The sequence below is a fragment of the Pyrgilauda ruficollis genome, unplaced genomic scaffold (assembly GCF_017590135.1).
Source record: "Pyrgilauda ruficollis isolate IOZ18807 unplaced genomic scaffold, ASM1759013v1 scaffold42, whole genome shotgun sequence".
NCBI classification, from domain to species: domain Eukaryota; kingdom Metazoa; phylum Chordata; class Aves; order Passeriformes; family Passeridae; genus Pyrgilauda; species Pyrgilauda ruficollis.
In genome coordinates, this window is record NW_024525712.1 from 5,385,027 (window position 1) to 5,501,755 (window position 116,729).

Below are 116,729 nucleotides of genomic sequence, written 5' to 3' on the forward strand. Positions count from 1 at the left end.
GGATGTTAACACATCTTACTCTAAATAAATAAAAAAAATGTGTTGCCACATTTGTAGCACAGTGGTTCTATGATCACATTCAGCATTTTCACTTTATTTCATAGATGACATTACTACAAAGAAATCCTCAGAGACCTTTTTTAACAAGAAGACTTGGCTGTTGATTCTTCAAATTCTGCCCAAAGAGATGCCTCTTCAAATGATGCTCTTCCCATTCTCCATAAACACATCAGCACAGTATATTTATTCTAACATTTTGGGACTTCCTAGAAAGAAATCAAATAGTGTTTTGGCCCCAATAATGTGACTGAAGTATTGTGTGCAATATCTTGAAATAGATTAATAATGTATTTAGTCATATATTTTACGTATATTTTAATCATATAATTTAATGATAATCAGGTTCCTAGAATCAAAAATGAGGAATAAGCCAATGGAAAATGAACCTCAGTTGGAAAGCTTTTCTCTTTCTTCTGATCTGCACTAAGGCCTCAAGCTGCTTTTAGAACCAGTCAGCTGAAGAGTTGAATGGTAACAGTCAGCCACCACTTGTGGTCATCACTGCCTGTGGCAGAATCTGACACCATCAATACATCTGTCACATGCCGTATTCTGCACCACGATGTAACCCATGTTACCCCTGCAGTGACTTAATAACTGATTTGGATTCCACTAACAGTGTTATAATGCAACCTAATTAAAAACATCTTCCTTGGAAAAAAAAAAAAAAAAGTAACTACACAGAGAATTGGTAATTAATTGATTTATAAGCATAATTATGACTTTACCATATGCTTGGGTTCCTGTATTGAGTAAATATTAAGTCCACCGTTATGCAGTGGTATCAATAATTAATGCTGTACGTTGTCCCTGCATGCCATTCCTCTTAATTGCATTCCTTAGAGATCATCCTAAATGACCAAGACAGGAGCACCATTACAAACTCTAGACTGTCTCTCTGCCCCTAGCAAAGGCTGGTCAGCTGCTGGGGGAATGGGAAACTTACAGAGGGTCCAGGACACTTTGCACAGCAGAGTGCAGAACAGGAAGGCAGGAAAAGCCGTGCAGTCAACTACAGAAATCACTGCAAGAAAGAGGAAGACAATCTGCGTGTATGCACAATGTGATACAAATGTTTTTGTAGGTAAAATGGGGAACATTTCAGAAAATCTGGTCTTCATCATCATCACATGTAAAATTTTAATCATTCCTATATGATCCATTTTCTTAACCTTATGATACTATGATAATGTACAGCTATATAAGTTTTTTTTTTTCATATTAGAATTTGATACCTCCAACTGTGGGACTTTTTATAGGAAAAAAAACCCAAAACCACAACAAACCAGCAAAGTTTAAAAAAGGAATAAGAAATGGCAAGAGGTGAACAGATGAAAAAAGTGAACGTTTTGGAGGATAGCTGTGTTTTGAATCTCAGTACACCGGTAGGCTGGTATGATGCAGAGTACATAAAGGCATCATGTTCTCTACATTAGGAGTCAGATGAGCAGTGAAGCAGTTAATGCCACTCCCTTCTTCTGTCTCCTGCCAACATCAGTATCTCTTCTGACAAATCCTTTTGCCAAAGGATATAAGCCAACTCCTCTGGTCTTATGGGACCATTTTTCCATTGTTTTGATCAACAGGCTATTCTCTGTGCTTGTGGACTTAATCCTTCTTGAACTATGTTGACTTAATCCTTCTTGAGCCTCCTGAGCCCCGTATCCCAAACAACGTCTTCATAAATAACACTAGCGCTCTCTGTTCCTATTGCCCTGAAATACTTTGCATGTCACTATATCCTTGTATTACATTTTGCTTTTTCTTGATCTTCCACTGACAGCTCTTAGACCTGTGACCAACTGCTACATTTTTATCAAGTTTTGTAATGGATAAAAAAATGGCTATTATCTCTAATTAATCTCTAACCTTGCCTTTCTATTTAGTTCATCATATCAACAAGTTTGTTATGTATAATATATCAATTCTGTGCTCGTCAATCTTCTTGTCTTTGGTCATTTCTGGTTTTGTTGTTTAAAATCAGTAGTGGGATTATGTGCCTCAGTAATACCAAAAAGACAAAAACTATGTCAGAAACTGTGTGCACATATAACTTTGAGGTCTGTGTTGTCACTACTAAATATAGAGTTTTACTTCCTTGTAAAGCAGTGGAAAAGATGTGGAATGGATCATGTGCAATCAATTATTCATTCACCACTTTTTGTGGACAAAACCAGATCTAAGTCTAGAGGAAGAGTTTTCTTTACAAACACTTTTTTCAATGGATTGAAATTGATGTCTAAGCAGAACATTTAACCCAGCTGACAGTAGACTTGATTTTCTTCACTACCTCTCATGAATTAAAAGGAATAATTTGGGGATTCTCCAGATTCCACTGACTGTACATTGAAAATCACTCCTCTTGCAAATGCCTCCAAAAAGCATGATTAGCCCAACTGTCTGGGAAAGGATCAAAACAGAAACAAAAAAAGAAGCTGCAGAACAAGTAAACATGGTCAGTAAGGAGCAAAAGAAACAGGTCTAGCAGACCATCAAAAATGCACACATATAAAATGGAGCAAGTAGCAAAAAAAAGATAGGAACACTTGTGATGGGATAATGCACAGCCCTTTCAAGAAGGAAAAGAATGCAGGGTACAGTGGAGCTAGAGGATGCCACAGGCATGCCAAGTGAGTGTTTTTCAGAAGTAATTAGGTTTTTCTGATATTCACCTATTGACACTTGCACTTACTCCTAGTGTTTGCATTACGCCCTGGGCTCTGCCCTGTCCAAAGGTTTTGATACTTTTGCTGCATGATTCAGGCTGCCTTTAGATGAGTCTTGCTTTTGTGATCTGAAAATGAGAAACTCTAAAGACTGAAAAGTCAAACTGCTTCACTGAAAAAAAAACTGATATTCTGTCTCCTACTGCACACCAAACATTAGGGTTGCACACACTGACACTGAGCATGTCTGAGGAGCAACCAGCTGTGCTGTGGAGGTGACTGATGGTTTTTTTCTTCAGCCTTGAAACACGCTGGATTTGTGGGTACCTGTTACTTTGCTCAAGCACCCACCTTCCACTTGACACTTAAAGAAAGTGAATATCCCCCTGAAGGACAGAACCTCAGGCCAGGTTATCTTCTTTGTCAGATCTCATCAGATCAAGCCTCACTTGAGGATTTCCCTTGCTTCTGGCTCCTCTGGTGATGCTTGTCCTGCTATTCCCTCGCCCGTAGCTCTGGGGCTGCTGGCACTGAGTGGTCCAAGAGGCAGCAATACCTGCAGCAGCTTTGGGGAGAGCAGCAGCTGCAGCAGAGACTTCACTGGGGTGACAGCAGCACTAACTGCTTCAAACTATGCTTTAGAGAACACTTCTGGTTTAGATCCTTTTCTGTGGTAATTTGTTATGAAAGTGAGACATAAATTTATACCCAGCCATTACTTATAATAAGAACAATTCAAGAGGAAGTATGATTTTTCCTTTTTTTTTTTTTGAGGTGATTATGAGATGGCTGTGGTTATTTTTAAATTGGTTTGTTACTTCAATTAATAGAAGTAAATATGCTAAATTCAATGGTATCTGAGCAGTATGCAGCTAGCAAATAATATGGCTTATAAAGAACAAGCTATTCTCAGACCCTTATAACATATGGAATTGCTTTTATTCAGTTCTTCACTGACCATGGCCTTTATAATGAGAGAATGGAAGCCATTACTGGATTTACACATTAAGGGGATGTTAACAAAATGAAAACAGATTTTCAGACAGAGATAATTTTCTGGAGATCAAGGACCACCTTGTTCTTGCTCGAGACATTTTAAGGAGATTATTCTCTACATGCATAAAACTGAAGATTTCATTTTATTCTTGTAACATTAGCATGAAAGACTAGTGTGTGCACATGTGCATGTAATCCGTAATTGTGAAGTGTGCCACTTGACAAAATCCACAATCAAGCCTTGGAGCCCTGAGACTCTGCCCAGATGGATGCCCAAGCTGTGTGAGCCACATTCGTATTTAAGCAGATCATTGTTAACACCTCCACCACCATGTTCAGGCCTAGACAGAAGTAAGGTCTTGCTCAGATATCAGTAATATCTAACCTTTATTGCTAAAATAGATATTTCAGCTCTTCTGACTACACATGACATGATACCTCTTTACCTTGTCATGTCTGTGTTCCCAGATACATATGTAGAATTAATCTCTGATTAAAAATGCTGACACCCCAAAACTTTATGTTTCCTAAGAAAAAAATGTAGAGCCTTTCTACACCATACATCTTGGACCAAAAAAAGAATTTTGTCTTTATATCACTAACACTTTCGGAAAACTACAAAAAAGAAAAGTTCACAGTAAAATCTAGTTTTGCTGCTCCTCCCGGGAAAATAGCATGGTAACAGTAATAGTAGCTAATTTAACCAATTCAAGACTACTCAGGAGAAACTTCTTTCTACCAGGTGCCAATTTCTCTGATTCTCACCTGCTTAGTTATATGGTCCTTTACAAAAAAATTATCTTCTGAAATTCCCTTGTAGTTATTTCACTCTTTCTCATTTGCACCATCTATGGTTATCAGAACACATGCGAGGACAATTTCTGAAAATTACTTAAGCTGAATTTCTATCCCAGGAGTAAGGTCTGGAGCATACTGTCTGGAAGAATAATTCATTCCAAGAGAGAGAAAGAAATTATCTTTTTAAAGAAGTTGCATTTACTGTAGGACAGCTGATACAAAATACTTAAAACCAAGAGCAAAATGTGGTATGTCTAAAACCAGATATTGCTGTATCAGCAGAACTGCTAAGTTTTTGTAGTCATAACTTTTGGGACTGTATAATTGTAAGCCATTTTGAACTGACTGGCATGAAAAGGGAATCTTTCAGGGTAGGTGGGTAAATAAGCATGAAGCGATAGCAATATTCATGGCAAAGGTTGCACCTCTCATTGGATGTGCTGACTCAGGCGAGGCTGCTCACAGGAGGTGATCTCATCTGGAGATAGGGATCATGAAAACCATTCCATGGTGCATCTTGTCCACACATGATCAGCAGCTGTCTGAACAGAGAAGATCAACAACTTGGGAAGTCATTGTTCTCACATGCTTCCCTTTGAAAATCCTGGATAAACCTTGATTTTACCTTGATTTTTTTGAACTGCCATTTGAATTCACCCACTGTTTCCTAAGGAATCTGATACACAGTTAAACATCCATGACAAACAAACCTATAGATAAAAGGCAAAATGAAAATGGTAAATTTAGATAAAACATAGATAAAGGGTAAAATAAAAAAGGTAAAACAAAAAGTAAAGTATGTATGCCACCCATAATACTGTATACTAGCATATAGCAGCATATATACTCATAACAGTACTTATCTATTAAATGATCTGTTTTAAATGTTTCAAGAGTTCTTTCTCCAAATCTCACTGCAGTGAAGAGGAAGTATGACTGTAATGAGCAGGACTGCAAAATGTGACTGTGGCAAAGCCTGAGCTGGCTTTGGAAAGAATCTGCCTAGTAATTCTTTTCCAAAAGACCAAAACTATTTTAAACACAGAAAAAAGACAGGTTTTTAACAAAAGTATGAGGGGTTTTTTTTAAACAACTAGAAGAGAAATAAAAAGATTTTTCAGGTGTTCTCATGAGCTCCTTGCAAGCATGTCCTTGCTTCCAAGCTAACCAACAACTTTCTGTGCCATTGGCTAAGTCCTGGCTTATGCCCCCTGGTCCTAGGAGGCTCCTCAAACCCTCTTTGAGAAGTAACTCCAGCTGTCTGCTCCAAATGTCTCAAACACTGACTGCTCTGGGCCCCTGCATTCGCACAAAGGAGCAGCCCTTGTGTTCTGTGCCACAGGGTTCACCTTTCCTGGTATTTTTCAATAACACAAATTTATAAGAGTCAAATAAAATGAACACCATGACTCAGAAATGGAATTAGGAATCACTCAAGCACCTTCTAATGTTTTGTTTTTTAATCTAAGACCTAAAAATCTTGTGCATTGAAGAGAAGGGGCAGGGAAAGCATGAAGAAGAATGAAAAAATAAAGTTTGACATGGAAAAATAATGACTGTGTCCTTTCAATTCTGGTGCCTCGGAAAAAAAGTTACAAATAAATATTAGAAGTGTGTTGTTCATGTTGGTCTTACAAATGATACAGGGATTTTATTTTTTTTTTTTCCATTTAAAGGCTAGTATTTTGTACTAAAATGCCTGCCAGCTGCCAGCTTCTTAATAGATACTTGTAAATGAGGACAAGGTCTCTTGTGGTCTGTTTCTCCACAGAACAGGACATCTTAATTGCATTGGGGTTTTCAAATATTTTGTTTTTTTCATGAAACAACAACAACAAAAAAAGCAATTCAAATTAAACAACAACCCTGTCTCTTTCAAACTTATTACTACCTAAGAGCTGATTTGGCTGTTATTCTGCTAGAAAAATGAGAGTGAGAATAGAATGAGAATTGGCAATGAAAGAAAAACAAACAAAATCAGAAAAATCAGCAGAAAAAATATAAAATCTGATAATTTTCTGAAATTCTTCCACCTAATTTTCAAATGAGAAGGATAAATAATAGAGCCTTAACTCATATTTTGAAGATATTGCTACTTTCAGTCAGAACTGGGTGGGAATAAATTATGCTTTCCCCAAGCTATGCAAAAAGAGAGAACCAGCCAAATGTCCATTTTGTGGATGAGATGGGGACAAACAGATGAGTGGAGGCCGGTGGAACATGTGCAGCAAGGCTCATGGAGCATCAGATTACTCTCTGTGCAACTGAAGAGTGTTGTACATTACACTGATGTGCATGCAAAAGGTGCCCATATTGCTACAGGTTTTAGAAGTGGACTTTTTCTCCATATTTTGAAGATATTGCTACTTTCAGTCAGAACTGGGTGGGAATAAATTATGCTTTCCCCAAGCTATGCAAAAAGAGAGAACCAGCCAAATGTCCATTTTGTGGATGAGATGGGGACAAACAGATGAGTGGAGGCCAGTGGAACATACATGTGCAGCAAGGCTCATGGAGCATCAGATTACTATCTGTGCAACTGAAGAGTGTTGTACATTACACTGATGTGCATGCAAAAGGTGCCCATATTGCTACAGGTTTTAGAAGTGGACTTTTTCTCCATTTGCTTTTTTAGCACACTCTGTTTTCGTTACTCTTATCTAAGTCTTTGCATGTGGAATGGCTGTTTTGCCTTTGCAGGTCATTATAAATTCAAGGGCCAACAGGAAAGAGTATGGCTGCAAACATGATATTTTAGTCATGATACCTGAGTTACAAATCAAGACACCCCCCCCCCCCCCCCCCCCAATTTCACTGCTATTGTAACAGTGTCCTGGGGCAAAGAACATTGTTTTGTTTTGTTCTCTTTTTAGTACTTATTTGTCTCCATTCCTGTTCACAGGACTGTCTTACACTCAAAAATTACTTAATTCTAACCAGAGACTGTAACAAACAACAGAACATCAAAGGTGACTAGAGGAGGAGGAAGATCAAACAGCAATTAGTCAATCCGGGAGCAATTAGAGGACACTGAAAGTGCCCTTAGGGAGAGAACAGGACTGAGCTGGCCCACCCTAGCTGAACAGTTATATTGGCTTTGATCAGCCTGGAAAGAATGGATGAATTAAGGGAGGTCTGTTGATAGCCTCAACCTCAGGCAACCTAGCTGAACACACCCGCTTGCCTCTAGGTGTACCCTACCTGAAAGTTTGAGAAACTACGTATTTTTATTTTTAAACACAAACATCTATATGGAAAAATATATGTTCTTCTGAATGTCCTATTAAGTATTGCATTACTTCTGATTTTCCAAAGACCTTTGTTAAACTATTGCTGCAATCAAACGATGTTAAACTGATTTTGCTCCAGACAAACTGTTGCGTTTCACTGGAAGCTAAGGTCATGATGAATAGATCAGACCATTCCTGTCCCAGATTGCGTCATGTTGGTGAAGTTGCTCATGACTCACCCTTTAAGCTTGTGAGGCATCTTGCCCAAGCTGGTCGACCAGGCTCAGCCATTGTTAACAGTGAGGTGTCATTGCCAAAGGGCAAGTCAGGTGATGAAAAAAACAGATGATGCCTGGAGGGGATGTCTGAAGACCTCTTGGCTAGCCTCCTGCTGAGGTAAGGGCTATTGCCAGCAATCTCTCCTGGCAGTCATGGCTTTGTCTAATCAAATCTTGAGAATCTCTCAGAAAGAGGATTCCCAGCATTACCACGTAACCCATGCCTGTGCCACACTGCCATCCTAGTAAAAAATATTTTTACACAATATCTAACCTAAATTTCTCAAACCACAATTTACAATCATTCCATCTATATCACTGCTATTATATCATCTGCCACTGCAAAAAATGGCTTTGTTTTATCAATGTTTGTACTTTCTCTTCCGAGTGTCACAGGTTGCTGTTGGATCACAACCTTAACCAAACTTCACCAGATGAAATAAGCCCAGATCCCTCAGTCTGTGCCCACAGGTCATGTACTCAAGGCCCTTGGGCATCTCAGTGTTCCTTCTTCCAGCTTTTTGTCACCCCCTTTGATCTGGTAAGGCAGAATAGGTTGTGTCCTTCTGGGCAGGACCTCATGTGCACCAGCTGTGGTGGAAAGCATCTTGCTTCCATCTGCTGCCTCTGTTTCTCCTGATTATGCTCATTCATTTAAAATTAAGAACAGAAAACATCTACACTGCTCTGGAGAGTTGAACAGAATTTGTTCACCACTGCCTCCAGGATTCTTCCTAGGATTTTGTATGACCATGGCTAGGGCCTGTCCCTCCTGCCAACCCCCCCTGGGTTTGGGTTGGGGTTGGGATCAGTCCCATAGGGATCAGTCCCGTGGGGGAACCAGTGTCCGGCAGAGCCCTGGGATGTGTGGGCAGGGCTGTGGGGATGGGGATGGGCTGAAGCCAGGCTGGAAATGGCAGTTTGTTTAAAAGCAGGTCTGTTTGCTCTCGCAGGGGCTCTGGCCTTCCCCACAGCAGCTCCCTCTCCCCAGGGACCAGCTCTGCTCTTCCCAGATTGTCCCAGCACCCCAAGAGCCAGGCCCCTGGGCTCATGGTGCCCAGGATCAGCCCAGTACCCAGCTGGGAAATGGGCACAATCCCACAGCATTTGTCTCTCTTCAGTGAGGGCATTTGGTTTTATTTATGATTGTAAACATGTGGCTGGTGGCTCTGATCCTCTGAGGCCTCCAGGCACAGCTGCAGAACAAATCATGGCCTGGAATCTCTTCTGGGTGAGGTATTTCCTCAGTGTAGTCAAGGGATTAAACTAATAACACCCAATTTCCCGCTATGCTGATATTAAGGAAAATTACTCTGTGGGAAACCAGGAGCTCATTGGTTCAAGTACATTTTCCTTTGGGAAAGTCTCTTCAGGGGAGTTTTCTTATTTTTCTTTATCATCACAGGCAAACTCTTCCATTGTATGTTGGCTGGCAATGTTTCTCTGCATTTTAAGTGGCTTGCCAAAGCCAAAATACTATTTTATTTAGTATTTTTTCTTAGCATATAGTTTAAAAAGCCAGAAGGATAAAAACAGGTTATCCTCAGTGCTATCTACTTTTCAAGCCTGGCTTCACTAGCCAGTGCCAGTTGGTAAGTGTTTTACCACTACTGTGTTACTGTGAGAGTTGTGTGGAATCAAACCAAAGGAATTAGGTCTAAGAGATCCTTATTGCACTGTTGGTAAAAAACCAAGCTTATGGTTTATTTTACTAAATATCAGATAAGGGGCAAGGTCCATTTCCTGCATGTAACAAACTGTCCCTTTGAAAGGGAGGACACATTAAAGTGCATTGGCTGAAAGAACAGAAATATGTGGCAAATGTAAGTTGTACTGTTTGGTTTAAGATATAGTAAGCATCTTTCCTTGAACACATTCACTAGCACCAGATAGTCTGGCTGAAGTGAAGATTCAAAGATAACTTGGAAGACAAGATTCTCCTCTATTTTTTTGTCAGTCACAGGAACTGATTATTATAAAGAAACTAGCAACACTCATTCAGGTGTCTGCAAGTCACCAGTCAAATAAAGTTACCCATCACATTCCACAGCTAGGCACACTCTTGTCCAAAATTGGACAGAGCATCTTTTATGATGGAGCCTGTGAAGGAATAATTTCCTCCAGAAATTCATATTATATTCAGGAAAGGAGAATGGTAGTTTTTAAAGATATCAACATTACTAATGTGGAGACAATATCCTCAATGTTCTTCGCTGTGCCAGCAGATGTCATATACCCTCAAATGCCCATGGTCAGAGAAGTTACATTGCCTCTGACAAATCTGGCTGTGAAGATGCACAAGGTGTTTCAAGAATGATGTGTCTGAGTATAGCCTAAGCTTTCCTGGATAGTTGAGAAATGCTTATGAATTTTTTATAATTTTTATGAATTTTAATAATTGCATTTAGCACAAGTGCTGACATGCCATCCAGCTACTCCATGGCATTCACTTTGCATATAGAATAGAAATAAAAGGTAAGATTATGTGATTTCAAAACCAGTTTGAGTTTTGTTTCTGCCTTTAAAAAAATCAACAATCATATGTGTTTAATCTTTAGATCCCTGTGCTGGTATATTATCATGGAAACACTTTAAATATAAGTTTCTATGCTGATTCGTTCAAGATTTTGTCAATCTGTCCCGCTTAACTCTTACTGTTATTATTGACCAAAAGGTTCTAATTAATGATCTAGGTCATGATTCAGTGTCTACTAGAGACAATGCAAAGCATTTTCACTGTCAGGTATCTGAAGATATGTTGAAATGTCTAGAATGCCTGATTTTATATCCAAAGATAGAATGTTAATATGGAGATATAAACTAAAGTGAAGAGGATTTAAGTATATATTTCTTATACCTGAATTTTTAGAAAAACAAAAGATAAAAGTATTAACTCTTTGATCTTTTAGAAAGTTTTTAAGTACCTCACCAAAGCAAAATCTATGAAACTAAATTACTGGTATGGAATAAAACCAGCAAGTGGCAGTATTTGACAAAATTTGTGAGATGCTTAGGGTACTTTTAAAAGCAAATGGAGATTTACACTGTATCAAACTGTAAGGTAATCACTTCTGTTAGCATTCAGAAAGAAACATATCTCATTTCCAGCATTTTTTTTTTCTTTTTTGTTAGGTCAACACTTCAACTAGAGAAATTGGAAACAGAAGACAAACTTCCCATGGATATTTATATGCAGGGTCAACAAAAATGACCCTGCACATTTTATAAAAATTCTTCTATAAAAACTGGCTAAGAATAGAAACATATATCAAAACCATTTGGAAGTTTTATTTATCAGAAACCTTCCCTGCCAGCAATTTAGAATAGCATGCAGTGAATATTAAAATCATACAATTATAGAACTGTTTAGGAAAAGATCACCTTTTAGATCATTGAGTCCAACTATAAACATAACACCTCATTGTTCTGGATTCAACAGGGCATGAAAAAAAGTCTAACTTAAATGACTTATGAGGCATCAATAACATATTAACCAAGAGCCTGGAAGTTCCATGTAACAAATGTCAAGAATGCTATAGCACATATTGCATCTAAATTGCCTAAGGACCGTGAGAGTACCTATGAACTTTTATTCTCACTCTCAGAATTACAGGTGTAATAGCACAGATACTTCTGAGGCATAGCACAGTAGTCTATCAAGATCGCAAATGCTAAAAACTTTTCAGAACAATTTTAATTTCCTATAGAAAACATAATTTTAACTATGTACTTTTTCTGAAAAAAAAAATCATCATAAAGCACCAAAATTACACAAAATAAACTGTCATCATATTTTCCTAAATGCTATGAATATCCCAGTTTGGTGCTATCTCTGTATTGCTGTGATTAACTATCTAACCTCAGAGGTTCTGCTGCTTTCAGTACAGGTGCTGCAGGATGACAGATTTACAGCTGCCAAGATGCTCTAATGTGAGTGGCATTTCTGCCACAAAAACTTGTGCCAACATTTGCACTTTGTGGGTCAAAAGTGTTAGAGGTTTTCCTGGACTAGAAAACAAATTTCATTTTCAGATTAAGACATGCTTATATCCCAACAGTGATTACAAATGCAGAGGAGATGATACACATAGCAGCTGCTTGCTGAATTGACATTGAAGTGATGAACTTTTTAACCTGCTTATTCTGTAAATTCTCTTCTACTTCAGACTGGTATCTTCTGCTGTAAAACAGCTGATGTGGATGAGTTTCTGAGCAACTTAGTATATTGAAATAAAAGACTAAGCCCAGCCCTGCAAGAGTATTTAGAAATGCACCCAATTTAGAAGTGTACCTAACTGGTAGGATTCTTCTAGGAATCTCTAACCACCCTAGAAAATCAGTAATTACTGATGGCAAGTCAGTAAGCCTCCCTTACCTCCAGACACAGACTGAGCCCACAGGCTCTCAGTTAACCACTGGGGTGGTGAAGGGAGAAGTTGTGTTGCTTTAGAGAAGGAGAGAGACATAGTGACTAATGGAAAATATTGTCAAAGATAATGAATCATCTCAGTGTATTTTAATTAGGGACCCATTCATGATTTCCAGCATCACAGCAGACTTCCATGCTCTGATTTTGGTGAGGTATTTGACTTGATGTTAAAAAAGAAAAAAAAAAAGTGTCCAAAAGTAAGTAATCCCCAGACTCAAGGGCTAAACACAGATTTTCATAGTGAGATTCAGAATAACAGAATCACAAAGTGGATGAGGTTGGAAGGTACCACAACGAGTAATCTGGTCCAACCTCCCAGCTCAGGCAGGGTCGTTCTAGAGGACACGGAACAGGATTGCATCCAGACAGTTATCTCCAGTGAGGGACATTCTACAACCTCTCTGAGCAATCTGTTCCATTAATTACTACAGTTAAGTTTTAGGCAAGAATGGCCTCTGCATTGTTTCTTGAAGAAAAAGAGATTCAGGCAATACTGCAGAAGTGCCATGGCTTACTTCTGGGGTGGAACTGGGTGAGCTGACATCCATAATTTATAAAATAATGTATTGTTTTTAGACATAATAGGTTAGTTGTGATCACTGTTAGTGTCGTCATAGAAATTATGTGCCAGTGTTCACCTGGGATAGGCAAAGGGTTGGTGATAGTGGTATTCATCTGCTTAGGACTGGCTGACATCACATGAGAATGACAAAGTATTTAGGGCAATGTTAGAAATCTCAAAGACAGTCTAGGTGTTTTTGGTTTTCAGGCAAGATTTGTTTTGAGAAAGTGTTAAAATCATGTGAGCTGTGGCTGCAACCATTATTCTTCTACATGACAGTCTAGTGGGTCCTCTTATACCTCCTTGTCTGTGCACCCACTTACCCAAAACCACCACCAGAAAGTAATTCAGGGCAAATCCAACACATTGTCCCGGCTCAGCAGTCAAAGTTGCAGCTCTCACAGAGGACAGTCCAAGGGCTGTGTATGTGGGTTTTCAAACCAGGGCGGAAATGGAAATTGGCTTGTTGGACTTGGTTTTTCCCATAAGAGTTTCTCTTTCCCTTATCTGCTCCCCCCGCCCCCATCTTTTTCTCTTTGCTTTCTGCTCTCCTTTCCTCTCCTTACCCTTTCTTTTCCCTTCTCCACTCCCCTCATTTTGCCTTCCTTCCCTCCTCTGCCGAGGTGCAAGCTGCCGTCCCGCTCAGAGGGTGCCTTCACGCTCTCCCTCCGAGCACGGAGGGGCAGCAGCCGGGGTGCCGGGCGTTCTCTCCGTGCCCGGCGCGGCTCTGCCCGCGGTGCGTGCGCAGGGCGGCGCGGAGCCCCGCGCGGGGCGGCCGCCCATCCCTCCGCCGGCCGGGGCGGGCCCACCGCCGTCCCCTCCTCCAGCCCGCGCGGGGGACGGGATCGCCCCGCCGCCGACCCGAGCGGCAGCCGGGAGCGGAGCGGGCGCGACGCGGATCTGCAGAAGCCCCTCTCCTCTTCTTCCTCCTCCTCCTCGCCCTCCGTCCGGCAGCATGGCCCGGTGCGAAGCGGCGGCCGCCCCCCGCCTCTGCCTGCTGCTGCTGCTGCTCCGCAGTGGGGGGCTCTTCCCCCCCGCCGCCGCGCAGCCGCCGCCGCAGCGCGGGAGCGTGTGGTGCCCCAGCCGCTGCCTCTGCTTCCGCACCACGGTGCGCTGCATGCATCTGATGCTGGAGAGCGTCCCCGCCGTGTCCCCCCAGACCACCATCCTGTGAGTACCCGGCGGGGGCTGCCGCGGCAGCCCGGGGCAGGGCGGGGGGCGGAGGGAGGCAGGAAGGGAGGGAGGGAGGGCAGAGGAGAAGGCGGAGGAGGGGATGGATACCTGGGGCGAGAGGCACCGGGCTGGGTGGCGGCGGAGCCTCAGCTCTTTGTCTGCGGTCGGGGGAGGGGGCCGGACCCGCGGCGGTGGCTCTGCCCGAGGGGCCCGGGTGTCCCTGCGCTGCTCCGGGGCTGCGCTCGCCGCCCCCGGCCCCGCTGCCCGCTCGGCCCCGCGGTCCGGCCGCGCCCGGCGCGCTCCTGCCCGGCTCCGGCGGAGCGCGGTCGAGGGGTCGGAGCGGTGCCCCCGCTTCTGCGGGGCTCTTAGAGGTGGATGTTTTGGTTAGCGTGCGGGTCTTGTGTCCCAGTACAGTCGTCCCTAGAAGGATTTCAGTACTTCCTTAGTATCCTGTTTAAAAGCACATTCAGGCGGCTGGGGGGTCGACAGGGACATAGGTGGCACTTTCTGCTCAGTTCTTAGATATATTTGGGATGTACGAGCAAACCGGGACCCAAACCCTGGGCTTGCTGAAAACTAACCCGGCTCAGATTCCTGCACGGCTTTGCGAACATTAGTTAATAACCAGTTTTTTAGTTCAGGCACAAATGTGTCAGTTTAAGTGCCCGGCCGTGCCTCTGGTCACTGTTTTGAATGGGATTGCATTGGTGTAAATTTCAGTATTGAAAATGATTGACATTTAATTCACATTGATTTGACTGAAACAGTTACCTTTCCAGGCATATTTCCCTGCAATAAAGGCAAAGTTCCAAATGAACATCACACACTATTTTGTTTCGTGGCTTACTAAGAGTAACAGATTTGTTCCACTGACCTGCTTATATGTTACTTGGGCTCAGAAAGCTCTTGGCACCAGCCCTGCCCTTTCCTTACACACACGCAGCCGTGGAAGCTGAGCAGAGCTTGGCCCTGGGAATTTTCTGCGGGGCCTCCTGTCATAAATTAACTTGTGACTTTGTCAGATATTTTCAAAAGGGGTCTATAAAGCCTTGCTGTGTTTCAGCTTCCAAGTATTATTTAATGTGAAGAGTACAGTCATTTAGCATTAACTGAGTCCCTCTTTGGCAAGAAGCGCAGGCTTTTGGCAGAATTGGATTAGTCCTGCAGTACTTGTAAACCTTTTAGGGAACAGTACAGGAAGTGGGTGGTTAATGTTTCTTACATTTGAAACAAAGTACATTTACAGAACACCTTTTGCCTTGAGATTACAGGAAGCTGTGTAAAACTAGTTTTGTGAATCATCTTAAATGTAAAAAAAAAAAAAAAAGGTCTTAGAGTGTGGAGTCAAGTCTTAATGGCTTGGTTTCGTCTTAAAGGTAGAAGGGTCTGCAACAGCAGAAAATATTAGACCTCGCAGGGTGGAGCTCCCCTTATGGTGGGCATTTATAATCTTGCAGTGAGTCAGAGGAGAATGTGTGAACAATGCAAGCATTATACTCGTCAAACTCCACTAATGTATCAAGTTGTCTAGTATCCCAAATGTGAATTATCATTCTGGTAGAATGCAAGCTACCATGCTGCACAAGTATTGCAAAAGAAGTTAAAAATATGTTTTCAGCTTGACAAAGAATGGTCGTTTTCAAAATATGCCTGCAGAAGACCAGCGTTCTTCAAAACCTAGTGGTGACTTTACTTGTCATCTAGTAATGGGTATTATCCTTTCTGGACAACTGACTGGGGAACTATTATAAATAAAATAGGCAGTATTACATCTGTAAATACTCAGTTACACCTTCTGCTACAGTTCTGCTGAATGGCTGTGAATGGAAAGGAGCTGGGTCAGAAGATAGGAAATATGAGTCTTTGGGACAAAGAACAATGGTACAATTGATTTAATAATTAGAAGTTTGAAGGTACCAATCATACATAAATAGCTTTATATAATACCTGTTTTATATTAATTGCTTAGTTTTAGCTGTACTAAAACAGCTTAGGGGGTACTTTCAGAATAACTATTACATGTCTGAGGTACTCAGTAAATTACCACTCATGTTTTTTACTTACATGAACTGTAGTTCTACACTGCACTTCATAGAGGTAGCCCATCACCCACAGAGGGCTTTCTACACTCAAGAACAGTTTCTTTTTTAAGCATGAAAGTAAGCAGTTATTTAATCTCTGGTTTGACTCTCAATGTTTGTCTTCCAAGTGGTGCCTGTATATTAAATGTATTTTCATTAGTAGTGGTGTTGATAGATAATTAAAAATAATAAATTCATTTAAATCGATCACCTTCCCCTTTCAAACAAAAATTTAGGAAATCCTGCAAAGAGTATTGCTGATGGGTTAAGTCCATTTTCACTGGCATTGATAAATTCCACATTCTCATCTATTTTATTTCTTACTTACAATATAGATTGACTGTGCAAAGTAATCATTTAAAAAATATTGCCCTAAGTTTTTCCTGGTTTATAAGTATTTTGCTGAGTACTGCTTCTGAAAAATGCCCCATTTTGGAAGCTGAGTTGACTTTGCTCTACTTCACATATAATTTGTTACATGGATTAAAACAGCATGGGGCCCAGACCAATGGTGCAGCCAAGTGTTTTCTCCCACATATCAAAAATGTCTCCTCCTAATCTCAGGCTCTCTTGTGAAAACTGTTTATAACATTACTAGTCACTGACCTTGCCAGTGCTACTTCTGGCTGTACATTTTCTCACTCTCCCTTGCTCCTCCCACTTTCTGGCACTTCCCCTTCCCTGCTGCAGGCTTCAAACCATGGTTTAGATTGCTTCTGCAGGGTGGATTTTGCCAGCTTTGAAAGAGCTCAGGGAGCCTTGCATAAGCATGTGGTTTCATTTTTACCTGGGACAATTTTGGACCTTTTTGGACTAGGGCCAACATCCCAGTACTGTGCTGACTCCCCTTAAAAATGGAGACCCATGTACAAAATGGTTTGAAAAATACTTAATGCCATAAACACAATCATGGAAATTTCATTTCATCTCTGACTAAATACAGAGTGCTTATTTTCACAGAAATTGCTGAAGCATATTTATATTAAACCATTTAAACTGTTGAGGAATATAAAATTCTGGGTATCTCCTCTTGCTGTCTCCTCCTCCCATAATTGTATCCTGTCTTACAGTTTTTGGGGAATTTTGCTGTTCTAGAGCAATTTCTTGTATGTGGTGTTGATAATTCTGACGGAAGACCTTTGAATATTGATGCAATATGTTACTATTTGTATCTAAACACAATCCAAATCCAAATCTGTCTACAGGACTAGCTACACATACTCAGACCAATACTGAAATTTGTTCACAGTTTTTCTTGGCATCACCTCATTGCTCTCTTGTTTCTTGCTAGCTGTACAAACAAAATTGTATTCACTGCACTTGAGTCTAACAGACTGAACAAGAAAAGAAACTAATGTTCTGTTAATAGCAGAAGAGGTAAAAATTGACAAAAATTGTTGTCATGAAAGAAAGTGGACTTGATTTGCACTGAGAATGACATGCAAATTATTGAGGAGATTTAATTTTGAAATAAGTCATTCTGTATTTGCTGTGTGATTATTACTTTGGGTCACCTGCATGTCTGCTATGAATAAAACACCTTTTCAACATGCAAATATAATTTTAAGTGATCAAACTTTAATAGGACTTCTTAAATTGCAGCCATTCCAGTTGAATAGCTTTTGAAGGTAGGCTCTGAAATGAGATTGAAGGCAACAATTTGTGTTGCATGTTACTGCTTTTGTTACATGATTCTAACACATACTCAACATTGGATAGTTTAGGGTGTGTTTTTATTTACTCCTTTATCAATGTATTTTAAATTCTGGTTTGTACTGTAGATGTCAAAGGGAAAGGGGGAAGCGTTAGTAATTTAATTCAATGGTGACTTTCTAGACAGCTGAGTAAGAAGCACTTACATTTTTTTCATCTCTCTATAAGAACTTTTGGTGGAATCTAATGTACGTTCATAATGCCAGTGAAAACAATTATTGAGGCTTCCCAAGAGTATTTGTCTTAATACAACTAAAAAACCCACAACACTAAATGACAAAAATCACATCTATTCGAGAGTATGTGAATCACTAAAGAGGTAGGGGTAATGGAAGTATAATGATGTTTCACATTTCATTGTTGATTTGTGCTAACATTTTACCTCTTAGCAGAGATGTTTAGGAAAATGAAATGGGTGATATGTATGGAGACTGTGAGTGCAGGAGTCTCTGGGCTGTCACAGCAGAAATCTTACTGCCTGCTGTTTGCAGATCTGCTGTTTGAAATGATGCATGTTCAGCCTGCAAACAACCATCCCATTTTCATCTGAAGATTCAAGATACTTGTGTTCTATTAGATCTTTGAAACCCTTTTAGAAAAATTCCAGTAGATTAAAATTAAGACAAAATAAAATAAACACATCTCATCACTGTGAAGGGTGAAGGATTGCAATCTCAAATGTGGACTGTGAGTAAACTTGATCACTTTATGGGTGAGCATCAATTTGCATGTAGGAGTTAGTCACGAGATAACACACCAGAAGATTTTATTCAAGATGCAGGGATTTCTACATACTTAATGTTAAAAAAAAAAAGAAGTACAGATACTGAAGATTTATTTGAAGGGTTTGAAAATAACTTGATACTGACACAGCTATTGGCACTCCTGAGTGGGCAGCAAACTGCAGTAGGTGCCAGTGATGATTTGGCTAAATGACACAGAACAGGGGGGGATAAAGCACAAGATTATTTCAATAAAAAATATCTTACACCTTCCTTAATAGAAATTTTATGAACAAGTAAAGAATTCAATTTGAGATTAAACCAGCTGCATTTAGGTCTCTATGCACCGGAGTTTACATCTGTATTTAGTTTGTGAATTTCTCTTCTAATAAGTAGCAAGTCAGCCAGTACAGTTCATAGTGCCTGGAGCAGAACTCAGCTCACTCAAAAGGGGACACCTTTATTGGAAATAATAATTTCTAATCTCAGACTAGGTCCCTATTGGGACTGTGTCATAGCTGCTCGCTCTCAGCCTAGGACATCTAAATCAACAGTGGACATCACTGGTCAGACATCAATTAGCTACTGTTTGGGCAGTTTATTAATTTATTTGTGCCTTCTCCAGCCTAAGTGTGTTGACTAATTTTCTGTTTACAATAAAAGGAGATTAAAAGTCTGTATGTAGATGTTGATATTTATTTGTCTAAACCAAAGTTTAAAAGTATTTTTCAGATGAGAATGTTTTCATAGAATTTTCAACAGAAAGAAACTACTTGCAAAAAGTAGGCAAAGGAGTCATAAGCGATTTAAAAAAAATTAGCTTTCAAAGTGTGTAAATTGTTGCTAAAAGTTGTTGTTTTCTCTCTATTAAGCCCCATCCTGAGTCCCAACAAATCAAGTGGATGCTGGAAAAGATAGCACTCCTCCCCAGCAGAGCAGCTGTGGAGGGTGTGTAGGAGGTAAAGCCTGCTGAAGCCATTCCCAGGCAGTCTGGTTGGACTGCTGATGGAATGAGCCAGGACCAAGGCATGAGTGTGTTAAGGGACATTTGCAGAGCTTGCAGAATGTGTTTGGTCATTAGCAGGGGGCAGAAGGGCACAGCACTGATAGTGTTTGACATTTACTGGGAGACAGAGGCAAAGCTGCTGAGGGCTGCAACAGAAGGCCCAAACGAGTCTTTGCTTCGAGTGACTGGATTCACTGGTGGGAAGATATTTTTGTCATCTCAGCACTGTGTTAGCCCTCATCAAATTCTTTGCTGAAGAATGGGAAAACATACGGAACAAAATCATATCCATCATTTACTGCAAGTAGCTTACTGTATACACAATACACTGTCATCAGAGGACTACATTGTCATATATTACAGTGAATAAATGCAATTTCTTATTTTCATCTTGTTTCACTAAGATGTATTTTAAGCAGTAAATACTTTACATTTGAATGTTAAAATGATAAATATGTGTTTATTTACAGAAAGATACCTTTAATAAGTAAACCCAAAGACCCATTTGACCTGATGTCTGTTTTTTGAGGGTGATGGAAGCATGGCTTATGAACAAGTAGACAGTATAGAGCAGCATATAGTTTCTCATACCTATAATAATTTGCAGATATGGATTTTTGAGGCTAAAGATACTTTCATACTTTATGTAGATCTTGATGGATCTCTCCTCCACAAATTGTTTTACCTCTTTTTTTCTACTAATTTAGCTGTTAAGTTACATTATAACTTTCAGTGACAAGGAGTACTACACAAACTACATGGTGGAAATTGCTGTCTTCTGTTTGAAGCCTGAAAGTTAGCTTCACTTAGTGTTCCCCATTTCTTCTATTGGAAGAGACAGTGAGTACTTGATTCCCTCTCTAGCATTCCAATGCCAGACATGATTTTGTGATCTTTGATCCTAAGCCTCTCCATTTCTTTCTTTTTAAAGTTGGAGTCTTCTCAGTGAAAGGTTGGTATTAATCTCTCATCATCTGACTGTTGCTTTCCCACTCTGCTGTGTTTGGAGGTGAGGGAATTGTAACTTTGTCCAGTATTTGTATGGACAAATTTGGTATGAGGTTTCATGGACTAATCAAGGGTAGCTTCTTGTCTGTAAGTAGTAATGATCCCTTCTAGGCTTGCCATTTTATTTGTAAAGTTTGATTTTCTCCATATACATTATTTTATATTAATACATGCATCAGGTCTGCATTTTAATAGCCATTCATGGATTGTTGACAGGTCTTTTTGCTGTTCTTCCTAGGTAGACTTGGTTAAAATAGATGAATATCATAAGCGAAACTTAGCTCTTTCTGTGGTTCATCACTCTTCCATTTAGGAAGGAGCTGAACAATGCCCAAATCAGCACAGCTCTCTGTGAAACTCTACTGGTGACCTTTCCCAACTACAAAAATTCTCCATTTACTGCAAACATCTCTTCATATGCTCATCTGGACTGTGGAGTATTTGCTTTATAGCTGTTTCAAAAGATTGTCTTCTAATTCCCAAAGCTTTGGGAGTTTGGACTGTTGTCAGCATGAGGTTTTTTGTTTGTTCTACTGAAATGTTGTAGGAAGCTATAAGGATTATACAGATCAGTGGATTGCGTGGTGCTGTTGTCTACATCCCCTATTCAAAAATCTGTTTTAAACATTTTTCAGTCTTTCTGATTCTGTTTAACAGAGTGCTTCAGTGTCTCTGCTGTTACTCAATTTTCCCAAACAACAAAATTAAAAAATGATGAGTTAAATGAATTTTCAGCATTACTTTGGGGAATTTAGGGGCATGAGGGACAGTGAATAAGAAGTTTTTGTGTTGCAGAGACAAACATGGGATTACGTATTGGAAAGAGTAGGAAATGGATGCTTGGACATGAGTAAACATATTCTTTCTCTCTTAATTCCCAAAGGCAGCTGGTGGAAAAATAACAGGGAGATGCCTATCCTTACATCATCAGGAGGGTCTGAATCTGAAACACAGGGAGAGGAGTGTCTCACCTAAAATGGTGGTAAACACATGCCTAAGAGAAAAACAAGATTAATAAATATTTTAACCTCCTCCGTTTTCTGAGTAGCCCCTATTGATTTTTCTCCCAGGTGAAGAAATTAATTAATTAATGAGCTCCCAGGTGAGCTCATTAAGAGATGACATGGAGATGTCATCAGCCTGCAGAAAACTTTGCCATTTTGGTGTTAAATAAATGTTAAGCTTGTTGCATGTGCTTATGGATTGCCTTGCAAGTAAGCTGAGTTTAAATTGAAAGGTTGCAAGTCTAGCAGAAAAGAAAATTAGGAAATACAGCCAGTAAAGAACAGAGCTTGGCATGAAGATAGAAGGAAACTGCGGGAAGAAACCAACATAATACAATAGAAGAAATCAATATTGCTATTATGACATGAAAAAATAGCAGACAGCTATTGAGGAAATAAAAAAAAAAAGAGAATTAGTGCTTTAAGTTTAAAATTGAATATTATTTTATTCTTTTTTAATTATAAAACGGCCTTTGCAGGAATATTTTACTGCGTGTCATGGGTAAAATGAAAATGCTAGATTAATGTTTTGAGACTCCAATTCTATTTTGAACAACTGAAAAACCAACTAAATTTTAATCCATCTTGATTCATGTTTTAATGTGGTATTTTTTCAATTATTTACTTTTGGATTCAAATTTCTGAGACTTTCAAAGCTTATTGTAGTTTGTTTACAGTATTTTGTACACTCTAGATCTCATCTTGAAGAACTCAGGCATAGCTTTGTATACATGAGTAATCCCCAGGCTTCTTATTTTTCCCGGTCATGGACATTTGCCGAGTCTCTTTCCAGCAAGTCAAAGTGTTTACATCCTTATAGGATAAGACTTCACTTACAGAAAAGATCCTTTTAAAAGGTGACATTTAAAATCTGTATCACACAATCTAAACATTTATGGTTGCTTGTATTTCTGGTGAAGTCTATGTATAAAAAGAAGTTAGTATTTTAAATATGTGTACTTATGTGTATGTGTGTTTCTGTATATTTATATATACACATGCTGTACATAATGTATGTGTGTACAGATAGATGGATAGATAGATATAGGGAAACAACTGAGCTAAATTGTCTACCATTTTTTCCATTTGGATTCAATGAAAAAAAAACATACCAAAACAAAAATAACTTTAAAGGCTTTCTTATTGCAAATGTGGGCAGGGTTTCAAGACAATCCATAGAGATGGTGCAACAAGAGCTGACTGAGCTGGAACGGAATGACTCAAATGTTTCCTTTTCCTCCCTTTGCTTATCAGGCTGCCAAATTTGATTTCTTTTTGGTATGGGATTATTACTACTGCTAATGAGAGTCAAATGATTTTTTTTAAACAGAAAATTTAATGTTTATTACAAATAACAAAGTGTCTTAAAATCTTGAGAAAGACACACAGAGGACAGATTAATGTGGTTTCTCATCTTCATGTCTTTTTGTTTAATCTGTATTTATAAAGATAAGAAAAGATTAGGACATTGAAGAGTTTGTGCAGTAGCTGGCAGGGTTTCTTGAAACTATGTGAAAGTTTGTAGAATAAAAAGTGTGAAGTTTTGTGCAATGTAGTGTTCTCTTCTAGGTTTTTTTTTGCTGAGTTGGTTTTTAAGTTTCACTAAGAGAAACAATGAGCAAAGGTATTTAACTCCAAATAGTTTTACTGCCTGTGACATTGCTCTCTTTTTTGTTGTGATCTGTTGTTGTAACTTTCAGATTTTTTTATTCTCTTTCCAATTGCCACTCCCTGTATCTTTCGGAAACATTTTCTTTCAGCATTCTTTCCCCTTAAATCACTTATTACAACAGACTGCTCATTGCCTGGCTGGTCTGAAAAAGGAAAAATATTACTTGGTACACAGTGTTACCTTAACTGATGACTGTTTTTGGTAAGCAGGATGATGACTGCTAAATGTCAAGTTCTTTGCACTGTGTTAGCCAGACTGGATTTAATAGCATTTTATTAGCCATTTTGCTGCTGGTTTCCTTTGTTGCAGAAAAAATAAAGAATAAATGAGTCCTTGCATGCTTGACTTATCTCTAGGCAGTGTGAGCATTGTGACTGGGACAGCATGAAATTGAGTGCAGACTTCTCAAAACAGTTAAATTTAGAGGCTTATAGCCTCTGTCCAAGGTCCATCATGCTCTATAGAAGCAAATACTTCGTGTTTACAAGATCTTGGCTGTTCACTTTGATATAAAATTTCACTATTTGGTGCCTTGTGGTGGCTTCTATTTAATGATAGATTATAATCATAATCAGATTAAATCAGTCACCAATTTTCAAATATTTAAATTAATGTCTTGTCGTGTTTTAATGGTGAGAGAACTTTTCTTCCCAATTTTTCCAAAATAATTTCAAAAATATGAGGGGCAATGTGTATTCTGGTACACAGATAATCCTAGCAGGCCATTCAAAACTCAAATACAAATAAATGTCACATTACATTGTCTGCTAAGATAAAGTAAAAAGCTAGAGCAGCAGTATGATGGTGTGACATATGTATATTAAAAAGTACATGACCCATCAAAGCAGGATAGCTTTTAAGGGATATTTTGTCACTCTTCAGGATAATAGCTAATTTGGGTTCAAGAAAGAAATTTTGGTTTGATAGCGTTTTGATAAACTCTCCAAGAAATTGAAGAGGTGATAGTATTTTTTTATTACAGACATAAATTGAATGAGAAAACTCAGTTGTTTGACTTTGGTAAGGTTCTCAGGCTCCAGTAAAAAGGGCCTAGGTAATTGAATTAAAGTGCCAGTAGAAGGAGAGACGTATATCAGGCAAAGAGAACTGCAGAGCTACGACAGAGCTGTAAGAGCAGGGAGAGCAATTTGATTTTGTGAGTTGGTGGCTTGCTCTGGCCCGATTCAAGACATCAGCTTCCTGATTTAATTTTATTGCCCTGGGAAAAGCTTAAGTAAATGCAAAAGCACCTATGTAGGGGGTAAAATCAATTAAAATGTTTCCTAGTTAGACTTTTCTGTATAGCTAATGCATGTTAACTTGTAGATTGGAGACTTAGTTTTCAGGTGTGTAAATAATGGCTACCAGACAATTATTAAAGGTCTGTAAATACCTTTCTTAGTGTGGTAATGTTCATAATTTATTTAAACCAATTTTAAAAACTCAGGATATTATATTTTTTTCCTGAGTTCTCTATCAACAATCTAAATCACTTGAAATTTCTAAAATGTTGATACATGTTGAAACATTTTTCTTGATTCAGTAAACAACAGTTTTGAAAACTTAGCCAGAAAATCCTCTAATCCTCCCTTGTGATATGAGTATTTTCTTGGATGTTTTATACTATGTCAGCTTTGTGTACTTTCTGAAGTAGATGTTTTCTTTTTGGTATCATCTATTTTACTTAAAAATTTCGGATACATCTTGCATGGGAATAATTGAATATAAGATTTGGAAAGAGAAAAAATATGTAAAAAAGAGTCTGAGACCCAGTATTCATTAGAGATTTCCAAGTGAACAATTAATTGGCTGAAAGCAAGGTTTATTAAAAAAAACAAAAAAACAAAACAACAAAACAATCCAGCCTTCCGTGTCAATCTTTATACTGGTCATATCTGTATAAAAGATATATATCCATCAATAGTGTAAGATAGACTTGTCTTTTGAAGAAATTTGTGGGATTGCCAAACACCTCAGATAGTACAGGGGAAATTTTCCAGTTTTGATGAAGTTGCAATGTGAACAACACTTAAAACAGATATGATAGGTAGGCAAGTGACTTGTGTACAGCCCCCACACTCAGGTATATTATGTAGGCCAGTTTTATAACTTCATGGCACGTGTTTATAATCCCTTATTCATCAGAGAAAGAAATAAGAACTAGCTGTGGTTTTGCACTCACCATTTAACAATATCAAGTTGAATTCAAACTAGTTTTGTCTTTTCAATATTGGTAAAATTTTGAATTCCCACTGTACATAGAACACAGCAATATCTGTGCAATCCAGATTCCTTAGATGAGAGTTTTTCATTACCTTTCATTTTTTTTTAACTCTGAATATTCACAAGGAATTGTTTCTTAATAGTGCTAGAATAGAGCAAGTGACTGTCTCGCATGTCAGACATTGTCTGTGACAGAATTTGTATCTTGTTGGTTGGTTGGTTAATTAAATTACTGACTTCACTTTAAAAATATCTGTATTTCTCTGAAAGAATATTTCATTTTTCAGGAATCAATCTTCTGGACAGTGTAAACAAAAAAAATTGCTTTTAAAAGAAGGTTATGATTTGAGTGAAATTAATTTATTTTATTTTTTTAACTTTGAAATTTGGAGATAATTTGACACAATGGTAGACCCCTAAAATAAATTTGTTTTAACATCCAGACCGACATCTAAGAAATTTCAGAGAGCATCAGGATTTGTAAACATTGTTGAATGCCTTTGGGGATTTAAAATTGGCAGTTTGTTTGGTTTTGTTTTTTTCTTGATTGGTGTCTCTTTGATTATGTAAATCTGTTGGTTTTGACTGCATAGTGATGAAGTTTCAGTGGGCAGGAAATAAAACGTTCATTCAGTTCAGGCTTATCTTTAGGTGCGTGGTTTGGACATGGGAAGGACTCGTGGCTCCAGAGACCAGAGCACTGTGTAATCTCTCAGGAGAGATGTCAGCCACAGGACTGCTGTGCAGCACCTGATGCCTGAGGAAACTTTCCCAGTAGAAAGTTTTTCACTTACGTGCTGAGTGCTGGGTTGGTGGCTTGCAGTCTCCAACCTCTTCAATTCCTGAAGTGTCTTAAGTGTTTGTGGAAATCCCAGCCATATATTGGTGTTTGTATGCCTTTGGATCAGAGGGTATATTTGAACTTCTGACCACTCTTAGAGCAATGATTGTTTAACTGTGGGTCCAGAGGATTCTTTTGCAGTTGAACTTAAAATTTGGTGATTAATGTTTCTGGGAAAGAATTTTTTCACAGGCTTTTAAGCCAAATATATGACATAGTAGTGGTCTTAGTCAAGTGGAATACTACTAATTTATACATTTTCAAGTCATGTAGATGTGTTTTTCAGTAGTAGAAATATTGCAAGAATCTTTTATTCAGAGCTGGAAATTAATTGGTAGATACATCTGCTTATTGAAACTAAGATTTAAAAAAAATTGGCTGCAGACAGTAGAATTTTTTATTATCTAGATTACATATTAAAAGAAAATAGTCGAATGTATTTAAGTAGATGGTCTATTTAGTATTTTAATGCTAGTATGTACCTCCTTGTTTTCTTCCAACTTTCTTTTTTAATTTACAAAATAGAGATTGAACCCCTTTGCAATGAAAAAAGACAAAACAAAAACAACAACTCAGAAACACCTTGTGAAGGGTTCTTGGCTTTCTTTTGGCCAGCAGTAGTTGCTTACTCCTGCACGTGGTCTTCATCAGTTCTCAGAGTTAGCTGCAAAAGAAGCAAGGGAAGAACATTTGGTTTGTCTGAATCATTTCCCTGGTTTGGTGGCCTGGTGGTGATGGGTGAGAGAGGGGAGGAGCTGCCTCCTGAGCGAACCTGCTGACCTGCCCCTGGGGCCTCATCAAACCTGCCTCAGAGAAACCATAAAATGAGCTGAATCTGTGATGCAGCTTGAAGGGGCAGGTTTGGACAAAGAGAGAACTGTAAGTGCCCCTTCTTGAGAAAAAGAGCCCCTTGCACTTTCCTTCCTTGCCAGCGATGCCAGGGATGCGAGTGCCACCAGCCCCTGCTCTGTGCTTCCCTGGGCTACTGCACCCACCTGCCAGAGCAAATGTTCTACCTCAGAAATGTCTGCATTTTTAACTTCCACAAATTAATTTTTAATTAATGTCCCCTCTATTGAGTTGTTATGCTAGGTATTTATTATGTGGATATTTTAAACCATCTGATATTCCTTAAAGGAGGGTTTGTACTTAATTGGGTATTTTAGAGATAATTTTCATGCTACTTTTGCAAGAGTAATCAAATGTTTGCACTTTTTTTTTACATACACACTTGGTTAAAAGTGTTGTTCTTTATATTTGAGCTGAGGAAAGACCCCTTGAGAATCCCCGTTTACTATTACGTGTTACTGGGCAGCATGGCTGCTCTCCATGTGGCCCAAATGGTATTTATATGGCCTGGGTATAGCTATTTTGTATGGGGTAATAAAAGCAAGAATGTAAGTTGAAACATGTTCAAAATAGAAAAATCAAATTGAATTATAACTTTAAAAATGGCATTACACTGTGAAGACAGAAGAAGAATAAACTTGTCTTTGATTTTATTCAGAAATTACCTTTTTTGTATTATGAATAACATGGAAGTGTGTAAAAATGTTATTCTGTCTACAGATGTTTCATACTTTTTTCTGGTATCTTCAGTATTGTGTCAATAGAATGGAATAATTACAGAGAGATTCATAGAAGAGTGCTTTCTAAATGACTGTTGTCTTAATGCTGCCAATATTAGAGCTGCTAGGAAGAGGGTGCATGACAATGCAAAATAGATGTGATCTCCTGAGGCAACTGGAATTAAAAATACAGACAAAACTACTAAGATTTACTTGGAAATTTCAGATACATCCATACTTTTCAGCAATCCAGTTTTCCAACTTGTTTTTAAGATGGCAAATCAATTTGATTTATGTAGAGAAAGAAGAAAAGAAATGGGCAGGGGAAGAAGTTGTAGGCTAGTATGACTTAGTTCTACTTTTGCAGTGTGAGGTAAGAGACGATGGGTATTGATTGAGTCACGCTATGGAATATAATAAAAAGTATAATTCATAATGTTTATTATTAATCTTCTATTATTCTCCTGATGCATTCTGTAAGGTAACTTGTGCATTCTGTGAAGTAACTTGTTCCCTAATGAGCAGTAGCTCCAAAGCTGCTTTTTGTTTATAATTTTGATATCTGTGTGAGGACGGACATGATGTAAGAAAAGGGAAACAATAATCTGCTCCCAGAGTTCCTGTCTCTGCATGTCATTAGGTTGGGTACTTTAAGGCTGAATGTCTTCTAGTAGCCACTTGCATTACTCTTCATAGGGAGAAAACAACTTCTCCTAAGGGACAGGAACACCCACTTGCCTGCCTTGAGGCTGCCTGCACTCTTGAAGAATGGTGAGATAAATATCAGAGGAGTCCTAAGACCCCTGTTCCTCTGAGCTTTCTTTGCCAGGAGCAGGAGGAGCTGGAAGCAGAGTCAGAAAGTAGCTAACTTATCTGCTCTTGCAGCCTGTCGTTAACCTCAGGAAGCAGAAAATTCCATTCCAAGAGTTGCAGCTTTTTCACTGAGGTGACCTGGGATTTTCCATGAAGTGGAAGGAAGAACTGTTGCTTTGTCTGAAACCAGGAATCCAGTCTGCAGCCAAGTGATAGAGTACCTGAATTTTTGTTGCTACTCTTTAGGCAAGCCAACAGTGTTTCCATTTTAATAGTAAAACGTCCCTTAGCATTCTACAAGAACAACTATCCATGTAAATTCTGACACCTCCAAGTCTGTTGGAATCTAATATGTCCATCACTATTGGAAACAAGTGGGAAGGACAAAACAGTTGGAAATATATTCCAACAAAATCTGCCTAGTGTAGGGGAAGAGTGACACATAGATTTACAATGAATAAAAGCTTTTGAGTCAAATATAGATGTTATTTTTAGATGCAGTAATTCTTTCAATTTTCCACATCCTTTGGCTTGATGTTGGTCCTGAATTGCAGAACTTCTTTTTGAATTTTAGGAAACAAAATGGGCATTCTTTAGTAAGGTCATTGGCATTTTAGATGCCGGATGTTATTTGTTGGCATAATAAATATAATACAAGCTCACATACACTGCATCAATGAGGCTGCCTGCCCCAAGGAAAGTCCCTAAAACCACAGTGATGGGGAAACCACACTTTTATACTAGCTTTTTAATTTACCTGTCCAGCTCATTCGTTCATTCAGAGCCCTCTCTCTCACCCCTGTTTTCAGATGTAGGGTCTTTGGAGCTCAACCCTGCACTGATCCTCACCCAGCAGAGGGGGTACCCAGCTGGGTGCTCCTATGGGAGAGGTGCTGATGTGGCAGAGTTGGAAGGAAGCTTAAGTCACTCTGGTAAAACACAGGTGATTATTCTGTGTTTGTTTTCAATTATGAATATGCGCACTATTTGCATCCATTTTCCTGAGAGAACTAATCTGCTACAGAACAAAATCAGAGTTGTATTTTTTCCTACCAATAACTATTTGAAATTTTATGGTTTGTTTGTTTCTAAATCTTTCAACAGCAGCTGAAAAAAAAAAAAAGGCATGAACTTTGAGTATTTTTTCCTACCAATAATTATTTGAATTTTTATGGTTTGTTTGTTTCTAAATCTTTCAACAGCAGCTGAAAAAAAAAAGGCATGAACTTTAGTGTTTGGATTTTTTTAAGAAAAATGGTCAGTGATATACCACACTGAAAAGTATTTGTTTCTGCTGAGCAGAAACTGAAAACAAACATGCTGAAGCTGAAGTTTGAAGCAGGATGAGACTATCCCATTTTTAACAGTGAATATAGTTTACTACTAGAATGACTAGCAAGTCATTAGATTTTGCTTAATTAATGGTCTTGAATCACAATTTTATATATTTCTCAAAGGGATGGCTCAGCTCTGACAGCAATAATTGCCTTAAGACAGGAATTTATCTATTGTTGTGTGACTTATCTTGTGTGATGGGTTCAGGGATGATAATGTTTCTTTCTGTCTTTTAGTCTTTTCCTCTGAGAATATCAGTATTTAATGGATATAGAGTTTAGAATTAAGCATTCCTGTGAGAAGTGCAGAAACAGTATTTATTTTACAGAATGGTACATGGGAGGAAAATAAGACTAATTTATGACTAGCATAACAGCAGAATTTCTGTGGGCTTTTCACAGTAGTAATTCACAGGACTGTTAACTTTAAAAGAAAACAAAACTAGTGCTTTTGTTTCAGTGGTTCATGCTAAGCCATAAACTAGTCAGCTTCATATTTTGGTGTCTTCTTTAGCCTCCTATAGCGGAGAAACATTACTTTTTATTCAAAAGTCCAGTTGAAACTGCATATTCTTAAATATTAAAAAGGAAACCAAGAAAAGGTTGCATCTCCAGCTGCCACTAGTCCTCTAAAATATTTCAATGTATCATAGCTCTTTTCACAGACTCTGCCCCATTAGTTGGATCCAAGACCTTTACTATATCATATTTATGTTAGTACAGCTTGCAGATACAACTGTCGTGCTCTGTTTTGTTGGGCACAGCACAAACACAGGACAAAACATCAGCCCTTTCCCAAGGTTATTTCTGTGAAAAATAATCAGTAATGAAACATACGGCTGTGCTGTCAACAGCCTTTTCATTGTTTGGTTTTAGCAATAGATCCCCCTGAGAGAAATAAAGACAGATTTTTCCTTTTCTTGTAATTTCTCAGACTGCAGAAACAGCAATTGCATCTCTGAATTCTATCCATGCTGGTAAAAGGAGGGGGGTTGGGTTGTGTGGGTTTGCTTTTGTTTTGGTGGGTTTTTTTAAAGATAGTATGAGGATTATAAACCATTATAAAATAAAATTACTAATTTCAAAATAATTTCTGTAGTGGATGAATGTTGAAGGACTCTGAAAGTGGATAAGACAAAGAGCCACAATCACACCAGGGTAAAATTTCCATGTATAATTTTTGGCAAGCCTACGGACCTAAAACTTTGGACCAGCAAATCCCACTTGAGTCCTTTTAATGGCACTTTTAATGGCTGGTTAGAAATATTGGCGACAAGGGCAGCAAAGGGATCTAAAGACTTAGTAAGACAATACTGTATTGCATTTCATTGAATTAACATTTAAATGTTTTCCTTTCAACTGTAATGGCAAAATAATTGTTAGTTAAAACAAATCCTTAGCTCTTGGATAAGGATATATAATAAGCTCTGCATTCAGCAAAGCTGTAGCTGATAAAATAGTTTTTAAGACATGTGAACTCAAAGTTCCTGTTAACAAAAATTACATATTTGTGCAAATCAGATATTACTTTAATTAGATCATTGATAGATCATCTAAACTTCATTATTTATATTTTCTGAAGCATGGGTTTATCATTGAGACGAGTACTGCCAAATGTTCTGCATCCTGTTCAGATTTCTATATTTTTGTGGTCCTGCCATTTACTTTTGGTACTGAAATGATAGTATACTGAGTACTATTGGCTATGATACCCCTTCACCTTGTAAGAATAATGTTTTAATTTCCCATCTCAAAATGCAGTGGCTTTTTTTATGTACTGCATCCTAACGTACAGATAATAAAAATATCTCAAAATAAATTAGAGAAAATTACATATTGTATGTAATGATTAGACTGGGGAAGATTAATCCAGAAAATAAATTGCCAAACAAAAAGAAGAATGATATAATTTTGTTTGTAAAAGAAGCTCTAGGGCTAAATCTGAAAAGGAAGCAAAAAAAACCCACAAAAACTTGTTTTCTAGTATTCTAGCAAGTGTTAACACTGCTAACAGAGATGATTACTGTAAGTAGTGCTATAGCTGCAAGTAGGGTTTGATTTTATTTTTTCAAGTGGTGGCTGTGTCTTTGTTCAACAAAGTGACACATTTTTTTACAGGGCAGTAGTTAAAGCAGCATTGAAGTGCCATTGACATCATCCAGTTACTCTACTGACTTGATTATATAACCTCTTTTGTGCCATTTTCATGCTCTGCTCTGTTTGAATGTTTTTACTATGCTGATGGCTGTTTTTCATTTCCTGCTGGGATGACCTTGAATAAAAAAAGAATAAGAATAAAATAGACATAAGCAATGTGGTCTTGCTGGCATTTGCAGATCTTTTTTTCTGTATTGAGAAATATAGCAGTTTGGTGTTCAAGGTATGGGTTATTTCTGCTGGGTAGTAATTTGCAATGATTAGGAAAAAAAAGTATCTTGTTTTGTTATTTTGGATTTAGCAATGGTAAAATCATCTGGTTATAACAATTCCTACCTTATGAACACATCAGAAAAGTGCTAAATGCATGATGGCAATTATGTAAACTTAAATTATTGATTTACCTTTTAAATCTAATAGATCTACAAATCTAATGTTTATCTATTAATTGCTCCCTTCTTTTTTTTTTTTTTTAAAGGAAAATGAGATTAGCTAGGGTGCACCTTTTTTCCAGATTCAGTATATATCACACAGCTGAAGGAATTTATTTTCCATTTTGTCACTTCTTGTTGCCAATCAGCATTTCATAACTAGCCTTACAGATGAATGAGTGCACTGTGTTTCACATCAGCTTTTTTCTCAGACTGTTTATATCCCTCAATATCAGAAAATTATGACAATGATAAATCCATAATTTTAAAGTAGCTTGCATTATTTCTGCCACTATCTCCTTTTAATTTGTCAGATTAAAGTAATGAAGATAATATTACCATACACTTTACAATCACTTATAGAGGAAGAGGTTTAGCTTTAAATAGTTTTCACTGGACTTTTTGAACCTTTGAAGCAGAGGTTGGACATTTGAGAACCTGTTCATTTTTAAAATACTTAAGACAGTACTGTTCTTTCAGATTTTTCCATTTTGCTGCTGTAGTGATTTTGCTTAGTTGAGGAAATAACTCCAAATTTTAAGTACATTCATGTCTTAAATCAATGCTGAAGTCCTGGTTAACCCTTGAAACAAGGTAATGAGATACCTTCATTGCTAATAAAAATCAGGATTTGGTTTCATTGGTAAATGCTTTAGTATTCTGCTTTTAAATGAAGACTGGTAATAAAAGGCATTAATGGGTCAGCATGGCATTTGAAACTGTATATTATATGGCTAAGTTGGTTTCATCCAAATTGCCTTTGTCTTGTCCAAAGCTAACAGATACACAACTATTTTCAATTTAAAGTATGAAATCAGATGCTTTCAATATGACAGGCTAAAAAAAAATGCAGCTCTTCAAAACTTCAGTTTAAATACTTTGTTCTAGTTTGGCAGTGGTAAATTTGCTTTATTCTGTATTTACAGATACTGGTTTTGGAGACACTCCTAGGATTTGGTGTTTTTTAAAAATTGTTTTATTTTACTTCCTCTCCTTTTCATGTAGTGTTCCTTACTCTGTGATACCTGGGAGCAATATGCTGGGCAATAGTCCCCAGAACAAATATTACAGGTGTAAGTGCAGTTTGGTGTTTAGGTTGTTCTGTTGTTTGCATTTAGTGTTATTAAGCAAAGTAAGAGGATATTTTCATTTTTGGACTAGAAAAGCTTAAAACAGACCCTCGGAGACTAACAAATTATTAAAGGGATCTTCTGAAGTTGGGAAGTTCAGGTGACATGAAGTAGGTCTAACCCAAAAGTGCTAAGTAAGACACAGCTTCATGTTGCACAGTTGATTGGTGCCAATACAACTAATGAGTGCTTGCTTTGACCAGCTGTGTGTCCTCCTCAGCCTTAACAGTGAAAACAAATTTATTCTTTAATGTGAGAAGGAAATAGGATCAAAAATCTATTTTTGCATTTATATTTTTCAGTGTTGGGAGAGGTATAAACAGAAGATCAAATTACACATTGTGCTTAAAATCTTCCTTTTGCATATAGAATTCTCCTCTCAAGAATTTTTTAATAATAGGAATAAAAGTGTCCAAAACAAACAAAGTTATCTCCCTTACTTTAGTCTAAGATTTTGTGTTGATAATTCTAGCAGCTAAAGGTAGAAACTCTTTTCTTATACTGCATTTTGTAAATCTTATTGTTACACCCAAGCAAATGAGCCTTAAATAAAATTATTTATATTTTTGCTTTCATTTCTGTCCTGTAGCTAGGAGTAACCAAGAATACTTGTAGTTGTGATATATATTTGTGACTATATTTGAAATTTTTTTGATTATCTCATTTCTGTGACATGATTTCTGTAATTATGACATTTCTGTGAAAGAGTGAGGTTTTTTGTGAATATCCTGATGTTATGCTTTGCATACATCCAATATCTCCCCAGATAAATGTTTTTAATTACATCATCACTTAATACAGTGTTTCTATATCCATGTTGCAATTGGCTAATTCTATGTGTATATAGAGAAAGATGACTGTAGAAGAAGCAGTAGCATAACACATTAAATTTTTGGTTTAATTTTTTTATTAAAGATCTTAGTATTGGGTCATGACAATATTTTTTGTGACACAGATTAAAACTGAAAAAAAATGAAAGCCATTTTAAATGTACTCTCTAGCAATGGGGGGATCTTTGGGACATCCTCCAAGCCCTAATCAGTCACAGGATGCCCAGTCCTCAGGGAGAGATGAGAAGTACATGGGTGGGATGGATGAAGCAGAGGAGAAGCCTTGGTGTCTTTTCCACTGCTGCTCCAGCAGTTCTTTACAAGGAATTTTCACATTTGTCCTGCTTAGGATGACACTTTTTGTAGTAACTGCTGACTAATGAGTGCTTATTATTTGAGATCAGTAGGTTATTGGTGGGAGTGACCAGTTTGGGTGTTGAGTATCCACAATCTGATCCAAAGGTGGCTGCCTTTTGAGGTGCATGATGAGAGTGCACAATATGTTCTTGACAACCCTACTTTAAATCCATTTGACTTAGAACAGTTAATGATTATTCTGAATTTGATGAAGCAACAGAATCTTTAAAATTCAAGCATATGCAAAAAGAGACCTGAAATAATATCATTGAAATCCATGAAATCTAACCCTTTATAAAAGTAATGAAATTATGATCCTTACCTTTCCACCCTGTATATTGCTTAGCAATAACTAGAAAAAAAAAAATAAAGGAAAACTGCACTTTAGGCATTTTATATAAAAACTTGTACTTTTACGTTCAGTGCATGGTTAGATCAAAGTAAAAACAACCCTTCTCTCACAGAGATTTCAAACAGAAATTTCTTTAACTAGCTCTTCCTGTAAGTTCCTTGATGTTTAAGGTCAATTTTGTACTGTTTGCTATGTACCCTGTGTGACTGTCATATATCCAAACATTTATTAGATCTTTAGTGTTTATAAAGTGTTATTTTGTAAACTTGCAGTGAATTCATGTGGCCCAGTGTTGCCATACCCCATCAGGATGTTTTAAGAGAGAAACCCTATCTTTCATTACTGCACACTGCCAGTGCAAGCTTTAAAGAATGTCCTGCAGTGCCAGGATGTGCCACAGAAGCATTGGATCTTATGAGACAGTAACGTTTTTTAATTTTTATACACTTAGAAATTTTCACTGTGTTTAATGAAATAAAAATAATGTTAAAGGTTAATTTTTAATGCTAAATTTGAAATAGTTAAAAATGGGCTGTGTAAAGAGGGGAGACAAATGGATGCTTTTAGTTCAGATAAAGAATTTATTAAGAACATATTCATCCAGACAAAGTGTCTGCAACACATTCTCATTTGCTTTGTGACAGAAAAGGAAACATAGAAATATTGTATTTATTTACATGCCATACATCTGGTCCTTACCGATCTTCCCAGAGCCCTGTTCAGGTAGCGGACCGCAGGAAGCCGGCAGAGCCCATGTGTGCGCATACCCTGCCTGGCACCCGTCCTGCTGGCCCTGGCTGCTTGCAGGGCTGTGGGACCACGGCCATTCCGAGGCGCTGGAATGTGAATCTCAAGGGCATCCAATTGCTAAATTGACCGCCTGCTCCCTGGCACGTTCTTGGCCCACGCAGCCTCGCGCTGTGCCGAACATTTCCTGGTCATGCTCCATGGATTAGTGCAGAACGGAGCTCCTGAGTGCAGCCAGGAAAATAACCCTGGAGAGTATTCAGTTTACTGGCTATCATGGACGTGTTTTGTTGGTGTTATTCAGGCAAGACGTGCTTCAAAATGGGCTTAGCTTCTGTGGAAGCCTGTGCGGCTGTAGTGGATTTTTCAACTTGAATTATGTTGTCTAGCTACAATTTTAAGAAGTAAATGTTTTCACTTTGAAACACTTAATAAAAGAGACAATCTGAATTAGGTGTAATAGATTTGTTATTGTAAAAACCAATTGCATGACATTTAGCTTTGAACTGTTATACAAAAGTTGTTAAATACCCTAAAATTCAATGCCATCAACACAGGTGTTTACATTTCTTTAATTGGGCATTTCATTTACTGTTTAGAGATTAGGAGGGGGAAAAATGACAGTCGACAGTTGAGTGGCTTCCCTCAGTCTGCTGTTTTAACCTCCTGGTGCACTCTGGCTGGTCAGTGGGAGTCAGGCTTGCTCTGGTCCAAAGCACAGCATCCAGCCAGGATATGCCAGTTTGTAAGAGTGAAATGGGGAGCAGCAAAAAAGGTGAAAGAGAGTTGAATGGGCAGGGAACAGGCTTTTGTGAGTGAAAGTCATGTGGCACAGTTGGGCCGGAACTAGTCAGAAAAAAAGGGTCAAGAAACCTCATCATGCTGATTGACCACACATTATTTCAGCAACACAAAATGCCTTTGAAGATCTGATCCATAATGCCCTATTTGTGCTACCCATACTCATTTTTCAGTTTTAACACAGTCCTCATTCCTGCCATTCACTCTCCAAGGGGATATTTCCGATTGCTGTTGGACTTTTGCTCTGAGCTCTTCTGTTTCCTGAAATCATTCTGTTGCCATAAGCTGGATATGCCGTCTGTGCTATGGGAGCATGACATTTCAAGCCTGAGAAATGGAACTTCTGTTTAGTATGTAATGGGTTTGGTTTTTTTTTTTTTCCTATGATGGTGTGACAGCAATGACTGAAATTTTTTGCTTTTTTTTTTCTTCTACTAAATCTGATTTCTGCCAATTCTGTTGGATGCAATCTTTCACTTCAATAAGTAGTCTTGCATATCTTTCCCCCTAGCAGTTGAACACTTGGTTTACAGAGATTTCCTCTATTGTTTATGTGATTGGTATATACCACACCCCCTAAACTAATGCATGCAATGTAAGTTCTATTTCCTTTATCTTCTTGTTTATTATCTTGTCATATAGGAAAATTATCACAGTTTGACAGATTTCTTCTTTAGAAATCTTCAGTGGTTATGATTTAAGTTTTACCTTCTTAATTTGTGAGCTGTTTAACTCTTTATTTGGGGGGGAATTTTGTGCTGAAAGTTAATGAAAATACTTTAAGTGAACACTGAGAAATATTACTTCCTTTGAAGAACGAAATATTCTCTGAAAAAATGGATCAAGATATAATCCTACATTTTAGTAAGATTAACATTGTTTTTTCTCTCCCACTTTAATGTAATTGTAGTACTGACTTTGAACAAAACATATCTATGCTTTATAATTTTTCTTACAGATACAAAATAAACTGTGCGCTACAGAAAATTTGTGTGCTGTGCTTCATTGCAGCTCCTTTTTCTCATATCTTTGTGTAGAATGAAAATGAACTTGATGTGTTCTTTAGCTTTAACAACTTCATATGAGAAGGGCAATAGTGTTAGGAGTTGAGATAAATACCATTATATATGATGCTACATGCAGCTTGGTACTGCATGTTATAATGCTTGTAATTTTGCTTGGTGTTCCTAATCCCCAGTTATCCTCATGAGTTACTGCAGAGTAGATTGGATGCATCAAAACGGGGTTCATTTTGCTGCTGACCCAGTGCTCTGCCTCCTTGTTTGTGTTCATAAAAGTTAAATTTTTATTTATTTTCTTTGTGCCGATGTAGGGAATGGGTCTGCCTGTCATATGGATGAATTTACATTATTTTATATCTTAAAAAAAAAAGGTTTTTAGGAGCCAAATATTGCTAGTTGTGATGGTAGTTTGAGGTTTTTGAAAAATACTCAGTTTCCAATATTCCATTCAAGAATATTGAATTTTTGCACTTTTGAGTATTTTAATCAAAACTAACATGCTCCTTTGGAACACAATAAACTTTCAGATAATCTAGAAAAATCAGGAAAAGTAAGGTGGTATGTCATGTCCAATGATTCTTTCAGAGGGATCTGCTGTATCTTCTCTCAGTGCAGGATGTGACATTCCATGGTTGTTTAGAATATCTTGGCACCTGAGGTTCCAGAGGCAGCGTCTCCTTCTCCTCAGGAACATATATGTATGACACATAAAACATCTGAGTGATAAGCAAAACATAATGCTGTTAAAGTAGAACTGAAGAAGTGCTTTTGTGAAGAACAAGTTAGAGCTTTGAAAATTTGTGCTTCTAAATCTGGAAATCCTCAATTCACTGAGTGTTGTGTAAAGGGGCTGTCCAGCACATCTACAGGAGGTTTAACTACACATCTAAATAAGAGATAGAAGTTTGCATCCCCCATTTATTCCATCCACTGATCAAGTATTTTGGTGGAGTATAACGCAAACAGAACCACATGTCTAATCCTTTCCTTGCAATGAACAGTAGGCCACATCCTAAACCACTGATGTAGAAAAAGTCCTTCTGAGGCCATTATTCCAGAGCTGAATAAGTCCTGGTGGGTGGATTCATGAGAAATTATGCTTAAATATGCTCTTCATAAAAGGCTTCACACAACTGTACCTGCCACAAATTCAGCCTCAGCCAGTGAGGTTGTATGGGATTAGGATGCAGCTGATGTTTTGTCTGCTCTTCTGTATTTCCTTTGACCAAATTGCAGAGAGGCTTTTGTTAACATATTACCTGTTAAAATGCAGAGCCTGTTTGTTTTAATTGAAACTAGGCATGGTGCAAAGATTGCAGTTGTGACATGTTTATGTCCTGCTTTTTGAAAGCAATTGGTAAGTGTGTCTTCTAAGATATGTGATCACAGTCTTAGATTTTACTTACTTTGCGTTTGCTTGCCTTCTGCTTGCTTACCAGACACTATTAGGTCATGGTGTCCTTGGTCTGTGGCTAGGGAAGAGAACAGACTTACTGCCCTGCTTCCTTTCCCCTGGTCCTCCTCTCACCTGAGTGCTCTCCCAAGAAGCCTGTCCATTTTGCTTAGCAGGCAGAAAATTATTTCCTGGTTGGTTTGGGTTTTTTGCGTGGGTTTATTGCTGGTTCTGACCAGTTGCTTAAACCAATTTTGAGCTGCTGAAATACAGTAGCCAGACATGGAGTCAGGGGAGAACAGGAGGTGGCAGAGGTGGAAAGCCCTGTTGCCTGCTCCCAGCAGAAGAGAGGGGGGACATTGGCACAGCCAAGGTGTTTCCCCACATCCCTGCTCCACTTCCAGCTTGCTCCCTGTCCCTGCTTTCTTTGCAGAACTTTGCTTGAGAAATAGATTTCCTTCTTCTTGGAGAACTTCTCATTAAGCTGTAGAGCTAACAGGAAACAGAAGGTGGTAGAAACATATAAAAAAATAAGAGAAAGTAAAATTAAATAAGGAAGTGTCTAGCTTCAGGCAGCTGGGTTTACATGTTTTAAAAGCAAGACAACATAGGCCACTTAAGCCTCCTTACTCAGAACTAAAGAACTGGGTAGCTTAAAAGTCAACCCGTCTCTTTATCTTGATTTTTTTTCTGATGCAAATATTTCTATATCTGTTTAATTATAAATAAGCTTTTTTTGTTCTATAGTATTATTTACAAACTTTTAAAGTATAGAGACAATTCAATTTCGTGAAATGCTGAACAACCCATTACAAGTTGCTTCACTGTGGAAGAGAACATACTTCATGACCACAGATTTAACTTAGATATACAGCCTTCAGCTGATCACCGAGCTGGATTTGGTGAATCCTCTCCTAAAGTTGTCAAACAGTCTCTGGATTTGCTTTGCTTTGGTCAAAAGTTGTGTTTTATGGACAGAGGCTGGTCAGTTATCACAAAAGACTTGTGCTTAGTTCATTTTTTCATATGAAAAAATACATAGCTTTTTTTAATAACACAATTTTTTTTTTTTTTAATTCTACAGAGACCTAAGATTTAATAGGATTAAAGAAATCCAGCCTGGAGAGTTTAGACGGCTTAAAAACCTGAACACGCTGTAAGTTCTTTTTCAACTCTAAGACCCTTTCCCTTTTGACTTAATATGATCAATTTGATAATGTGTCATATTTGCTCACTTTTCACAGGTAAGTAATCTCATAAATTGGAGCTGTAGCATTTACACAGATGGGAGAAGTGGGGGTTAGGACCAAAATATTTGAAGGCAAAACCACGTGTGTGTTTATCAAAATAAAAAGAAAATTATTTGCATACTAATATTTTACTGATATACTTTAATTGAATTTCATCAAAAAATGCAGACCATTATTATAAGATTTTTTTTGACATGGTGCTAAATTGTTTTGCTGGAATATCACATAATAAACCATGGGCTTACAAGAAAGCTGTTCAAAGGCCGAGATGTGCAAAGGTGTTACAGTTACAAAATATTTGACAAATTCTAATATTCTGAGGTTTCCTACTCTAATGTGTTTACCAGGACTGACAGGAGTCAGATGGTTTTGTTCCTACTGAGCTGCCTTTTATGGAGGTCTTTGTTATCATTTACGATTGTGAAGAAAAGTCTTCCTAAAAGACCTTTTACAGCCACTAATACAATTAGTATGAGTATTATAATTTTAACTTTGTATCTCTTCTATCATTCCTTCTAGCATCACTTTTAAAACAAATGCATGCATGTTTCTCTTCTTTAGTATATTGGCAGGCATGAGGAGGAATTAAGATACACAGTTATTTTTACTTTTAAATGTACATAACTTATGATTGCAAACGTGACTGTTTTCCAGAAGACAAGTAGTGTATGAGCTGAAATACAGCAGTGTATGAGCTGAAATACAGTAGTGATGTCAGTGAGCTGTGGATCACTGTCTTCAGGCAATCATGACGAATACCCTGACACATCTTGTACTCTATATTCACACCAGAAGGAATTATAAGACTTTCCCTGGAATGTATATTGTCCAAATCTGTGCTGCCAAGATATTCTTACTAACTGTCCCTATTTTCAGTCTCCTTTGATCATACCTCAGTTTGCAGCTGATCCCCAGTTCTGAATTACAATTTCTGCCAGATATCCAGCTCAAGTTTTAACTGTCCAAATCACTGATCTGATATGCAGAAGTCCCAAATAAAGACAGGATACATTTAGTTTGAATTCCCTTCTCTTTGTAAAACCAATGTATGAGGGATGAGTGCAAATCTGTGCATACAGACAGCTGCATTCCTATATGACGTAAAGGCCCAGTACAGAAGATATTGCTAAGAAACATCTGGGAAAAGTCACTTTAATTCACCTGCTAGTGACAAATCTTTGTTTTTATCAGTTTCAAATGGATGTATATACTTGATGCAGAAGATTTTTTTCTCCTCTTCATCTACATCAGAGATTACTGCAAGAAATGACATTATTCCATTTCTAGAATAATTTATTGGTTTTTTTTGTGGGTTTGGGGTTTTATTTGTTTATCTTTGTTGCTGTTTTTATGGGTTTGGGTATATATATATATATATATTTTTTTTTTTTACACTTCTGTCTAATTTTTTTACATTTTCACCTGCAATATAGTGGTTGAACAACTGTAAGCACATAAACTTTTTTTGTCTAACAGTTACTTTTAGGGGAAAAAGCATGTTCTATTTAATACTATATTACCCCTGCTTTTACACTTTTTTCCCCTACTGTTTCTTCATGTTAAAATAAATGGTTGTTTATTTCTTTTTGTAGGCTTCTAAACAACAATCAAATCAAAAGAATTCCTAGTGGGGCATTTGAAGATCTTGAAAATCTGAAATATCTGTAAGTTAAATGCAATGTCACTTCACTGTGTAACAGCTTCTTCAGTGAGGAAGTCTAATCTGAGATGGTGATTTCTATCTGACTGACTATATCAGGAGATAAACTGCACTGAAAGACTATGGAATGAATTTATGGGGTGGGGGCAACTATATTTGTCTAAGTTGTTGCTAATAAAAGACTGCTATCTGTAGGGAATACATTTTAAAGGACTTACTAGTTGCTGTTTATTATATGCAACTTATAATTTAAAAAGGGAGGCATTGAAAGGTGAAGGAAATCACCTCTTCAATGGCTCACTGAAATCTTCACACAGGTACTTTTTGTCTTTTGAAAAGTGATTCGAAAGTAGCTAGTCCAAAGGTTGTGTCTGCAGAAGCTTGTAACTTACCTAAGCTTGTTAACTATCCCTAAATTTTTCACTGAATTCATAAGTGAAAAATTCAGTCAAACCCAAATTATCAGAGTATGCATATGCTTTGCTGTTAGTTCTAGGTCTTCAGTCAGCCTGTATATTTTAAACCTAACTTCTCTCTTTTTTAACAAACATAGCACGGTTATTAATTATATGAATAAACAAAAGGCATCAAAAATGTTATTTTTTGTGTGTATAATAGACTAAAGCTGCATAGTTAGTTGTCGTGGATTCTCAGCTGTATTTTATGGAGACAACCTTAGGGAGTGTCATTCAGAGAAGTTTCACTCCATTGTCTTGGAGTATTGATTGATGGTTACTTGAATGACATACAGAAGAAAAAGGTCACATTGAGATTTCATTGCTTAGGAAACAATTCAGAAGCTGAATTTTTCATGCAGCTTCCAATAATACATCCAGAAGACCTCTAAGGATGTGGGAGCAGGGAGTGATCGTATGAATTTGTGCAGACTGTTTTTTCAAGTTGTGCTTGATTATGTTTCCTGTTCTCATTTTTATGTGTATTGTCTTTCAGTAATGAAATTGTTTAACCTCTACACAATAGGAAGGAAAAGAGTATTGAACAGACTGTTGCCAATGAATGATTAAAGTCCATGATGATTGTATTTGTTACAAGGAGTGTCTGCATGATGGTTCTGGTAGTGTAGTACATAAGGTTTTACTATGTGAGGTTTGCTAAACTTCTTTCCATAGTCAGCAACTGTACAAAGATTTTTCTTTATTCTTATTACTTTTTTTTGTTTTCACATGCTTGCCTTTGCCTAGCTGTAGTAAGCCTGAAATAAAGCTTAACAATGTAATGTGTTCAGTTCAGTGAAAGAGCGTAAAAAGATAACTTGAACTCTGATTTGTTTTCATATACATGTAGTAATGACTGTCAGTATCTGTATTGTTAAGAGGAAGATGTTTTTTTTTTCCTGTTGTTCCCTGGAAAATTTAAATATTAAGTCCAGTGGAGTAATTTATTCAACTGCAGAGAGCTCTTTAAAGCTATACTTTGTTTTGAGAAAATAAACTAACAACCTGTTTCAAAGGCTGTGACAAATGTTTTAATTGTGCAGCCTTAAAGTTACAAAATTTCTGGTACTGGTCAGGTTATCAGTACAGAAGATTTAAATGTAATGAATCAATACTGGTCAGCACTGAAAGTTTCAGCTGAGTGAACTCAGTCCTAACTGTATTCTGTGAAATGAAGGGAACAAATCAAAACATTTCTTTCCAATAGGATACACTGAAGTAGAAATCAGGAGGGAGAGATTGTGCAAAAGTTAGAGATACTGCTCAGAATGTACTATTATAAAGTCAAATCACCGGAAAAATTGATATTTAGTATGAACTGGTCCTGTTGATATTTGCAGACCTAACTTGTACTGTCATGTTTCATAAAACTAGATCATTGATCCATGGCGTTCCTTCTGTTCTTATGACAGTTTGTACTGGATTGCATGTGGTTCTGAAAATATATAATTCCCTGACTAATTTAAAAAAAACCCTGTCATTTCTCAGTGTCCCTGATTTAGCAAAGTGTGAGTATATATAAATATAAAATCTATAACAATTAGTAAACATGCATATATAAAACTAATTAAAATATTCACAATTATGTAATTTTATATAAAATATGTAAAGTGTACCACAACATATTTATTTTTTTTTAAAGCCAGTCTCTGAGAGATAGATGTTAGGATCCATTCCTGTGTGCCTGCTGAAGATCACCTTTTGCACATTCAAACAAAAATTTTTTTCAACAGGATCTAAATCCAGGATTTTCAAATGCTTCTTTGTACTATTCCTTTGTGAAGTTGAGCTTAGAGTTTTATGAGGAGTGTATGTTACCAGAATTATCTGTATGAAGAACATATTTTGATGTAGAGTAATATTTTCTCAATTTTCTCTGCCTTGAAAGTATTCATCACTGTAAAAGTTAGTCTTTACATCATGAAAACAAAACTGTGCACATAATTTTTTAACCTTTCTTTAGGATTTTTTTATTATCTTGTTCTTTATGCAATTGAAATTCTGGCAATTATAAATGCAGTTCTGTGTGATTTTGCTGTGCTGTTTGTGGTAATAATTTGGTTTTGTATTAATATACTAAAGGTTGGAAAGAAAGAAATGTAATTATTGTTTTGTTGTGAAACCAAGAGGGTACTTTTTTTTCTTTTTCCTTGGCTTCTCTGCTTTTCTGTCCTTACTCCATATACGTCAGTCTTTACTCCATATACCTCAGTCTTGACAATAAAGCTCTTTAGTAAGCTTCCCAACCTTATAATATCGATGCAAGTAAATTTGTGGAAACGTGATAGGATAATTCTTCCTAAGCCTAAAAGTTGACAGTTTATTCTCCAAGAGAGAAGATAGTTGGGAATTGACGGTAGGCACATTTTTACCATTTCAACATGTAGAATACTAGAAGATTTGGAATCAGAAATGGAAAAAATGAAGGTGAGTTAAAAAGGAAGAAGTCAGGAGGAGATATGGAAAAATATGTAATATAGGTTAGCTATTAAGAACCTTTCCAGATAAAGAGGACATGTATTAGACATTTACAGAGCAATGAGCCAGAAGATAACAAGAAGGAAGTGAAAGAGATAAAACTGGGGAATGAAATTAACTTTGTCAGCAGCATTGTATGTTTGCCTGGGTATGAAATGCATAGATGAGGAAACAGACATGAAAGTATTACCATGAGCATATGGTAAATGGTAATTGAGACTGTATGAAGTGTATAAGTTCCAGAAATGCCAACAGGGAGTATGCAAGTTTTCTTTTGTGTCTGGTGAATGAAGTAATAGTGGTAGATGATGTGTTTGAGATTAGGTCTCATTTCCTTCCGTGCCTTCTGCCGCTCTCGCTGTCTTGGTCATGTTACTTGGTCCTCTGGGCACCTCCAGTGGTCCCAGATCTCTTTTCTTTGCAATTCACGTTGCTGGTTCCACTGTCCTTCATGTTCCTGTGTAAACCTGTCTTTGGGTGTTTATTTACTTGTGAGATTTAGCACTGCAATACCTGTTACTTTTTGCCTTTTTTTCCCCTCCAGTTCCAAACAAATATATCTGAATCTTACTTTCCTTGAATCACGTGATTTTTAATATGACCCATTAAAAAAAGAAAAAAAGAACCTCCCAATAATATCCTCATAGACAGTCTAGCAGGTTTGGTAATTAAAGCTACTTTTTCCTCCCAAATTTTCTGGTAACTGATTACCTATTTTTCATTTCCTAAGTGTATGACCAGTACCTCTGATCTCTAGCAGCCTTGCTTGCATTTCTGGAAAAAATGCTCTTTTTTTTTTTTAACATTTCTAAAAATAGATATTATTAATTGTCCAAAAATAATTTAATGTCTTAATACAATATATCATTTTTTCATCTTAATCCACTGTTTATTCATCGCCTATAAAATTCTAATATTCAGTTTTGTAAGAGAGCTTTTAGGTAAATTAAATGATAAATCATTTTTTCCCTAATTGTACTACATTTGTTTTCTGATAATGTAACAGACAAATTTTGAGAATGTTTGTTAAAATTTAGCAGTGTTTACAATTTTTACTTCTATAACACTGTATGTGCATGCTACCATTTTAGAGGGACAAATTTTTTTTGTGAATGATACTTATTTGTATTTTATATTCTGTCATGTCTCTGTCCATTAGGCAAATAATTATATGTTTTTCTTTCTGTTGTCCTTAGTGAAATAGCTACACAATTAAATGGAAGTCTGGTTAACACATTTGTCATAGGACATGTAGCCCTGAGGTTGCTGGGGTTTCTGTGTGGAGGGAGGATATGGTTGACTGAGGTTGGTTGAGTTTCCTGCAGCTGAGGGTTTTCTGGTCAGAATTGAAAAAGCTCTCATTTAAAGCTGAAAATACCAAATAAAGTCTCACTGCAGTGGCTTGGTAAGAACTCCTAAAGGCTGCTCCCTTCCCTGCAGTGTGGTGGTAAAAGTCTGCAGTACTACAGCCATTATCCCAGTCTAACTCAACTCCAGTTTTCACTCTCTGCCTTCTTCTCTCTGCAGAGATTAAATAAAGGTAATATGAATGGTTGTGGTAAAATTTAAAAAAAAAATCTGATTAATTCAGATTTTTTGAATAAAATTGTTGAAATGCCAGAAAGAGATAATTAACTGAGGGCGGTTTTCAAAACTATCTAAGCCCACCTTGGTTCTCTGCTCTGACCAGAAGTTTAGTACTCAGAAATAAGAGGGATTTCCACACTGCCAAATGGAATTAAGTGCATTAAGAAAAATAAATAACACTTCGGCTGATCAGTCCTCAGATTTTTCTAAGGAGTGAAAAGGTGTGTTTAAAATTCTCAAAGGAAAATAAGATAGGAATTTAATATCAGAGAGGAAAATTAAGGAGAGAAAATTGTAATGACTGCGATCCTCAAATTAATTGGTAAATTGAGCCAAAACAAATATTTTAATACTCATGAAATATTTTTTTTTCAAATAGAATAAAAACCAGTTCCACATATAAAATCACTGTTTTAAAATTATTTTTAAAGTTTTTACAGTAATTTCACATAACAGTAATTTTTTCTGGTTTTGAGTATTTTAAAAACCTCTGAAATTTTTACTTCCATGTTACCTGTTCTTGGAATAACTCTGCTTTTTTATTCAGATGCATATCTATGTCAAAAAAGCACACAGGAATTTCTGTATATTAATGTGTTGGATTGTCAGCAAGCAGGGCATTGGAAAAGTTAATTTAGATTCAAAGGAAGGATACTACTCCTTATTGTTCCCCAAAGTTGCCATTAGTTGAATATCAAATACATACAACTTCTTTCCTTGTTAGGGCCTATTGTGAAATGTTGCCCATTGTCACATCAGTGTAAAAACTGCCACCACCTCCAGCAGAGCCAGTATTTTTTCTGTTGCACCAAAAGGAGTTTGCAACATTTCCAGTAAGTTACTGAAAACTGTAATAGAAAATCCAAAACCACTACTAATAAGATGCCTGCTAATAAAGTCATTTGTGGTACAAAGTCTCTTCATCCCCTTTCCATAGAAACCCATGCCTGATTAACTGAGTTTCAAATAACTTGTCAAATAATTGTGAAAAAGTTCTTAACCACAAACCTGTGCCTATCATAACACAAAAAGAGCGACTGATGCTGAACCCCCAAAGTATTTTCATTTGCTGCCTCCATGCAGAAACTGTAGTCATCAGCTAAACTGTGTGGTTTTTCTCCAATACGCCCTCACTAAACCATCCTTGCTGCTAAGAGCATGATGAACATGAGCACACACACTGATCCATCCTGAATTATTTTAATTCCATAAAAAAGGTATAGACAACACGTGTGATCATACTGATACTCTGCATGTGTATTCTGTTTATATTATAGAGTATCAATGGGGACCTAATGTCCATCTTCTACACAGTGATAAAACAAATATACAGTGCTGCTTTATAGATGTGATATCAATATTCTCACTTGTATTTTTTGTGAATATTCTGAAGGTGACACAGGCCTCGGAGTTACAGAAATTTCTCACTGTTTATTTTCCAAGTCAAATAAAAGACTCACTCTATCCTAATTTGAATATTTGCACCAGTATTCAGATGAGATATTTTAAAGAATACAAGAGGCTAGTGGCATCCCTGGTGTGTTCTGGTAAAGGCACTTCTAATGCAATTCTGTCCCACTGAGTTGAATTTATTTTGACTTGGCAAACCAATCAAGAAAACAAGGGACAAAAATCCAGTAAGTTGTGCCATGAGCACTGGGAAGCCCAAGTTCATCTGGGTGTTAGCCTCAGGGCCTTCAAGGCCCCAGACTTTTGTCTTTCCTGGTAGTCATTTGGGATGAAATCTCAAGGACAGAATATTTTTATGTTTTTAGTTTTTGATTTGTATTATTTTTTCTAATATGTAGTTGAAAAACTGTCTTCACGTGTCAACTTAATTCTTCTTTTCCACCTTCATGTAGCTGTTGTTTGTGTACTAATATTACTGATTGTTTCTTGTTTCAGCTATTTGTACAAGAATGAAATCCAGTCAATTGACAGGCAAGCATTTAAAGGACTTGCCTCTCTAGAACAACTGTAAGTGCCTTTTCTCTTCTGTGCTGTCATCTCCATGGTTCCCCTGCAGAGGAAAAGTGCACGCCTTGATCCGTACATCCTACCTGCATGCTCTGCACGTCTGCACTCCCTGGGTTGGGCAGAGAGCCCCATAATCATTTGCATGTGAAAAAAACACAATTGATCTCTGTGTCAAATTCCTCATTTCTATGTTTGTCTTTTATTTGTGATTTGCATTCCTGATGTCCCTATACATTGTTACATAGCTTTGACAAAGGAGAATTATTGTGGGAAATGTTGAAAACTAATGTGTATTGCTTAGAGATAGATTCTGCTTTCATTTCTGCAGGTTTTTATAATATCTCACTTCCTTTCACTGCAGCAGTTACTTTGTTTTATGCGGCATAACTAAAGCTGAATTTGCCTCTGCAAGTTCAACCCTCTTTTGTTATACTTTGAAACAAGAATAGTTTTTTTTAATAAAAACCTTGCTAAAATTTATATTAATCATTGTCACATAAAGATACAGATGTTTAAAAAATAAGGAAGTTCATCTTTTGCAATGTAGATGTTTCAGTAATGTCCTCCAGAAAGATCGATTAAAATCATACTTCTTTTCCTGTATAATGAAGAATAATTTCTACTGAAAAAGAATGAAGAATACAGTCCTAAGCATGACAAAACCAAGTTGTATTGATTCCATTAAATTCAACTATGTTTTATTTTATTATCACTATAGGAGAGACATTGAATTGCTGGCATGAGTCCAGAGAAGGGCAGTGAAGTGAGTGAAGGGGCTGGAGCACAAATCCTGTGAAGAGTAGCTGAGGGAGCTGGGTTGTTTAGTCTGGGGAAAAGGAAGCTCAGTGGAGAAACCTCATTTCTCTCTACCACTACTTGAAATGAGGTTATATGAGCTGGGGAGTGGTCTCTTCTCCCAGGTAACAAAAGGAAATGATCTGAAGTTGCACCAGGAGAGGGTTACATTGGTATTAGGAAAAATGTTTTCATGGAGAGGGTGGTAAAGCATTGAAACTGCCTTGGGAAGCAGTGGAGTCACACTTCCTGGAAGTGTTCAAGAAATGACTGGATATGGCACTTTGAGGTCATAGTTTAGTGATGAACATGATAGTGGTGCTAGGTTGATGGTTAGATTTGAAAATCCTAAATGTCTTTTCTAGCCTTAACAATTCTATTACTCTATGATCAGAAGGCATTGCTCTGCATTCATTGTGATAATGTATAGACAACGGAAAAAGCTGTAAATGTGTGGTTGTTTCACAGTTTGACTACCAAGTAACAGTAGTAAACCAATGAGTTTTGTAGTGTATAAATTGGGAGCTGAATATAAATTTTTAAACTCCTGAAAGGTGTTAGTGTATTACAAGTGTTCTGTACATACCAGTTGCCTTGTTTAAGCCTCTAATGGATATTAGTAGATACAGAGTATATATTAAATCAAATGACGCTTCATATGGGTACAAAATCATACATGCTTCTTTTAGAGTGAAATAGATGCCTTTTGAAGGAGGAGCTTCCATGTAAAACAGAAGTGTTAATTATAAAAGGTATATAAATATGTAATTTTTTTCCTTAATGCCTTTCTCTTCCTTCTCCTTTTACTCTAGAAATTATTACTGCACCATATTGACAGCAACTGGTAGGGCTTACTTGCATGCTAATAGCAATACATAATTTCTGTGTAGAATTTGGAATACGGAGGCCCCTTTATTGAATTACTGATATTTCCAAAATAACGTTCTTCCCCATGCCACAAGCCTCATATGCTGCAAGTGGCAATATTTGTCCTTTTTTCTTGTGTTCTTTTTTCCTGTTGTTCTGTGTTATTACTGAAAAACATAAACCAGTTTGGGATATTAAGACCTTCTGAATGCACTTTTCCACTATGAGGCACACACACTATGATGCCCACAGTGATGTCACACTGTATCAGCTTAATCTCAAACTTTTGAGACAACCCCATTATTCAGTATGAAATTGAGATTCAAACTCAGGGCTTGAGTCTCATCTCTAGCTGGGAAGGTTGGAAATGGAGTGTGGCCGAGTCACTGCTCATTGCCTGCCTGTGTGCCATGTCAGCACTTGCAGCTGCTGGGGAATGGGGGCAGGTACAGAATTTTAGAGCTCTTTTGCTTCTCTTCTAAACAGAGAGCTTGCCAGGAGGGAAAATAGGAACACATGAAGCCAGTGGCAGGCACAGAAATAAATTTAATGGAGAACACACTTTGAGATTTTTAGTTTAGGAGAGATTTGGCATTTATGCATCTTTAGCATAAAAATACGTTCTGACTCTACAGGGTCTGTTTTATCACATTAGCATTGGAGAAAAACTGCTAGCAAGACAAGAATTACCTTTGGCAAACAAGTTTCTAAGTGTCCTCGTTTCAGTTTTGAACTGTATTGACAGTACTAAATCAATGTTTCTGCATTTGAGGTCTCTGTGGCCGCAAGTTATTGAACACATTTTGCTACTGGTTGTGTTAACTCAGCCAAATGCTGTTCTCAGTGCTCAGCAGAGTTCTCAGAAGTAGACACTGTGGACCACATTTCAGGGAATGACTCGTTTCACAGCAATTTCTTCTACTCCAGTGAAGCAGAATTCAACTGATAGTTGCTTTTAAAAAATACCTGAACAGCAAAGTAAATACATGATTTTTGATGACTGAAGTTGTTGCCAGAAAAGAAATGTAGTTAAATGTAATTAAATTACACTAACTAAAACCTAAATGTACTGTTGCATGTATAAGGGATAAAACCCCCAAGTATTTACTGCAGCTGGCAGGTTCCTCCTTAAACCTCTGAAGCAGAATTCTTAGCTGCTGATGTAGTCAAAATAGCTTTTCCTTTGGAAATTTCTGCCAAGGGAATAAGATCTTTGAATCAGATCTTGAAACCTGGTTTTGCTAGGGTAAATTCTGAAGAAAAATTGGCAGTTTTAGGTACTTGAACGCACTGAGCTGTATATATTTCATCACCTACCTTCACACCTGTGGCTGGGCATGAAGGGAGAGAGTCAGCTGATGAAAAATAGCTGCTTAGTACCAGTTAAGACACTGTTAAATCTGCAAGACATATGTTTGGGTCTGGCACAAACAGCAGAAAGCTGCAGGAAATTTGCATTTTTTCAGAGCAGCAGCCGGAAGGCAGACAGAACACCCGAAAGGCAAGGAAGGCTGTGCCTGGGCTTGGACAGCTGCTCTGTGCCTCTGTGCCTGGGCTTGACAACTGAATCCCACCTGAAATGTCACAAATACCCTGCTGGGGAGGTAGTGGGTTTGGATCCCTAGATCTGGCTCTAAGTGGAGTCCATTTCCAGATGTGTATACATTGCTTTCCTTCCAAATAACTGTCACATTTTTGAGTTCTCAGCTTATGAGTTGTAAGAGACAAAAAGTGTACTGTCCAGTATTTAACTAATGGCATCCCCAAATATCAATGGAATTCTTTAAATCAGTTTACCTAATTCTACTTATGCATTTTCTTTTAACTTTTGTATTAATGTACTAATTTTGTTCTTTATAAGCTGTTATTAGTTATGTTGTAGTTTATGTACACATGTACATATTTAGGGGGAATTAATAGACAAAAACCTTAACTAGCATATAGTGATACAGTTTGTTATATTAAGTCCAATTACCTTAATACAGTTTTCAGTATTTGTGAAGTGTTGCTATTTACTTTCTTGTTTTATACTACAAGTTCCTGATTTTTGCATGACTCTATGCCAGATAATTAATTAATAAACAAAAAAAGGAACTCAAGAGTTATGACAGGGGCCTTGAGAAGTTAGTCCTTATTATTCTACAATAAGATCACCTAGGGACAACAAACTGGAAACAGATACTTGTCTAGCCTTATTTTAAAAGTTTTCAGTGAGGATTCCATAATCTCCTTAAGTATCCTGTTCCAATATTTTATATCATTATCGCAACATAGATTTAAATATTTTTCCTTGTGGTTAAAGGCTGCTATGTCCCTGAGCAGGGAAAGCTCTTTGACAAATGTGGAACATATATGTTTGTCCCTTCTTATTCAAATAATCAAAAGGGCAAACATGCTGTTTAAATATTCGGAACATAGATTTTACTCAGCTAGTGGGTAAGTATTTCCCCAAAGATGTGATGATGCTATTAGAAAAAGAACAATTGGCTTATTTAATAAAAGTCCTCACCTACAAAAATTACAAAGCTACATAAGATATAATCCTAAATTTAGTGCTGTGAAAAATGCCACTGGGACTGAATTTTACTTTAAACTTTTGTCCTACAAGATTAATAATAAGAAAGACAATCTTTCTTATTATTATTCTTTCTTATTCTTATAACCATGCTTATTTAATAAAATCTTCCTCTTGAGGTGTTTAATTTGGACTTCTTTTCCCTATAAGTATTTCCTTTCCTTTTATTTAATTCTAGGTAGTGAGTTTAGAATTAAAAAAGAAAGACATGTAGGTATTTAAAAATCACTCTTGTATGCCTTTTCTTTCAATTTCCATTCTGAAATTCTTTTTAATATCTAACTTATTACATGATACTACAATTTTTAGTGCTTTGTACTCTGAACACAAAAGATGCCTATAAAGATATGCCAGTGTGAGAGTATTTCCTGAATATGGTTACCTTTAAGGTGAATTTTAAGTCCAAGACATTACCATATTAATTAAAATATTAAAATATACATTTACAAAACTTTAATGTGGTACATAGAAGAAAATAATAAAAGTGATAAACCTGAGTGATAAAATGAGATTAAAGTGTAGGTCATAATGCCAAGGTTTTTTTTTTTTTATTCTCTTTACTGTAGACTTAATGCAGTCCTGTTTCTGCATCTATTTATTTTGAATTACAAATTATTTTGGCCAGATATTTAACACCTTGTTCTATTAATAAATTGCGTGATAAGTTGCTCAGGACTTTTTTAGATCATAATTTAAAGACCTGCAAAACCCAATTAACTTGTGTAGCCCAACTATTGTGAAGCAGTTAAGAGTATTTTCCAGCTGGATTTCTTGATTTGATTTTTTTAGCTGCTTTAGACAGCATGATATCTGATGAGGTATAGTTAGCTGTTAAAAGGTTCTTCAGCACCTGAATTATTGTATCTGCAATGGTGTGAGCTTGTAAACAAGGCAAGGTTTATAACAGAAATATTTTTTTAATTTCTTTGGGAAAAAAAGATGACTCGTCAGGCACACACTGATTGCATCTGTAATTCTAATAATCCTGAGTACTAAGCAGCCATTATGGGCTGCAGCTTTGAGTTTTGCAATGTATGTACTACTTAAACTATCTGAGAGATGTATTCTTTCTTTTTCTCTCTTTCTAATTTCACCCTGATTTGTGGCCCTGAAAAAGGGGTTGTGTGATTTAATGTGTCTGCTTTTACCAATGTTATTTTTGTTCAAATAAGGGTGCCTACAAATCTTGCCTTGTCAATGCCAAAAAAGTACAAGAGCTTACTTATTTGGAATATAAAGAGATGTGTTTGCAGGGTGCTCATGAGGCATAAAAATGCAAGAAGAAGTAAAAAAGTTAAAAGGAAAAAAATCACTGCTGCCTGCAAAAGAAGTAGTGTTTGTAACTTTTTTTCCAAAACAAAAAATGCTTCAGAGATAACAAACCCCATAGCTGTGCCTGGTTTTTCTCTTTGTACTCTTTCGTTGCAGTGATCCCCACCTTGCCTTGCCCCCTCCCAAATGCTGCTGATCCTGGAAGGTGGATGAGCAGAGTCCTGGCTCCTGGCAAGGGGTGCCTGCCCACCTCCTGGCTGGGCCATGCCCAGTCCTTGTTCAGTCCTTCCTCTCTGAGGTCTCTCTTCAATCTGCTGGCAAATTGCGTGAACCTTGCAGGAAATATCTGCCTTTGAGATCTGTCTTTTTAATTTAGGAGAAATCACCCTGTATTTTTAAAGGGGAGATGAAAACAGCCATCCCAGCAAGGTGATGTGGTTCTTGGTTCTTCAGGCTAACAAGACCATACTCTGTGCTCAAGACACTCTGTAGCACTGCACTGGCAGTAGGCAGGCTTGACACTCTGATGTGCTTGATCACGCCCGTGCTGATTTATTGCCTTTTTCTGTGGTCCCCATTCACTGCTCCCTGGCATCGCTCGCTGGCTCGTGCTTGCCCTGGGAGGCTGCCAGGCACGTGCCTGGCTTCCCCTGCACCCGCCTTCCAGGGCTCCCAGCAAGGGCCTGGCTGCAATCATCGCTTTTCTCTCTGCCCAGCCACCATCTGGATCAGCACGGGCCAGTCCCCATGTCCTTGTCCTTGTCATGCTGAGGGATTGGTATTTCAGGAGGTGTTGAGCTCGGAGTTGTTCTTACTGTTTTTAAATGACAGGCTTTTTTTGTTCTTCAGACCACAGTGATTTTTGTATATACACATTCTCCAGAGGTTCCTGAGTTTGTTAGAGGTCGAATACGAAACTTAAAGGGTTTTGAATGCATTTGGATATAATCAAGATCCAAAGTCTATAAATCATTTTCACAGTTTCTTGTGCCAGTCTTATCCATTACATCTTGTTTTCTCATCTGCAAGGTTCAGGGGTAGCTCCACAAAATAGTAGATGCTGGAATGATCCTGCCTTTGCAGTCCATTTTCACAATAGTTACAGGTTAATAGTCTGGTTAATTGTCTTGTTATGTTAACTTTGTCGATTTTACAGCATTAACAGCTGTGTAGATTTATTGTTGTGTAATGTTAATAGCTTGCATAAGCATCAAGAGAGCATCAAACAGCATGAGTTGCTAAGAAGCCCTTTGTCTAAAGTCAAATTAGTCAAACTTGGGTTTATATTACAGATTTGGGTTTGAGAACATTCACAGCTTTAAATGCTGTGAATGCTAGTTTGTGGACTAGAGAAGATGATTTCTCAGCATGTTTTGACATTTTCATTCATGGAAATTAAAACATTTGGCCATGAAAAATGTTATTGTGCTGGAAACTGTAAATGTTTTCTAAATTACCTCTAACATTTTTCCTATTAAAAAATAATTTTATTTTTATGATAAATTGTTTCAGGCATGCATACAATGAACATCAGAATTGGCAAAATAGGGTTCAAAGTATTATCTCCAAAGCAATGTTTGAGGTTTTTTGCTTATATATGTACACACACACACACTCAATATAGTGATCTACAAACACGTCTTTGTCATGTCTTCTATTTCTCAGATTCAAGTATGAGATTCAGATGGTAACAGAAAAAAGCTGCTACGTCACTATGGCCATTTAGATCTGTAAACATTATGGAAACAATAAGTTCTTTAAAATATTTTACCAAGAAAATTGTTTCAGTATTTTTCTTTTTGTTTAACATATTTTTAGGTATCTGCACTTTAATCAAATAGAAACGTTGGAACCTGAATCCTTTACTCATCTTCCAAAACTTGAAAGGCTGTAAGTTTGTTTTTCTTGGGGTAAGATTTAGAAGACAGCTTGCTTCTTTGTTTGAATTAAATCAAGCATTTTAAACTAAAAAATAATATTTTTATCATTGCCATAGATGGTTTTGAATTCAATTTTTTTTACTGTAACTACTACGTAGTCTTTCCAAGAGCACTTTGGCAAGGCTTACCTAGAGGCATGCAGAAGTGAGCATTGCCTGTGGTTTATTTTTCTTTTGCAAAACTACTTCCCAAAGATCTGTGATCAATGTTTGGCCTAAAATAAATGTTATGAATGAAGAACTAGACTATTTATTTAGGACCTTTTAATTTCTAGTTTGAATGCTTATGAGCTCCCTTCCTTGTAGTTACTTACTTGGCTTCTTTTTCCCCATGTGGACATACCCAAGTACACCTTGGAAGCCACTTAAAAAATACCAGACAATGAGTTGCTGAACAGGTTCAATTTTTTTCTTAAATTTCCTTTGATTTATTTATCTTGAAAACTTTCCAGAATTATGTAAATTAAATTAATGCATCACAAAATCTGAATTATTACATGCATATTTCTGTGCTTTTAACAGGTTTTTGCATAACAACAGAATAGCTCATTTGATTCCTGGAACATTTAGTCACTTAGAATCTATGAAGAGACTGTAAGTAAATTGAATTATTATTGAACTAATGAAAGCTTAAATAACCCAATTACACTGTGTCTTCTCTTGCAATATTTATCTTCCTTGTAAATGCCTTTTATGGTGTAATTGTTTTAAATATTAAATATTTTTTTTTCTTTACTGTGCTCCGGTTGTTTATGTGCATAGATTGTTTTATATCTATTTTCTTTAGTTACTGACTGAAGTTTATTTCCTATATTGGGATTATTTGTAATCATTGTCTTATAGACTAAATAATATACATAGATTGTTCTTTGGGTAGTAAAAATAACATGCATTCTTCTAATAAAAACTCCCAGAATGCCTATAAGCGAGTAAACATCACCTGTATTGCATGTTGGCTGTTGTCTGTTTCACAGATAAAGGCATTGCTCCATTTACAGAACATGTTGATCCTAGAGAAATGGCTGAGGCTTGCTAACAGAGCTGTGGCTGCTCCTTGTTTTGTGCAGGCGTTTGGACTCCAACGCTCTGCACTGCGACTGTGAGATCCTGTGGCTGGCGGAGCTGCTGAAGGCGTATGCGGAGTCGGGTAACGCTCAGGCAGCAGCCACCTGTGAGTACCCGCGGAGGATCCAGGGAAGATCGGTGGCCACAATAACACCAGAAGAATTGAACTGTGGTGGGTTTGCCACTTCCTGATGGCTTATTTTCAATGGGCTGCATGTACCTAAATTGTATTATTGGGGGGAGTTAGAATTTATTGTTGTGTTTATTAACACTGACCACCTCTGGATAATATTGGTTATTTCTAGAAATCTTTCTTTGTTCCTTTTCTGTTTTTGTGTGCTTCTGACAGGATTGATTGCTTTTACCCTTCAGCCTGTCTTTAACGAAACAAATATAATCATTTTTGAAATTTCCCCTTGAAGAACGAAAGGTGATTATCCCGAAGGAGTTTATTTTTCCCTTTTATATTTCAGTTCTGATCATAACAGGACTGTCAACTAGGGTCTATGGTGTTGCATTAATATTATTTGGTGTCATTTATTCCCTTCTATATGAGGGAAAGGAAAGAAATAAGCTTCACTGAATTTCCCCTGATGTCACAGTTCTGGCCTTTAGAATTATTTTTTGATGTAGGAATTGGTGTTGGGTCACTGAATTTTTTTTTACTCACCTATGATTAATAGGAGTTCACACAGGCGCTGGAATCCTCTGCCACTGAGGATTAACGGAAAAGCACCTTTGTAATCCTTTTGTTTGTATATATTCCTTCATCCTAGTGGTGTAAAAATTTGGCCCCGTGGGCACCCTGTGACTTGGCCGAGTACTTCTTGTGTTCTGAAATCAAAATGCAGATTTATCATCAAGCTATGGGCATTTGCCTGCCTACTCACGTAATGAAGCCAAGGTGTAAAATAAGTAAATTGTCCTTTTGGTTATGTGTTGGATATAATTCTAATCAAGAGAACTGACCATAAGCATCTACAAGGTTCTTGAAAAAAATAGGAGAAAGGGAATTCGATGCAAGAATAATGCACATGGCATCCTACCAGCCCTTTGCACATCTAAGGAACCTGAATATGGAAACTGCAGGAAGCAAGCTGTACAAATTATTCTGTGAGGCAGGCTAGGCACTGATACTTATCTAGGGGAAGTTATTTTAAATGGCACTTCTTGCTGCTTTAAAGTTTTTCCTTCATTGGCAATTTGAATCTCTGTTCAAATAAATAAAACAGCTGCTTTAGAACCTAATACACATTTGCACAATCTATTTCCAGTCTGCTGAAAGGTTCTAAGGAACAATGAAGGAGGTCAGAAATCCCACAGTCACTTTTGCACAGGGAAAAGTGCAGTTAATCCTGACTAAGCATATACATATTTTAAGGCAAAACATTTGTGAAGGATATTTTTTGCAAGATATGTGGAAATATTTTTATTTACCACTCTTTAGTAGTTTTAAAATAAGTAAGAGTTCCTTGTGTGTTTTATTGTTGATATAGAGAGGCCAAGAATTACATCAGAGCCTCAGGATGTGGACGTTACCTCAGGGAATACAGTGTACTTCACTTGCAGGGCTGAAGGCAATCCTAAACCAGAAATTATCTGGCTTCGAAACAAGTAAGTTTGAAAGAGGAAGAGAGAAACTTCTTGTAATTACATTTGCCTGTGTGTATGTACATTTCTGGGTGCATGTCCATGTGCTATGTATGGTAATATATGAAATAGTTACAGCAAAAACATGCTATAATTAAAATAAGCATATGAAGTAATGATGGCCCATAGCTTTTTTATTAATATTTCTAAACATTCAAGAGCTGGAAACTAGAAAGTATTATTACTCTAGTACTATTTGTAAGATGTTCAGCTGTAGTATACCTGCAAAGCTGCTCATACCTGTAATACTAAAGCATTTATATACAAGTACCAGGACATGTGGACATGTTTTATGTCCAGACTGTGGATTACTTAGCATTTGCATATATTTTGAGGTGGAGAAAAAGGTACTTTTTTTTAAGGACTCCAGCTGGATACAATTAAAGTTTCAGAGAACTCTTTCTGGAGCCCTAGCTCCTCAGAGATATCTTCCTCCAAGGTTGAGCTCTGTCCCAGGAGAGGAGAGAGACATGTTTCCAGCCTCCTCAAAATGATACATGGAGGGCAGGCAAGTCTTTATATCATAAGACTGTAGTGTAATTGAGGTTGGAGGAGGTCTCCAAGGTTGGAGGAGGTCTCCAGTGCAGCCTTCTGCTCAAAGCAGGATTATAGCAGGTTGCTTTATCCAGATGGGTCTTAAAAGCCTCTAAGGGTGGAGATAGCACAGGTTGTCTGGGCAACATACTGCATCTCTTTCCTTCACCACTTAGAAGTTGGGAGAAAGTTCTGTAAAGGGTGACTACCTTTAAACTGCCCAAGGGCCAGCCTGCTGTGGAGTGCCTGCTCAGGCTGTGCCCAGAGCCTGGCTCCCTCCAGCTGCACTGGGCACAGCTGAACCAGCCTTGTGGCAGCACCTTACCCCCTTAAACTGGTGTGAACTGACAATGGACACATGAACTGTGAGTTTACCATCAGTAAATCAGACTTTGGTTTAATAATGCTCTCATACAAACCTGACCTGGAACATAAATTCCCTTACAGTTTCTGTAAAGCATTTTAGTTAGTCAGTTGCTGATGAAATGGCATGGTTTAGAGTTCTGGTTCTATATCTTTCTGCTGATGTCACTGAGAACCCCTTGTGCAGCAGAAGTACAGCATTTATGGAGTATGTCAAGAGCAGAGCCTTGAACTCGAATGGTATAATTATTTCTTTAAAATTTTCTCTGGCTCATGCACTTATAATACACAAAGAAAACGTATTCAGAATACACATATGAGTTATAAGAAGAAACTTGAGCTTGGGGTGAGCGATTATTGACTCTGGCTTGTTTCCTGGCTGTATGAATGAGAGCAGAGCTGTTTGCAAGCTAGTTGAATATGGCCAGATTTCAGTCAAAAGCCATCAGCCTGTTGAGCAGTATGTTGAATAGATCAGTAGGCTGAGTTTTGTACATAAGGGGTGTGATCTCATCCCTCCTCTGTGCTTTCTTCATCATGTAGTGAGGGGTGGACTGAGAAACAGTTCCTTTAATAAAACCCCCTAAGACTTCTTAGGTTACATCACAGAAACTTTTCATGCATGACCTAACCTGAAAACCTGACCTTAACTTGCATTTTAACCCAGTACAAAATATAATCAAGCACTAATCAATTAGTGCTTCTTGAACAATCCAGGCAGAGGCTGGCACAAAGATGGTTTTATAGCAACCAACCTCTCTCCTAGCAGAAAGCATCTTGAATATTGAACTTGCATGACATACTTCCAGTGGAAAGAGTTCTAATTGTTTTTCCAACTAGAACAGCCTTTTAAAGACCAGATATGTGTATTTGTTCACTGGGGTTTTTTCCCCTGTAAGCTTTTCCTCATAAAATTATTTTAACTTTTCATTTTGAAGATGCATTTCTTGCATTTTCACAAGCAATATAGTTTCATGATTTGTTTTTCCTCTTTTTCTCTTTAGGAGAAAATGTAAAGTATTTTTAACAAAGTAAAAGGTTTTTTTCCCCACAAGTTATTTTGGGGAAATATATATTATATAAATTATTTTGTGTAATTTATCTCCTGGGTTTTATTATTTGGCAGTTTTCTGCACTTGTGATTTAAAAGTTTAACTCTAGCAGATCCTTTTCTTCTCAGTAATGAGCTCAGTATGAAAGAAGATTCCCGTCTAAACTTGCTAGATGATGGCACGTTGATGATTCAGAATACTCAAGAAACAGACCAAGGCATTTACCAGTGCATGGCAAAAAATGTGGCTGGAGAAGTGAAAACTCAGGAAGTTACTCTTAGATACTTTGAGTCACCAGGTAAAGAACATTAAGTCTGAATTTTGCATTCAGATAGAGAGTTGTTTTCATAATAAGATTGCTAAAAAATAAAATGCTTTGGTGCTTGATATGTAGATTTGTCGGGCATCTTAAGATATAGATCATGAAGCTATAATATCCCTAGAACAAAAATGCAACTCAGCTGGTTAACTAATATGTTTATTGTAGTATGCAATTTTTATAATAGTCTTGTAGGCTGCAGAAGGGTTAGGAGAAGAGACTTTGCATTGCAACATTTCTCAGTGCAGTAACGTTCTCTCTGGATACCAAAAACCACAAGCTGCTGAACAGGCCACTCATGGAAGCTTCGGCACACCCTGTGCAGCCATCCTTGCTCAAGAACCTTTTAGCTCTGTCTAGCCAAGGCCTCATGTTTGCAAGGACTAAATTCCTGTCCAGGACTGTAATGTTTTTAAAACACAGTCTTTGCTGTGAGAACATTTTGTTTTGACACACAGCGTCAGGTAAACTTAAAATGTCACTGCAAATTACTCATGTACTTGAGAAAGGTTACTTAAAATGTAGCTTAATCAGTTTTGGCTCTTGTGCACTTAGAGCAATGTTTAAGCCTGTTTGTGTTTTGGGTCTCAGTGTCCATGCCTCTGAAGGGACCTTTATAAAGATCAGCATAGAAGAGCAAAATGTTTGAAAATTGTTTTAATGGGAGTTGAGAAAAAAAACCTCAGAGCAATTATGAGCTTTTGTTTTTATGTATTGATGTCTGCAGTTAGATTAGACTTTAAGCAAGGCAGAATTTCCACCGAGATTAGGGGTATCTTTGAGCTATTAAATCCCCCAGGTGTCCCCAGTTATAGATTGTATTTGTCTAAATTAGAGCTGTGCAAGCTGAAAGCTGCATTTAGGTATTGCTGTTTCTCACAGCCAGGCCAAGTTTCGTGATTCACCCACAAAATACTGAAGTGCTGGTTGGAGAGAGCGTTACCTTGGAGTGCAGCGCAGCCGGACACCCTCAGCCGCGAATTACCTGGACCAAAGGCGACAGAACCCCTCTACCAAATGACCCTCGTGTCACCATAACTCCGTCGGGAGGACTTTACATACAAAATGTAAAGCAGGAAGACAGTGGCGAGTACACTTGCTTTGCAACTAACACCATAGATAACATCCATGCGACAGCATACATCATAGTCCAAGGTAAGTCATGTTAAACTGGGAGAGACATATTACTGGACATTGTGTGGATTGGTCTTTTCTTGTGAGTTGACAGAGCCAAATTAAAAACATAAGAGTTTTTACTTCTAATTGCACTATTATAGTCCATAGGGGAGTTGATATACATTTCACACAGTGTAAGATATTATATACCATTTCCCTAAAAATGATGTTTCAGTGATTATTATCAGAAGTTTAATGTTTTCAAATGTTAACTTCTTATGTTTTGTTTGCATGGAGGAACAAACAAGCAATGTCAAATTTTTTGAATGATTAAATATTTTCTGTAACAGGCACTAATGCTAGAGAATAGAATTTATGCCTGGAGAACTACAAATGGAGTTTTGAATACAGCTCTGTGCTGCTTTTCTTTTGTAGACACTTCAGTGACTGTGGAAACATTTTCTGCTGAGTTTGATAGAAGCTATCATTCTGCCAGCTGAGGCATTAGCACAGCTTTTTCTGCAAAAGTCAAAGTACACTAACTCATGATTGCAATAATTTCTATATTGTATGTCAATAGTGTGGTTATAAAGTATTTGAGATCAATTATCAGAAGTCTCCTGTGTATATGTTAATATTTTTTGCAAGCACTTTCATGCTGGAACTTTTATTTCCAAAATGTTTTAAGTAACCTTTAAATTTGTTTGCTTCTGTTCTCATGTTAAAATCTTTAGTTGGCAAACAGTTAAGATTGCAAATACCTTTTTAATGAGTTCTAAAGCTATACAAAACAACTTCTCTGTGTGGTTTGTTCATTTATTACCAGTGGATAATTGTGTTTTGAGAGCTGAACAAATACTTCTCACACAGTGAATAGTTAGTTAGTGCACAGTGTTACTGCTGAATCTGGCCCACGCTCCACTCATTGCTTTCATGGAAAAAAACGAGCAGCTCAAGGTTTTGATTACATCACTTTTTCTTCACAATTTAATTGGGTAGTTTTGAGAGAAAGAGAAGATAATATTTTTAATCCAGGGAAGACTTATGTTTGATTCTACAAGTTTTACTGCACCTCTTATTTTGGATCTGTCGCAGTAGATCCCACATGTCTTCAATGGCATCAGGACCAGGTTGTGAGAGAGATGTTCCTTTTGCACAAGTGGCTGCCCTAACTCTATTCTCTCTAGGGATCACAATATAAAAGAATTAGCATCTCTTTTCCCACCAATATGAGCTATTTAAACTTACACAGGAAATAGTATGCAATTGAGTCATGCATTTTTCAATTGTTTTTTTGAAATGGCTTTATTTCCTCTTCTGTAGCTCTACCTCAGTTTACTGTCACTCCACAAGACAAAACAGTGATTGAGGGACAAACCGTTGACTTCCCTTGTGAGGCACAAGGTTATCCCCAGCCTGTTATTGCCTGGACTAAAGGAGGTAAGTGTGTTCCATTCTTACTTTTAAACTACCAGGATAGTTTAGCAGTCATATTGGAATCACTTCTTTACTGAAAGGAACTGTGTTTATTTGTTTAGATGCTTCAGTCTCTGAAGGAAACAGAGTTCATCTCTTTCTCCTTTAGCTGGGAAAGGCAAGGTTTCCCACAGAAGATAGCTGCCCAAGCATTTTTCATTGTTAAGTAAAAAAGAGTCACTAAAATATGTGTCCATAATATATTCCTAATAATAAATGTTTAAGAAATATGAGGCAAATTGCAGGTAGCAGTATATATCACTGCTGTTGTACTGCAGAAGAAACAGAGATGGCTGTCATTAACTGGAGGTCTGAAATTAGGTGGGATGTGCTCTCTTCAGAAACCAGAACAGTCCAGCCTGTAACTGTACCAGCATCTCTGTCACTTAATGCACATTGACAGAAACAACGGGGTGCACTCTGCTAACTATTTTATCGAGTTATGGCTCTAAAGGCATTAAGCCAAATCCAGCAGGAAGTATTATTGTAGTGGATGTTTTGTTGGTAAGCAAAAATTCTGTTTGATTCGAGTGTAAAAACCCTAGTGGGGTAAATAACTCTTTGGAAATTCTAAATTATGGTACATAAAGCAGATTCTTAACAAATTGTTCATAATTTTGATGCCCCTGTTTTGATGCCCCCATAATTTTGATAATGCCCCTGTTTCTCCCTCTACTTAGACTGCTCCGATCAATTAAATGTCCAGAAAGGGAGGATAGGGTACAGACACTGATGTACATCCATTTTTCTTATATTCCATTTTTTTTCGGGGCCATGTGTATTTTTATGTGGATTATCTAGGCCTAGGCAAATAAGATAAATTGTGTCTTACACACATGGTAATAATATGACATGAACAGTAACACATGTTGGTGTTTTCTTGCCTTCTCATTTGGATGCTTTAGCATGCTCCTTAAATGAAATATTTATTTCTACCACAAACAGAGAAGAGATCAGAATTGTGATTGTGTGCATATGTATAATTTGTTTGCTTTTCATGTTTATCTTCTTATAAGTAAAGGTTTCAAACATTTTTCTTGTTTGTTTTGTTGTTTGTTTTTTTTGGTTTTTTTTTTTTTTTTTAAGAAGCTTTAATATTTTCCAGTGTTTCATCAAATTTAAAACCTGGATTTCCCTTTTTCTGACACAAAGGGATTTTGTTGCTATAAGGAGCAAATGGCGTTGTTGTTGTATGTTTCAGGAGGCCAGTTGTCTGTTGACAGAAGACACTTAGTTCTATCCTCCGGAACGCTGAGGATTTCCAGGGTTGCTCTGCATGACCAGGGACAGTATGAATGCCAAGCTGTCAACATTATTGGATCCCAGCGCATCGTTGTGTACCTGACTGTGCAGCCTAGAGGTACAGCCCATGCACAGCTGCTGGGAAGAAAAAAAAGAAAAAAAGAGAAATATTTAAGCTTACACTAAAATACACAGTACCATGTGTGATTGTTTCTGAGTATATCTTCTTGTAGATCCCAGCTGGTTTCCAACAAATACCATGTCTGGACATTTACCAGTATTTGTGCAGGGTATCATTCCTTTAGAACCTTTAGAACAGTCTGTCTTTTGGGAAAGAGGTTTATCTGATTTACTTTTTTTTTTTTTTTTTAGGATGACAGTATTCCTATGCATTGGAAAATATTTTATTTTGTGAAAAGTCTAGTTTCCACTAAGGTTCTATGATGTTAGTTAAGTGGTGTTATTAACATAATGTTTCATATCCAGAAACAGAACACTTTCTTTTACAGAAGCGGAATGAACTTCACAAAGAAAAGTCATTCTTTGTACTGAAAATAAACTGATACAAAAGTCCTAAAACACCAACCCCAAACTCCAATTTTATGCTTTTTTTTTTCAATTAAATTCTAAGTAAGTTACTTCTAGGATAAATAATAATAATATTACCATTCATAATTTATTTAAGTATTTTGATGTCTAACTGAATTCAAGGAGATAAAACATGTAATTCAAAGCATTTCTTTTTACTGACCAAACTTAAAACTGTATATTAGTAAAAGGGGCTCAAATGAGCTTAGAAGTTTGTCAGAAAAAAAATTCTATTGATTTTTCTTAGTTAAGAGTAGTATTAGAAGATGGATTTGTCAAAATTGAGATGATTTTTAAACTTATATAAAATGTTGATTAAGATTGTATAAAACAAGTATCATTTTGAAAGAAGTTTACCAGCAGTGTTAAATTTCACTGGACTTGAGTAAAATTTAATAAAACAATTTTTGTGCAACTCAGGTTGCAAAATTCAGTCACCAAAAGATAATAAATACAAGATTGAAGGCTGAATATGTAGCATGACATTGGAGCTCTCCACAGATTATTTGCAATGCTGTTTTCAATTGTGCAAGAAGAAAAATTTTCTTTTGGGCGTCTAACAAAAGGACTGTTCACCTGAGGAATATTTAGTCATTGGTCACTGTGGTTGAATCAGTGTTAATAAACACAGATTAATGGTCCAGGTCTGTTTGCTGGCATGACTCAGCTCACATCCACATAGCCAGACTCTCTTAGCTCCCAGTGCTGGACACCTGCCTCTGGATGCCTTATTTGAACTCATTTCTGGTCTTTTACAGGTATTTATGTACAGTTTAACAGTAGGGCCAGATTGGTTGGTAGTATAAATGACTGCAGTGGAGCCACATACTTCTCTGTAAAAGCACAACCCTCAACCCTCTCCCACTCCCCCCTAAACATCAGTATCATGACATCAGTAACATAGCAGTGTATGTTACAGCAGAAATAGAATTCTTAATGTCTTCATAATCTTGTATGTGCTTCTTATGATGATATCTGAGTGCCAGGCATCAGTTTGGATTTGCAGAAAATTACAGTTTAAAAACACATTAATTTTATTCACAGTGGATTTATTTAGGTAACAGTGTACTCTGTCCTTAGAATTGAAGGTGATATTTTGGTATTTTAAGGCATCATAGGTGCAATGGAGAAAGGAGCTCTGTCAAGACTCAGTACCTCAGCAAGTCAAGCTGAGAGACTCACTTGAATGAGTTGTGGAAGGTTTTGCTTTTGTCATCTGAGAAATTGCAGTTGTTGCTACTTAAAAAAATTAAAATAACAAAAAAAAAAAAAAAGATTACAAGTTAATGCAATATTCATTCTGATGGCTTTCTACAGGTTTAGCTATTAACAGAAATATTTTTCAGAGCTCTAAATTAATGGAACTTAAGTGGTTTGGACAACTACTAGACTATTATGTTAGAAGTTAAGAGTACTTTAAAATAATCCTGAAGCAGACATTAAAAATAAGGTCATAGAATCGGTTGGAAAAGACCTTTCATCAAGTCCAACTGTCAATGTAGCACTTCCACCATGTTCACTATTAAGCCATGTCCTTATGTGTCATATCCACACTTCCAGGGGTGGTGGCTCTACAATTGCCCTGGACAGTCTGTTCCAGTGCTTGACAACCCTTTCTATGCAAAAATTTTTCCCTTTATCTAATCTAAACCTCCTCTGGTGCAACTTAGGGGCATTTGATCTTGTCCTGTCACTTGTTTCTAGCTGGACACAGCACTCGAGGTGGGGCCTGACCAGTGCTGAGTACAGGGGGACAATCCCTGCCCTGGTCCTGCTGGCCACACCATTGCTGATACAGGCCAGGATGCCACTGGCCTTCTTGGCCACCTGGGCATGTTCAGGTGTAGTCAATGAGCACACCCAGCTCATGTTCAGGTGTAGTCAATGAGCACACCCAGCTCCTTTTCCACAGTGCAGCTTTCCAGCCACTCTGCCCCCAGCCTGCAGCACTGCAGGGGGTGGTGTGATCCAAGGGCAGCACCTGGCTCTTGGCCTTGTTGCACCTCATACAATTGGCCTCAGCCCATTTATTCAGCCTGTATAAATCCAGCTCCCTCTGTAGAGTCTTTCTACTCTCCAGCAGATCAGCACTCCCACCCAACTTAGTGTTGTCAATGGCCTTGCTTAGAGTGCACTTGATTCCCTCAGCCAGATTATTGATGAAAATATTAAACAGGACAAACAGGACTGGCCCCAATACTGAGCCCTCGGGAACACCACTTGTTACTGGCCACCAACTGGATGTAACTCCATTCACTACTATCTCTTGGCCTGACCATCCAGCCAGTTTTTTATCCAGCAAAGAATATACATCCAACTGTGGGAAGCTAGTTTCTTCAAGGAGAATTTAATCTCTAAAACAAAGTTATAAGCAACTAAAAGCCTGCAGATAGAATCATGTAGTAGATTAAGAAATGTTCAGTAACTGATAAAAACAGAGTGCTGACCTATTTTTTGATTGTCTTTTGCACAAGTTGTATTTCATAATTTATCAGTGTATCATTTGGCTTTTTTAGTGACTCCTGTATTTGCCAGTGTTCCCAGTGACATGACAGTGGAGGTTGGCACAAACGTGCAGATCCCATGCAGTGCTCAAGGAGAGCCGGAGCCAGTCATTACATGGAATAAGGTACTGCATATTCAGTTATTGCAGAAAGACAGTGGCCTTTCCATCTCTTCATAATTCATTATTGAAAGTGCACATTGTCAAATTTTTGCTTCCTATGGTGTATGAAAACATTTCCGGAAGTCCAATCAGTAAGTATTTAATACAGAGCAGGTATATAGATACTAAACTTGAATTTTTTATAGATACATTTACATATGTACTTATGCAAAATATTATGCAGACCAGTTAAAATTCATAATGTATACCTTAAAAGGTCTATATTTAGTGACAGTTCTGTGTGAACAGCCTACTAATATTCACACTTTCAATGATATTATTGATATAAAACAATAAGAAATGGTGTATTGGAGCCATTTGCTACTGCTACGTTGATACCAACCAGGATAGGCTTTGGTAACTTTCTGGTAACCTCTTTGTGGCTTTGATTTCTATTGATGTAATAATTGCTATATCAAACTATAGAGTATCAGCAGAGTTACCAGTGAATTAATGAGTTGCTAATATTGATATTCAATTTTTCTGATTATATTCTTTTCTTCAATTAGTGAACATTAGAAATTTACTCTAATGAACCTTAAATAGTTTCTAAATATGTAGCACATGAAAAACTGATATACATGAAGTTCTTGAGATCTATTTCAGTTGATTAATTTTGAGGAAAATAACATGTGTATGTTCTCAAGTGGTGTCATCTTATTTTTGGGTCATAGATTTTATGTGGTGAAAGCCTATTAAAATACTTCGATTTGTAATAATGAGTAATTGTAGAAGTAAAGAAATACGCTGTACATTTTAGAAGTACATGTGATTTTTCTATATGAGCTTATTAAAACTATCTGACTGTAAACTTGGCATACAAAATAGAAACATAAAATAAAAAATAATAGCAGAAGAGAAAAAGATTACGAAAAAGTCATGCACGAAAACGAGTGTGTTTTGAATAAGTCAGCTATGGGCTTTCCTGCAGGATGGAGTGCAGGTTACTGAGAGTGGAAAATTCCATGTTAGCCCAGAGGGATTTCTCACCATTCGCGACGTTGGCACAGCCGATGAAGGTCGCTATGAGTGCGTTGCCCGCAACACCATAGGATACTCCTCTGTTAGTATGGTGCTCAGTGTGAATGGTAAGATACATGACTCAGTACTTAGATTATTCATTTTGTTCTAATTGTCTAACATGTAAGATGAAACAAAGTTGTCGAATTACTAAATTAGTTATTTTATTCATGTGTCTATTTTCCTCCCATGATTCTTTTTTTTTTTCGCCCATATTTTGGTATGATGTCATAATAGGAATATACCTAGGTGTTAAGCTCCAAAACCAACTGTGCTTTGGGCTTAAGTTAATCTTTCAACTTTCTTCCTGAGATATTATTTAGAGCTTTTAGAATTTGCTAGTCAAATACACAGTCTAAATTTTAAAGTAACTTGACAAATGTCTTCTGGCATCTTCAAAGGGAAACTTTTACAGCACTTCATTGAAAATTAGGCTGCAACTATTGCAAAACAGTTCAGGAAAGTCATACAGACCTCAAGAAGCTAAAAGAGAAAACAGGAAGAAAAGGAGAATATTTGATCTTGTTCTAACTATTTGAAAGTAATAATGGCAAATAATAGTTATCAATTATTACTATGTAATAAATGGCAATAAAGCAGCAAAAGAAGCTAAGGAAATAAATTTACTACAAAGATTGACCATACTGCTTTTCTGACTTATTGACTAAAACTGCTGATTTTTCAGTTTAATTTTGGTAGAAAATCAAAGAAAACGGTAGGATTTCTGTCTCTCAGTAGGGAATATAAGACAATATTTTTGTACCTTCAAAAAATTAGTACAGAACAGTGATTGTTTTGAAGATTATTGTGAAGATATCTTCAATATTGTTTCCCAGTGTTATTTGGGATATTCTGTATCTTGTTTACTAAATGGACAAACATGTATCAGTGATTTTTCTAATGTATTGTTTGCCATGGTATCAATAAAACTATGATGTTACCTGTCTTAGGTTGCTTTTAGTAGACTTTTAATCTGTACTTTCTTCTATGAAAAATATTTTTTTAATCTGTAAAGATTATTCAGGAGAGAAAAATTGCAGGGCTAGGAATCATTCAGTAATAAGTTTCCATCTACATGTATGAAATAGAAAATGAAAGAAAGTCTATGAAAATCAGTTAATCTGGCTACTCTGGAGATGCATAGCAAAAAACCATTTTTGTTTAGGAAAGATTAGCTAGTTCTCAAGTCATTAAGAGTGCTGAAAAATGAAACCATGAGTTGAAATAAAACCCCAGTGGAAATGAGTTTCATTCACTTAGTGCAGGTGTAAATTGATCATTCTCATCTGCTGAAATCAGCAAACTACAGAACTACTTATTAGCTGATTTGCAATAAATAATTGTAATGTGGGTAATTTCTTTTAAACTGTAGCATAAATAAATCTAAAATTAGTGAAACTGCACTTAATTAATCTGCATTCCATCTGAAACCATAAATGAAATTTCTCCTTCATACTAGTGGGATATGAGGTGTTGTTTTGCTGTGGCTGCTTTAAAACCTGATACTGTCAGAGGATCAAGGAGGACAAGTGGACAGATTATAAGTATTGGTTAATTGCTGTGTATATAGCATTTATAATGGCATAGCCAGAAATGCTTAAAAACTTGCATGGCATCATTTATTTTAATGATGCAATGTTTTATGAATGTTTCTAGACCAAAACACTTTCCTAAGATTGAGACCAAATGAGGGCAATTGTATAGAAGCTAGGAACACGTTTCGCTGATTGTGTTGGATAATATTTTAAAGATGCTTTCCTTTAGCCATTTTATTCTGTCCTTTTCCATTGCTTTGTAAGAGTCATTCTCCCTCCCTGCCCAAATTAAAAAAAAAAAGTATTGTGGGAGACTCTTACATGGAGCTTTACCTTCTAACATTTATCAGTCTAAAAAAAGAACTGCTAGCAATAAGTAATCTAAACAAAAATCAAGTACAGAATAGTTAACATCTGACCAAGGTTTATAATTCAGCCCACATATACCATTAATCAGAGAGATAGCCCTGCAAGTAAACACCAAGTTTACATCTAATGTAGACAGCACTAAGGAGGTTAACCAGCCCCTGGATTTCTACAGACTGCAATTTTGCACTGTTCATGTCATTCAAGGCACACAAACACACTGAAACAACTAAAATTTAAACCTGTAAATGACATTTCTTCCTATAATAAGTAGCTTATCTGATAGTGTTTCTGTATGGTTGCTATTGAAAATGAAGCTGTCAAGCAAGTACAGTTGGTAATTAGGATGGATCAGGGACTACTGCCCTCAGGCACTATGGAAAGGGTCAGCTGATTTTGGATGCTGGGAATATTTTGCCAAAAGCCTGAGACTGGCTTCAGGGCACAGAAAGGGGCTTCATCTGCAGCTATAGTGTTCCAGGGACTGTTTTATTTGGTGGTATAGATGGTTAAGTTTGATTAAGTGGGTCTAGACTATGAAACTCATGTAGAGACTATTTAGTCTCTGCCACTTAGGAAGGAATAATGAAAAGTTGCCTAGGGGAAAAAAAAAAAAAAAAAAAAAGAAGTAATGAAAAGCTTATAAACAACAGTTTTTATGTCAGATGATTTTGTACATCTGCTGATTTTATACCAGTATATTTGCTTTGGACTTTTTCCCTACTTTACCCTTCTTCCTGTGTGACTTCTCCAATCTAAACACACTCTGGAAATTGTTAGCTGTTGCCCCTGGATCTGGTAGTTCTTAGTTTAGACTGAAAGGAAGGTTATTAGTCCTACATAGTTTGTACAAACATCCAGCTGCAACAAAGCACTGTATAAAAAGGCCTATGCATTGTTGAGTTTCCAGCATTGTGTATGGTTGTTAAATAGCATTTAAGCATGTGAGTTTTAATCTAGTATTAAAAAGATAATTGTAAAGTAGGAAAAAAAGTAGTGATCTAAATTTAAAAATATTTACTGTCCTTTAAAATTAATCTGTGTTGCTTATTATACTGAGACCAGGAGGAGAACAATGTTAATTTATGTTCATTCAATTATGTAAATTATGTTCATTATGTACCACTTGCAGCACATTCGTAAGCCCTTCAAGTTCTTACATTGAATTCAATACTAATTCAGAAATAGCTGAAATCAAAGGGGAAATCTGCATTGATTTCAGTGGTTATAGATCAGGCTCTTGATACCAACACCTGAAACCAGATAATACACCAGAAAAAAACCCTTGATAATTAATTTTTGATTTGATCATCTTCATTTGAAGTTGTAGGTCTAACTAAAGGACAGCTAAACACTGTATGCATTTATCTTTGTCTTGTTTTTGAGTTATAAGCAAGATGACTTTTAAGCTTAGGTTAACTTCTGTTTTAAATTAATTTTTTTCTACTTTAATATGCCTTGATAGAATTCCAAAATGGTTAAGAATTTTATATTTGGGTGAACTAACATTTAAAGAAAAAGGGTTTACTTTGTAGAACTGAAATGATGTCGTGTCTAGACTCTGTTTTATGGAAGTATCTTTTTTGTGTGTGGCCATTTTTGCAATAATATGTGAATTCCTTTTTCTCTAGTTCCTAATGTCAGCCGAAATGGAGATCCTTTTGTACAGACGTCAATTGTAGAAGCAATTGCAACTGTTGACAGAGCAATAAATTCAACACGTACACATCTGTTTGACAGGTATGTCCTTTTTTTTAATTTTTTTAAATTGAGAATTAAATCAGAATTAATTTTGTATATACTAGAAATAATGTGACATTTATTAAACAAGAAACCATTTTGTTACTTAAAAAACATTGTTAGTGTCTGGTTGTTTCTGAGAATACTAACAGTTTAACATGTAAGGATTCCTATTGTTCATACACTCCTGCTGATGTCTCAGCAGTTCTTCTGCTGAGATAATGAATACTAAAATGCTACTAAATATTTAATTGCTACTAAATATTTAAATTTTTATTATTTTATTGAATTTTTTTCTTCTTGGTTTGCCTTCCATTTTGAGATGAGTAACCAAGGTATGTACTAATCATGTTGCTGAACATTTATATGATTTATGTAGTGTTGTTGTTTTGTAACTCCTGTGTACACTTACTGTTTTTTTCCAAATTATCTATTAGTCGTCCTCGTTCTCCAAATGATTTGCTAGCCTTATTTCGATACCCAAGGGACCCATACACTGTTGAGCAAGCAAGAGCTGGGGAAATATTTGAAAGGACCTTACAGCTTATTCAAGATCATGTACAAGATGGTCTAATGGTTGACCTGAATGGAACAAGTCAGTACTTTTTCCTTTTTTTTCTGTTTTGACATGTATTTGCCTTTTTAAGTCATTATACTTCAGGAGACATTAATTTTCTGAAGTTTGGTCCCAACTGCAGAACCATTACATTGAAATCAGTGAAGTATTTGACTTTGCAAAGCTTTACCAAATTCCATCCTTGGTTTGCACATTGTTCACTATATAAGTCTGAGCTCTCCAAGTGGAGTGTTTTTTCTCACACTGACATATTAGGAAAAAGTTCAGATTCTGATCCTTCTGTTGGTCGAACTTAGTATAATGGAAGTGCATAATGTATCCTGTTTTTAATTCTCTGTATGTTTATTTATTAGGATCATTGTCTCATAGCAGAACAGACTTTTCTGTTGTATGGTAAAAATATGCAGTGTTTTGTTCCTGTTTCTTTAAGAAAAACCATTTAATATCAGCGTGCCTTGGCAACAAGAAAATATGACATAACAAGAAGGATTTGTATAACTTACAAACCAAGATTTCTGCATGTACCACAATAGTATTCAAAGAATTATTTGCTATTTTTAAAATGAGTGTCAAATTAAGCTAATTGCTTTGTTTAACACTGACATGATGTAATGAGAAATACAGTTCTTGTTGCTTTTTAGAACTAGCAAAAAAAAGTGTGAGGTTTGATTTCAGCCTTTTAGGTATTGGATTCCAGTCAAACTCATGAAGTCCAGCTGGAGTACATACAGCTAATGTGTGTAGATATATGTGTGGATAGGCTTGAAACATAGGATTGAAGCATTTGGAAATAATGATAGAGTTTTAGGAGAGCTTTTGAGACTTGAGACATAGCCAAAAACTACACTGACAATCTAGAGGAAATACTTCTACTCATTATATTCTTTTTGATGTTTGTAATTGTGTATTTATTGTAACTTCTGAAAACTTTAACACTGACCATGAACTATCAAGTATTTATAAGACCAAAGACAACAAGCTTTGTGGTGTACTGTCACATTTGCTAGTGAAAGCAGCTTGTTACTCATTATTAGAGCTGAGTAGATAATTCTTGGTGAATTGTTTACCACAAAAACTTACTCAAAATTTTTTGAAGGCTGATGTATTCTAAGAGCCACCCTGTTTGGTTTGGATCTCTGATTAGATGCATATGCAAGAACACTGTACATATATATGCTATAAATATATAGTACTAGCAATATATAAAATGTGATGTGTGAGAACTGGGTGACTAGGATTCATAATAGTGAAACACCTAAGGTTTACCAAAAACTCATATTAAAACCTATGGATACTAGTTAATAAACGCAAAATTAGGCAACTTTCTGTGATACTGGAAAGTCTCTTTGTAACCAGATCTTGCTTTTCAGACCTACAGAATCCAAAGAAACCTGGCTTTTAGGGAAACTTGAATAATAAAATAAATCTGTTTTCATTTAAATTGCCCAATACTCCAATTTTTAATAGCAATTTTTGTCCTTATTTCATTTTGCTTTGAAATGCAGAGCCAAATGAAAGGTGTTATTTAGCACTTCAGCATTGAGAACAGTTGAGAAATGTGACAGTTCCCAGTCAGAGATTTTTTTTTTTTTTTTTTTTTTTTTTTTTTTTTTTTTTGCAAAACCTTTGAATGTCCCATGGAAAGACTATGGAGCCAAATTCTCCTTCACAGCGCTAGACTGTAACACAAGGGGAATGGCCATTAATGGAGGTTCAGGTTAGACGTTAGGAAACAGTTTCTCACCAGAAGACCGGTGCAGCTCTGAAACAACCAATCCAGAAAGGTGGAGGAGTCTCAGACTTTGCAGGTTTTCAAGCCTGCTGGAGCAGGTATGCAGGTGTCTAGTGCTGGAAACAGCTCTACTTCTACCAGGAGCTTGGTCTGGATAAAAGGTCCCTTATAATCAATATTTCTATGACTATGAAACATCTTCCTTGCTTCGAAAAAAAAAGATAATATGTGAAGTGAGCTAGCCAGCTTCTAAGCACTGGAAATGCCCAGCACCCAGCCATTTAGAGAGCAGAGGCAAAGTTAGTGCCTACAATGTGAGAGGTAATTAAGGATTAGCAACTAGCATCAGAAAGCCAAAATCTAATCCATCATAAGACATTACATCCTACTTGAACTTCTAAAGAGAGAACCTGAGCCTTTTATTTTAAATTAGTACTGAAAGTCATTCTACCTAAAAGGTTCACAGTTGAGTTTTGCTCACAAGTTGATTTCAGAAGTGGGGGTGGCAATCAAGATAACTGCAAATGTTTATTTGAATGAATAATTATCATAAGCAAAGAATGCCATGATCAATGATGATCATTTAAACAGGAGTGCTATTATTAAGAAGATAAGTTTTCTGGGCATAGTTCTAGAATTAAACTGCCTTGGTAGCCAGGATATTTTAATATGCTATCAATTATATCCTCAAAGTGTGTATTTTACTGCATTACCCAGTGGCACTTACAAGTTTTGCTCTGTGGTTTGTTTTTCTTTTTCCTAGTATGGAATATTCCATAAAATAGTTTCTGTGTGTCTACATGAGCATGTTAGCAAGAACTAAATCTCTGATATCTTTGCTTTGACTTGCAAGCCATGTGGAGTACTCATAGCCTGAGGCTGAGAAAACAGTTTCCCTGGCTGAGCACAGGTCCTGTCCTGGCTGGGCAACTTTGAGCAACCCAGTCCCTTTCAAGGCAAAGACAAGGCTGGGCTTTAGGTAGTTTATTTGCAATTGCCCTGCATTGTGGAAGTTGGCAGAGAGCCAGTTGTACCTAGCACATGTTTATGTGTTGAATTTAGATGAAGACCATTGTCTTTGCAGGCACACTGGGACTGAGCTCAGGACTAAAAGTAACATTTCCCAACTGCATGCAATTAACCGATACCGACCCCTTGCAAAACTGCATTCAGTTCATATTTTTGAGTGTTTGTATCGTGCTGGGAACTCCTGAAGGCTGTGGGAGGACAGTGCCCCTCTACACTCACTCATTTCCATTTTTCCTTTTGCCTTTATACTGCTTGTTTGGTTTTATTCCTGACTGGACTCTTTCCAGATCAAGATCCTTGCTGGTGTATGATGGTTTCTAGTTAGCTAAACATACATCTACACTGCCAAATACTCCACCTCCTGGACTTTTTCCTGGATCCTAGAACCTTGTTCATCCACGCTCTATATCCATTAGTCACTCATGATATGCCTTTTGCTTTGGACCAGCAGCTCCTTTTTAAAGTTGTCCCCACTTACTGTGCTTTGGTATGATTTGTGACAGGGTCTTGAACAAGGTGAATTCTTTTCAACTTAAATGAAAAATCGGGTCCAGGCCCACAAAAAGTATAGATTTTCTGAAGGAAACCTACTCCTGGATACAGTAGGTATGTCTTACTCAGCAGCAAAAAATTCACTTTACTGAGACATTTCTGTTGATCTACACAAGTTGATAATGTAGATGTAGCCAGAATTTTTCCCCCTGAAATTAAATCCAAATGTTATTAAGTAAAAATTGCTTTTACAATGATTCCTAATAGGCAGCAAGGACAAGGCACAGGCTGACTCTTCTACTATTTGCAGTCAGCCAAGGAGGCCTTATGGTCTTCAGTCCTTCCACAGGCCATCATGCCACAACAGAGATCATGCAGTACATAACCTTAGTTTGAGGTTCCAAAAACATAACTCTAATGAATTACAGTATATATTTTTTATGTATTATTTTTCTATGAACTGAGAAAAAAATACAGAAAAATGATAAGTATGTTTTAGTCCCAGAGGTGAATGGTGTGGATTGCAGAGGGAATCTGTGCCAAATGCTACACAAACACTACTTTCATATAGAAACTCGTCCAGGGTAATGTGTATATGAGTTACTCCACAGAGTTTGTCTTAGAGATCATTCCATGTTTGGCTCTATTGCTGGTGGTATTTTATTTTGTCATTGATTATTTTTCTTAAAATTTGCAGCTTTCACTATAATAAAGCAAAACAAAATAGTATTGTTCAGTGAATGAGCAAGCCTCAAAAGCTACAGTCTTGAAATCCATTTAAGTGTTACTGACATTTTTTAAAATGCTTTTATTAACATGAAAAAAATGTTCTATTTGTCTCAAAATGAAGTTTTTCTTCATGAAAATATCTCTGCTTTTCTAAGTGACCAAATGAGCTCCTTTTGTGAAAGCTCATTTTGTAAAAGTTGCACTTGAATTGGCATTTTAGAAAGTTTCCTCCTGACCTAGTGATGGTGAAGTTGTTCAAATGATCTAATGCTTAAATATACATATATGGTTATTGCTGTCCTTATCTAAAAGTAGGGCTGTTTAATCTGATGGGAAATGTAAATTAAAATAAAAAATAAAATAGCATTTCAAATACATTTGTGATCTGTGGGGGGACCCTGAGTCTATGAATTCTCTGATCGTTTTCTTTCTCTGTTTTCTCTTTCAGGTTATCACTATAATGACCTTGTATCCCCACAGTACTTGAATCTGATAGCCAATCTCTCAGGCTGTACAGCCCATCGACGAGTGAACAACTGCTCCGATATGTGCTTCCACCAGAAGTACAGGACACACGATGGAACATGCAACAACCTTCAGCATCCCATGTGGGGCGCTTCTCTGACAGCTTTTGAACGTCTGTTAAAGTCAGTCTATGACAATGGATTCAATTTGCCTCGGGGAATTGAACCCAGAAGACTCTCTAATGGCTACGCGCTCCCAATGCCTCGCTTGGTTTCAACTACTCTGATCGGCACGGAAACCGTAACTCCTGATGATCAGTACACTCACATGCTCATGCAGTGGGGTCAGTTTCTTGACCATGACCTTGACCTCACCGTGGCTGCGCTAAGCGAGGCCAGGTTTTCAGATGGTCAGCATTGCAGTTCTGTTTGCACAAATGATCCTCCATGCTTTTCAATCATGATACCACCAAACGATCCCAGAGTTAGAAATGGTGCACGCTGCATGTTTTTTGTACGCTCCAGCCCAGTTTGCGGGAGTGGCATGACATCTCTCCTGATGAATTCTGTGTACCCACGAGAGCAGATCAACCAGCTGACCTCATACATTGATGCGTCCAATGTGTACGGCAGTTCGGACCATGAAGCACTAGAAATCAGAGACTTGGCAAGTCAAAGGGGTCTTCTGAGGCAGGGCATTGTACAGAGATCTGGCAAGCCCCTTCTTCCATTTGCCACTGGCCCACCAACAGAATGTATGAGAGATGAAAATGAGAGCCCAATACCCTGCTTTTTAGCTGGTGATCAGCGCTCTAACGAACAGTTGGGTCTTACCAGCATCCACACATTGTGGTTTAGAGAGCACAACAGAATTGCCACAGAGCTACTGAAACTCAATCCTCACTGGGACGGTGACACAATATATCATGAAACACGCAAAATTGTTGGTGCAGAAATGCAACACATAACATTTAGCCACTGGCTCCCTAAGATCTTTGGAGAGGTAGGCATGAAGATGCTTGGCGAATATAAGGGTTATGATCCCAGTGTTAATTCTGGCATAACTAATGAGTTTGCAACTGCCGCTTTTAGGTTTGGTCACACACTCATTAATCCTTTTCTGTATCGACTGGATGAAAACTTTGAACCTATTCCACAAGGCCATCTACCTCTTCACAAGGCATTCTTCTCTCCATTTCGGATTGTAAATGAAGGAGGCATTGATCCACTTCTAAGGGGATTTTTTGGTGTTGCTGGTAAGATGCGTGTCCCCTCACAATTACTCAATACAGAATTAACAGAAAGACTCTTCTCCATGGCACGTACTGTGGCTTTAGATCTGGCAGCTATGAATATTCAGAGAGGCAGAGATCATGGAATTCCTCCCTACCATGATTTTAGAGTTTACTGTAATCTTTCTTCAGCTCAGACTTTTGAAGATCTGAAAAATGAAATTAAGAATCCTGAAATCAGGGAGAAACTTAGCAGGTGAGCCTGAGGTGAAGAAAAAGTCAATTATCTAAATGTGCATGCAAAAATGGTATCTGAATGTCTTACCTAGAAAAAGATACTTGCTAACACTTAATGGGATTTTTAAGAAACTTCCATCAGTACCAGAAAATGTTAACAATTTCCACATTCAGATAATTTCTCTACTTCTACATCTCTATGAACTGTAAGAATATGTACAGTATATATACAGTAATATATACTGCATATATTCATGAAATTATTAATTTGAAATACCTAATTTTGTAAATGCTGTTAAATATGAATGCTATTTCAGTGTAAGGTCATATTAAATGCCAACTTCACGCAAGTATTTAGATGTTCAATTCCATTAATTCTGTACAGTGAAACAAATGTCAGTATTGTCCACTGTACTGTCATGTGGACATCCTTCACTACCAGTAATCAGTTCTTCTTTAGAGAGTCAGTGTTTGAAATTAAGTCTACATCTACCTGCTACGCCTAGCTTATTTGCTTAAAATTAAAGACAATAGAGAATTAGTCTCAGCTATAGCAATATAAAAAGAGTGTACAGAGGCACAGGAAAGAGAAGCTACAAAAAAAAAAAACAATTCTAAGAAATCAGAAGAAAGCTGCTAGGAGAAAAAAAATTGCAGGCTAGAAGTCAGACCCACATGGTGTGTACAAGCTGCATTGCAGGATTTCATGTGTATACACTCACAGCTTGTTGAGATGTAGCGCTATCACTACGTTTTTCCTGTGAGTTATTTGTATCTCTTAGCTTCACCGTGTACTGATTATTTTGTAAAAATAAAATGTTTGTTATTCAGGATTTGTATTTTTCAATTTATAGGTTGTATGGCTCCCCACTGAACATAGACCTATTTCCTGCTCTAATGGTGGAAGACTTAATTCCGGGGAGTCGACTGGGACCGACCTTGATGTGTCTGTTAAGCACACAGTTCAGGCGTATTCGGGATGGAGACAGGTACGTTAAAATACCATGGAAACCAAAATGAATTTTAACTTAAGGATGCTTAATAACAGTTTCAAAGTCATGTTTCCAAAACAAACTCCATTTTATCTTCATTTATGATTTTAAAATACAACTGAAAACATGAAGAATATATGTTTAAAACATTGCTAGAAGCCATGATTCTTTATTAATTCTATTACTCTTTGTGATGAATGTCATACTGACCCCAAAACCACAACAGTCAACACATGTTGAGCTTCCTTCTGCCAGATATTCAAGCCACTTATCTTTTAGAAAAAGTGCATGATGCTTCTCTTATTGTTATTGAGTTATTTTATTGGCAAAGAAATTGTGGCTGTTACTTAAGCATAGGTTGGAACAGTATCCCTCTGTATATATAACCCCTATGCATACTATAATACAAGCAATCTGTGCACCAAATAAGTATTAAAAACAGACAGGTTAATCCAAAGAGCACAATTTGATAATTGTTTGAAAATTACATTAAATTATAATTATTTAAAGCAAAAATACTTTAAATATATGCACACTGCCAACAATTTCTCCTTTTCAGTTTTTAGAATACCTGAAATGAGAGAATAGTAATTTCTCTTGTCACAGCAGCCTGATCTCCTATGCACACTTTCAGCACATTTGTTCAGCATCTGAAAATCAATATTTCCCTCATTTTAACATAATTTATGACCTAGAATCCTGTTCTTTTCATAGCATGAGTGTAAATAGACATAGGCTGATTAATTGAATCCTAATGAAAGGAAAACAGGAAGAATTAGGAAATTAGATTTGATTCTCTTTATTTAATGTCATTTTATTGAATCAAGTTATTAAACTACTACTTAGAATATTATAAACGCTTTTTTATTTTTGTAGTCAATAACCCAAACCTTTTCCTATGCTGTTTTAAAAGAGCCGCCAAACTTTACTACATAAAATATGTTAAAAAATAAAGCTGTGAAGCATAGAACTCTCATGCCTCGAGGCAGAGAGAGTAAAAGGGGAAGAAATATGTGCAGTATGAGCTCCAGGTTACTGGTGACAAGTACCTATTTGTGCCACAACAGAATATCTATACTGCTTTTTGTTGATATATGTTTGCATTTTTTCAGCAAAAGCGCCTTTTCCTGTTTTGTTTCATTTTCTGATACAACATTAGGAAACTACAAAAACATAGAATATTTAGGAAAGGGGATTCTGCTGTCCAAGGAATACAAATGTTTGGAAGGACCGTATCAGCAAATAGTAAAATATTATTACACATAATGAAAGCAGCTTTTACTTCTTTGAAAAGTCTTTTTCAATGGGCAGAGGATCAAAGCTGGTAACACCATGCAAAACAGATGTTTCTGTGCATGAAAAAGGAGTGATATTTGAAGGGAGCCTAACTTCATGTGAAGATGGAAATTTGAGAATCTGATTGTAGTACTTGGAAATTCATTGGCTACTGTCCAATACTTTATGAAAATTTTACATTCAATAGGTAAAATGAAATTTCTTGACCATTCTTCTAGGTTTACTACTGTTTTTGAATTTTCATAACGTTTAAAAAAACACCTTTTTTTTTTTTTTTTTTTCCTTTGGTTAGTTTTGGTTTAAAATAAGTGGGGGAAAAAGTATCAATACTGATACAGCTTTGGGAGACAGAAAAAAATGTCCCAGTGAGGAGTTCCTGTGTGTTAGAGTGGTGCAAAATGTTTTCAAATTCTGGGCAGTAACTTAAGAAATTTTCTTTTCCATGTAAAGCTTGCTTTTTATATAATGTATTATTTATATTTGCTATTGATAACAGGCTTTTAGCCCTTTATGCATGAAAAAATGAACTATTTGAAACCATAGTGTTCCTTCTTGAATATAAAGAATTAACTGAGCATGTATGAGAAAGTCCCTGAATCAATATAGTCATGAAAATAGTTAAACAGAAAAAAATTGTTAGGCAATTAAATCATCTCACTTATCTTGATAGAAAACTAGAAATAGATTAACCATTCTTCTAATCTCAGCAATTCCATCAAAATGTTTTCATGACCATAAGAAAGTCACCTAAAGAAATAAACTATGGTCATTTAAGTATCTTAAAAGAACCCTTAACATGGTAGTCTGGTGCCATTTTAGATGTCCAGAGACACTCAAGACATTGAAATGAGACTAGAAAAGAAATCAAATAATTTTTTGAAGATTTCATCCCTTTCAGAGTGTCAGCATGACTCCAGCTGGTGCTGAAGTGACACCAGGAACTAAAATTTTTGCATTTTGATCAGTCCCTTGATAGAATGTTAAGAACAGGACCTATGAGATAATTAATTTAATTCTGAAATGAAATTAATTGAAATATCATTGAAATATTTTTGAAAAACTTCCACTTGTTTCTTTTCACTAGCAGACTTGTCTTTTCTGTGAGATTACAGGTTATGGTATGAAAACCCGGGTGTGTTCACTCCTGCTCAGCTCACTCAGATCAAGCAGACATCTCTTGCCAGAGTTTTGTGTGACAATGGTGACAACATAACCAGGGTACAACATGATGTCTTTAAGGTGGCTGAATTCCCACATGGATATAGCAGCTGTGAAGATATTCCTAAACTGGACCTCAGGATGTGGCAAGATTGCTGTGAAGGTCTGTATAGAGGTGGATTTGGGGGCAGTGAGGTGTGTGCAGTTTGTTAAGTGTCTATTTTAAGAAGATATTTTACTATTTTGGGGGTTTTGTTTTTTTATTTTTGTTATTAGATATTACAAATTCTAATCTGAAGCATAGCCCCTGTTAAGTGGGAAATCATTCCATATTCTATATTAAATAAACACCTCATAAAAATAGCATCGATTTGAGCTTTGCAAGGTGTAGATAATTGTTTTCTTGTTTTCTTTCTTTTGCTGATAAATATTCTTGTTCATTGCCATCTCCTTCAAAAGTTAGGAGTGTGGGTTAATTTCTTTTTTCCTGAAAAATAAGCTTTTTTTCTCCCGAAATATAGGATTTGTTTAGCTGCATGGAGCCCAGGACACTGCTTGGTGGCCTGTATGTTGGCTTCTGTCTCACAGATTTTCTGCGTGGCCTCTCTTCAGCCATCGTCGCATCAGAATTCTCTGCAACTGTTGCATAGTTAGAATCTATTCCCAAGAGAATCTTCTGGATCATGCAGAATGATTTTCAGTAGCATCAACAACAAAATGCTTCAGAGGACAATGACCCCTCTTTCTTGAGATCTCCTTGACAATGTCATTATCATTTTCTTTGGACAAAATTCAAATTACCTGCCCAGGCTGTAAAAGTATATTCAGGAATTTTGGGAACTTTGCTCTTGAACTCTAACTGTTGAGAAATTGCTGTCAAACAAATTTCTAGTATGAAAAACCTTGCTCTTCTTTCAGAGGATAAGGGTAGTATTGGTTGATATTATTAGAATCTGATGATTTCCCTAATATATTTCAATACTAATACCTTGTAGATTTGCTGGTGAAAGGTATCCAGATCTGTGTTCTTCATCTTTTCTACTGCTGATTCTCTTGAGTTTACTACTGCTGAGTAGGATATTCAATATTCTGTTGAGAGAAATGCACATATAAAGAACTGATGGATTTCATTTTTGAAAGAAGTCGCAATCTTTCACTAGTGTCTTATCTATTTAACTAAGATATAATTAAGATATAACTAAGATATAATTGTCCACAATGACAAAGTTCTTTTGTGATAAAGCTCAGAATTTAATGCAGAAAGCTATAAACTGATGGAGGATGTCTCTTCAGTCTGCTACAGATACTGAGGAAGGATGGTGTTGTGACTGTACCATGAGAACAAACTCAGATATCATTAACAATTAAAAAGGTAGATAGACATTTGTTATTCAAAGTTACTGCATAACTTAGCTTTTAAACTGATTACTGTATTGTCTTATTCAGTAAACAAGTCTTTAAAAAAATCACTCTAAGAAAAGAAGACTGTTCAAAATGTCAGTTATCAGTGTGAAAATAACAGAAATAAAATCTTTAAATTTCAATAAGATCTCGTACAGTAATCCCCATATACAATATCTTTCAGGCCTTACTCTAATTTTTACAGCTTTTTTTTATTGGTAGGTTACTTGGGGGCATTTTAAACAATGTTTACCAGGTTTGCCATTCCCAAATTAATCATAATAGTTTCTAAAAAGCTAGACATTATTGACACATTGTAATTTTAATACAAAGTCTTCCAGAATCTCTTCAAAAATTCCCTGACACATGCCAGAAACGTTGGGAGAAAACCAATTATCACTCTTTAAATGCTTTACCATAAATAACGTGCATTCTTCCAATTAAGGATAAATTCACTTTGCCATGGTTCATGGAGCTTGACAGACACTTGCACAAATACATTTTTTACATTGATTTGTAAAACAGATAAAGCTGTTCTGAGAAATTTTTTGTTGATTCTCTAAAAGTTATGTTATCACTGAGCCCTTTAGAACAGATGTTAACTTTGGAAAGTCTTTAGAGTAGTTCTGTGTTCAACAACCCAGTTTGCATTTTCATTCAAGAAAGTCGCTACCAGAGAATACCACTGGATGCAGCACAGTTAGATAACTGTCAAGCAAAAGAAAGGGTAAATAAGTACTGTTTTGAAAAAAAATTTCCTGTTTGTATCCCCTTTTTCTGAACTCCTGAAGCCTTGCAGGGGTTAATGAAGAGAAAGTGAAGTATGCATGGCTTGAACTGCTTTCTTGCATGGATGAATGACTGTGATGTTTTCTGTGGGATTCAGTTTAAGTAACTGATGTAAAAAAATTCTTTCCTTCCACAGCCACCACTCCTCTGAGGTGGGGCATACACTCAGGAACAGCATTTGCTTTGAGTTGAATACATTAAAGGGGTTTGTTTATTTAAAGTTATTATTGTTTTTTTTTTATTTAAAAGGAAAAAAATTAAACCCTTCTCCATGTTTGAAATGCTTCTAATGATCTTAAAATTAGAATTATCCTAAGTTAAAATTTCAAGTACAGAATATTTCTGATTGTACTTTATGTATGTTTCGTAAGTGACCCATGTGTTCAGCTGTTTCAGCCTGGTTAAAAACACATCTGGTTTTGTTGTCCTTCCTGTTTTGTAAAAAGTCAAAATACTTTTCCATATGAAGAATAGAAAAATTTCTTAGTGATAAAAATCTGCCTTGTAGATTTTTTGAGTAAACCTAGTATTTACTTCTTACAAAGCAAAGAATTATTCCTCTTTATAATAATAAAAAAAACAGATTACCTTTAGATTTCAGTTGGCAAATCATACAACAGAATTACTAGTTTACAATGGCAAAAAGTAGGAGTTCCACCGAAGTGCACAAGTTTTTGTCTGTTTTCCTTTACTTTCTACCTTTCTTTGTCTTGTCAGAGATGATGAGTAATTGCTGGATTTGCTGCTGCTCTTTTTTTGTGCAAAGAGCACTCAAGCTTCAGAGTTTCCAAACAAGAAACCTCTGGTGCTTTATTTCAGGCTCTCTAGTGAAAGAAGTGTATTTTGAATTTGGTTTTAAGTAATCCGTGTATGCTTTCATGATTACTCAAATGTGAATCTTTAAAAATTTCACACTTTTTGGCTTTCTTTTGTTTTGTGGGGTTTTTTTTGTAAGTTGAAGTAAAGAATTTCTTTAACCTTTTGTTTTATGTCAAAACCCACGAGGTTTCACATGGACCCAGGAGGAAAATGGACAGTGACCCTGGAGGAAGTGATTCAGATAAGATGCAAGTCATCCTTATAAGTGTAAACTGATTTGAAAAGGTTTTTCTTAACTATTTCTCAGTTAGTGAACAGCCTATCTCCTCTGTCAGATATTGTTCTTTTTCTTTGTTTGTTTAATTCAGGAATACAGCCTTATACAAATTATGATCAAACATTTAAATCCCACTGAATTTCATTAGAAGAGTTAAGACACATTCTTAATCTGAATGCTTTCAGTAGATTAGACCTATATTTATGAACCCTGGTATTTTAGGACCAGAGGAACAATTATGCTGTCTATTGCTTCTCTACTAACAACATTAATCTCTTACTATGCACTTCTCATTATATCCTTTAATCTTCAATGAGAATACTAAACAGCACTGGGCAAAGCACTAAATTCTGTGGAATATAGTGGAAATAACACTTTAAGATGTTAACAGAAATCTCTGTGTGAGACTGGAAGTTCTTTTTTCACAAAGGATATTGTTCACCAAGAACTCCCAAAATACCAAAATTATGTGATTTGTGTCTGAAAAGGTTTTGTCTCTACCCAGAACTTGTATGCTTTGGTCAAGTCACATATTTTTGCTTTCTACATTCAAATTATCTTTTTACATTTAAATTTACATTTAAAGACAGTGTCTGTTAGCTTAGTAACAATTTAGTTTATGCCAGGCTACTAAAATTAAGTTCCAGGTTCCATAATTATAAGGACATCATCCTTTTTATCTTTGAGTGGAAGTATTTAATATAGCCCAGTGTTTTGGTATGATTACAAATTTTACTAAGAGAATCAGTATTTTGATTTGTATTTCATCCAAACCAAAACTATTTTATCTTGCTCAGGTATCTACGATCCATTAAATACAATTCTACATTCATAAACATAAAATAAGGAGACTTAAGTTATGGCATTGCTTTTTCTTTGCTACCAGGAGTTTCATGCCAGTAGTTGCCATCCCTTCCAAAGAGCAACATGGAAGCAATAGGCTTCAATCTTTGTGTTTAAATTCAAACTCCTGACTGAGTTGCCAGATCTGTCAAAGTTCCACTGCTGGCAATAGAGAGATGTCTCTGGAGGACAGTCAGGCTGCAGTCTCGCCTTATGTGAGTGTTCATTGACTCTAAGATCAGCATGGGTAGGAAAGCATCCTAAGTGAACTGTCTCAGTGATTTCTACAAATCTAGGCAGCTGGAGGATTTCCTTCTTTCCTGTGGACTGTTGCTGCCTTTCTAAGACACTATTGACTTCACAGTCTAGTGGGACAGTTCTTAGGGTCTTTATTTAAAAAATTTCCATGAATTTTCAGTCTGTCTGAAATTACTTTTTCTTACTGATTTGTATTCCAAAAGCTGCATGTTTTTGATCTTCAAAATCCTCTTACTAGTCCTATTTAATTTTTCCACTGGAGAGGTTGGATTTGCTTTGGTTTGGTGTCAAGAACCTAATGTTTCTCCTTTATCTACCTGGAGACCATCCAAGACCTATTTAGATCATGAAAGCATGATATGTTTTTAAATATCTTTAGTCTATCATTAGCTATATATTACCAAACTGGACATTTGCTTTCCCAACAACATCTCAACCTTCTAGTTCTGGTAGTAGACTGATCTCGAAGCTCAGTCTGTGAGCTTTTGAGATAAACTACAGGAAATATCTTTATTCTTAAAATTCCCCAGCATATCAGCTGGCAGATGACAATCTGAGTTGTTACTTCATCTTCTACCTTCTATACATTTTTCTTTTCAGATGTTTAACTAATCTTTTTACAAAATACATCTGTTCTGATCTGAGAAGATTAGTGTTGGATTTCAGACCACCACATTACATTTTTGGTGGTGTTTAATTTCTCTTTTGTTAGAAAGTCTTATTCAACAGAAGAAATGAAGATATGCTGTTAGTGTGAAGGGTTGTGGCCCATTTTAGCAATAACAAACCCAGATATTTTGAGTTAGGGCTTCATTTTGTATGAAAAGTCGCTTTTCTATGTTGTGCAATTTTTAAGTAGCTGCTTTGTGAAAACATCAACTCAAAAAAATCATTTTACATCAGATATTTTTAGTGTTTCTCCACCCTTTTACTGGTCCCACTGGCATGTCTACAAGTTCTTAATATGAATGCTTACAGTAAAAACAACCTAATTCACTACAATAAATCTTGGAGAATCAAACTAGTATCAAATAGATATGTGCTTTGCTTCACATTTCCTCGGTCTTTCAAGTTGTTTTGTTTTAATCTAATGTTAGATTAATTCTCCATGGCCTAGATTTTGAGGAGTGATTCATAGAGCATTAAGACTGCACTATAATTCTCTGTCAGGTTTTTTATTATCCAATTTATGTAATAGTTGCATTTTTAAAAACTTGTGTGTAACAGGATTTTCTAAAGATGTGGACATGGCTTGCATATACAAATAGAAATGCTAATTTCTTTATGGAAAGGGTTGTTATACATTGGAACAGGCTGCCCAGGGAGGTAGTGGGTGGGTCATCATCCCTGGAAATGTTCAAGAAATGACTGGATATGGTATTCAGTGCCATGGTCTAGTTGACAAGGTGGTGTTTGGTCAAAGGTTGGATCTGAAGATATCAGGGGGTCTTTTCCAACATAAATTATTCTGTGATTATGTGTGATTCTGTAAATGGATCAGCTTGATACTTGCAGTGTAACAGTAGCTAACTTCTGGAAGAAAAAAACCTGTCCATAGAGAAAAAGAATTCTTAGGTCACTTTTAAACATTCACTTTTTCTGCAGAAAATTAAATGGAATGGGTATAGCTAATTGTTGTAGCGGCTGCAGCTAATCTGTGGACATGTTAGTTAAGCTGGGAGGAAAAAAAAAAAGAAGCAGAATTTCAGGCTTAATTTTTCTTATTTACTGCTAAGATATTCTTCATTAAGAATAAAATTTAAAAAAAAAAAAAATTTCTTACTTTAGGCTGTCTGAAAGCTGATGCATTTTGTCCTGCACCTCTCAGCAGTGACATTCCTCCTGTTGTACCTGAAAGAGAAACCAACAACATGAGCTGGTAATTTGGCAAGTTGACATATTTGAGTTTTAAAAAACTCTGAAAGTCAGATCTGTGTACTTAAAGCTGTCACTGAACATATGGTTCTCATATTTACCAGTCTAAGGTGATAAACTTTCCCAAGATTTCAGACCTTTATTTCTAAGAAACAACCTAAGAATGAAAAAAACAATGGGCCATTGTGTTATTGTACAAAAAAAAAGCCCCAAAAATCTGTATTATGCAAGATGACTATAGCAGTTACTTAACAAAGCATAGCAGAAACCTTTCACATATTGCTTCCAAGAAAAACCAGAGATTTTGTGATACTCAGGAAAATGTTAAGCAGCACATTGCTTTGACAAAAAAAAAAAAAAAAATTCCTTTGACCAAAATTAGTTCTTTCTTCAGGAACCCTTCAGTATGATCCTTTTTCTCACCATACTAAATATAGAAGTGTCTAAGGGTGTTCAAAAATGCCTTCATGCCGAGCTTCTTACAGACACATGGGTCTGTTCCCATCTGAACAAGTTTACTTTCTGAGTGGACAGCAAGAAGGTTATGTGGGAAACAGCAGAACGCGCAAGAAGAATGAACAATATGTTGGCAGCAAATAGCATGTAGTTCTTTGGTGGGTGCTGTTGTTATAGGAGGGAAGTACTGCATTTTTTAAAGAATGGGACAAACGGCAAGGAAAGAACAGGGAAGGGGAATGAATTGTGATAACTTGTGTTCCAGGATGATCTGTAGATACTGGTTTTGATCTGAATTTTTTTTTTGGTCAGTCATCTTCTTTTTTTGTGTCTTGATTATTATGCCACTAAGACAAACTTAAGTTTTTCCTAACAGAGTAATTATAATATTTTAATATACATAAAAATTCAACCCAATTAAAAGTAGTCCAAGATACCTAATTTTGTGTAATCAGAGCAACCTTCCATTTGTTTCTCTACTTGCTCGTTTCAGCAGTGTTTATACACTTGAAACGTTTGAGTTATTTGTGTTAATACTTCAGATATTCAATCTAAATTCCAGAAAAATACTTTATAATTGTTACTGAGTTTCTGATTTAATTTGTTTTGGTGTAAATTAAGAGAAACATTATGGAAAAATTACTCCTTCCCATGTTCAGTTGCTTTCATGACTCATTCTGCTAATACCAGGCTTAGCTGAGAAATGCCTATGGCATCCTGTATTTAGGCTTTCCCTTTGGTTTTAGCAGACTCTGCTTCGAGCAGTTGATCATGTAGTTTGTTCCTGCTTCAGCTTGGCCCATTATAACTTTTACCTTTAAAGCTTCTGTGAACAGAAATGAGAAAACTTCTATTTTCTCATTGTCTCCTCTAGCAAGCGCTGTTGCAGTTTTATTTTGTTTTCCTTTTCTTTCTTAAATGGGACTCTTTCCAAATACTCACTGTGTTTGAAAGGCAAAATAAAGTAAACTGGAGGAAAGACATACTTCATCCTGCCAAGACCTCCTCTTCGGATCTTAGGACAAGATTTCTGTCATAGCTCATTTTCAGGCTTGAGATTTTTGCTCTGTGGTGGAAGGAGTTTTAGGGTCTGGTGATACATTCAGATTCCTCAGATTTGGAAATAAGATTCATCAACCTATAAAGCATGTCTGAAAATTTGGAATTAAAATGAAAATTCTCTTTCAGATGGCAAAAATAACAAATAATAATGGCTGGGATAGATGAGGTACCCACAGAGTGGTTTTTCTGTCATTGTTTTTCTTCATATGTAGCTTCCCTGTTTGCCTAGAAAATAATTAAAAGCCAAGAGAGTGAAAATTTCAGAAGTGAAAAGAATAGTTAAAGTAGCACTATATGGGTTTGTTAAAATTGTATTTATTCCTTTGTTTCACACTAAAAAGCTGGTCTGTGGGTAATCACGTTCTCTGCATCTAACTAGCTTAAGTATTCTATCACTGAGGTAGATTCATCTGCCATCAACCAGTTCCAGAGGGATCAGACTGAATGTATGACTTGCCTTATCCAATTCAGAAAACACTGCCAAACCATATTAATATTGTAACTGCTGAAATATGCTGTAGTTTATGTGTAATTTCTTGTCTGTTTTCAGACTGTAGAACCAGAGGACAGTTTAATGCATTTTCGTATCACTTTCGGGGAAGACGTTCTCTTGACTACAGCTTTCAGGAGGACAAGCCTGTGAAGAAAATGAAAATGTCCAAATCAGTAAGGTGAGACTTTTTTTAAAAAAGTAATTATAAAAAAACAACATTTGTTTTCAAAATGGAATGAAACAGAATCATTTCTTTGGGAGCACATGCCACTTTTTTCCAGTTCCTGCTTTCTCAAGTTTATGATTGATGTATTTTATTCTGACACTTCTGCATATCTACTAACAATAAATCACTTTTTTTTCAAGCTCAAATTTGTCTAAAACTCTTTGTGAGTAGTATAAGTATAGCACTTTTGTTCTTCCTGCAGTTTTCATGAAAAAAAATTACTAATGAAGTGTAATCTGGGGATTTGAAAAGCCACATTCCTACATTGCCTGCAGTAACTAAATTAATCTAAATTATTTTATTTCCTATTTGGAGCTTCTAGAGAAATGGGAGGATACCAAGTGTTGGTTTCAGTTGCATAAAAATTTGTGATAATGATAAGGATTGCTTCTGGTACCCAAATACTTCAAGCAGGAATGGAGAACAGCAGTGCTAATAATATTGTTTATAACTCCCTAATCCTCAAAATATAGCAAGGAAGTAAATCACAGTTCAGTCACAAATTATCAGCTGCACAGGGTCCCTGCCCTTTTATGGGAATGAAAACTTACCTATGAATTAGTGACATGAAATGAGTTCTGCTCAGACCATTTCTTGTGAAGATCCTTCATGATGAACAAATTTGAGACACCTGAATTGCAGCTCTTTCTATTCAGCATGCATTCTTTGAACAAATAAAACTTTCTATTTGAGTGATGGTGATGATCAAGCAGAGTCTACCCACTCTGGCAAGGAAAGCATCTAGACAGATACATTAAGAGGTAATGAGATAAATGAATTTCAGCAATTTCAAGTACTCTGGAGGTGTTATAGTACTTGAAGGAATACCATGATTATGTTCCACTTGATTGAGAGGAATCTGTCCTGAAATAAAAGATCCTTCAGGTGTTTAGGATTTTAGACAAGAGAAGACAGCAGCTATGGATAAGCTGGTCTATAGATAATATGAAAAGGTAGGTTCCTTTGAAGTAATCCTTGAAGAAGGATGTTTTGTCGTTCTTTGCAAGTGAACTGCTAGAAAAATTTACAAAACAGCAATTCACTTTTTAAGGATGCCTAGTCCCTTAATTTGAAAGTTGTAATAGTGTTAAATTAAATCAAAATGAAAGCAAGACAAAAATAAACCTTACATCTAAGTACCAGCTTGTTTGACTGTGTTTCAGTCCAATTACTAATTAAGACTACAAAATAGTAGATTTACAATACTTCATTTGTAGCATAAATAAAGCTAAAGCAACCTCAGTCACTGAACATCCCCATGAGTTCTTATGCTCAGTATTGTATTTAAATTGCATTTAAATACAATACTGAGCATAAGTGAGAAGTGTTTTTTCCTCCTTTTTTTTAGCTCCTCATTTTCATTAACTTGAACAGGTGGGGAAGATTAAATATTTTGTTATACAATAGCAGCTGGTTTACTTGAACTTTGGCATGTTATGTTGTTTAGAGTTCTTTTTCTCTAATTTAGATTAAAAACTATGGGAAACTAAGTAGCTTGAACCCCTGCCAGGAAGTGCTGTTTTAATTTATGCAGAAAGATTATAAATCCTGAGTCCTGATAGATGAGAAATCTTTGCCAGTTCATTCTTTGGGTATCCCTTAGCACTGGAGATGACATGTTAACCAAACAGTAATGCCTGTAATTATTAATGCATTCAATTAATGCATTTTTAAAAAAGTAAATGGATTCAAGGATCTTAATGTAATAAGTGACTTAAAAATTAGTGTTATCCATGCTTTTGAATGTCTGTTTATTCAAGTTGTACCAGATAATATATTGTTAGTTACAGACAGTTCCTTTTGTTACTCTTTCTCATCAACAGATTGAATTGATTAACACAATTTAGTGTTATATATCTGTTATGAGATATCAGCTGGAAAGTACTACAGACAAAAGACTTTAGATTTTGTGTACTATAAGCAGTATTGATGTCAAATGCAAGTTAAAAATATGTTCGTACCTAGAAGTACTTCTCATTTATTTATGAAACCCAACTTTCTCCTTTTTAAAGTCATATTTCTTAAAATACATGCTTTGCTAACAAGCCTGTAGAGGAGGAATGTACGGTTCAGAATGTGAAATGTGAATTTCATATTGGAGGGAACACTTTTTAAGACTCTCACTTTAGCCTGCTTTCATATTGGAGGCTCAGGGTTGAATTTAAGGTGGTGCTGTATAGTGTCACTGGTGACAACTTTGTGTGTACCCCTGCATGAAATACATAATTTTTCTAAGTATAAGAAATTCGCTGTTGGTGGTGATATTGACAGTAATCTGAGGCAGGAGTAACCTGTCCTGAGTCTGTCTTCAGCACCAACTGTTGTGGTTCATATTCCTACATTTGTTGGTTGCTCTTGTTTTACATTTTTGTTAAGTATCCTAAAATATCTAGCCAAATAAAAATGATTTAGATGAATATCCTGACTTTGCATTTATTTGTTGCAGCTCTGTGAAACGGAACAAACATTTTCGTAATGCAACATCCACATCTAATGAAAATAGAAGTGTGCCCGCAGTGAATGACTTCAAAGAATTTGTTTTGGAAATGCAAAAAACTATTTCAAGCCTCAGAAATCAGGTAAGATGCTATAATGAACTTATCATGTTATCATTAGTTTATCATGTCTGATTGTCGATTTAATTGATAATGTTTTCTTAACATCTGTCTTACGTTTTTTTAATATTTACACATCCCCTGCAGACAACCCACCATATAGTATCTCAAACAAAAACCAATACAGAAGGTGGTGTGTTATTCTTTATTTCTGTGTTCTTTTGAAATCATACTGAAATATTCTACAGCTGGACCCTCTTGACTTTTGAACCTGGAGCCTTGCGTAACCATTGTATACTAAACACAGAATTAATCTTCCTCTAAAAATTTGTTTATAGTGTTAATAAAATGGTTTTTACCATTTGAAATGTATACAATTTGTGTAAACCAATTATTAAAATGCAGACTTCATATGAAGTAAGGTGCCAGACTACAGCTGTAAACAGAGTTAAGATCTAGGTCACATAGAGAAGAATTTACAATGTTTGCAGGTAAACTCTATTCAGCCATAACGGAATCTCGTTTTTAAAATGTACACCATACAGAAGTTAGTTAAAAATTCAAGTAAACATTTTTAATTAAGGTGTTTTTAAAAAAAAAATTAACATACACTTCCTTTCCAAAACATTTTTGAGAGTTTAAATTTGTCTTTCTGTATATGAAACATGAAGTTTTTTCCTCTTTGTATCCTCTAGATGAATATTTCAATGTAGGAAAGATGTGTATATATATATATATATATATATACACACACATATATATATATATAGCTGTTTCTAGTCTTTTAATATTATAAAAACTAAGCAGTGAGAAGAAAAGCCCAGACAAGTATAAAAAGGATTATATAGCATGTATTACAAGAGAAAAACCAGAATACTTTACACAAATAAAAACCTTTTTTGATTTAATTGCTCACATTTTTTAATGTTTTCAGATAAAAAAACTTGAATCACGCCTCAGTAACTCTGATTGCACTGATGAAGAGGGCAAATCATATTCCAGCAATGAAACCTGGAAAAGGGACCCTTGTACTCTGTGTGAATGCAAAGTAAGTATGTGGAAATGAATTTTGTGATAGAAATGATAATTTTGTTTCTAAAACAGCAGTTCCAGTTTTGTGCCTGATAATTTCTGGGTAATACTTGCAAATTTTTTTTTATGATTCTCAGGGTTTTTTTCAGAAAATTATATTATTCAGGTATCCGTGCTCTGGACATTATTTTTCAATCCAATCTATTATACTTCTGTTTTCATGGATGTAGAGTTATATGGATAAATTTAATTGCAAAGTGAGACGATTTTGAAAAAATCCAACCAAATGCATAAAAATCAATAAAAGCTCATCTGACTTACTGCTAGTTTGTGATTTTCTTCTATCAGAGAGAAATTTTTAAAAAGGTAGTAGAAAAATATGTTAGTGCTTGGTACCCCAGGCACACCTGAACATTGGACAAAAGCATATGTGCTGCTTTATCAAAAAATGTGGTAATCCAGAGAGTGCCTTAACCTTCTCAATGTGAGTTTATACTGAAACAGACTATGTGGAGTTACCATATTAGTCAGGTTCTTACAGAGAATGGATGGGAACAGTTTCTGCAATGACATAAAAAATGTATTTCTTGTTTGGAACATGTAGCTAAGCATGTTTTTGTTCTGTCATTTTTCTCCTGGCACAGGGAGGTCAGATTACCTGTTTTGTAGAATCGTGCCCGCCCGCTGACTGCGAAGCACCTGTGAAGGGTAAAGGAGATTGCTGTCCAGTCTGCTTACAACAAAATACTAATAAAAAGAAGCCATAAGTCTGCTTTTTAAGAATTAGGGCACATACTCCTCAAATCATATCAGTGCCTGCTGATGGCAACAACAGGTAACTGCAGTTCTAACAACAGCAAGAAATCAAGATTTACAATATTCTAATGGTGCTGTAACAGTATAACATAATGTATCATTTTCTTTTCTGCCCATGAAGGTAAATCACAATGCAAAAATTAACAAAAGGGAAAATAGCAAACAGGTCAAAGTTAATTGTGTGTTATACTTCTCAGGTTAGACAAACTCGAACTGGTGCTACTTTAAAAGAACACTGTCGGGTAGTTTTAGGTACCCAAAATGACTGGGTCTAGGATTTACTCTAAAATGAACACTTTGTTTCCTATCTTTACTTAGCAGCATTAAAAGTTTACTGTCCCTTTCTATTACCGGTCTGTCTTATACTTAACTTTTTGCTGTTATTTAATAAAATGCCAGGAAAAGGAAAACATGAGTTTACTGTGCCTGAGCAATGCCATATCCAGGCCAGTTTCTGCAAACATCAATGCATGGAAATTCTGTTAAATTGCATTATCGCTGCTGGACCTGGGCCAGCAAGGAAATAAAGAAAGCTACTTGACAAGTTTCAACATCCTTTCCTTAATTTAAGGGGCAAAATTAACCACATTTTCAATGCAATAAAAGCTAGAATTAGTGAGGAAATATAAATAACTGTAATTGGAAGAAAGCAAAAGCAACTTAATTTGTATTATAGATGTAATTGACAGTGTTCCTCATTCTAGGGAAACATGCATGACAGAGTAGCATTTGGTCTTAAAAATTAGCAGAATCCTTTTTATCAAAACATTTATAATTGCTAGATGATGTTTTTTGATTGTTTGTTTCATTTATTTTCAATTTTGTAACATAACCATCCAGGTCAGTTTGAAAGCATGCTTCTCTTTTTCTCAGATCAGCTCATGTAGTTGTATGGCCCTGTTTTGAAAATGTGAAAAGATGTCACATGCCATTTGGTATTCAAAGATTCCTACTGATTCATTGTGCATGTTGTCAATAGACATATGTTCCTGATTATATTGTGGCGCTGTTGAAAACAGGAAAAATCAAAATCAAGCAACATGATTAATTGTGGATTGACTACTTTTTCTGACAAGGTGTTTGATTTTTTTGCCCAGTTTCATCTAATGAATATATATATTTACCTCAATATTTTTATCATTTGTGTTAAAAATGGTCAATCAGTGGACTTTGTCTCCCAATTAAATGTTTAACATTATAGAGTATATGTCTACACTAGCATTTCAAAGTTGTGTACTTTATAGGATGCAAAATGTCTTTTTGACCAGGAATTAGATTGAGTGAAGGACAACTATCATACCTCATTATACAGTTTTTATTCTGTTTATTCAGAATTTATTCTTTCCCCAAATACTTAATTTGTTAGATGTTATTCCCTATCTTTTAGTCTTAAGCCAGGACTCTCTAGAACCAGAACTGGTTACATGGTTCACTGACTTCTGAGTTTAAGTGTTGAAATTCGAGGGACAGTGATTGGGGTATCAAAGAAATCTGCACAAAATTAAACCTTCATATGTTAAGCATTTCAGATTATGCAAACAGACTGAGTACTTAATTATTGCATGGTAGAACAAATACCTGTCTAATAACTAACTAGCACAGCAATATGAAATCCACTATCATATTTTGGCACATAATTTCTCTGATTACTAACATTAATAATTTCTAATTTGATAAAATATTACCATGACACACATTCAAACTTTGGTGTAACTTTAAAGCTTACTACAGAAACTTTGTTTCATAATATGGTAGAAGCAATATGTACATGTGAATGCTGTGTTAAAGGTGTGTGGTACACATGGAATTGCAATCTATATTTTTAAGAATATTTTAATTGATTTTATATACAATGTTTTGATTTATGTAATATTCTTTGTTAATGCTTCTAGAAGTTGTGTGGCGAGCATGTTTGAGTATCACATGGTTCCTAAAGATTGTCATTCCTCTGTTTCTTTGATACTCTGTGTTTTGTTGACTTTTCTTGAGAGTCCAAACCACGTGTCTCGTCCTGTAATTCCAACTCAGATGGAGCTCCCATTGACCTATAGCAGAAATTCCTGAAAGAGGAAGGGTTGCAGAGCTAAACCAAATATAATTTAACTGTCCAAACAGTTAAATAAGGCAGTAATACATTCAGCTGGTTACTACTTGCATTCCTTCTTTTCAATTTTCTATTAAATAAACTTTCTCAAGATTTCTGCTTATAGGAGAAGAGAGTTTCCATTTTATGCATTATAAAATAGTACCTTGTATCTGATTGTTCCTTTTCTCCAACCTCCAAAGTGGGAGGTTTTCTTCATTGTTCACTGTTTATTCATATGGTATATAAAATGGGCTTAGGAGTCTGGATATGCTTAAACAAATGTAACAAGTTTAATATTGAGTTATTTTCCACCATCCCTCTGTTTATAAACAAGAAAAACAGGTCTTTATCCACAGTGTAAAATGTAATCAGTCATGGATTGTACTAGTTCACTTTTATTGCAGTGTCTTTAGAATCAGCCTTGACTTTTAACATTTCTGAAACAGTGGCCAATGGCTAGCTGACCATTTGCTCAGTATCCACTGTGAGAATATTGCTGTAATATGATGCAAATTTTACATATTTATTTTCTTTTTTTAATGTTACCTAAAACAAAGTTGTTGTTGTTGTTATTTTAATCAGTAAATTTACCAAAGAACTGTTTGCACTGTATAATGAATGCTTTACAGTTAAAATAAAATGGGCCACATTTCCAAGTAAATTTCAAGATTTCTTCTTGTACATGTATTCTTTAGAATTTTTGCTGAAGTTCCCATGTGTAGGCTCTGATCAGATTCATATTACTTATCTTAAGCAGGATTGTCATGTTTCTAAGAAGTAAGCAGTGGACTAATGAGTCATGTACATTCAGTAGTTTATGTAATATTACAACACATAGAATTAAAATGTCTCTTCACTGTTTGCTTCTAGATGATTGGAAAAAGCTACCACAGGCTTAGAAAGAATATTTAAAAATGCACTTATTTCTTAGCAAAATGCATTTTTTAGACCTTAATGCTGAACTTTTTTTTTTGTGGGAATGTCATAACAGTTAAATACATACAAATTTAAGCCTGTTCTTACAGTTCCTTGTGTCTCCAAATAGATCCAGTCATGACTTGCCTTCCCAAGCACTTGATTCTACATTAGTTCTTTTTTCACATCATTTCACCAGTGGATATTCAGGTTCATGCAATCTCTGCTCCAAATGAGTCTTCTGTGCAAGAGATCTTCACCTCATTTGTTCTTTTTATCCTGATATGAATTACTGCTGGACACATGATGAGTTACTCTCATCCTTTGGTGAGGTGTTAGCATCTCCAGGATACTAGGTCAGTTCCTCCGTCAGATGTACTTGAAATTCGTTAGAAGAATTTTGGGACACAATATCACTGAAATTAATGTAATTGTAAGTTACCTGACGTTGATATGGGAGAAATTAAAGAAGGATTCAAAGAGACAAAGTTAAGAATTGTGTTCAGGTTGCCGTTAATTCCACTTCACAATAGTTTATATGGTTTATAATTTTTCATAAGGCAAATCTAGAAAAAGCGAAACTTCAGTGGTTCATTTCTGTGTTTACCAGCAGGCTGCTGAAATATACTGCTGCTCACCCACACTCAGTATTCATTGGCTAGAAGTTTGCTAACAAACCACGAGGTGTAGACATTTAGAATAAAACCTTTGCACTGATACTGATATATTTTGAGGAAGGCTCGGTTGCATTTGAAATAAATAAAGTAATTTTTATTTACTTTGCTTTTTCTTTTAGTTGATTACAACTAAGAATCATTTGGCTGCAGTATGATTAAAGTTGTCTTTATAGGGAATGACCTCCCATAGTCATTAACTTTGTTTTGTAAAATAATATTTTGCTGCCATAGCCTATATCATTATATGGTCTAAAGTATTTCTGCTGATATTTTCTTTCAAATCCTCAACTAGCTTCATGCTTTTTTCCTCTAGTATGTACCAAATCAGTAATCTTTGCAGAGAGATCATTAGACATGTTGGACTGTTCCATGGTTTTAGTTTGAAAACTAGATTAAGGTACTAAAAGCTGGTATATTTGACTAATTTTCTCAAAACATCTGCATTATTCTGTTATTGTATTGTTAAAATATTTTAAGTTATGCACATGCAGTGTAATTATATTATAAAATTACCATAGAAGAAAAGACTGCGTAATGTCCTCTAATGGTCTCCCATCTACAGCATGGGGTTCAGTGAAATATATTTCAGAATTCACTAGACTAATTTTTGTTTTGTATAAGAAAAAATGTGATCCAATACATGATTAAACTGTGTCAACAAAAAATACTAATATGAGCATATGCACTTATTCACTGGAAGTTTCTCAGACTCCCAGTAGAATGAAGCATTATCCTTAAAACTAATGTGAACCAATAAATTGCTAAATGCTTAGTAAATTCTTCAATACTAATACAGTCCTGACCAGCTTTAGATGATGATGTCAGGAGATTGTTCTGAGTCATGAAAAAGCAGCATTGTCATTTAACAGCATATTTTAAAGCAGACATACTAAGAATGCCAGACTCTTGTTTTGCAATTGTTCTGGCTGCTTACTTCATAGAACCACAGAATCAGCTGAGGCACCCGCAAGGATCACTGAGTCCAGCTCCTGGCCCTGCATTTCCAAGATTCACGCCATGTGCCTGAGAGCACTGTCCAAATGCTTCTTGAGCTCTGGTGCTGTGACCACTTCCCTGGGGAGCCTGTTCCAGTGCCCAAACACCCTCTGGCTGAAGAACCTTTTCCTGATACCCAACCTAAACCTTCCCTGAGAAAGCTTCAGGCCATTTCCTCGAGTCCTGTCTTTCGTGACATATTTCCGTTACTTTCCTTTTTTTCTCACTTAGCCTGCTATGACATGGCAAGGAAACCTCTGCACCTCCAGAATAACTTCTCCTTTTCTTTTGGGCCCAATGAATTTGCTGTCCAGCTGGCAGTGTTATGAATGGTCCTTTCACAGGGCTTAAGCATTACAGCCTGCTAACAGATCTAGCAGAGTACAGATCAGATATGTCTAAGTTACAAGAAGATCTGGCTAGCTGTGTTTGGCTGAAAAGCTATGAATTGGATATCTGTTTAGATTCAGAAATGGAACAAACAGAACAGCAATTCCTGCAATAAGGGAATAAACTTAATTGTTGCATTTGGTAAAGATGTTCGTGGTTTTTTGATGCCTCCCTCAGTGATACAACTTTACATTCCCACAAGTCGTGCTGTTGCTGAGTTGCCAAAACAAATCTCATTATTTACTTGCATCTTTATGAGATGCTCCAAGTGGTTAATATCATGTGCAGCCATTCCAAGGACTGAAATAGCAAAGTGCTTCATGTCTCTTTTCACAGAGATAAGCATGAAAAAGATGTCCGGGGTTGGGGGGTGTGTGTGTAAAAGTAGTCAGGAATTGTCCACAGAAAAGGAAATAAGATACTTATTTTGTTTTAGCAGGGAGAAAAAAAAGAAAGATTTCATCAAGGCCTCTGAAACTTTTCAGTCAAATGCAAAAATTCATTAGGAATATAGTATAGGAGCAGCTTAATTTTACCAAAGCAACACATATATTAGGCTGTGATAGAGAGTCTGGAGACACTGGGAAGCAATTTCACCATTTATTGAACAAGCTACTAGTGGTAGTAAGGCAGGATTTTAGTCCCCTATCTCCATTCTGTGCATTGCCTCTCTTGCAGTGAAGTTTTATTTTTTTTCTGTCCTACCTGCTTTCACAGCTAGAGGACTTAAATGTGAACTCAGGACTGAAGGTCAAGGTGTTTGTTTGGGCAAATCATCAGCCTGACCCAGAATGGCAGGTCCTGGCTGGTGAACAAGGACAAGAGAGGCCTGAATGAGATGCTTCAGAGAAAGTTTCAGAGTCATTCAGTTAAAAACATTTCCCTGAGGGACATACAGCAGTTCCTGTTCGTTTCCTGTGCTTGGGTGACAGATTTGGCACTGTTAGTTATGGATTTCAATAACACAGATTTCACACTTCCATGGAAGTCTTCTAGGTGACACCAAGCTGAGGGCTTGCACTTTCCTAGGTCACTCTTTTTATAGAAAGCTATCTTTTTGCTACACCTGAGAGGTAAGTGTAACAACTTTCATATATAGAGAGCTATTCCAGTTGCTGAAGGAATACTCAAGCTGTTTTAACCAATGATTTTCTCTATCTCTGGGTAAAAATCAGTTATTTAACAATTTACATTTTTATTTAAAAACTCAAATGCTGTCACAGAAAATGATTTTTTTTTTTTTAATTAGGCTTTGTGGAAATAACTTTCTTGAATGGAGTGCAGCAGACTGGAGACATTGTGGAAGTGGAATAAATGTTTTCTTCCATCTGAAATGCCTTGGCATGATTGCATGCAGCCTTGGATGTTGCTGGGCTGTTCTCTTATACTGAGAGTATTTAAATATTGCAGTGGGATTATTTGGGATTTCTTTTATATCAACAATCAATTCAGGCAATAACAAACAATAGGTGCCTTGCAGTCAGAAAAGGACAGCTTGTTTCTGCTACAGGCCAACATTAATGTAGATTTTAAAACCTTCATGCTATGTTTTTTTTTTTTTTTTGTGAATGCTGTTGTTACCCCAAATCCTACTTCACAAGCAGCTAGTGTTTTTTATTTGATCTGCAGATATATATCAGAAAACGTCATCTTACTTTTTTGAGTTCAAGGATTTTGCACACTGGGAGTGATAAAAAGGGACATAGCTCCTACCTATTGCTTTAGATTAACAGACTTTTTAAAGCCCTGAGAAGTCACTGTAGCCTTCTCTAGTAAACTCAATCTGTCTAGAGTTTCATTAAAACACTATCCTGTGTTTCAATAGTGTCTTTAAAAGGCTTCCAGTCTTTTAAAATTTTAAAATGTTACTTCCACATGACCATAATTTAAAGTGCAGTAGGGATTACTCTCACAAAAAAATTCAGCCTGCAATAGTTTTGTATTTACTGCTGAACTGCTCATCCTAACCCACAGTTTCACTTTTAAATTAGACCAGCCTTTTTGTTTTAATTTCAAACCTACAAGGTTTAGATGGGTGCCATTTGCAGTGTAAGATGACTCTTCTTCACTAAATGACACCAAGAATTAATGTTCAGCTAGATCATAGAGCTGTTTTTAGCTACTTTATAGGCCTGCATTTTTTTAGTAGGAGTCAGATTCTTTATTTCCCCATGAATGTTTTTGCATGTAATTATGTTACTCTAATCAGATAAACAGTCTAGAAAGTAAGCCAGATTTATCAGTAATTGTTTAAATTTTCTTTATAGAAAGTTATTTACTTAAGGTTTCAAGTTATGTAACCTGGTATAAATGTTCTGATTCTTGTAGATTCTTTGTAGCAATAATTAGCCAAGTATGACTGACCACACTTGAGAGAATAAGAAAGCAAAGGAAAAACAAAGGCTGAGCTGCTGCTTGCCTTCTGTGGTGAGAAGATGTTCACAAATGAAAAAAAGCTGGTGATAGTCTCTGGCTTTTTTCCCTCCATATCTGCTGCTGTTTGCTTGATTCTTGATGCAGTATTTAAAGGTACAAGAGCTTAGAGGGAGGCTTTGGTAGAAAGTCAGGATTTACACTGTGTACTAACACACAGTGTAGGTGGTGTTTTCCTAGTGATAATCTTGTCTCTTGCTTTCAGCTTTCCTGTATTGTAGCCCTTAGTTCTGTCTCTAATTTGAATTGGATTAAAACAAGAATAGCCCACACTTATGAAAGAGCAGAAAAATATGGCTGGGGAAACTGTTTATATTAGAAGTTTAAAGAGTTTGGGCTACATGAAGCTATAGCTGTGGTCAGGAATTTTGCATATTTTAGTGCTGGATTTTCACCACTGGAAAATAAAATGCCTTAGCTTGGCAGATGTGAGAACTTCCTAGCACCTCTGAACACCACCACAGCTCTGGAAAATTACTCAGACACAGATGAAGACCTGATTCATTCAAGCCTCAGTGTCTCTGTTGAGACTAACACTGCAAGTACCAGCTTGGTGGGCTTTGTGGCATCACTCGCTCACAGGTGGTTAAAAAGGAGAAATATGTTCTGTTCTGCACTGAATTACTGGTTACGATTTTGCTTCTCCACTAGAAACTCTGCAAACCATCTTGCCTGTCTTGTAGAAGCATTTGCATTAGCAATATTTAACTATGGCCACCTTAAAATCCATAATATTATTTGGGCTATTAGAATATTTATGCATAGAAAAGTTATTTACATGGTATTTTTAAAAATTAATTACTACTTTAAATTGTAAATATAAAAGGGATAGAATAGAAGAAAATGGAAATGCCACAGCAATTACACCTTTATTTTGTAAACCAAATCTTGAGTAGTTGACTGCTGTTACTAAGTATGAACTAGAATGTTAATCCCAGACTTTCACAGAAAATGTTACAGCTTTACTTTCACAGGTTCTTGCAAAGCAACCAAGACACTAGTACTAAGTTTGGTCGTGACTGTGACTGTGCAGCTCATTTCAGCTGTTTTAAAATCATAATAATTTTCCTGTGGGATTATGGAAAATTTAAGTACTTGCAATTTAAGCTCTTAGTAATCTTGGAAAAGTGTTGTAGAAACTGCTTCCCTAAGTGGACCATTATTTTTCTGTTTTGTCTTTCTATCTTCAACCACACAGATGTCCTTTTTTCATTCTGAAAGCCCATAAAAATCTTTAAATTAACATTAAAATCTCATAAAAATTAGCAAGAGATAAGACAGGGTTGGAATCTTCTCTCTGCTAAGTCAATGTGTTGATGTCATTGACACTTCTTGGTCAGTCCTGAGAAAGACTCTTGTTGGGCCAGGATTTCCACCCAGATAATCAAATAATATTCCTGTAGTTTTGGATTCTGTGCATTAAGGGGAAGGAATTTGGTGTCTAAGATACAAGATCAGGAGATCAGTTTCAGTAATGTCATCTTACTGCTGTTCAGTATGACAGCACCGAACAGTATGTTTTCATTAGGAAGAAATCCTATTCTCTGTCATGTCCCAGGCCTCTGTCCTAATTTTTGTTTGCTTGCACAAGTGCCCAGTGCAAGAAAACTGAATAAACAGAGAAGTTAGTTGCAGCTTCTGAAAACAGAAGTATCCTAAGGAAGACTCATGACCAATTTACTTAGAAATCTTCCCTAATAAGATCACCAGGGTAATATGTGACTACAATTTAAAGACAGGATTTCAGTAATGTATTCCTTTTACAGGACACCAATAAAAACCATGGTGATGTTATCCTAGAATATATTTAATTTTTTTTTTTTTAGGTAGATTTTATTAAGCAAGGTCCATCCTTGTGGGTGCTAGCTACAAATGAAATTGGAATCCATGTAAAAACTAGCTCTTGTGGTTTGGACAAGATATCAGGAAATCCTTCACTCTTTAGAGAATATCTTTGACTCTTCCAGCAGATTCAGAGAATTCTTCTATGCAGCTTGCCAAACTGACAGGATGATGGCTGCTATCTCAGATCTCAGTTAGCACATTTGGGTCTTCAGTGAAGATTCCCAAGGCTTGTTACATCAGTCTTGGCACGGCACACTAAGGAAGCATGCACAGGATCATGACTTACATGAACACATTTCTCTCTTGGGCCCTAAATAAAACCTCTGGCAATCAGGCAGAAAATCCATACTTCCCTTTTGTCTTGTAAACTTTAAAGCCAATTAGTTAAATATCTCTATAGAGTACATAAATTTCCAGCTGGAGGCAGGAAGGAAAACTCCACTGAAAATGGTATTCCTTTATTACATGTATTTTCTTTTAATTATGAAATGTTTGATATTTATATGAGTTAAAGTCTTTGTTGCTATAGTGATTACATATATTTCTTTCTAAGATGCATATATTTCTTATGCCCTCTACAGTCTACATGACTCTCTATTGCATGACACTGGTGATCCTGTACCTAAACGAGTGATCCAAAGTCCTCACCAAAGTGTTCTCTCAAAGGGAATAGATGTAAGAGAAAACCAGTAATTATGGTCCCATAGGGACTGGTTTCCTAAGGGAGTTAACAGACTTTTTGCCAAGCAACCATCATGAAGTGTCTGAATATGGAAACAATTCACAATTATTTTGAAGGAAATATTTGGAAAAATGAAAGGAAGGATTTTTTTGAGGTGGTTTAAATAGAATGCAATTTTGGGAGAAGAAAAAATGGTCATTGAGGATTGATGTACCCTATTCAATTCCTCAAAGTGTGGAGTAATCCCTGAAGTAAACTGAGGGAATTAATTTGTTCAGTCCATGGTGAAATTTGCACAAAAGTGAGTGTAGGATGTACAAAAATAAATATATATTAAATTGTTAATTTTCCAGATTTGTAGCATATCTAAATACATCATACCTGCTTTTACTTATATACTGATTTATTGATCATCATCTAGAAAGTTCTATTCCTTGTGAAAGGAATACTGCCATGTAGGAACTGTCTGCAGTATTTAAAATGTGTTTTTTAAAGTCGTAAGTTGCAATTACTGTGTGAATAGATTGTATACTCCTTTGATAATTATTTTAACATGACAGGATGTCATGGTTTCGACCCATCCAGCAAACAAGCCCCATGCAGCCTCTTATCCCCCCACGAATGGGTTTGTGGAGAGGGTCAGAAGAAAAAAAAAAAAAAAGCTAGGGAAAAAAAGCTAGAAAACTAACAGGTTGAGATAAAAACAGTTTAACAGGGAAAGGAAAGCAAAACAAGGAATTAATTCAGTGCTTCCCAAGTTCAGCCATCTCCAGGAGACCAAGGCCCCATCACACACAATGGGGTGTGTGTGGGAAAACAAACATTCCCTCTTCCTTCCTCCCCCCACTTCATAGACTAAGCACGATGTTGTATGCTCTGGAATATCCCTCTGGTCAATCTGGGTCACCTCTCCTGGCTGTGTCTGCTCCCAAGCTCCCATGCACCCCCAGCCTCCTCACCAGCATGGCAGCATGGAAAGCAGAGAAAGCCTTGGCTCTGTGCAAGTCCTGCTCAGCAATAACAAAAATATCTCTGTATTATCAACCCTGTGTTCAGCACAAATCCAAAACACAGCCCCATACCAGCCACTGGGAAGAAAATTAATTCTACTCCAGCCAAAACTAGTGGTTAGGAGTCTTGTTCCTTGTATCTCATATTAATAGGCATTTTTTACTTATTTATCTGTATATTAGTTATCCATGTATTAGTTATTTTTCATTAACTGGGGTTTGTATTCTGTTACAATTCTGTTTCTCTGACCTGAAAGCAATGCAGAGACCTGTGTACTGAGAAGTGGAAATTAACTGTTAGGGAGTACTTTACAATCTGCACAATATATCCTTCTTTTTTTTAATGTGTTTTATATACATGATTGAACGAAAATAAAATACTTTTTTAAAACTAAAAGTCAGAGGTAGAATTAGTTGCCTAAACTAGAATAAAAAAGCAAGAAAACAGTTTTCAACTCTAGGAGTCAAGCTGTGAGTTAGCCTAAGTATTTAATAGAATTTAGGAAGAAGTTTTGATCTTAAACACTTTGGAGAGGACAATTGGCTAATGGAGCTGCTCACCTTCCTGTCTCCAGACTTATTGGAGTCAACATTGATACTATTTGACATCTTGATCATAAAATATATTCTGGATCAAGGCAGACAGAGGGAAAAAACATTTCTTAACTTTGTTTGACTAGATTTGGAGCAATTAATTGAAGGCAGGATGGCCTTGAAGATAAGAAACAGGATGGTTTTGTTCTTGGGTTAGCTTTTGGCATGCTCAGGCTCTCAATATTTAAATCTCCCATCTGTAAGAAAGACATAATAATGCAGGCCTCTTAAAGTCTTTCAAAATCTCTGAAGCTCACTGACGGCCTGTTGTGTCTCAGAGAAAGCTTACTGTTGTTCCTTCTTATGTGTTATTTCCTTTCCTTGTTTATTTTTCATTTTGGTGATCTTTGCCTTTATTTTGAATAGAATTTTGGTTGATCAAAGGGAGACAAATCTACCATGTACAACACCTCCATAAACTTTTAACCAGAGGGGGAAGCTGAGTCTTAGATTATCTGATTATGACAGAAGTTTTCCAGGTCTGGGAGTGGCTGATAATGGCCTTGCAGTGCCTGTCACTTCCTACAGCCACTCTGTAGTGGAGATTTAGAGTTCCCTGTCCTTTCTTCCTTCCTCTCCTGTAGATGGAGTTAGGCATGTGAAGAATTATTGGAATTTATTGGATAAGGGAGGGAACTTAGTATCTGCAAGTGAGGCCATACTTGTGCATATCTAATTCCTGCCAGATAGCCTGTGCCCTTAAAAATAAATCCTCAAATCCATTGAACATCAGATTACCCATCTGAAACTAAACTGAAGGAAAAATGCCAGTTAATATAATTTGAAAACAAGCATAGAACATCTCAGAATTTCATTGAACCCCAGTGAATTTGAAATCATCATCAGACAATGCATAGACAAAAATATTGTCTCTGCTAGCAGATAGAATTGAGTTTTTATTAGTTTAATTTTCTGAGATGTTTGATGAGTCCTAAATTCCATCTTTCATCAGAATGTCTGATGTTTTCAGACAATCTTCATCCTAAATTAATCTGGAAAATATTGTCTTCACATTCTGTTGGCATATTTACCTTCCTTAAATTTTCCCAGAAAAGCATCAACTCACACAAGACATGCTTCTACTTTCTCAAAACACTAGAGTTTCTGCAGCCATGCAATGTTCAATCATCCTAATAACAAGTTTGTTTCTTTCAAGTTGTTCATCAAGAATTCCTGATAAAGATGTAAAGATGTCCCTTTCATAAATGTACCTGATGAAGGATGAGAGATGGGCTAATTTCACAGCTGAATTCAAATTCTTCTGAAGATAGGTATATCTTTATAGCTTGAATTATATTTTCATTCCCTTCCTCCAAAAGGAATTAGCAGCTTTAATTCTATTATAAGAAGTTAAATTAAAGGTTTCCTTGTAAAATGTTGAGCACAGGTAGAATTAAGCAAAGTATTTCTTAGATATACCCTTACTCTCTGTTAGTCTTTGAACTCCTTGTCTAGTTTGCATGGATGTTTTTACTAGAAGATTTTTATGATAATCACCAGTGATCTTGTTTCTCTGTGGCAAATTTTCTGAATGTCATGTCTTGATGTCATAACATAAAAAATAAATTTGTATTTACTCCTAGTAGGAAGAAGAACCTTTTGTACTTATCTAGATGCTGTTGACAGAAGTTACTGTGTACAATGGTAGGCACTCAATCAATATAGTATTTCTCCAGTGAATAGAAATCTCTCTGAAGATAGCTACTTTATGAGAAATACCACTAAAATTATGGTCAGAGGAAAATGTGATGTTGGATATTAAACTTAATATAATGCACAATGGCAGATAAGAAACTAAAAATGGGCTATATGATGAAAGAATATGCTTAACAGTGAGCAACTTACACTAACCCGAAGGGACAATTTCCTTTATGTAACTGGGAAAAGGCATGCTACTGCTAATTTTCAGCTACTTGATAATACTTAATGTAAAAGTTTACTGAGACTTTTATTTTTTTAGTGCTTTGACAGTAATTTGATGGTGTATAAATCATCAGAGGAGCAATGCTGCAATGCAGTTTGCTGATGTAGCTCATTATGATTGAGAGGCTGAGAACTAGGTGGTGCCTAATATTAAATGCTCATGGAATGAAGACAGAAAATTCACAGATTTGAGAACAACTTTATCTGAAGTCTAGGCTGTTCTGCATGCAGGAACAGCTGATTGTATGCCAGGGCAGTGATGCAGACATGCAGCTGACTCCAAGGGCTGATGAAGCTCTGTATGAGAGTAGATGAAACAATGCCAGGCTTCATACCTTGAATGAGTTAGAAAGAACTTGCACATTTCCATCTCATTCCAACTAACATTTCCCAAAAAGTTAGCATAAACAGGCCAATGAGTTTCAAAGAATGGCAACTTTTAGATATGTCAAAACCAATGGAGTAGAAAATGCCTGGGATAACTGGCAGCATGTGAGCTGCTTGAAGACTACAGCTCCATGTAATTTCTACATTAGCTGACAAACTCTGTTTGGGTCCAGCCCTGCTGTCACTTCTCTGATCCACCCTTCAGTTTGCCCTCTCTTCTGCATCTGCATTGTTTGCTTGCTGTTTTTCCTCCCCTTGTATCCTTAACTACTCATCTTAATCCTTCTACTCCCATTAAATTTTCATCCAGGTTTGCTCGTCTCACTCCCACCTTGACTCCACATTGGGCTTAGTTGGAAAAATCAAGCATGTCATCAAACCCCAGCAGATCAATGAGTCTAACACAAGAAGACATTGCCTGTAAACCTGATATCTCGATTATATCCATGATGTAAGGATGACAAATGGTTTACTAAATAATAGACTTCATAAATGCATTATCATTTCAATTAAATGTTCCATAGCATTTCTGAAAAGGCAATAAGAAGTGAAGTGTAGTGCAATTCTCTGCTGAGCTTCACAGACAGGCCTAATTCTAGGTCTGTGTAAGATGCTGAAAAAACTAGTTGGCACATGATATCATCACCAGATGCTAGAGTCGTTACCAGAGATATAATTTGATGTATTTCTTGTGGTTAGTGGGCCACATTATTCCCCTTTGTATAAAAGCAATGATACATCTGTTAGGAATTGCACTAGGCCTTTGGGATTTTCAAATGCAGCTATGCAGTTTTGCAGCTGTAGCTCATTGTAAATTGTTAGATAATGAAGATTTAGACTGGGGGGGGGATGTGAAAGGAGAGGGATCTATTCCATATTTCATTTTCTTAGTATTGTAAATGCCCTTATATTCTAGCTCACTTAGCAGAAGAGAGGCTTGAAAAATAAACATTTTATTTGGTTTATTTTTTTTCAAGAAGTGCCAGCTTCTCTCACAATGATCCCTTTGCACAGCACTTTGCCATGTAAATGTCATAATTTATATCTCAAAAATGAGATGAACTGACTGTGGTATAAAGAGTTGGTCTTACACAATGGCCAGCACACAAGAACAATGCAGGAATTTTGTTAGTGTGCATAAATATTTGCTACAAAATCGTATTTTAATCATTGCCATTCGCTCCCTGAAATGCAGAGACAAAAGATAATTTCAGTTAAACTTGTTCCAATGTAATGAAAAAAATAATTTCAATGAAATATATAGGTCTGAAACCTAGTTTGGACATTCCAGTGTATATGTCTTGCAGCTGAGTTTTAACATGTGAAAAAGAAGTACTTTCAGAGTTGTAAGGCCTGCAAACACAGCCGGCCAGAGAGTTCTTTCTTTTAGAATACTATCAACCTAAGCATTTTTTTTAGGCCAGCAGCTTAGGATGTCTGGTGAAAGAACTGGTCTTTACATGTGCTGTTGAAATGTGTATATCTGGGACAAAACCTCTTGTCTCTGACAAGTGCCTTTTGCTGTATATACTGTGGCCTCCCTATTCACAGCAGTAGTTAGGAAACACCTCATTTACCTAATGTTGATGACATTTCAGGAAAATTTGTGAAGATAATTCAGGCAAAACCTTGTATATCTGTATGGGGGAAAACTCTGGTCAGCCTGTGAAGACATTTTAAACACTTTTTTAAAGGTAAATCCACCTGAGAAATCCTGGATATTAAAGCACCCCTGTGCTTTAATGTCCAGAGTTGCTTTAAAGGCTTATCTGTCCTGTCAATATCCAGATTCTGTGGGTTGGTCTGTAACAGTCCATGGCCTCTGCATACAGGAAGATTTGTTATTCACTGTCTTTAAGAACCAATGGCTGCATAAGAGAAGCTCCATCTTGAGCCAGCTTGGGAATTTCTTGTTATGGATGCCACCAGCTCTGAGGCCATGAGACCTTATACGAGCCGAGCAGCAGATGGAGCCTTGCAGTTTAGCAGGGTCTCCTCACATATTCCTGATCCCTGCCTGAGGCTTTGCTCCAGCTACAAAGTCACTGCTGGCAGACAACATCCTGGGCCTGCTCCAGGCCCAGGGCTGTGCGCACAAAGTTCCTCTTTTCAGCCTAAAGACAGATAGACAGGCCCCTGTCTCTCAAAGAGGGGAATGGGGATTACGAAGGATTTTGCCATATTTTATTATATTGAGGGGAAGCAAGGGAGGACTTCAGCAAATGTTGTGGCTGGTGATACTTGTATATGTTAAAGGGTTTGCTGGTAATTTCAAGGGCATTTGCAACAAGCTGAACATTGCTCAGTCTGGAGAAGTCCATTCTTTGGGCTGCCGTTTGACCTTGGCCGCTTTTTCTTTTTTCAAAGATCTTTTGCTCTCCAAAGTGTAAACTTCAAGTGTGTCTTTTTCCCAGTAAAATAATTTATGAACTTAAAACAACCTTATTAATTTCTTCTAACTTCTGCTAAAACCGCCTGGTTTACACTAAATTGCACACAGGTTTGAGGCCTTCTCTCTTCAGTTTCAGGTTTACAGGACAGGTCTGAAAAGTACATTCACAAATCCTTAATGTACTCCCAAATCAGGACACTAGGGAAGCTACTGTGTGTTGATTTTACGCCTTGCAAGCCTCCTGACATTTTAATGTCCTTGACAGAAAGCAGCAATGATACGTTTACTATTTGTTTTGCAGCTGAAAAAAATTAGAAATATTTTCTCTTTTATTAACCAGACCAGCTTGTGGACACCAGGGAGTCCTTATAAACCAACTTTTTTCAATATTTTACTTTCTTCCAGGTGGCTGAGGAAAATAATGCATCTGTTCCAAATCTCAGCAGAACCACACATTACAGACATTACCGGAGCCCTAAAACAAACACGTTGTGTAAGGCTGGAAATGTTTCAAGAGTTCTCACAATTATAAATTCATCTGACATTCACTTGAGAAACGTAGCCGCTTGGAACAAATTATCTTTCTCAACTAGCTAGCTACACCTACATTTTCCTCAGTGTGCAGAAGGGGTAGGAAAGCAGTGGGGCAGGCAGATGGGTTGAACTGTACTGAGCCAAGAAGGGGCAGAGGACATTCCCAGAAGCCCAAAGTCTATGACTGGGAATGGGGTAATAAGTTACCAGTCCCAGGTTTTACTCTTCTCTGGTGGTTTGAGCTGTAGTATTCATTGACTTAAATTGAGAGTGATACATGAGGAGAGAGCAACTTCTCAATAACTCAAAGCAGACCTCTTGTGCCAGAATTAACTCCTTTGCTTACTTAATTTAAGCTATTTATACATAGTTTCATCAGGAAAATCCTCCTTGTGACTCACTTCACAGTTTCATGGAGTTTCTGGGAAATCTTTATGACCCCATGGATATTTTAGCTTGTTTCTACTTGGGACAAAGCCAATACCACTTATGTTTTCTGTGACAGGGCATTTTAAAAAGTTGTGTTTGTTTTTACTTTTTTTTTAATATTGTTCAACAATATTTTATCCCCATTTAACAAAAAATGTTCACCATAACTATTCAGGGCTGTTTTATGGTAACCTCATTTTCATAGATTAGTTTTTCTTAATTGTTCATCTTTATAGATGGCAAAGTTAAAGCATTTTTATCTCTTCTGAGGTTTTTATACTTTTAACTGCCTTGCTGTTATTTTGAGACATAATACAGTAAAAACAATTGTGCAAAATTTTGTGTTGCATTAACTTAGCATTATTTTAAAAATGTCACCCCTTGTCAAAGACCCAGAAAAATACCATTGCTTATCAGTATAATTTTTAAAAAAACCTGGGCTTAAGTACTCTAAATAATGCATTTCTGAGCAGGAAGAAAATTTATCTGTGAGGAATAGGATCTGAGGGAAATGCAAGAAGCATGAAAAAACAAAGTAAACAGGGGAAAGAAAAGCAAACAGAGATTTTATTCTGTAGAAGGGCTTAAGTTGTTGATACAACAAGTGCATTTTTACAACTTCTTTTTAAAGGTGACTGCCTTAAATTATTTTATGTCCCATAGTTTGAAGTGATGCCAGCCTGTCTCTATTTAGACTGTTGCTTGTTTTTTTACTTATGCCTGTTTCCAATTTCTGCTTTACTGTAACCTCTTTTAGTCTTTTTATATTTATTTTTCTTTATTTATAGCATTCGTTAGTTCCCCTCCAGTTTTTGGACATGAAATGTGTGGCAGGGAAGAGCAATGATTTCAGCCTGCCTTTGTACAACTCCCTTAAGGCTCTTCCTCAGCACATGCAGGAGTAAAAAACGGCTCTGCACTCAGATATCTGAATTGGATGCCCAGCCCTTGATGTTATCAATACTTGCAGTCTCACAGTTACTGACAGTGAGCTCTGATAATCCAAAGATCTTGTTCTTTTCTTTTGTCATGCTCTACCAGTAGTTTGTTGAAAGTGATAAAATCCAGCATGACTGGAGAAAAAGGACAACTTTGTAAACCCAGCACTTTTATACTACTTGATTAATGATGCATTCATGTGGTTGAAGTGACACTATTCTTTTCCCCAGGACTCTGTAGACCTAGGCATTTTCACTGATTTTTTAAGGTACACTGACAGACCTTATACAGTTAGGGGTGTTGGAAGCAAGAGATAAAGCAGAAAGGAGATAAGAGGGTGAGTGCATATGTTCTTGCTTTGAAGTTTTGTCCAACCTGGATCTTGCATCCATCTTCTTCCTGCTGCTGCTAACATCCTTCTTCCGTGGCCATCACTTTTCTTAGACTTGTGCTCTCCAGTGAGAGAGAAGGGATGTTGGAAAGTAAATAAATGCATAAAAAAAAGCATGAGGGGTTTAGGTTCCCTGCATCAAGAGAAGACAGACAACAATAATGGTAAAAACTTCTGCCTTATGAGATATAAGAGATGAAAAACATAATTTCTAAATTTGTAAAGTAAGTTGGTACATGCTATTACATCTGGTAAAGTAAATTTCTTTACCAGATGGACATGTATGAATTTGAGGATTACAGGGACACGTGAGGATGACTGGATTACTACACGGTGATTACTAGAGTGGCAGGCAGTAACGCATGGTGTATATTGGGACTGCTGTATTAACTGCATGCTGCTTATGTTCACTGATGGATCATGTTTTGGAGGGACCAGACCTAGTGCAAGTGTACACTTCAGCTCTGAGATGTCAGTCTGTGCATCACATCCAGTGGGCCCCATGTGTCCTGGAACCCTGTCCAGATGATTCCACATACTGTGGATTTTCAAATTAACCGTATGGAATTCCAAAACCTAGCACATGTACACATATTTCTGCCGAGGAGGTGCCACTCAAAAACTGCCAAGAAAACAGTGTACCTTACCTAGAGCAGAAGGAAGGGATCTTGAATCTGGTCTCAGAAGCTTTGGTAGTTCACTTACATCTGTTGCTGAAAATCTGGAAGGGATATGCAGGAATGAAAAATACATTTTTCTCTACGGAATACACTTAATGTGTTGAAAATTTTCTTCTGCCTTTTCAAATAATGGGAGAGATTTCAAAAGACAATGCCTGCTGAGAATGATGAGGTGAAGGATTTCTAAATTTGCATTTCGAGCCAGTGTTTCTGAGATTAGAGATACAACATAAAGGGTCCCTTTCAGTAGCAGTCATTTTTCTAGTGTGAAGCCCAAAAGAACTCTTCAAGCTTTAGCATGAGATGCAAGAAAATGCTTTTAAGCAATAATTTGATAGAAAACACTATTTCGCTAGTTTGAGCATTGTGGGATGCTCAGTTAATAATTTAGACAACGACTAAAATCAGTTATGGCTATGAACTGTTCACCGTTATAGTTATTTATATAGAGGTATTCTAGTAACATTTTTATATGTTTTGGTGCATAGATAAATGTTTTTAGAAAGTGTATTAAATATCCCTGGTTTTGAATATTTGGTGCAGATTGGATGTTCACATGTAAAATCATGTTATGAACTTCAATCACTGTGCCAGGTGTTCATCTTCCTCAGCTACTTCCTCCAATTCTCTGCTGCAAATTCATGTTCCAGATCCTCTTCCTTTCCCTTGTGCTCCTCAGGAACATTTCCTTCCTGCTCTCTGAGATCTCTACAGCAAAAACAAGATTATGTGTCTTCAGTATACCAAGCTGATCTCTCATACATTCATCATTATGAAAATTTGATATTTTTCTCTATGAAAAAATTCACATAAGATTATGCTGTGACAAGCATAATCAGCTTAGTGAACTCTGGTGGGAATGCTGCAGATATCTTATGGTGGTGTTAATGGATACTTCTGCCCTGGAGTAAGGCAATCCTACCTGGCAGTGGCTTGGATGCACCTCTAAAGATGACTGATGTTGGGTGCTGAGCAAAACGAGCTGTGGGACTTTGTTCAGAAGATACCCAATTAGAAACCCTGAAAGAGAAGAGATTAGTCTATGGAAGCCTTGGCAGTAGCAGGGAAATAATAATTACAGGCTGAAAATTACCTCTGCACCTCAAGCCCGATCATAAAACGACAGAGCTTTGTGCCAGCTCTGTATTTTCCATCCCTTTTGTGATACTTGGATCTTTTTTTTTTTGCGTACTGCAAGTTATAATGACAGTGTGCATTATTTCTAGGAGGCTGCAGAGATCATGCTTTTTCCTTGCTCTAGTCAGAAAGGGTCTGTTTTTCTCATAGCATTTCTTTTCCACTTGTCCTCAGAGCAACTGATTGTTCCTTTGGTTACCATGGGGACTAGAAAGACATTCAGCATATTCATACACAGTATTTTTAGAGGCTGCCTTAAGCCTGCACAGTTCCAGTAGCTCAACACCATGCTATCTATATTTATGTAAAACTTTATCTCCTCTCTGAAGGAAATGTGCATTATGAGCTCTGGACAAGCTCACAAGAAGCAACAAGTAGCACTCGCCATATAATTAGCTCATTTTTTTTCCATTTCTTCATTTTGTTTTTTAAAAGAAACTTAAAATAAAAACAGGGGGATGGGGGG

The 116,729-nt window shown here is 36.6% G+C and overlaps 1 protein-coding gene across 3 annotated transcripts; it reads left to right on the forward strand.

Moving 5' to 3' along the window:
* Nucleotides 1-13,866: 13,866 nt before the first annotated feature.
* Nucleotides 13,867-99,475, forward strand: PXDN (peroxidasin). Of its 3 annotated transcripts, XM_041477885.1 has the most exons (23): nucleotides 13,867-14,189; nucleotides 40,482-40,553; nucleotides 42,240-42,311; nucleotides 48,733-48,804; nucleotides 56,132-56,203; nucleotides 56,775-56,846; nucleotides 57,320-57,489; nucleotides 58,814-58,931; nucleotides 61,045-61,214; nucleotides 62,118-62,390; nucleotides 63,675-63,791; nucleotides 65,029-65,187; nucleotides 68,174-68,286; nucleotides 69,254-69,410; nucleotides 72,875-72,983; nucleotides 73,421-73,578; nucleotides 77,991-79,494; nucleotides 80,330-80,464; nucleotides 82,876-83,084; nucleotides 91,252-91,372; nucleotides 93,867-93,999; nucleotides 94,910-95,023; nucleotides 95,652-99,475. In XM_041477885.1, exons 1-23 carry the CDS (start codon nucleotides 13,975-13,977, stop codon nucleotides 95,772-95,774), a joined length of 4,458 nt encoding a protein of 1,485 aa, XP_041333819.1. In that variant the 5' UTR covers nucleotides 13,867-13,974; the 3' UTR covers nucleotides 95,775-99,475. The 3 variants fall into 3 exon arrangements, 2 of the variants coding, with proteins under 2 accessions (XP_041333819.1, XP_041333820.1); XM_041477886.1 differs by lacking the exons at nucleotides 91,252-91,372; nucleotides 93,867-93,999; nucleotides 94,910-95,023; nucleotides 95,652-99,475 and adding an exon at nucleotides 83,443-84,471; XR_005955994.1 differs by lacking the exons at nucleotides 91,252-91,372; nucleotides 93,867-93,999; nucleotides 94,910-95,023; nucleotides 95,652-99,475 and having other exon boundaries at nucleotides 77,991-79,262; nucleotides 82,876-83,010.
* Nucleotides 99,476-116,729: the final 17,254 nt, after the last annotated feature.

Coding starts and splice junctions, on each gene's coding strand:
- PXDN (XM_041477885.1), top strand. CDS start 13,975: ATGGCCCGGTGCGAAGCGGCGGCCGCCCCCCGCCTCTGCCTGCTGCTG. Junction 14,190..40,481: donor TCCCCCCAGACCACCATCCT/GTGAGTACCCGG, acceptor TTAATTCTACAG/AGACCTAAGATTTAATAGGA. Junction 79,495..80,329: donor ATCAGGGAGAAACTTAGCAG/GTGAGCCTGAGG, acceptor TTCAATTTATAG/GTTGTATGGCTCCCCACTGA.